Raw genomic sequence first — 137922 nt, 5'->3', positions numbered from 1 at the left:
GAGAGATGCAGGGGGGAGCCGAAGCCAGTCAGGTATTTTTGGGCTCGTTGTCTCTTCCCAAAAAATATTTTCCCTAAAAAAATTGAATCTTGTGTGTGCGCACACATACTCATTCACTCACTCACTCAGGCACACACACACACACACACACACACAAAAAAAATAAACTCCCAATCCTTCCTTTTCATCCCGAGGAAGCCCCTTGAGAGCCCATTGCCACCCATCAGTCAGTGCTCACTGTCAGAGCTGCTGGTCAGGCTTCACTGAAGTGTGTCTATTCAGGCTCAATTGAGGGAGGGAGAGAGAGAAACCCCTTTCATCTCTGCACTAGAAACCCTGCACAATGTTTACCGTTCCCGGGCTCCCGGTCACGTCAGCGCTCAGGAAACAATATGCCTTCACCAGCTGTCTGCCGCAAAGGCAGAGCCACGCTCAGATCCCGCATCGGCCCTTTCCCGTCCCAGAAGTGAGGAAGCGATCGCTCCGGCGTTGTCATCGCCCCCGGCGGATGAATGGAGGGGCGGATGGGGCCCCTCCCTGGCGGGGCTGGGAGACGGAAGGGGTTAATGGCACAGTGAATTACACACGGGATCAGCCCGCATTCGCAGCATGGTGACAGTGGCCACTGTGATTACCGGACTCTCCCAGCGTTACTGCATCACCACTGCAATCCTATGAGGAATGCTGCCTAAGCCACTTAATAGAGCTGAAGTGACACTGAGGAGTGGGGGCTCTGCCCCATCGCCACACACACTGAGGAGTACATACTCCTTACACACATTACCCTCTGCTAACTGAGGAGCACACACTCCACACACATTACCCTCTGCACACTGAGGAGTGCATACTCCACACACATTACCCTCTGCACACTGAGGAGCGCATACTCCACACACATTACCCTCTGCACACTGAGGAGTGTGTACTCCCCACACACACTGAGGAGTGCATACTCCTCACACACACTGAGGAGTGCATACTCCCCACACACACTGAGGAGTGGGGGCTCTGCCTCATCCCCACACACACTGAGGATTGGCTACTCCCCACACACACTGAGGAGTGCATACTCCCCACACACACTAAGGAGTGCATACTCCCCACACACACTGAGGAACGCCTACTCCTTACATACTCTACCCTCTGCACACTGAAGAGTGCCTACTCCTCACACACTCCAGCCTCTGCACACTTAGGAGTGCATACTCTGCACACACACTACCAACCAATTGACTTTATTTATTAATATTATAAAAAACAGTATAATCTATTGATCTACAACTTTGCAATTACTTCAGAACTTACAAAGATATATAATTCCTGAATAAATACAAAGATATTATCTCAGGAGAAAGAGCACCTCCTTTTTTGTCACTCTGCACTCCAGCAAACTAATAGTTGAAAGAAAGAAAGAAATAGATATAGAATATAGAATGGAATCATTGATATCCTTGGGATACCCCAATCTTCTGTTCAGACCACAGGTTTTTCATGAGAATTAAGTCTGGAGACTGAGATGGCCATTGCAGAACATTGTTGTTTTTACTTGTGGATTTTGATGTCTGCTGGACAATCTAGCCACAACCAAGACTCAGCTTCCTAGCAGAGGCAATCAGATTATATGCCAAGACGATGTCTTGGTACTTCATTCAAAGTGCCGTCGATCTTAAATAGTGCCCCTGGACCACCGGCAGCAAAACATCTCCAAAACATTAATGACCCACCGCCATATCTGACATGAGGTAGGTATGAGGTGCTTCTCCTAGTATCTCCTTGTATACATTTCATTTTGCAGCCAAACATGTTGATGGTGTGTACAATATGACCAAAACGTAAACATTTTCATCTCATCTGACCATAGCACTCTCTTCTAGTTATAATTCCAATGAGGTTTGGCAATCTCAAGATGCTTCATTTTGTTTATTGTACTCAGTAAAGACTATCTTTGTGCCACCCTTCCAAAGAGTTTGCTGCTATGGAGGTGTTGTTTTTAGAATTGATGACCCCAAGACACAACCAATCTCTGCAATTCTTAAACTGTGATCCTTTAACATATGAAAAATACTGCGCTTTGTAAATGTTTCAATGGAGCCAAGCAAAATCAGACATTAATTTAATAAAAAATTGATTTTACCAAAATCAAGGTTCTATAAATATTGGCACCCCTGGTTTAATACTTGGTGCAAGATGCAACAAAATACAGTGGCTTCAGAAAGTTTTCAGGCCCCTTCACTTTTTGCACACTTTATTGTGTCGTAGGTTGAATTTTATATGGATAAAATAGCAATTTTTGCACATCAATCTACATTAAATAACCCATAATGACAAAAGAAATAAAAGGTTTCGAATTGCATGGGAAGCGTCTGTGAACTGCCATCTTCCGGTCTCTCCACAAATGTTTTATGGGGTTTAAGTCGGGGCTTCGGCTGGGCCACTCAAGGACAGTTAGACTTGTCCCAAAGCCACTCCAGTGTTGTCTTGGCTGTGTGCTTCGGGTCATTGTCATGCTTTTTTTTGTCTCGTCAGACCGGAGAATCTTTTTCCTCATGTTTTCAGAGTCCTCTAAATGCCGTTTGGCAAACCCCAAGTGGGCTGTCATATTCCGTCTAGCCACTCTACCATAAAGGCCACATCTTCTGTTTTTGGTCGCTGTCACAGTCAGATTGAGTTTGCTTTTTAAGATAGTTTTTCCTTTCCCCTATTCCTCTAACAGCGAGTAGACGTTTCTCCTCATCCGTCCAATTTGGTTTCCTTTTGTTTTCCGTATTTTCCATTCTTGTAAAATAAATTATAGCTAGCCTACCGTAGGTTAGGGCTTAAAAGCTCAGTGAAAGGAGAACTTATAGCTTCTTATTGTAACTATGTATAGCCTACAGTCAATGATCGTAACCGATAAGACAACACGTCCATGGTTACAGTCAGATTTTGCTTCAGCAAAACGTCAACCACCGAAGCAAAGCACTTAACTCTTTCCCTTACCGAAGAAAAATGTGTAAGGGTTTATATGCAACACCCTCAGGTAATTCCCTTAGCGAAGGGGAAATCTACCCTTAAGTATCAGAGTTAAGGGAAACAATTAAGGTGTTTTATGCAACTGGGTACTGATTGATGGAGCACTGCTGGGTTGCTCGTCCTTCCGGCAGGTTCTCCCATCTCTGGACCATTGGATTCTTGGTCACCTCCCCAATGGGGGCCTTCTTGCCCAGTTACTGAGTTTGGCCGGACGGGCAACTCTAGGTCGAGTCCTGGTGGTTCCAAACTTCTTCCGTTTTACAATTATTGAGGCCACTGCGCTGGGAACACTCAAAGCTTTAGAAATGGTTTTATACCCTTGACCTGATCTAATGCCTCTCCGCAGTTTTATCACGGGGGTCTACAGAGTTCCTTGGATTTCATGGCTTGGTTTTTTGTCCCGACATGCAGTGAGAATTGTGGGACCTTATTTCACACAGGTGTGTACCTTGTCAAACAATGTCTAATCAATTCAACACAGATGGACTCCAATCAAGTTCTAGACACATCTCAAGGATAATTAAAGCAAACAGTATGCATATTTGCAAAAATTTCTAAAAAAAACAACAGGTTTTGACTTGTCAAGTCAATTTTATATATAAAAGTGAAGGGGTCTGAATACTTTCTGAAGCCACTGTATATATTGGCACTCTTTTACCCTGTCATAACCAGAAATATAGGCGACAGAATTGTTGAAAACATTAGCCACAAGCGACATGAACAGTTAAAACATTAATGCCATAGGTTCAGACTGGCATCCAGAGTTGCCAGACTGTGAACCCAAGTATTTATCCTTCCCCAGGACCATACTTTACATAAGTAAACAATGTCACCTGCCCTAACCGTTGAAACTGGATTGTCTGGCTTTAAATAAACAAAATTGAAAACTACTTAAAGCCTAAGTGAAATGCACTAACTAAGCTGTACTAACTAAGCAGGCAGGTGAGTGCCACCGTGACTAATATAACGTTAGCCTAGCGGCATATTCGGACTAACAACAAACTCACATATCATCCGGAAGCATCTTCAATTCCATTTAGACAAACAGGTAGGTTAATACCATTGAACTATTAGCACATGTACAATATATGGCCATTTTTTTTGTTTGGACTTCTGTAGGAACCTATCTGTGCATTTAGTTGAACGCGAATACTTCGCTTTACTGACAAAAAAATAGAATAACTAACGTGACGGCCTTTTTTTCTTTTCTTTTTTTTACGTGAGCGTCTTTCAGTCATCACTTTCAGTCCCGTGCTGGGGCGCGTGGCTGTGTGTGCTTTACGGACCAACTCTGCTAGGTTATAGCATGCATGCTTTGGTGCAAAGAAAGTAGACAATGAAATACTAATACTTGGCAACAACGGCGGCTTATTTTCTTACCGCAGAATAAATAAAAAGCCATGAATTGTGACACGAGCTGGCTGAGGGCACAAAGTTTAAAAAAAGAAATCGACATGGCTAAAGAAGCACTTCATGTGCACGTGCCTGCACTCTACCCACTGATGTGTGATTCTTGTCCTCTACACAAACGGCTGAAATGTTCTCCTCAAGGAGAAAAAACATAGAGTTGCTATAGGGACAAGAGAATTTGCAGATAAATTACACAGCTGATCAGATAAAAGAATACCAATGAATACCAATTACAGCCATCTAGGCGTGTTACTCCTAATACGTGATTTTATGCAGAAGGGAAGGTACAGTTTCATTATGAAGAAAGAAATGTGTTCAACATAAATTAAATATTGCATTTGATATAGAGTGAAAATTCAATAACAAAATGAGAGATATCACACAGATCTTTTATGTTATGTGAAGCTAATTTTTTGTTTTTGTTTATTTCATTTCTTGTATACCACTCTGTGTTTTTGTTGTTATCCCTCAATTGCTTGGGTCAATGAATATAATAATAATAAGAGAATTAGACTAACAGGAGAAACACTGTAGATACACATAGATGCTATCTTTTATATAATATTTTATTTTCCTTATTATATTCAGTGAAACTTGCCTAATGAAAAAGACCTACAAACATTACATGGATTTTTACATTTTAAAATCTTTATTTTTTGTTGTTGTTGTTGTAAATATCCACCCCAAAAAAGGTGCAGTAATATGTCCAGTGTTAAATCAACTCTTACAGACCACACAGTCCCAATTGGGGGATTTATTTACATATCTAACCTAAATATCTGCTTTGGTTGTTTCAACAGTGGACATTTCACAGTGTGCATTTGAATCATGTTTTATTTCTAGGTTATTATTTAGATTATTATCATCCATTGTTTTCTTATAATAAATAATTGAACAATTGACACTTTTCATACATCACAAGACACATTCTTTACTTTTGCTTAAAGGAAAAATAGCCAAACGTCATTAGAATCACGCAACACTAAAAGAGCAATCTGTCTTGTGATACGGAAGTCACGTGACGCTGTTTATAGTAATGAGAAAACACTTAAGAAAATGGATCTCGCACAATCTAATTTCAGAAGGCGGATTGCTCGCTGCTCGCTGGCGGGCAGAGTGGAGATGGGAGGTCTTCAGGGCCGTGTGAAATGGAGACCCGAAGGGGAGGTGAAGAGGAGGCGTGCAGATCCACTCCCGGAACTGTGTACCTGCCTGCTCCCCACCTCCCCGCCCTGCCGAAGGTCGTCCCGAGGTCAGCAGGGACTCCGCGTCTCATCCTCAGATACGGACTCCTGTGTCCGGAGCCTCTCATCCCGGAACACTGACACCCGTCACCAGGGCACCTAATCCTCGCAAGAATGGTGGAAGGGTGTAGAGTTCCCCCAGCGGGACAGAGAGAGAGGGCAGAGCTTTCCGGAGACCTGCACCCGATGCCAGAAATGACCGCTGCCAGGGGTTCTTACTCCGCTTGGCGCCGGGATCCTCTCCACTACAGCAGCAGTGCCAAGCCAGGCCCATGCCTCCCCGCTCTGACCTACACACATGCTGACTGCTGAACAGTAGGTGTGTGGGTCACCACTCTGCATTTCCCTAACTGTAACCCATTACACAAGTTCTCTTTTGTGAATGTCCTACTGATGATTGTGCGTGTGTGTGTGTGTGTGTGTGTGTGGGTGTGTGTGAACAGGATTCTGTGAACTGTAAGGCAATCTGGGGTTAATGAGATGTTTAGTGTTTACGTGAACTTGGAGCAGTGAAAGTCTGAAGGGCTCGCAGAGTGTGTGTACTGACTGCAGGACATATGTAGTCAGTGCAGGGCGTGTGTACTCAATGCAGGGCGTGTATGCAGTGCAGGGTGTGTGTACTCAGTGCAGGGCATGTGTAGTCAGTGCAGGACGTGTGTACTCAGTGCAGGGCATGTGTAGTCAGTGCAGGGCGTGTGTAGTCAGTGCAGGGCGTGTGTAGTCAGTGCAGGGCATGTGTACTCAGTGCAGGGCATGTATACTCAGTGCAAGGCATGTGTAGTCAGTGCAGGGCGTGTGTACTCAATGCAGGGCGTGTATGCAGTGCAGGGTGTGTGTACTCAGTGCAGGGCATGTGTAGTCAGTGCAGGACGTGTGTACTCAGTGCAGGGCATGTGTAGTCAGTGCAGGGCGTGTGTAGTCAGTGCAGGGCGTGTGTAGTCAGTGCAGGGCATGTGTACTCAGTGCAAGGCATGTGTAGTCAGTGCAGGGCGTGTGTACTCAGTGCATGGCATGTGTAGTCAGTGCAGGGCATGTATACTCAGTGCAAGGCATGTGTAGTCAGTGCAGGGCGTGTGTACTCAGTGCATGGCATGTGTAGTCAGTGCAGGGCATGTGTACTCAGTGCAGGGCATGTGTAGTCAGTGCAGGGCATGTGTACTCAGTGCAGGGCATGTGTAGTCAGTGTAGGGCATGTGTACTCAGTACAGGGAGCATGGGTAATCAGTGCAGGGAGGCAATCTCTGGAGTTAATGAGATGTTTAGTGTTTATGTGAACTGGGAGCAGTGAAGGTCTGAAGGGCTCGCAGGGTGTGTGTAGTCAGTGCAGGGAGGCTCTCTCTGGAGTTTCAGCAGGTTTATAATTATGGACAAGCAGTTGGAGAAAAGCACAAGGTGCTGAACTTAAACATGGTGACAGCTGCAGAAACCAGAGCCTGGGGATATTTATAGACTTTCAAAACCTCTGTTGCAGCATTTCCACGCACAGACACACACTCACACACACAGGCATGCACAGACACACACACACACAGGCAAATGACACACACGCATACACACAGGCATGTGCACACATACACGCAGACACACACACACAAGCACACACAGGCACATGGCACACAGACATGCAGACACACACACAAACACACACAGGCAGGTAGACGCACACACACACACGCGCGTGCGCGCACAAACACACACACACACAGGCAGGTAGACGCACACACACCCTGACCCCACGTCTGCAGCTGCCAGGGCACCCGGGTTGTAAAGGTTGAGCAGAGCCAGCCTGACTACGCATTCGCTCCACAGGATACCTGCTCGGCTTGCGCGGTCGGAGAACCCTCCTCTCTCCCCAGAAGGCCTGCGCAGAGACCACAGGTCCCTCTGCTCACTGTGTAGAAAAGTGAGCCAGCACAGGGCCCACAGACACGCGGCCTAAACACAGCACAGCGTCGGCTGGCGTCTCGCTACACCCCGTGTGAGGCTGAGAGGGTTAGCGTCCTCCGTGCCAGCCCAGCTCCCCCTCACGGTAGCCCAGGGCCGGGGCTCCGACCCAGGGGCCGGGGAGGAGGCTCCACCGTGATAGCACGGTCTGGGGGCGGCGGTGCGCGGCGCAGGGACACAATCAGACTGCCCAGCATCCTGTCTCCAGAGGCGCATCGATTTCGGCTCAGACGCAGGGGCAGCGCTGCTCGTTTCAGTTACACCCGGAAACCCGATCGAACCCTCCGGGCCTTAAAGGGGAAGCCACACGCCGCCACCAGCCACCTGCCCCGCCCGGAGCCCCCTGGCAGAACACATCCCCGTCCCTGTCCCCGTTAGCTCAGCGTGCGAGGGGGTGTGAACCGGGGGCCGGCGCTACATCGGCCGGGAATGTCGCGGCCTGCCGTCCGGTGGCAGCGTGAAACACTGCAGGATGAGACGACGAAACATCGCCTCTGCCGCGAGGCATGCGATTTTACAGCCACAGGCAAGGAGCAACGTGCTGAACGGCAGAGCCACAATGGCGCCCTTAGGTAGCTTGGTAATTAAAGACATTCGCTTTCCATTTCAGAAGATTTTGTGGGAATTGCTTTTGTATGTACAGATGGGAAGGCAATATCGTTCGTCACTGTCCTCTCCGCACTCAGAGAGGAAAACAAACAGTGGCGTTCAGCTCATCTCCTCTTCGCAAGGCTGGTGTCAGGGGCCATTTTGGTTCAGTGATGGCAGTTACCTGCAACAAAGCTTACAAAGGCTTTTCTTACAAAATGGCCTCTCCAATGTGGCGTACGCTTGTCTCAAATAAGACGATGTTCCAGAAATGTTACACCAATTATTTTCTGATATAAACTTTGTTCAATACACAATCCATCAGTGAAATACTAAAATGGTTTATCAAATTAGTATTTATTACTAATAGGAAATGGCAGTGGGAGCACATTAATGTCACCAAACACACATGGAACATCAAATGAAAAGCAAACATGTACAAATTCACCTGTGACAGCTTAAGCCCATAAGGCTCCAGGCAGTTTGAGCTCGGCAAGCGTCCCTCTCCTAAACTCGCTCCTTATCGCAGGGTGATGAAGCCAAGACAAGCCTCCTCAGAGCAAACCAGAGCCTCAATTAAGCAGCCCCGAGTACCTGGAGCGCGCAGCCAAGACGTGTGCAGCGGATTCGGCGAATTGTGAGCCACTGTGACCGCGGGGCGAGGCAGGCAGGGGGTCAGATGCCCGGGGGAGAGCGAGTGTATGAAACTCAACCGTCCTCATACCCTCACCCCAACTCCTTCCCCAACCCCCCCCAAAAAGAAAGAAAAAAAAAACAGCGACAGACGGAGCTGGAAACAGATCTACTTGACACGGGGGTCAGCGCGGACAGAGAGGGGTGGCTGGTGTGAGGGGGAGGGGCTCGGATGTCAGGCCGCTGGCTAATGGACAACACATCTGCAGGCCTGGCCCTCCATCAGCAGGGCCCACAGGCAGTGTGACTTGGCATTCGGCGGCCATTATACCTCCAGCAGGAGGAAGCAGATACGTCGAAAAGAATGTCAATCCCACCTGACAACGGCGGATCAGCCGGCCTTTTTATCTGCAACACATCAATTCTGTTCCCACAGCAGAGATATGCCAACTAGCAATAGCAGCTGTTCGAGATGTCAGTGGCCTCCATCAAGATAAACTCCCCTCTATATTTTGCGTATACTTAGGTGCAGAGTGTGTAAAGCATTAAATTGCCTTGATCAACCAAACATTGAACATTTTCACGCACAAAAAGGAGACGTCCTCCAAAATAATTGAAAATCACTATTTTCAGTGTTATATTTACATTTGCCATTGATTCAGCATTTTGATGAAGCAGAATTTCTGTTGTATTAATAATGGAAGAAACAGGCCTTTTTCAACATATTTTTCAGAAATCTGAGTTTGGTAGATACCATGTCTAACAGGTATATAGGTCAAATAGGTTTATGCTTCTACCTTGTGGTGAAATGTTGTTATTACAAGAGAAAATAATCATGAAAATACAGATTTGTCTAAAAAATACATTTCATGGGTTTTTGTTACTTTGTTTCTTTGAAAAGACTGGCAATCAGTTAATTCTGTGACCTAGTATACATTGAAGTTTGCTTATAATAACAATAAAAATGCTAAAAAAAAAATAAAAAAACTATACTATTAAATTGGAATGTGACTGTGCAAAAACATAATTTGCTATGAAGTAAAAAGACACATTGCATTTGAATGTGTATATACGTATGTTATTTTCAAAATAATAGATTCCTTCCATACCATCTGTGCATTCAGCATTTTTCCAATATGTTGCATTGTTCAATAGAATGACAACACAAACAGCAATTCTGTGAAATATTTATTATGCAACATATTTCTTTGTCGTATGTCGACTTCAATTAACAATCATTTGGAAAGCAATTTTGTCTGGAAATAAAGTGGTTGAACCCGAACCTCAATTACTTGGTCTGGTCACTGTCTCCATCTAGTGGTCAAAATTAATTACTGCAGAAAACGTTTATTTTGGGTTGAATTTTTCTTTCCATTGGAAAATCAGTGAATCTGAGTACCGAAGTACCGAAAAAGTGTATATTCTTTTGGAGAAGTATTCATTTGTAAAAATAAAATAAGTGGATACTGAAAAATGTATAGTGACTGCACAGCCCGACATGATATTGGCATTGCTGATCTGATCAACTTTCCCTTTCTGAGGGGTGTGAATCTGTGAACCAAGTATAGAGCTACAACTACCTTGGCTCAGGCGGTCCCGCAGAGTGTCCCTGAGCAAGACACCTATCTCCCAATTGCTCCTGACGAGCTGGTTGGAGCCTTGCATTGCAGCCAATCGCCGTGAGTGTGTGTATGAATGCGGAACCTCAATTGTACAGCACTTTGGATAAAGGCGCTATATAAATGCTAACCATTTAACTAAGGACCCAGCCATCTACAGTATAGCAGAAATACTGCTCAATGCAAATCAATGGAGACAATTTCACTTAGGAATAGAACAGGACAATGAAAAAAGAAAACAGTTTAAATACAATGAATCTGAGCTTACAGAAGGGTACAGGTGCAATACCCGGCCTCATTAAAAAAATAACTGACTTCACAACCCTTTCATTAATTTAAAACAGCTCAGTTTGTCCCATATTGCACAGCACCTTGTCTTTGTTGCCTTATTGATCACTAATAAAAACTAAGTGACTTCAGCAGGGATTCCTATAGTGGCGGCCATTTTGGGCCGGTTTCACAGACACAGATTAAGTTTAGTCCTGGACTAAACTGAGTTTTGTGTGAAGAATCTCTGGCCATTTGTGTAATTTATAAAAGTACGTGCTGCTAGTTTGCTGCTCAACTCTCTCGGTAGTGTATTGCCCTGTGAGAGCTCAGCCAATAACAATATTTATGTAGCATCAAACGTTTTTCATCAAGCATTTCTGTTTGTTTGTTTGTACTGAGGCCATTATGGGTAATTATTCATGGTCATTTGGAATGCTGGTTATCCTGGATATGGGAAATTGCCAAATAAATAAACAAGGATTGTGTATTATCCCAAGAGGCTGTTATTTTTATTCTGTATATTTAGAAAAAGCAAAGAAGCTACGATAATACACAAGAAATGCAGTATCTATTACAGCTTTCTACATCCAACTTATGCATACACATTTAAACATAACTACTTTCATTACACTACAGTGGTATTGCGTTCAGAGACAACATGAGGAAAGTAGCAGATGAAAATAGTGGATTGTGGGTCTGTGGGAGCATTCTTCTGTTTCACACCAGCCCACACCAAAGGTCTGTTTTTCCAGCCTTCTCTATAATGAGCCTATTTGGCATCTTTATTTTATATACTTTTATTTTCTATACTAGGCTATGATGAAAAGTGCATTATGTGAACATACAGTACAAATGTATAAATAAAACATATGTGATGTGATGGAAGCTACCATGTACTACTAATCTTGTATGGGTACATTATATATATTTCATTACTCATTTCTGCCATAGGATGGCACTGTTGAGCTTAGGACGTCAACTGCCTCAACGCACCGACTCACTGATTAAAATCGTTTGTGGTTAAAATGGGCTGAATACTTCAGTCTTGGTGTTGGTCTTTATTGCAACGCAGATAAATTGTGATTCAGGCTGTTCAGGATGTGTGTCCAGATCTCTTTTAGTTAACTCTGGGGCAGTGTTGATTCCAGATCCCTGATACAACATGGCAGCACTGAAGCTAAGATGATGAAATCCCTAGGCACAGGACAAAATTATACTATTATATTACTCCCAGGTCCAGGACAATAATATTTACCAAGTTCATACTAGACCACTATTATCACATTTTGGCTTCCAATATATTCCTGTGATTAAAAAGGCCCAGTTCATTCAAAGTATCTATCTATATACTTCCCCCCATAAATATACTGCTGTGTAGTATTTCTTCAATATCAGACATAAATGACAAATCACATCACAAGATGTGGCTTATAATTTCCAAAAAGGCAAATAAACGTGACCCTGATTAAAGATTATTTTGCGACTTGCCTGTTGCATGGGAGGATTGTTGATATTCTGCTCATATAACATGTTTTTGGTGAATGAACAAAAATAACAGGTGTCTCACAGAGGAGATATAGCCTTAAAGATATCAGTAATCCTTCAGTGAATGAATCCTTTTTCACGGGCTGTTCCTCTGAAATATCAAACCCCCCAATGCTTCTCACACACCTGCATGTAAACAGGTGTCTAATAGGAGACATTTGGAGATTATCTAACCCTGTCTCCTCCCAGAGATACACAGTGTGCAACCACAACTGACTTGAATCCGAATCTTCACTGCGCAGGTGCGATTGATAATGAGTCATTCAAAGTAAAAGGAACCCTACTGAAAAAAACAGCTCAAGCTAGGTTTTGAAACAGCTGGTAGCTGGTTGACCAGTTCGGACCAGCTACCAGGTTGACATGGTTTAACCAGCTCAAGCTATGGTTTGAAACGTCTGGTAGCTGGTTGACCAGCTCAGGTAAGCTACCAGCACCAGCTGGTTGACCAGTTCATACCCAGCTAGACCAGCATTTGACCAGCTCATTTTCAAGCTGGTCAAGCTGGCATAGCTGTATTTTACAGCAGGGAAAACAAGAGGCACTAAAGATGATATGTCTAAGCCAGGTATGTATGAAAGAATGTTTCGCCTACACGCTGCGGAAAGCTGTTTGGGTGAATAACATACACAACATACTCAACAACCACAATGAACAAGTCCATCTTCAAACTTCTGCTGTGTGTTACAGAGACCTGTGGATGCACAAATAAAGTTCAAGTTTAAGTTTATTATGTTGCCACACAGCAAGGCTGGTGGAAATAATTTCCTGTACAGTTGTTAGGAGATGGTCAGTCCAGTCGCTTAAAAGAATGTGTGATGCCAGGCTCACAAAGAAAGCCAAATTGACTATTCGTATTGTCATAAGCCACATTGTCCAACCAGCAGAGTAGCGTGCCTATAGGCTATACTGAAATTTTCTATTCTGTTATATGACAACACTAACAATATTTGGTTAATTGTGTCAGAGAAAGGTTGTAGGCATAGCCTTACATTTGGCTCAGTGGTCATAGATGAAAAAAGTTGCGAGTTTTGTCTCACAATTCTTCGCCAAATGGAAATAAGAACTCAATACGTCCAACAGCTGGCTCTCTAGGACAACATAAATACAAAATCAGTCTATGCATGTGACGGGGAAAAATGAGCGAGACCAATTACCCAACGCGGTTCTCTTTCGTCCTATCTCCGGGCTCCGCTGCTCGCACAAGGTAAACGTTCTCCGCGTGTTTTCCGATCGTTCCCCCCACACCGACTTCATTGTTTCGCCGAATGCTTAGGCTTCTATACACTTACCAAAACAACGGCTAATAATTGTTTGAGTCGAGAAATTGCCAGAGGATCCAAGTTCACATTAGACTCTTTGATAGCACAAAACCTTGATGACATGCACATTGATTAGCATTTCAAAACGAAGACAGTCGGCGTAATTACCTGCATTGTATCTAGTAACAAATTATGGATTTCTCAAATGGTTCTTGGGTACAGACAGGCACAAAAACATTGATCTGTCTAGACAAACACACAAGCACAATCTACTGTGTGAAGAGCGGTGATTAATAGCGGGGGAAAAAGTCAATTGTGTTTTCAGAGACAGACTATGCTGAAGAGCTCTTTCCTCCTGAAGGGAGCTCAGCAAACCACAACTTGAGAGCAGAGTGACCGGGGGCATCATGTCAGGTGGACAGGAAGTTATGCTGTTTCAATATACCATATCACAACATGTTTTACAGAGGTAGAAAGCAATGTTCATGACATTACTAGGCTTTGTTTGCATTAAGTGATTTTCTGGTAATTCTTCTATTGCAAGCAATGTCGAAATTCATAAAATATCTGTATAAGAAAAAATAATTTGTTGATAATTCAGAAATTAGAGACATTTCAGTGCATTTTGCATTTGGAAATCACCTAGTTCAATGACACTGGGAACAAGTTGTCCTTTGATCTTGAGAATATATCATCTACAGAACGTTGATTGTACCTTTGTTTGTGATGGGCAAATTGCATGTTTGCCAGTCACACTTTCACACATAACACACACACACACACACACACACACACGCTAGCTGGGGTGGAGCCTTTTGTCTTTTTTCAGTAAATCACCTCAAGGGAAATGAGCAATGGAAAATTGGAAAAAACCTCAGCAGCTGGGCTATGCTAGAGGGATACATGAGGCACACAATTGGTAATAATAAGTCCAAAAAAAGGGCTGGCAATTTTAGTATATATTCAAACTAGTCAGTGCTCTAAAACATTCTGTTTATGAACCCATTTTAAACCTTTTCAAAGCAACAAGCCATCTGATAGCTGTAACATTACCTTTGAGACACCTACTGTAGTGCATTCATGTAGCTATAGGGGGGTCAGTACAACATTTGGGGACTGTGAGGAGACATTGTAAGAATGCAAGCGGTGAAAACAATCAGGCAGTGCACAGTGGGTATTAAAACAGAGTCGCATACATTTATTGCAACAAACATTTGCACATTCGAGGCTAAGCAGCAGCACCAAAATATGTTCGCTCCGGTATGTTTAGCAGCCTGAATGCACATTCTTTGAAAAACCCATGATATGACTGCTTTTCATTACATTTCATGATCTGTTTAAGACAAAATTATTCTGAAATTGAAATTGAAGGTCTTTGACCTGGATACCTTGACCCGAACACATGGCCAGGTTTAAGAATATACAAAAATACACAAAGGCTTTGGCATTCTACTTCGGTGAATCCTGGAACAGTCAATGGTACAGTTTTGCTTTCACTGTTTTGTGTTTTGAGGTATGTAATAACTCCTTCAGCAGAGATTTCAGTACATGAATACATGCAATTTCATATCTCATATTATGCAAAAACATTTTATTAGTGTGAATAAATGCATACAAATGATAAACTATTTCTTCTATAAACATATTTTCTATTTGATGGTCAGTTTTCTTGAAGGTCTTTCTTCTTTTTATCTTGTCAAATAGAGCACACATATCATAACTCAAAAAAAGAGCAAGAAAATTCAAATCAAGCATTAAGAAATGCTGTTATGTTGGAACTGCTGGTACAAAAAATTTAACAACACGCTCAATCCATAGATTTGGAGGCTGAGCACTACGTGTATGTGACCAAGTGTGATTTTCCCGAATCCCAGTTCACCAGGAGTCAGCATCCGTCTCTGATCCCGTGATAGATATACGGTAAATCAGAAGGGTCGGCTGTGGTCGGGGCGGAAACTGGAGCTGCCTTGCGAAACGGCAATCACCTGGAAAAGTGAGCGTGTCCTGGCGGGGGACGAACAGGTGAAGGGCCCCTCTGCCGCTTCTCTTCAGCCCAGGTAACCGAACCTGTCCCGGCCTGTAATCGCGTTACACCTGCTCGCCACCTCAGGTCTGGCAGTGAGGTGTCCTCTTTCTCCGCTCCACGGGACGGGAGACTGGAGGGTCTCCATAAAGGGTCACTGACAATGGGGGGATTTAACCACTAACCCCAGGGATTAGGCCAGTCTCCGCTCACTGCGCTGTCCAGGGTTCTGAACGCCACCGCACAAGATTATATTTCAGCTGCAGAGCTGCCCGTCCACCTGTGCAGCGCAGGACCGCTCGTCCGCCGTGACATTACACACTTTTTAAGATAGGTTTCCCGATGAAGTGACATGTATATTTCCTCAGTAGGTCAACCTGTAACTTTTGAGGGTGGCTTTCAAACGTAACAGTTTTTTATGATAATTACAATGAAATTGAACTTAATAAAGAGTATGCAGGCATTCTAATTTTCACATGTAAACAACGTGTATGATATTATAGTGACAATATTACAGAAAAACAGGGTAATCTGAATGGCGAGCTGGTTTTAATTAGAGCCAATGAATTTATTTCTTATCGATTTCCGTATTCCTCACACATCTGTCATATTGTGAAAATCCCTTATACATATAGACTTGTACCCCATTATACACAAACGGTCACTATATTAGGTACACCTACCTTGTACTGGGAAGGACCCCCTTTTGTTAAATTCTTCATGGCTTTAACAAGGTGCTGAAAAAAATGATTAGGGTTAATGCTAACTCAATAGCATCAAATTCATGTTATGAACCTCCATTTCAACCACATCCCAAATATTGCTCTATTGGATTGAGATCAGAGGGCTGTGCAGGCCATTGGAGTACACTGAAGCTACTGTCATGTTCAGGGAACCAGCTTCAGACATGTGCTTTGTGAAATGCTGCATTATGCTGCTGGAAGTATATTTGAAAAAGTTTATATGGCCATAAAAGGATGCAACAATCTCAGAAGCATGCCATAGGTATGCTGTGGCACTCAATTTGCATTAAGGACCTAATGTGCATCCACATTATGTGCGCTCTGACCATAACATCTGCATGTTGCAGCAGAAATCTACCAGGCAATGTTTTTCTAATCTTGTCATCCAGTTTTGGTAATGATGTGCCCACTGAAGCCTCATGTTTCCATTCTTAACAGATAGGAATTGAACCAAACGTGGTCTTCTGCTATTGCAGCCCATCTAAACACCTTCTGTCGTCCAGCAGGAACGTAGGAAGGTAGGAGATGTGTGAAGGTCCTGACAGCCATAGAGGAGCTAAAGGAGGCAGCATCCATTCAATCAGGAGCAGGGAGCAGTCAGATGGCACCCATGAACGGGGCCTGCTTCGCAAAGCTGTGGACTGGGAGCTGGTAGCAGATCTTGGAAGATGACTCATCTCATGATGTAGTGACGATCACTCAGGCCAGATCTATTAACCTGGTCCAGAAGCACAAAGAAGCACAAAGAACATCACCATGCTCGAACTGATGGTTCCATGAGAGGAGAGGATGGAGGAAGCCTACGGGCAGAAGATCTGTAAACAGCAGACATTAGTGGACGAATACACTGACAAGAGACAGAAGACCAGGTGTCTACCAGGGGAGGCTAAATGTAAATTGTAAATGTCTGCATTTATATCGCACCTTTATCCAAAGTGCTGTACAATTGATACTTCTCATTCACCCGTTCACACATCAACAGCAATTGGCTGCCATGCAACCAACCAGCCAGCCAACCAGCTCATCAGGAGCATTTGTGGGTTAGGTGTCTTGCTCAGGGACACTTCCGACACACTCAGGGCAGGATCGGACCAGTGACCCACCGACTGCCAGATGACTGCTTTTACCACCTGAGCCAATGTCGCCCCACCGAGGGCAAGGGGCCCCCCAGGCCAGTCACTCCTGAGGAGGGCACTGAGAATCCTCAGAGTAAAGGGATCAGAGGGACAGAGGATCTATCACACAGCTGGACAGGTGGCGGAGAGGGCATCTCTGGGGCTGTGGCTAAAGAGGGAGGGTCGGTGGTTTAGCCAACCTGGCTCAGATCAGACCTGTCTGCTCAGGTCAGCACACCTGTTGGAGGGTTTAGTGAACAAAACCAAGACACCTGACACAGACCAGGATGAGCAGCCAGGAGCAGCACAACTTCTGTTTGATAGTAAAAAAAAAAAAGAAAAAAAAAAAGAAGAAGAAAAAAAACAGCCTTAATCTTGCAACAAATGATCTGGAACTGTGGGGTCGTTCTTCTTTGTACAAGATATGAATTTGTGTCAAAATAATTTAGCATCTTCATAACTCTTTATAATCTTTATAATTCTTCAACATGGCTAACTTTCCCTCTACTATCTGAATTTACAAATCGGCCCATTAAACGTTTTGTCACCAGAGGTCGCCGTTTCTCATCCAAAACTCACACACAAAAAACATTGCAAGATAAAAACACAAAAAGGCTGGGGGGCTAAAGTTCACCAAAAAAAAAAACGTTTACTACCTTCGGCCCGTCAAACGTTCTACAGCCTATACTACTAGATATTACAAGAGCAAGCCAACGCTCAACATGTGCTGAAAAAAAAAATGAACCGATGTAGACATGTGTGGAACTGTTCTTATACTAAGATCATATTCCATTTAAATTTTAGAAAAATAAACATTTGGCAAAAGATCAAGACATTCTGTTGCAATATAGTCCTACGCCACTTAGGCCAACTGAAACATCTAGCTCACTGACAAACACAACAGCTAAACACATTACTGATGCATTTTACTGCCGGGGCCAACTGTGTTTCGAATAGTCTAATGCATGCGCATGTGAAAATGAAATGAATCGTCTAAACACAGTTATATTTGACAAGAAGTTAATTAAATGCAATATGGGAATTTGGAAACATATGAAGCACTTCCACAACATTTTTAATCAATTTCGAGAAAGCTCTCTCACTCTGGCATTCATTCAAGTAAAAATGAATAAAAAAGACTCAAGGGGAGCTTAAAAGTGGATCTGTACCAAAGCACACAGACTGGCCGAAACTTGCCCCGCTTTCTGTCGAGTAAGCCGAGGTGATTAGTACGTTGTTATAATGCACTAAACCTTGCTCTGCAGTTCCCACAATAGACTAACCTTTTCATACAAAAAAATAAGCTGTATCCAGAAGGACGCCCATTTTTATTGAATGAGAAAACGCAGTCTTGGAATCCGGCGGTTCCCGGTGGATTTCTTACATAATGGCGACTGGAAAACTTTTCATTGGCAGTACTAATCAAGGTCTTAAAATGGCATGCTGTAATTATTCATTATTATTATTATTCTCTATCAATTATAGCGTTCGAATCTGAAAATAAAATGTGCTTCGCTTGGGGCGTCGCTATAAATGCCGGTGCTCGTAATATCTGGGCCTATGTCTAAAAAGTGCACTGCATGTCGGCAGACAAAATATACAGTCAGTTGGTTGTTCACGAGATGTGCTATAAAAATTAATAGGACAGCCATTTATCTAAGGTAAAATAGTAACATCCAAGTAAACATAATTTCGTCGAAAGAGGAAATGTATTTTGGGAATGTTTGGATAGGTCAATCTACAGAGCCGATAAGGATGGTAGCTGTGCTGACACGAGGGCACAGCTCCTCCTCGAGAGCAACGCTACAGTAATTAACGGCTGTTTAATGCAAGTTTGATAAGCTGAACCATTATCACTATTTCAAGAAAAGCTAATAAATAACGCACACCGCCGTCAAGAGGTTGCTATAGGCTGATAATAATAACAACAACAACAATAATAATAATAATAATAATAATAATAATAATAATAATAATAATAATAATAACTTTATTTTTTCAGCCCGCATTCCAAATGTTAGAGAATAAAGTATTGAAAATAAACTGAAACATTGTAGGTCATCACAAAAAATAGGCAATGTTACGCTATATGGAAGATCCGAATTAGGCAACAATTAGTCATAATGTGGGTATTTATTTACAATACAGTTTGTGTCCTGGGAGAATTTAGGACAAGCAAATGTGAAAGCAATTTTAGTTTTTTCAACCGAAGAACACAAAAAAATGTTTGAATGCAAGCATGCAGACAAGAGACGGCAATGTCCCGGTCTGGGAAATCTGTAAGCAAATGCAGAAAATAATGACAACCCATCCACTCTACAGTCTGTGTGCCTCCTGCAGCTGCCCTACACCAAACCCCCTCCCCGCCCAAGTCTCCCTGGAAAACCTTGAAAAAAAAGTTTGATTTCCGTACCTCTGGCAGGCTCCCTCTGCAGCAAACTCTTTCACTGAGGGGAAAAAAACTTATTAGCTGCGTCCCTTCACAAAACATCGGGAGCCCCCATTGTTCGGGCAGGGACTCGAGACCCCATCATTAGCACTGATTACCGCTGACCAGTTTGACAACCTTATTGACTGCTAAAAAGACTTTTTCATGTATCCCTCCCGGGTTGCCCTCGTTTTCAATGGAAACGGAAATATTCTGCCATCTTGTCCCCTCCAGTTGAATGAAATCCAAAGCCCTTAGCCTTCCCCTAACTCGCTTCCTCCTCCTTTTTACACCGAAACACTGTTTTGGCCCCCGTTTTGTTCCAGCTGAAAGAGGTTTTTGAAAATACAGCTTGTCCCTTTCATTCGCTACAGTAATTAAATACAAATAGCACCCAGGTGTGCACCAATACTCATACAACGGTTGGAAGCACAGCACTGGTTCGTTTTATGTTGTATTAACTCTGTCAGTTAGTTTTAGGCTTATAACCTTTAGGCTACATACACGTGACAACCCAGAATAGGTCGGAAGTCATCGTGCCAAGTAAACTGAGTAAAAATATTAATAAATACAATTACCAAGTGCAGCTGTAATAACGGAGATAGCAAGTGTTTGTTTCCCATGGTTAGCGAGTTAAATATTTATCTTAGAATGATGTGGGATTTTGCAATGAATATAACCCCCCCTTAAAAAGAGCAATGCTGTTATTTGAATCTATTAATTTGCCAGGTTCGTGCGGACTAATGATATACAGTAGGCCCAATGCATGGGTAACAAACACTTTCTCAGTCTCACACTTTATTGTTCAATCTCAAATTATTCGGTGTTGGCAAGTCATCACAATCACCATTTTCCATGCATTAATCTAACTGCAATGAACAATTATACTAAAAGCAAGGGTATAAAGTTGAATCCTCGATATTCAGTATGCTCTATAATATTTGTGTCAACAACATACTTTTTCTTGATTTGGCTCTGTACAAAACACTGTACAATTTTAGATGGCTTTGCAGGTGTTTCTGATTAATCAATTGTATTCAATTGCTTCCTTAGTGCATGTATAGAGGGCATCCGGATTGCATAGCCTGGATTCTGGATTTGTAATTTCCTTTGGAGTCTCTTATTGGCCTTGAGGACCAGAGTTGCGACAATGAAAGTCAAGTAAGCCATTGTGAGGCTCGATATGAAAGAAACAGTCAGACACATAGAACCCGTAGGCTTAGCAAAATAAACTGTTTAGAACATTATTGAGAAAAAAGAGCCAAGTTGTATGTTTGGGATCACTGTCTTGCTGTGGGACGGCAAACCTTTCATTGGGTATGATGAGGCATTTGTTTGAACTACAGCATATCAGATGCATCTGTACACTTCAGATACTTCTGCAAGTGAGCCAGCACCCATGGCATGCTTTGGACCTTGTCCTCCACACTGCTCTGGCCATAACTCTAATGCAAGTCAATATCGGTCTCATCTGTCTACAAGGACCTGTTTCCAGAACTTTACCCTCTGCTATTCCTAGCCAACTGTAACCTGGCCATCCTGTTCTTGCAGCTTATTAGGGGGTTGCATCTAGCAGTGTAGCCTCTGTGTTTTGGTTTGTGAAGTCTTCTGCAGACCACAGTCACTGGCAATGTCATGCCTGCCTGCTGAATAGTGTTTCTGCTGAATCTCTGATTAAGGTGAGCATTCTTTGGTCATCAACTGCAAAGGTCTTCCTTGGCCTACCGGGCCCTTTGAAATTACTTAGTTCATCTGTTCCAAACATGTTCTCAAAACCCATTGGATGCTACTTCTCCTTGCAGTGGGACACTGACCCCAAACAATACTGCTGAAGCAACCAAGGAGATTTTCAGGTCCAAACTGAAAAAAACTGAAATGTTCTTGACTGGCCAAGTCAATCAGATGTCCTAAATCTGAAGACAAGACTGAAGGCAAAACGCCCTTGAAACAAACAGGAACTGAAGATGACTGGATTACAGGCCTGTATCACTTGGGAAGATAACCAGCGTCTGCTAATGTCTATGGGTGATAGACTTCAGGCAGTCGCTGCAAAACATTTGTAACCAAGTACTAAATATGACTATTTTATTTCAGATTACGTTAATTGGTCCAATGAATTATGCTCCCCTACAATGGGAGGACTAATGATAAAAAGACTGTAATTCCCACATGGATCGCCTGATATGAATGCACACCCGAAAATTAAAGCTGACAGTCTCTTCATCTGAAACACAATGTGCTGGAGTACTGAGCCAAAGCAACAAATGCATTTATTTGCATATGCAACGTTTACAATGAACAAATATTTTTTAAAATGTATTTCTAAATTGTAAAATTGCATAAATATAGGCTGCCTTTCAGGTAGCATGTAATGATAGCTTTAGCCACTATCACCGCTTTTGCAACTGTTCAACATAAATCAACTGACGTATGTGGAATTACAGATTGTGAGCCATAAAATGTTCCATTTTCGGTATTATCGTCATTACGGCATGGGATATTTGAATTGAAACGTCTCTGGAATGGTGTGCAGCAGGCTACAACACAAGGAATAATTCTAATGCACGGACCCAAATGAAATTAGACTCTCTGTTTTCAAAACACAATATCCATCTGGTCTGAACGGTCTCGAGCAACACATCTGTTATAGTTCTGGTGCTCAGTCATATGTTTTTACTCCCGGAAACGATCTCGTTTTGTGATTCGGCCTTTCTTTGACCTTTTGCTGTCATGTTACATTATGAGACAACATGGAGGCCAAGTGCAACGAAAGCACGTCTGAATAGATAGTAGGCTCACAGGGCTGTCATTTGCCTACACAGGCAAAATATCTTGGCATTTACGCCTTTTGAATATGAGAGAACAACGTGCATATTTTTAATTTCTGGGAATATGTAAACTCACAAAAAAGATATCAGATAGCATATTGAGAGGCTGCACCTTTATGCTTTCGGAAATACAAATGAGCGTAGCCTCCTGCGCAGGAATATGACTGCATTTTTCATAACCAGTCTGCATTGTGATTATATTTTCTATTCATAACCCCGCGTATTTTCTCCAAGACAACCGCAACGTTGCCACTTATATTAACGTCACATTATGGAGCATATTATTATATCTGCAACAATTTAACGACGGACAGCGAAAATCCGAATGAGTAGCCAAATCAATTAAATTATCCAAGATGCAAAATAATTCATATTTGTGAAACCATTAATCCAACCTCTTTTTGGAGCATGTTACACTTGTGTTTGAAAAAAAGTGTAATCAAAATAATAAATAAATAATAATAATAATAATAATAATAATAATAATAATAATAATAATAATAATAATAATAAAAATAATAATAACAACGACAATTGAACCTTTTAAAATAACAAGCCTGGTATTGAATTGCTTTGATCAACAAATATTTATTTAGTTATCTTTTTTTCTTTTACTGAAACATATTTAAACTATTTAGCACATTGCTACGGTTCACCTGTGCACGAAGCAAATATTAAAAACATCAAGCAAATAAAGACCAAACCTAACAGAGCCAATTATTTAAATAAGTAAATAAACATTATTTATAAAACTTTAAAAAGTAAAGTAAAAATATCACAGCGTCTTTTTCAACATGAAATACCCACAGAAAACCAGGGCAGGCGCTCAACATTTTTTTCTGCAATTTTTCCTCCTCCCAAAAAGGGATCGTGAAGACCTATTTACCTTTACCCCAAATATCTTCTTCAGTTTATTTTCACGTCATGTTATTTTTTGTTTGTTTATTTTTTTGTTATTTAGTTCAGTCATCCGTTACGAAAAAATGAAATAAAATAAAATTTTAAGACAGGGCGTTCCTGTGGATCCCTCGCGGTTTGGCAGCCTTCAAATAAGAACACCCTCTGTATATTTAAAATGCAGGCACTGTTATTGTTTTTCTTAGATTGTCTGTTTTGATCTCCAACGTTTTGCTCGTATTCTTTTCTCCCCCGGGTTGCCAGCGTTAGATGTCACATTCACTGTCGCTGGAAGTGATAGATATTGCCGAGGCGGCGGCTTTGCTGGACAAACTAGCTTCAGGGCTGGACGCAGCACCGAGTCGGTCCACTGCAACGTCCTCTTCGACCAGAGACCGAACCGAACCTTGGGTCAGGACCTGCTGTTGAAGCCTTCACAAAAGACATAATGGGGAAATGACAATAAAAACTAGGGCTAGATTAAGCCTATATATATTAGCACGATGTGATATATCAAGATAACGACTGCAGATGGATTGGACATTTAGCCTGACGAAAAAAATATATAAATGGTGAAAATAACAGGATATAGCAGACAAGCAATAAAGTCTATGGTTGTTATACCTACTCATGCAACACGAATTTTAACAATTTGAATGAATCGCAAGAAGTTACGGATTGTAAATTACAGCATAGTAATGTCGCACGGTTTCCAAATATTAGCCTATACGTCAGGCTGCACAAACTGGCAATGGACAAGGTACCCTTCGTAGAATGATCGCAATCTGAAAGCTGTATTTCAAAAAATGGTATCGTTTAAACAATGTACTGAATGCATAAGAGATCATAGAAAGTGTAGGCTATTTGAGCATATATGTCCTTTGTGTAAACTGCCACAAAAATTGAAAGGTCGCATGAATGTTTGGGCCTCAGAACAAAATGTAGCTACAGCATACTGTAATGGAATTTTGGATTTTTGTTCGAGTTTTCGTGTTTAAACGTCCATTGCTTATCCTATTGATATTCAATTGTTATTTTGCGTGGTCTGGTCGGTCGAACATTAGTAGTCGAACCCGTCACTTTCAGTTTATTTTATAATTAAGAACAAATTCGACTTTTTTTCAAAATGAAATGTAGTGGAGCAAATCAACCGGGTTGCATGTTATGAAATTATTTTTTTCTTCTTAAAAAGGTAATGGCGCGATTTCATCAATGTTTTTGAACAAAATAACTAGGCCTATATGCAAAACATGTATTATAACTATTACTATTAGGCCTATTTATATTATTATTATTATTATTATTATTAGTAGTAGTAGTAGTAGTAGTAGTAGTAGTAGTAGAAGTAGTAGTAGTAGTAGTAGTAGTAGTAGTAGTAGTAGTAGTAGTAGTAGTAGTATATTATGCTACATGTTGCGATATATAAATATATATGACTATAAAAATAACAACAATTTTTATGATACAGGCTATATAATTGCCTATTATTAGAACATCTTAACTATGATATATATACTATACTGAAATATGATATCAATGATTCAGGCTGTAGATATATCATATTTCTCTTTTATTTTTTTTATTTAGGTCAGACATTGGCTATATTTATAACCTGAGCTGTTCTTTTTTGACAACGTTTTCAATATAAACGACTGAATGCATTTGCACGGGGAGTTCAACATGTATCCCGGTAGCTATAGCCTACTCCCTTTGTGACTAATATTAAAACGCAAAACAAGACAACAGCAACACTAGGAAACTAATAATATGCGATCCATTCGATTCGACACAAACGTGCATATCCTACCTGTTTTTTGCTGCCGCGGCTCTGTCCCTTTGTCTGCGATTTTTGAACCAGTTCCCCACTTGTGTGGGAGTAAGTCCCGTAGCCTGTGCAAGCTCCCTCTTTTTGCTAGGGTTCGGATAAGGGTCCTGTAGATACCATTCTCTGAGCAAATGCCGGGTTCTCTCTTTGAAGCAGTGCGTCTTTTGTTCCCCGTCCCAAATTGTCCTGGGCAGAGGGAACTTCTTCCTTACCCGATATTTGTCCACCGGTCCTAGCGGGCGTCCCCTCAGCTTCTCTGCCTCCTGGTAGTGTGCTTCCAGCCAAAGGGCCTGTAGTTTAGAGTGAGAGTCTTTGGTGAACTTGTGGTTTTCCAGGATATGGTAAAGCTCTCGAAAATTCCCGGTGTGGAAGGCCACTATGGCCCTCGCTCTCAAGACCGACTCATTCTTGTTGAGGACCTCGCAGGCTGCTGGGGCGACGGGCAGCGACCAGAGGAAGCGACCGAGACGTTCAATATCTCCACTCTCCTCTAAAGTCTCACAAACCCCCGCTACCTGCTGGGGGCTAAAATTCAAGATAGGCAGCTGAAACATGGATGCTTCTCTTTTTTCCCCGCTGCTGTCGCACTCGCGCCCAATCGCACTTTCTCGCCTATCCTCTCTCTCTCTCTTTCGGATGCAGACAAAAAGGCAATCCCAAAGTTAACAGATCAACCGTTAAAACACTGAGGAACGATGCCCTCTGGCTGGCTAACGCAGCCTCGATGCGGGTGAACTTCGTAGATTGTATGTAGGAGAGTATATAGAACCCGACCCGAGATGAGATTTTTTGAAGAAAAAAAGACATTCAGCCCTCTGCTGATTTTCTATTGGACTTGGCAGATTGGTTGAGTGGTTGCCATGGATGCCTGTCAATCACTGTCAAGTTTGCCAATCACGCGGAAAGGAGCGTAAAGAGATTTCAGCACCTCCCAGAGCTCGACAGCGCCTTTAAAAATGAAAACATTCTGACCTTTGCTTTTTGTCTTCAGAAATATAATTGCCTTCGATGTTTGTGCATCAACTCCTTTGCATCGCGTTGTTTCGAAAGGGGAAATTCGTTTTGTGAAAATGTTTTGGGCCTCCGCCTTCACTAAACAAATGTTGGTGTTTAAAAAAAGAAAGAAAGAAAACGAAGTACCGACTTTTACCCGGTTGGTTTGATTTTCTCACAATAATCAAAGCCCCCTGAGATTTGATAGGCCTATATCATGTTTACGTTTCATAGAGCTATCAAAAGCCTTGCCAATTTTTAGTGAATCGGCTCAGGTAAAACGTCAGTTTGGTCAGAGAAAAATGGCATAAAACATGAACGTGCATGAAACATTGACATAAAACGCAGCAATAGCCTATCTTCACCTGAATTCAAGTTTTGCTTAATAATGACAATTTTAGGGATGGCCATCTTATGTGATATTTATTCCACGCCATATTATAGGCATAGGCTCTCGCTTAATAACATAGGCTACTAATAACATTATAACTACGGACACACAACTATATACATGTGTGAACCTCATTTGGCGCGTGTGTGCGTGTTTGTGTTTCTACAACTGAGACTGCCATTCTTTGTCATTCCTCTCATTACAGGTCTTTGTGCTTGTAAAAGCGCTTAACGCTGCTCTGTATTTCCATGTAACGTTATTTATCCACGCCACTCCCTGGGAATAATCTATTATTAACTGTAGACAAATTAATATATTTATGGACTCGGTGAGAGTGCTATGTGGCTGGCTATTCTGGTTTAGTATCAGATACACTTCGCTTTGTGCAGAGGCTGATTCCGTAAATAAGAAGGCGGATAGATAGCGCAGATGGTTTGAAGTGTCAGGTCAGATTATTTCATGCCTGGGTACAGTGAAAAAGTTCATTCTGACGGAAAAAGCTGATATTACTTTCACAAATCCAAGCAGTTTCATTGAAAACCTTTCAGGGTATTTTACATGATTTATAAGAGGTTCATGGTCCGGATATGGAACTACCTTCTGTACAAAAAGCTGCTCGTTTTCATGCATTGTGCTTCGCTACGTGAAACTGCATTAATACGTATTCATCCTAACAAAGCACTGTTTTCTAATTTATTGATATCCTAATAGCAACATATTTATTCCTGCAATAAAAGCCCGTATGTTAAGGTTACGAGCCCTTGTTTTTCTGTGAAGAGATGAGTGCATCCGGAAAAATAAAAATAAATGAACAATGCTAGGTTTGCTGGACTATGAAGAAGGCGCAAATCCACTATCCCAGCGAAGCACACCAAAATAATACTGTAACATAATTAAGTATGAGCTAAAACACTATGCTACATTTGCAAATGAAATTATTGTTTCGTTTATCACTGAAAACATAATAAATCATGAACTTTCGTGTCAAATCGCCACATATACCTATGGCTACTTGATGCAGCGAATGAAGCATGCGGGATACTCCGCAAAGAGGTGGATACAGTAAGAAGATAAATGTAGGCCTACCACGTGGAATTGCCATTCATAAATCCCCAGTATTATAGGGTTAACACCGACCGGTTGCTAAAGGATTTGCAAGTGTCTTCCAAATTAAGCAAAGATATGGGTTCATGTGATCGAACAGTTCTGAGGGGTTGATGGTGCTTGTTAAAATGAGAAGTTGTGCTGTTCATTGTGCAAGCTTATTCAAAGTCTAACCAAACACATACTAAGAACACTGACAAGCATCAGCAAGTATCCAATAATATTACTTATTAAAAACGGACAATAAATCGTCACTGGAATGAGGGCCTGGGACAATTAAAAATCGAGCCCAAGTGTGTTTCCAAAGGGTAGATGTAAATAGTATGAAATATGCCATATATTGTTTACATGGAGCAATTATGCCTACTAAGTAATATCTTACATTTCTAAACAATATATTATCAATATAATAATTTAAACATAGCCTTGGCCTTATTCATTTGAAACAATGAAATAACCTAAATGATTTTTACTGAAGTTAATTTATTACCATAGGGGACATCATTTATTTAGTGGACTTAAAGAACGTCTGAATGGTGCGGTAGGAATATGTAAGTAAATTCAACCAACACTCTTCGAACAATGCCATTTAGGAATAAAGTAGTAGGCTATTATCTATAGTAATGTTGGTTATGTTTCAGAACAAAGTATGTTTTTGACTGTTATTGTTATTTGACTGACAGGTTATTTAGGTTGGGTTGTAAGATAGGCATATAGATCATGTTTTGAACATACACAAGAAAACAGCAGTGCTATAACCTAGCCTATAAATAGCGTGGGCTTACCAAAATAGTAAAAATTAAACGCGTTTGCCAGTGATTGTTATATTCAATAATTATATATTCGTACGACACAGTTATAGACTTGATTCTGAAAGTCATATGACGACTGGGTGACGATGGTGGGGGAAAAACTGCATTAGCCTATGTCTATCGCAATGAGTAAAGAGAACCGTGCTTTGCTTCAAGGTTATGCTAAACCAAATAAATATTGAGTGATAAAGTCTAAACATTATCTCGAAGCAGTTACCCTTCCTCATTCTGCTTTGTGGGTGTAGAGCAGATGTCAGCAATCCACTGTGTAATTCTCCCTAAAAATGTTGTCATGTTTTGGTTTGATAAATTGAATATAATGTGTCCACAAGGTCTGAATAATGATTTCTTCCACAGACCATTTCCACAGGGAAATAGGCCTCTTGGACAAGTCATCAGTATATCTCTATTTGTGATGTGTTGATGGTTATGGTTACAAAGTAAATATTTTGATATCGCTGAAATTGCGTATCATGTTTCATTGCTCTTCTTTCTATTTGCACGTTTAGTTCTGCCACCACACAGGTAACGTGCAGGGATTATACTTTTCATAGTCACTAGCATACAGATATATTGGCGTGTACTACTCGATGTTCCGCCTAAACGGGTTAACCATGTTCATTATTTATTAATTCTTCACTGCTAAAATCTAGGATGGGTGGGTCGATTTGACATTTTTGAAGCGTTCGGAAATTTTTTCAAAAGCACTGCTCTACAGATAGACAGATCCAAATCTTTGTGCTAAATGTCTCACGATGAGCAATGTTCTCGTTGAGGTTTATATTACGGATGTAATATGGACACCCATAAAAAGATGGATATTTCGAAAAATTAATGACCTTTTGATTTAGGCAAACTTATTTCCGTTAAAAGTAGGGTGTTATTACACGATAAGTCGACACAAATATATTGCATTGGGCACATTTTGATTTGTCAAACATAAGCCTATTTATATAGGCCACATGTTTATTATGCTATATATAATAAGAACATGTATTTAGCTAAAGCCATATTTTCTATACTGACCCAAGACCAAAGACTAACTGCAATTTCCATAAATCGCTACATGGCTGGAGGTTCCTCCCTATAATGAAATGACAGGATAAATTAATTAACCTACAAAATGAAATATGAAAGAAAAGCACCATTAACTACTGTACAATAGGGAGTTATATTAATCATAGGAGCAATCACGAGTGAAGCTGGATGTCACATAATTTCTGTGCAAATCTATGAAGATCAGGCATCAATATCAATGCCCATGGCCATGACCATGCCAGGTACGGAGGCTATAGCTGCAATCAACTCCAAACTTCACAAATGCGTAATTCGTTTTTGCCTTTGACATTACCCGGTGAGATGCCTTATCTTTGTGTTGATAGAAATGCCAGCCTTTTTCCAAGGTGTTTTTGGTGGAAAGTGTGACTACCCTCATATATTTTATTTTAATTCCGTTGCGAGTCACTTTCAGCTGCTTGTTTCCGTATATAGGGCGGCCTGTAAGGTACATGACTGGGACTCGGAAGGTTGGTGGTTCGATCCCCGGTGTAGCCACAATAAGATCCACACAGCCGTTGGGCCCTTGAGCAAGGCCCTTAACCCTGCATTCCTCCAGGGAAGGATTGCCTCCTGCTTAGTCTAAATCAACTGTAAGTTGCCTTGGATAAAAGCGTATGCCAAATTACATGTAATGTAATATAGGCCTAAGCAACCGTAAATCATTTATATGTAGCCTAATGAATATACTTTTTCTTTTTTATTTCACATTTGGCACCAGACCTGGCTATGAGAAGGCTATATCCAATTCCAGTCCTAATTCGTAATATCCAGTTATTATTTCTAGTCGCATTCCCTCGACCCCCCACTTCTGGTTCAGGAGAGGGAAGACACCCGCGGTTCTCCTCCTCACCTGGTGCTACAAGCCGACTAATTGTCCCACTGGCCCACAGTCAAGCTGGCATTCATGAGTTTGAGGAACACATCTTAGTACAGGGCTTTGGCATGTAGTCTGTGGGCGCCCGCCCAACCAGTGGGGTCGCTAGAGAGTGATGAAACGTGGACCTCAAACCAACCGAACCCTGCACACAATGTGAAGCAATCGCCAATTATTATAAGTGGGACTGAGCCATCCACCTCCTGAACAAGGAGGCAAGCACTTGTGGGCATTTTGAAATGGGAACCCCTACATTGACCCTCAACATCCCTCACAAGGTTGGTTAAAGGCACCATCTGGACAGAGTGATTGCAACCCACGCATACTGTCAGTACAGAAATTGAATCGCAGGTCATGCATTTGCTGTGTTTTCAGTGATGTTTCTCATTTTTACTCTCTCCAGGCTTGGCTGGAAAAATGTGTGTATTATTAAGTTTGCGTCTGAATATTCAGTTTGAAGGGGGAAATGCCAGGTATACCTGTATTTGTTAAGTAATTAATCTGTTTATTAATCTAATGGTTCAAATGGAAATACATTAATCAAAAAACATTTGCCATTCCAAGGCCAGGGTTGCCTACCCTTGCTGTAGATGCAGTAGATGTTCCCACTTTTGGTCACATTCAAAGGGCTGGGTATCTTCGTGGCCAAAAGCAGCCTATCAGGAGAAGAAAACCGATGCTTCTATGACAATTTGCATTCACAACTCAAATGCATGCAAACAATATTCATACATAAGAAAGCAACCCTCACAAAATGACATGCAGGCAAAGTTTAATTTCACTTCCATGAAAAACACATTTTATTTGGATCACTATTTGCATAGCGCTGGGTCAAATCTTTCATCTTCCTCCAGTTTGCCAAAAGAAAAATCCATTTGTTGTGCATCGGCCATTTGCTCAGTGCAGGGGCATAGCCTGCCCAAGGCAGAACGGTTCAGAACGCGAGTAAGGAGCGAACGGGCTGTAACTGACCCAGATTCGATCAGATCAGCCGTGCGGCCGGGCAGACAAGACACTACAGAAGCTGGTTACCGTCTCCCATATCAGTCCTCTTCCCAGAAGCCCTCCCCCACATCGCCCCATTACCCGCCCCCACCCCCCTCCCAACAAAAACGTGACCTCAGCCCATCGCTCCCCACCCCCAACGACATCATCCAGGGCTACGCTTGCCTACTGTCTGCGCCCAAGCACAACGTTTGCCAGTCTGGCTCCAGCACCCAACATTCCCTCATAACGGAGGAGTCAGTTCCCCATGGCACATTACAGGCGTTTCACACAGCCACGGTATTCACACATATCATGTGTCACTCATTTTTCAGGCCACATTCCAACACTCATTTTGAGTCCGCCGTGCATTCCTAAAGTCAATAGTAAAAACTGAGATGCCAATTAAGTGAATTCGAACTGTTTTGTTAGAACAGGAAAAACATTTTAACACCGTTGCTCAAAAGTGAAGGTACAATACAGCAAGTGACAATGCAGTTCAATTCATATCTGAGTGTAGGTGTCAGTATAGCATTCCTGAGGCCTTTTGCACCAAGGATTACATTTCTAATTAAGGTATCATGCCAATGGTCACATTTCGATGGCCTAGTTCTGGTGGCTAAGGGCAAGATATATATGAGTAGATGACACAAAAATAAACATTTTTCAAAGCCACTTTAGGAGCATGAAGATGGAGGGATAAGCTAAGGCCTCCAAATGCTTCTCTTTAGTCCCATTAGCACTTGGTCAAAGCTTTTACTACGTTTAATCTGTGGATTTATGGTAACAGAGAATACTTCTTATCTAGAGACCCATTGGCCTTCCCTCATAATCTGCCAGCTCTTATTTAAACCCCGCTGACAGAGAGGAGCAAATGTCTGTTTCACGATGGCATTAACAACAAGGGTAGAGAAGGCAGCTTCCTGACACAGATATCCCCAGACATTCGCACAGACATTTACAGACAGAGGGTCTCACACAAACCACTGTCTATTGTCTAATCTGCACTCACTGCCAATGGATGTGTTCAGTTCCAGTTCAGTCACTGTGTTGACTGAATGTCTGCATATTTACACGAGAAAAGCATTTTTCTTTAGCTACACACTGTGAAATCACTGCAACCAACACATTTTTTAATAACAGCTTTAGTTTTCTAACTTGACAATGCTCATGAAGACACATTTAATTAAATGCTGTTTTGGTTAGATAAAGAACTGTAACTGTCATTACAGTTTTCAGGCTTTAGCCAAACATGCACATGTAATGGCACTTTTGTGAAAAATACTGTTGGATTAGAGATCTTGTGAGCTTTGAGAAATACACTTCACTTTGTGATAGGTCTCGCATGTCTTACTGGCATTGGAAGTGTCCGCATTTTACACATGCACATTATCTATCAAACCAGGGATATTGCAATGTAGAGTATAGATGGTGCGATGATAGTACATTGTATGACCTTCATAGAGCATTCTATACAAAGTGCACTAAGAAATAATAAGAAAAGGAAAATAACAAAGAAGAAATAACTCAATTATTAGGGAAATGTGAGCCATTGTGCTTTCTTTCAGGAAATGACAGTACAAAGTAAATATTAGTTTACCTGTAAACATTATCTTCAATACTGAAAAAATTAACAAAATGAATTCTCATTGTTTGGACATTAAATAATTAATGAAAAATAAAGTCATTAAATATCCATTTGTATTTATGGCCAATGTGCTCAGGTGCTTTTGAAAGTTTCCATTTTATAATTGTTAAATGTGAAATGTTTTGTTCTATAAGTTGGCTTTGCTTTTTACTGTCTTCATCTGCATGTAATTTGAACATATTTTTATATGCTTGTTTTTATCTCAGTCACTCCCTCCGGGTTGGTATTAGGGTATGGTTCACTCCCCCAGAGCAGGTAGTGAAAAGTTCTGCAGGATGCTCAGTGATGATTGTAATTTCATTGTCTAAAGTGTCAAACGCATCAAGCTGATGATTCCTGAAATTGGGGTCATAAGGACCCGGTAATGCTGGAACTGGAGAGGAGATCCCTTTTTGCTGGGACAACACATGTAGGAATTCATTTGCTCAAGTCTTTTATCTCATTCTGCATTGTTGTTTACAGAAAATGGCAATGATTTGCACAGATGATAGGCATGAGGAAGAAGACCCAGCTGAGGAAAGCTTGGTGTTATATAGCAAAAATGATATTCAAACAAAAAGACACGGTCCAGTGTTTGGATAGAAATATACAGTGTTATAGTGCTTTTTCTTTTATTCTCTTCAAAAATGAAGTAACCTTGAAATATTTTTCAATTTTCAATCAATTAATTCTCAATTTTTGTATGTGACCTTTTAATGGTTGTGAATACTCTATTTGAATAAGCAACTTAGATTGATTTAATTTAATTCTAACAATTAAATGCCCTAACTAGCTGCTTAACTTTTTTGTTCTGCTCTGATGAAGGCCACAATAGACATAATTATTTTTACACATTGTATTTTTACATATTTTTGTATTATCATTGAATTATGAGCAGATATAAATGTGGATATACACACAATAGAGTTAAATTAATACAGTGTAGTAACTCAAGAGGTGAAAGCTATGCTTTTCAAAGACCAAATGCATTATGCATTTGCAACAATAATAGTAATAATAACACTTTCAAATAAATAAATAAATAAATAGTAAATGTCACTATCATGAAATTTCAAGAGCTAAAAGTATTTATATTGTGATTGTATAATTACAACACATATAAATGCACATACATACATGCATACATACATACATACATACATACGTACATAACACAAACACACACACATTGAAGCTTAAATTAATAAGTATCTCTGAAGGTAAGAATTTGAGTCCAGTACATGCAGCATTCTGAAGCTTATAAAAAACATCTAAAATCATGGCAAAAAAAAAGAATACATGGCTTCAGGTTATTGGGAGAAAGCTTAAGTTTACATACAGGGCTCCACACATGTTGATTATGCAACAAGCTAATACATTTGGTCTTAATGTACAGTGCAACCTGAAATAGTAACAGGTTGCAATCAAATGCTTACACTGCTTGCCACTTTGATGCTCTGAACTCATATTTCGCCATTTTTAAACGCAAGGTTCATCTGCTGGTTTTAATATGAGTCTGCCCTTGGCCACAGACCACCCACTGCTTCTTCACGTCTTGTACATATGGTAGGTTTATTCAGCTTAAAAATACAATGCACTTCAGCATTCATTTTGAGGAACCTATTTATGTGTGTTTCACTGGGCCCTGCACCAAAGATGGCAGTATTGTTCAGATGTATTTGTTGTCTTCACCCTCTTTACCTTCACCATTTAGACAGTGTCTCAAAGAAAGCTGACAAGCACACGCAGCATTATGGCGATGATGGGAGGTCTCACGGTTGGGCTACAATATTAGATATAGATGCTAAATGTAGGTATTTCTAAGGAAACTCAGAATACATTAACCAGAATATTATCATCTATATATGAGAATGTCTATGATTTCAGTTACCCAGACCAGATCCATATTTTTGGGATTTAAAAACAAAATGGTGGGGGTGTCTCGGTGGCGCAGCCTGTAGAGCACTGACCGCATGCTCATTGCAAGCCGCGACGTCGGCGGTTTGAATCCGACCGTCCGACATTTATCGCATGTGTTCCCCTCTCTCTCGCTCCCATTCTTCCTGTCTCTCTATACTATATACTGTCCTATTAAAAAAAACAAAAAAAAAACAAAATGAAACCAACACTTGTTGTCCAGTCCAGTCCAGTCATAGAAAATGGTTTAAGTCTGATTTTTAAAGCAACCTGCACACAGCATGGTACAGTAGCAGTAGGTTCAACGGTCATCTTAAGCTCAGAAAACACCAAATGCAAAGCACCAGAAACCTGGCCTATCAATTACAATACATTTAGCTGATACTTTTTTCCAAAGCGATATACAATAAGTGTGTTCCAAAAGTCATTGGAAAAACTGCAGAACACAAGTCAGATAAGGTACTGTACAGTACAATTTTCATAAGGTTATCTGATGTGTATTCATTAACTGGGTGTAATATTGTAGGCCAATGTCATTTAATTTATATCATTGATTAATTCCACTGTTTATAATATACTATAGACTATAGAATAAATAAATATAAAAATGATATGCCACATACCATATGCCCCAAATATTAGAGAAAAAGTGGGACATTTCTAAAATGTTGCTAAATCAAGTATGAATATACTCTTCAATTCACTCCAATCATTTTTTCTATTTCTTTGTGTTGCAATTTATTAATGGTGTCAATGCAGGAATTTTAATTGTAACCTGCCCTTTAACATGTTTGATTCAATCGCTGACATTGCTTACATTTGATGGGTCCTTAACATACATTTGACTGAATGCTATAGATTACTCCTTAATCTGTTGCCTGTTAAGGTCAAGGTTCATCACAGTAAGAATGAATCCAGGCTGAAGAAGCCCCAATGCCATTGAGTGACGATCGGCGAAGTGTTCATTGAAGAGGGTAAACAGCCACAGATCCATGGAGGATTAGCTCTCATGTCAGCTTCACCCACTATTCGCATGTCATGCAAACAATATTAAATTAAAGACTTAAAGAAAGCTTTCTAGAAAAAGGGCCACATTTCCTCCCTCACTTATTTCATATGTATAACAACGTATATCAAATATATACATATATGGACATATTAGCACAGAATAATACAAACACTAGCACACTAGTAGTAACAGTAGATTCTTGCATAGCTGTGAAAAGGATTCTAGTTCACCATCAAGTCAATGATCCAGAGTGTTCAATGGCAGTAAGACAAATAGCAAATTACTCCAGGGACATCCTGTATCTCTGGCACCATTTCCTTCAATAATGAAATAAGTATGCTGGAAATAGAGAGAGTATTCACTTCAAAAATCAGCTCAGCCAGTAAGTCACCTCAGCCAGGTCAATCATGGTGACACTGATGCAGACATCAGTCAAGCAAGAACTACTCTATGCCCTGGGTGGATCACAGCATTACGGGGAGACCATGAGGCTAGGGCTGTGATTTTCACCATTGTTAAGACTGTTAATGTTTAGACACTAAGATATAATTTCAGTCCAAATATTTATAATATGCAGTACAAAGTTTATTTTGGTGTAGTATTCCAGTTCATAAGCAGCAAGATCAAGGTGGTTTCCAAACATGGATGCCCAGAGGCCACTGGGGTTACACGTGACCTATACCAACACAAAAACGGTACTGCATACACCACAGAGCCACTCAAACAGAACACATGTTTGGAGTAGCTTGTTGGCACTGAAGGGTGCTAACATATAGAGTGTAATGAGCTCACAGCTGATATTATTAGCTTGGCTGTGGGGAAAAGTATGAGATACTGTCGAGGTGGCAGGGGCGGGCAGCTCCCAGCGTTTCTCCAGCGACGGTCAGCAGTAATGAAATTAAAGTGGAAAACAGCGAGCGGGTTCACCCCCGCTTTCCGTCAATGGGAGGAAAACGGTCTAACGCAGATCACTCGTGGTTGGACAGGCCCCGGGTTCGTGTTGCGCATTTTGAAGGCACTGAGGGTGACAGGAGTCACAAGTGATCAGAGTGAGGGGCCCCCAGCGGCGCGGGCCCCTAATAACGGCTGACTCGGGCCCGGGTTCCGCCTCGGCGCAGCTCGCCTCCCGTCAGACCCCGTCTCTCCCGCACTCGACCCATTAGCATCTCCGCTCCTCCGCCTGGTGACGCCCGCGCCCAGCCGATATGCCACCCTTACGCACTGCTCTTTTCCCGTTTGCAGACGATAGCTGCTTTTCACCGTTGTGGGCATGTTCACATTACACCGCGGTGCCCGCGTGTCTCACATGAACTGCAGGGACGCATCTCGTGTCACGTTGTCTGCTTAGCACTGGCGTGCTACGTTTCAGACTGCTGCACCCGGACTCGGCCGGTGGAGCTGCGCTGTAAGTGGCTGAGCAAGCCCCTGAGCTGTCGTTGTTAGGCAGCGCATCGCGGTCCTGACGGGAAAACGCAGGTCTAGCATCTCCAAGGAACTAACACGGACATCCACTCTCCAAGCCCTGCAGTCTGGCTATTGGCCTCATTGAGTGGATTATGTAAGCCAGTAGTATAACAGTTACTTGACATGGTGCTAGAGGTTATATATAGAGGGCAGACGGTTTAATCTCATAGCTAAATATACCGTAATAATTGGATTAGGGGTGCAAAAATAGCATTGTTCATTTTTAGTAACAGTATCTGTTAGTTGTAATGTCTTGATTCACCCTGACCTAAAGTAGCTGGCATACTCTGATACCTGTTCTGTGGAGGGAGGTATGTTTATAGTGCTGTATGTTTATAGTGCTGTTCTGAAGAGGGAGGTATGTTTTCTTTCGGATTAGTAAATCATACTCTTTCTGGCACCAAGTGTGGGAAATATGCTTCGATATGTTCTATAACTAACCATGTACACACCCGTATTTCCCAGTATTTTCAGACCAACACATAGCATGAGGCTAAAATGGGAGGTGAATCGACAGATTGAAAAAACATTCCACACTTGTAATCAGCAGTTGCGGAATTCAGGCTGCATGTTGATAGTCGTTTTTTTTTTTATCATGTCTTATCATGTATTATTTTATCTGATTTACTTCATAATTATTTGTTTAATTTTTGTTTTATTATTGCTTGCATAATTTGTTTGGGTGAGATGCCTTCATAATCCCCCATGGGGTTTTTATCTCACCTGCACAATTTGTTTTATTCTTTGCCTTGTACTTCTACTGATGTCTTATTGTGCTAATTAATTAATTAATTAAAAAATGTAAAAAAAAATGCCCTGTCCTTCTCTTCCACGTTGTTGATGCAGCAGTTTTTTGTCAACAAGCAAATTCCTAAAAACAGCAGCTCTGATTGTGGAAATATGGAGAAAACGGCAGTTTGCCTATCACAAGGTCAGCATTGGCGTTTCCTTTAAGAGATGGAGATTTTAAGGTCTTAATGTCTGTCAGCTGCAGTTTATTGATGGCTTATGTCAAATGCCACCCTGACACATCTAATTAAAATGAATGGGTGTTCTTAGGTAGGGCATGAGATGGCAAGCCGGCCGTTTGGTGCCTGTCTGCGGTCTATCACACCGCCGCTTCCAATGATGCGTTTGACAAGACGGTGCTGACGGGGGCGTGGATCCACCAGACATCGCAGAGCAGGTCCTCTTCATCGCTGCGAGTCCGATCGCATCTGACAGCCGAGAGTTGTGTCACTTTCGCTCCATGCATTTATTTATTTTATTTCTCTTTTTCCCTGAGCCTGGCAGTCCTTGCGGTGCTGCATAAGCAGTACAGCGTGACAAGGTTGGACACTGCGGTCTCTGTGACCCGCGGAGACAGAACTACAAAGAGAAAGCCAGGGGCTCCATCCTCGGGCTTCTTTCACAATCCCGCACATACCACATACCATATCCACCGGCGCTTTATCATCTGGACTGCATTCACAAAGCCTGCGAAAATCTGTATGAATCACTGAATAATTGAACAAACACAGCACACAGGAGCAAGGCACACCACTGACAAAGAGCAGATCAGCATTGTTAGCCTGAATGAACATTGTATTTGTTTGGTATTTCAGCTAGCATATACAGTACTTTGCAATAGACTGAATTCTTGCTATAGACATTAGATTTTTTTCTAATCAGGTATCAATTTTCTTTCTTTCATAGTGTTGAATGCAGTGAATATGGCCAGGCTTTAAGACCAGATGACTTCTGCCTCTGTCACACCTCAGACAAAGGGGCTGGATATATGAGCTAAGCCTCCACAAAACTGTGTCGTCTCAGCTGCAAACATAACACTGGAGAAGCTAAAAAACAAGAGGTAAATGGTTGGCATTTATACAGCGCCTTCATCCAAAGCACTGTACAATTGATACTTCTTAGCCACCCATTCATACACGCACACCAACAGCAATTGGCTACCATGCAAGGTACCAACCAGCTTGTTAGGAGCATTGTCTTGCTCAGAGACACTACAACACACCCAGGGTGGGATCGAACCGGCATCCCTCCGACTGCCAGACGACGGATCTTACCGCCTGAGCAAATGTTGCCCCATAAATTAGTGCCTCACAGAGAACTTCTTGTACACCACAGGTTAAAAATGCAAAACAGGGATGACTCAAGGGTAGGCAGCATAACCATAGTTTGTGCTACCCTATCGTTTATTTAAACTCCTCGGAAGCACTGTTTACTCAAGAGTAGAAATAATTTCTATGCTTTTCGACAGATAATTAAACTAATGAGACTTCACACTAATACATTTGGCAAAGTAATTATTCTGTTATTGCTCATAGGTGAAGTCTAATGCTACAGTGAATAGACTAATTCACATCTGCTGTGGCTAGCATGCGTCAGTTATTTGACATCTTAAGGTAGTTTTCTATGCTGATTAAAGATGTATATTTGGAGGGCAAACAGCCAGCTGCAGTGTGAACACTTGCTGGAGGAGATTATGTCATCTTATTTAAAACACATTTCTGGAATTAGGGTCATGTAAATGAGTAAACAGCTTTCACTAGTCATCATGTAAGTTATTACTGGAAGGAAAATAACTGCTGAGCCTGATCCTGCCACCATTTTGAAGAGAGCATCACTTAAGAAGGCTAATCAGCTGCCAGTTGCACATCCCAAATAGACATCTATGCTGACACATCTGTTGAAAAAACCCTTTCCATTACTCATTTATTTCAATTGCTATTGGTCAGAGTGCAACATATGCAGATTGAAACTCAGTAATGTCACATTAAAGAGCATCAGGCACAGTCCAGGTGCACTTCAATATATCATCTTATTAGTCCTACGTCTCCATCTAGTGGAAAGAGAAGGGTTTTGCTCTTACATTGGGGGAGCCTCAGTTAGGCCCTATAGGAAATGTGATGAGCAAAATCTTTGCCCATATATGGACTTTTGTGCCAAAAGAGAATTCCTCCATGGATAAAATGAATGCAGTTTTACATAACCTTCTCTCTCAGTCTGTGATTTAAACTGACATTTAAAACAGAAAATCCAATACGTTGGAAATCGATGTATTGAACTCTTGCTATAAGGAATCCAACTAGTATCCTAGTATCGCTGACAACTAGTGGAGAGCAGATGTTAATCTTGCAAAAATGATTAAATTAGAGCACTTGTGAAATCGAGTTTTTTTGTGCATTTTTTGTGTCAGAAGTTGACCTCTTAAAGCTGAATTTTGCGCTATTTTAAAAACACCGTTTGTGTATTGATTTGCAGACCATATTTTCTATTTGGGTGACGTGATGAGAGCCCTTTTGTTGAAGGCTTTTGTGTAGAAACAAGGGACAAATTGATCATTTAAATAATGAAGCTGCAAGCCACTTCAGAGACAAAGTACATCCATCACCCTGTACATTGCATTTTGAATGTATATATGGGTGAAATAGACTTCAAATTACTGTCAGATGATCTTTAATCTGGAATTGGGTGCCGCTTAGCAAAATCACAGTAACGTGTGACACGTCTCAGTTTAACTACAGTGGCCTAAATATATATTGGTCTATCCATGTAAACACAGCAAACAACACACCACAATTTGAAAAAATGGAGATTTTCATTTCATTATCATTCAATGACAGCATTTTTATTTTTCACCTTACAAGGGACTGTTTAGACTATTAGCTGTGATTCTGATGAACAATGCAATGATTCAAAGCAGAGGAAAAAACATTAGGAAAAAAGAGAACAATAAAACTAATAATTGATTAATTGTTAGTGATAGCTAAAAATAGATTGCTAGCAACCACTAGTAAATGCCAGATAAGACATTTTTAACTGTTTGTGACTGCTGCATATAGGTCAGCATTTTAAATAAATTGAAATGTTAAATTATCCAGATCTCATTTTAAACGGCAGCAGTGAACATGCAATAGACTACATACATTTGCCTTATGCGAAGAACTCCATGCCATGGCTCTAAGCAAATGTACAAGTAGTAGTAGGGGGCGACATGGCTCAGGCAGTAAGAGCAGTCGTTTGGCAGTCGGAGGGCTGCTGGTTCGATCCCCTGCCCGGGCTGTGTCGAAGTGTCCCTGAGCAAGACACCCAACCCCCAAATGCTCCTGACAAGCTGATCGGTGCCTTGCATGGCAGCCAATCGCTGTTGGTGTGTGAGTGTCTGTATGAATGAGTGAATGAGAAGCATAAATTGTACAGCGCTTTGGATAAAGGCGCTATATAAATGCCAACCATTTATCATTAGCCCGCTACCAACCACACACTTCCTAGCAAGATTGTGCAATTGATATCTAAGAGAGTGCATAATTTTGGACTTGTGTCTGCATATCCCCTTAGTGAGTGAGCCACCGTTTATAGATTTGAATTTGTCCAAGCCGAAAACATACTAAACGTTTACTACAGCTTTATCAGCAGACCAGACATGTATGTATATGCAATGACTACAAGTCCCATCATGAGTACAGGACTCACTGCTCTACTCACCACAAAATGTCTGCTCTGCCTTAAAAAACGAACTGCTTTGCTTTACCCCTACTGTTCATCACTCACAGCGAGGGAAAACCTAAGGACTAATGCCTTCTTAAGCTGAACCTCTTATGAGCTCTCAACATCCAAAAGTCCCTTTGTGAGCTGAGCTGTATGGTGGCAGGGGAGGATGCAGCCACTAATCCAATCAGCTACCCAACAAGTCTATATGCTTCTGCCCTGCTTTACCTTCAGCCAATCAATAACCACTGCTCTGGTTGGCATTTACATAGGCCCTTATCCAAAGCGCTGTACAATTGACGCTTCTCATTCACCCATTCATACACACACTCACACACCAATGGTGATTGGCTGCCATGCAAGGCACCAACCAACTCGTCAGGAGATTTCTTGTTCAGGGACACTTTGACACACCCAGGGCGGAATGAAACCGGCATGCCAGACGACTGCTCTCACCGCCTGAGCCACTGAAGGAAACTCAGACTTTACTTTACTTTTAACTATATGTGGGCCAGCATGTTGGCATTTGAGGTTGAATGGCAGATGATCCTCACAGATAGATACACGCGGGCATGTTGACATGCCGATGGACACTAAAAGTCTGTTCACTAGTAGACACAACAAACATTCACAAAGTAAAGCATCCTAAACCATTGCACCTCTCAACAGCCATTAGTATGTGGATAAATAAAGTATAACAGTCTTGATTAAAATCACTACAAAATAGTCTGTTGTAACATGTATAGTTAGTCTTGTAATGAAACTTTAACTTCTAAATCTTTTTTTTCTCTCAAGTAGAAAACATTAGCTTGTTTTAAGTTACAGTTTGTTTACCCTAATGGCAGAGCTTGAAATAAGTCAAAATATCTCACCTTATTGGCAATATTTTGGTCTTATTTAACAAAAAAGTAAGTAAAAAGTTATTTATCGAGATTGATGTTTGGTTTTGGCAGTGATTTGAACTTTGAACTTTTCCCATCAGTTAGTTAGCTGGTAGTGTAGAAGCAAGCTTAAAGGATGCTCCCGGAGCAGATATGCAGGCTCTGGCATTTGAGTCTAGCGAAGAGGTGTCCGACCTGGCACTGAGTGAATCCTGCTGTGCTTCATTAATTAACACTGCTACTCAAAACAAGACAGAAACAGCGTGAGAAGTGGGCTGCGACACAGCGGTGAGCCGAATTCCAGACCTGAACACAGTACAGTGTCAGCAGCACAGAAGAACATAAAGGGAAGATGGTTCATACACTACAAGGTCCAAACACATCTTATGTGGAATGTCCCAGGATGGATGCATCTCCAGGTTTTATTTTTTTACTTTGCTGTTAAGTGCAATAACGACATGGCAACAGCAGTCTGAATTGTACCTGAGTTTTCATTGTTCTCTGATTGTGACTGACAGGGGGAGAATCTCACTTCCTCCATCATGCTGTCCCTTGCTTATGCTACTGTAGCTTATATAAACTCCCAGCGATTTTGATTCATCGGCAAAAAGCGATTTTCTAACAAAAAGATGCAGCAAAAACCAATTCTTTCCCATCCCAAGAACAGAAATGCACCGTTCGCTGTGATGTATTTTTTCTTTTATGTCAATACGTGACTGTGATGAGACTGAAAGAAAAACAGTAACCCCGCTATTGTTACATGACCCGCTCGGTCCAGAAAATTGCCAGCCCAGAAATAGTCCCTCTGATAGGCAGTGAAGGAAAGTGCAAAGGGGGAAGTGAACATCAGATTAAGATCAATGTTTTTCTCTGGAAAAACGTGCAGGTGAAGATGTGGTTAAAAAAAGAAAAGAAAAAAAAGGTTTAGACACACGTCTCCATTGTCTAGGCAAGGGGGCTTCAACCGGTTTAGATCCAGAGACTCCTACCTTGGCTCAAAGGTATCCTGGGGACCCCCAAGTGAAAAACAATTATTTTTTTAATCCCAAATCTATAAATAGTCGTTGCATATGAAGTCTGGCCAGGGACCCCCTACAGTACTTTAAGAGACCCCAGGAGTCTGCACAGCCCAGGGTCTAGGCTAATGATGTTTACAGTACTATGGGAGCTAGAAGGTAAGCTAATAGGAAAATACAGTTTTTGGCATGAGTTTCATTGGCTGCAAGCCCATAATTGCCTTACAGTTGCTTAATGACAACATGCTTAATGAAGTCAAATTAAAGTTGCCCAGCATTCTTGCAACCCTCTGTCCCAGGGTCAGACTCAGGGGTATCTGTTGTTTGGAGCTGAAGCGTATGGTAGATCATGAGAGTATTTGAGTGCAGAACCTAAACTTAACTTCCTCAAACCCTGCATTAAATGTTGTTATATACAGTATTTCTTTTAACATAAGGGACACTAAATTAAAATGAAAGAAAATGAAAGAAAATATATAATATAATTTTCGCTGCAACATGTTTTTGTCATTCAAGATACATGTACAGCAGTATTTCATGGGGAGGTTAGACCTCAAGTCTCAGCACATGGACAGTGCAAAGAACATATTATCTTCACAAAAACATTCAGCACTGAAAGCCAGTTGGTGGTTGATGGGGGAACTGAATTATCGCTGAGATTCTGAGCAAAAAATAATAATACTTCAAAATGACCTCTCTCTCTATTTTAATACAGCTCAAGACAAGCTGTCTAGCTAAATCTTTAGGTTCCCACGCAGGGAGTTGATGGTCGACTATATTCACAATGCACTTTCCATCCTCAGTACTTGACTAGAAAGAAACACTTAGTAGGCTTCCTTTGGCCTTTTGCTAATGCACAGCAGAAGAAAGAACTGGAATCTTTACATGGGTCCAGGTATGTACTGGTAGTTTCTTCAGTTATGAAAAGAAATCTGTTGGTATTGTAATGAAAATTCAACTTGAGCTGTAGGAGAGGCTTGGAAATCTGACCATTGATTGGTGGACGGCCTACTGAAGCAGAGAAAAATGTCTAATAAATACCTAATGAAGTGGTCACCAAGTCTATATTCAGCACTGGTAGCACATAAATGAAACTGACAGCAATATGAAAATGAAACCTTTATAGAGGTTGTAGGCTGATTAACATATTGAGGACCTGGGATGAAACCAGACCCAGGCCTCTCCACTGCAAAGAGCAAACAGGAGAAGCACTTCCTTAAGCTGTTTAGACTGCTGTCAACTGTCTGATAAGTGACCCTGTGGTTTGGCTGATGCTCATTGGCACGTCAAATTAATTTAACCTCCCAGATGCTCCCTGACTTAATGGATGCCACCAGCTTTTTTAAATAAGCTAGATATATTAATATCATATATATTCATTAATATTTATACAGCTATGGCAAGGCACTGCCATAAGGTCTCTACACATCATTAAATATTGAGCAGGAGCATTTCCCTTCTTCCATAGAGCTTTGACAGCGTCCTATTGATGGGACACACAGTGAGCAGGCCAGGCCAGGGCAGGGCAGGGTGAGAGAAATAGGGTGAAATTCAGCACTTGTGGTGTCAATGAGGGCAAAAGGGATAACTGTTGTGACCATGTCTGGGTCAGGGCTTCTCTTCCAGGTCTCTCATTCCTGCTCGTTCCTCCTCTCGCCCGCTGGCTCACAGACATTGATTCCCCCTCTCCGAGTCCTCCACAGTGCAGTGCCTCACTTCAGCGCCATAACGAGGAGTGACAAGATGAGTCAGTGGGCCGCAGAGTTAGCAGGACGCACTGGCGAAAGGACGACTGGGCCTTGATTTAATGAGCACATCTGCCCAACTACACTGCAGTGGGCACAGGCCACATACTACCACAAAAGGCTTACACCAGAAACTAGCACCTTCTCACAATAGTATTTCAACCATGAGCACTGAAAATCTCATTCATACGATATTTCAAAACATACCATAACTGGTTATCCAGTTAAGTAAGTTGCATGCCATACTTTTAGAAGGCTTGGTTTGAGAAAGAGTATACACTCCGGGAGCACTTCATTAGGTATTTATTAGACTTATGAAGTCTTCTGCTACTGTAGTCTCATTTTTAAATAAATATATAAAAATAATAAACATAACCTTTTGGATAAGACAATATGTGGCCATTTTCCAAGAATGAGCTGTTTTTATAATTTTGTCTGTCGGATTCTTATGTACAAGGACGGATTTAAGTGTACAAGGATAGCTCAGGCAGTAAGAGCTGTCATCTGGCAGTCAAAGCATTGCCGGTTTGATCCCACCTGAGTGTGTTGAAGTGTCCCTGAGCAAGACACCTAACCCCCAAATGCTCCTGACGAGCTGGTTGCTGCCTTGCATGGCAGCCTATTGCCGTTGACGAGCGAGTGTGTGTATGAATGGGTGAATGAGAAGCATCAATTGTACAGTGCTTTGGATAAAGGCAGGTAGGTTTATGTATCTTACATTATGAAAAGCTTCCTTTTATGACAACTTTGTCAAAACGTTCCAAATAAAAGTTGATCTTCTCACTATTTTCGTTGAGGAAATATTTTTGTTTTCCTTCGTTTTCTCCAGCATTCAATCAAGTCTCATTACAATGTGCCTTTTTCAACGTGTCTGTCTGTGTCTCCCAGGTGCTCTATAATGGGAGCCAAAGCCTGCTCTAATTACTGCAAGCCATTTCATGTTAGTTGGCAGCAAACCCCCTTCATTAATATTTGCACAATTAATGACCCAGCGGGGGGAAGAGATGCACTTGGACCTTGACCAAGAACTCAGAACAGAGCAAACTGCTGGTGTGATTTTCACCAGCAACAGCACAATACACTTTAGTGGAAAATTGATTGGCCAAAAGGTAAATAAATACTGAGTCATTATGACGTGTTCAAATTCATTAGCAGTGTGGTGTGGTTTCCTTTGAAAATTCTGAAATACAATAATAAAATGGCATCTACGATCTTCTGGTCTAAAAGGATGTGTACAGAACTGCGAAAAAAGCCTTTGCTATGTGCCAGCAACAAGAAGAAAAGACTCCAGTGGGCCATGCACCATCAACACTAGACGGCTCTTTCGCAGATAGAAAACCAGCAAACCTAAGGTGCTGTTTCACGATAGTCAGGGAAACTGGTTTCTCTCGAGTTGAGTTCTTCCTGTAGTTGTGGTGAAGTTTTATGATGGTTTATTTTGCTAGATACCACAAGATATTCATTTTCTGCCTCATCTTCCTCTTCCAGGTCTTCTCCTGTTAATATTACTGCCCAGCTGGACCTTTAGTGTCTACTGAACACTACTGAACTGCTGGAAATTACATTGCCACAAAAAGTTTACTTTTTACACTACAGGCCTTTTTTAAAATAAGGTAGATAAGATTTCAGTCAATTTAACTCATTAACACATCAGACCACTCTTCTTTGAAAAGTCAGTTCTAATTCAGTTTGATAAGCTTGAACGGCTCATTTTAGGCGCTGGCAAGGACTTTGACTGAGCCTAAACTTTAATTTTGTTTTTTCTCAGCCATTCAGGTGTGTTTTGGATCATTGTCTTGCTGAATAACCCAATTAAACTTTAGCTTCAGCTCAGACAGACAAGTGGTCATTCTCTTTAAGAATTTTCTTGTACAGATTAGAATTCATGGTTCCTTTAAGAATGTCAAGATCCCGAGGCAGCAAAGCATCCTGATGTCATCACACTACCAACACCATTTTTGAGTGTTCATATGATGTTATTACTGCAAAATACTGTATTTGCTTTAGATCAGACATTATGGGACCCATGTCCTCTAAGAGTTCCACTTTGAACTTATCTATCCAACATTATTCAGGTGAATTCAGGTTTATTTGTATAGTGCTTTTCACATAAGACTGTCACAAATACACTTTACAGAGTAACAGGGGGGGAAGAAAAAAAGCACATGAGCCCCCAAATAGCACATGAGGGAAAAAACAAACTCCCTTTGAAACAAAGAGGCATGTTAGGCACTGTAGAAATTATCAGGACATAGAAAAATATGTTGTTTATGTGGCAAAGCTCCATCTCAGTTTCTGTTAAAAAGGCTTTGGGATGATCCTCAAATTTGAGACAAGCATTGATGTTTCTCTTGGTTGGCAGTGGTTCCTGTGACCCTCTTATTGTAGAGTCATGAACCTTGGCCTAAGCTGAGGCTAGAGAGGCCTGCTGTTCTTTGGATGTTCTTCTAAGATCTCTTGTGGCTTCATGGATGAGTTGTTGCTGCACCCTTAGAGAACCTTTGGCGGGCTGACCACTCCTGGGATGATTCACCACTGTTCCAAGTGTTCTTTATTTGAAGATAATGACTCTCACTGTGGTCCAAGAGCATGGAGTGGCATAGTCAAAGCCTTTACTTGAATCCAATTGACTTGTTGTGGCAGAACCAGAAGCAAGCAGTTCATGCTCAAAAACCTACTAATTTGTCTTAATTAAAGCAATTCTGCAAAGACTGGGCGAAAATTCCACCAAAGTAAGCCAATAGCCTAGTGGCTAGGTTTCTTAACTGTGGCCCAGAAGGTTCATGGCTCAAGCCCCAGTGTAATCACAGCTGTTGGGCCCTTGAGAAAAGCCTGCAATTCTCTGCAAACTCTAGAGACTGTTATGGATGAAAATCCCAGGAGATCAGCAGTTTCTGAGATACTCAAACCACCCTGTCTGGCACCAACAATCATTCCATGGTCAAAGTCACTTAGACCACATTTTTCCCCCCATCCTGATGGTTGATGAACCATTAACTGAAGGTCCTGACCCGTATCTGCCTGATTTTATGCATTGAACTGCTGCCACATGATTGGCTGATTAGATAATCACATGAATAATAGGTGTACAGGTGTTCCTAATAAAGTGCTCAATGAGTGTATAATGGGACTGGGATTGGCCTTGGCCTTGATATACAATGGGAGCACAAAGGCCTGTGTGGCCACAGAACACTATACAGGAAACACAGACGTGGCTGTTAAGCACACATGTCTGTCGGAGCTCACCCCGAGCAATGTCTGCATCACCACAATACTGCAACTGTGCACCTTCCCAACCAATGGGAAACGGCACCCCTACACATACAGAGTCAGAACCCCATGCTCCCTATCTAGACTACCTAAGAAACCTATGGATAGGAATTCAGGGAAAAAAACCCTATAGCGAAGATTGAAAAAACCCAAGTGTTGTTCAGTTTTGACGTTCAGCGGAGGCAGAGCGCATCCCCGCTCTTGTGATCTCCCACCCGACATCTCATAATGAAGAGAGAGGAAGGGGAGACGAGACGCGGGGAGAGGAGGAGGGTGAACGGGGACGCAGAAAGAAGTGCTAACCTTAGGCACAGAAAACTGACAGGCAGCGGTTGTCAGTCACCTAGCAACAAGTTTCCAATCTCCCGCTGCGCTCTTTAATTCAACAAATCTGCTCAGGATGTATGGCTGCTCTCCTGACAAAGCACATTATGCACCGGACCTAAGGACAGAGGCCTGGGCCGTACACACCACTCGGCAGCCTATTGACCGCTGCGCCTTTCTCCCAGCCCACAAAGGAGCGGCAGACAAAGCCCTGAAAAGGGGGCAGGCTCGGCAGAGAAAACATTTGCTTGTAATTGTGATTGACTGCATAATGAAAATTATGTTCTTTTTAAATTTGGGCTTGTTAAGGCTATACTTTTGTCACCTGGTAATCAGAAAGCATTCCCGCTGCGAAGAGGGCCAAATATTTAACATACTCGAAACCCCTCTGCCTGTTTTTAAGTGTTCCACAAATAAAAGAGGAAACGCGCACATGCTCCGTACACGACAAGATAGATGTTAAATTGAACTTTAGGGGTGGTGTGTGTGTGTGTGTGTGTCTGTGTGTGTGTGTGTGTGTGTGTGTGTGTGTTTAGAGGAGGGGCAGAGAATTGGTTTGCGTGGGAGGTCAAAAATGAACAGTGACAGGCATTCAGTAATTCAGATGGGGGAGATCTGTGGTATTCAACAGCATTCCTCATAATATTCAGCATAAACAAATGATTTGTGAGCAAGGAGTCAGTGCTAGGTCACAACTTCAATACACACCAAGCCCAGAGGTGATTTTGTCGAACACCCTCGTGACCCTCCCGTTTCCTTTTTTTTTATTCACCTCCACTCTAAATGCATTCCATTTCTCTTTGGCCCCCACTCCAATCTCCTTCAAGTGATGGCAGTTTGGCAGGAAGTACAGTACAGTTTTAGAGAAATTCCAAATCAATCCTTATTTGAAAAGAGCCATTCGCCAATGGGAAAATCTAATCACTCAAAGGTAAAATGTAACCCTCTGATTTGTATTTGTTAGCAATGTATTTGCAAACATGTTTCAAAAATGTGTATCAACTTAATAACATCACATGTAAATTAATTTGTGACATGCTGAAACCATAAATTACGTTTTATACAATTACGTGTAAAACTATTGGGAGAGTGACACCATTTTTGTGGTTTTGCCTCTGTACCTCAGCGCAACGGACTTGAAATAAAACAATCAATATGACGATAGACTGCAGACTGTCAGCCTTAATTTTAGGGTATTAATGTCCATATGCTTTGTATACATAGCTCCCCGGTTTCCTGGAGCAAAAGTAATTGGACAAATTAACATCATTTCAATTAAAGTCATCATATATAGTACTCTGTTGAAAATCCTTTGCATTTGAGGAAGGCCTGAAAACTGATTGACATCACCAGATTTTCCCTAGCGATGCTCTGTCAGGCCTGTGCTGCAGCCATCTTCAGTTCCTGTTTGTTTCTTGGGGATTCTGCTTTCGCTTGTTACAGTCTCGTCTTCAGCAAGTGAGAGACGTCAGATTCTTTGGTCATTCACAAAAGTGGTCTTCAATGACCTGCCAGGTTGTTTGCTATTGCTGAGTGCATTCTTGAGTACAAACATTGTATCGGTTCATTTTGTGAATGCAATGTTTTGGCTATTCCTGTAATCAATGTATATCAGGAAAGAGGTGGCCTGCTTTATTGGCATTGATGCTTATTGGGTCCTCATATTAACAGAGAACAGCAAGATACTTCAAATGCAAATTCCACACTTCAGATGGAGACCTTTTTTTTTAGTTATGATCTAATGTTGCAAAGCCACACGGTTGGCCAAGAAACAGCTGAGCAGTCAAGTCTCCAATTACATTTGCTCCCATAAAATGGAGGACTATGTATAAAAAGGGCTGTAATTCCTGCATGGATCACCCAATATGCATGCAAATACCCTTAAATTACAGCTGAGAGTATGTATTGTTTAATTTCAAATCCAATTTGCTGGAGTACAGAGCCAAAACAACAAAAACTATGTCAGTGTCCCAGTACTTTTGCATTTAACTGTGTTTATCAACAGTTCCTGAGAACCTCATAGTGTTAGCTAATGAGCAAGTAAGTTAATTGCTTGGATTGGATTTTGAGGCCAGGTTGGGATGCTAAAAAACACAGCTTCAAGGGCATAATGTAGCATTTAGTGTTTTAAGGGTTAATTACATGAGTAGCTATATTATTCTGCATTTCATAATTTTATGTTGCTGATCCTGTACTGCATGTGTACCTGGAAACACATTATCCATTTGCCTAGTACTCTTATGAAATGAATTACACAGTCCTGCTATAAAGCACTCAAGGGTAACATTTCAATTCACATAAGCTGAACATAAAGTTGCCATTTTTAGCATATTTTTCTGCAGCTCTGCTGAACCTCATATAAAAGCAATGAAAACTTCTCTTGAGTGGCTTACCTCTTCACAAGCAACAATGGTTTAATGGAGGATAGTTCATAAGGTCCATAAAAAACAGTACCTTTAAACAGTTTCAATCAACACCTTGGACAAAAGTCACAAAAGGCTTTGTGTTGACAGCCTTGTAATGTTACAAGTTGTAATGAGTTTCCACAACATAGTCCAGGGCCTATTTTATGTGTTTTAAGCGGGCAATGAGTGTAATTGCTGTCTCCAGATGTTCTCAAAATCTCTTTCAAAATCAAGACACCAAGCCGAGACCAATTAAAGAGATTATGTCTTGAGCCCAGAGGAAAACTAAAGTGTTGTATATGAACGCAGTGATTGCATTTGACAAGGTCACCAAACACCATGCAACAGTGCATGACCTTAACAGAAAATCTCTTCTGGTGCTCAAATGCCTATTAGACAAATATTTCTTTCGTACTATCCTTAACTTACTTTCAACGTCTCCTGAGCTTAACTGGCAGATAAAATATAGCAAAACAAAACTATTTAGCTTGGTTTTAATTGGGATTCTATTTTTGGAAAAATGTTATGTAGCTGATCCCACAGTACCTCACGCAACGTGTTGCTAGTTTTTTCGAACAAAATTCCATAAATAGTAGGGGAGACCAGAGATGGTTGTCACATGGGTTGGTTGTCACACTGCTTATATCTTGCTCCCTAGAAGGTGCTGTACGAAGACTTTGGTATCAAAATATTCAGTTTTGGGGTCATTTCATGAATATGCCACACATGTGGTTTAATGTTTTCAAAGTCAAAAAGTACAATTTCAACTCATTGATGTTTTTCTTCTATACTTCTATGCTATTAATTCATATTCAAACAATTATCAACACTAAAAACTGTGAAGGGATGGTCATCATTTATATAGGTTTTTATTTTGTTAGGCTTCAACATGTGATCACTTGCTACAATTCTAGCAAAATGCACGGTTGTCACATTTACTTTGGGGTTGGTTGTCACATGTAATTTTTTCATGTCAAATCTATAGCCTAATTTTGTATTATTTAGTGACTACAATATTTATGAATGTTTAAAAAGAAAATGTTTTACTGAAAACTCTTTTTGTCACAACCAGCCCCATATCAGGGTTGGTTGTCACAAAGTGAGAGGTTGTCTTTGTGAGTTTTTTCTACATTAATGCAAGAAGATAAAAGGTATACATACTATTACCTAAGACTTAAAGGGCTGCACTAGTGTTGAAATGACGTTTATATGAAGTGCTGAAATTGAGGTCTCCCCTAGGCTAAGGGCGGTGTGGTGTTGAAATACACCACCATTGAAATTGTGTTCGTCGACTGTCCCATGACTGTCTTCTCCGACGTTGTACTGACTCGAGTACACATATTACGTTTTGATCATGATCTTTTACAGTTAGCAGTAGTGAACGTATCAACTACAGTTAAAAAAAGTTCAGTAGCCCATTCTTTTTAATTATGTCAAGGTCTTCTAGCATGCGGCGTGTTGTTACCTAAGGCAATTACTTAAAGTAGCTTACAGTCTACAGTTGGACTTGTAGCAAAATATATTAACAAAAAAGAGAACCCTCGCTCATCATTTAGTTTCTGTGCGCTCTCGTAATAGCTAACCTAATAGCATACATCACACACACAATCTTATAAGTGTGTGTGATGTATGCTAAGTGAACACAGTAGTGTTTTTTATAAACACAGTTTCCAATACATTTTCAGTGGGAGGGAAATTGTTACTTTGTGTCTGCACTGTGCCAATTTGTATTTAAATAGTTAGTATTAACGTGCGGCCTTTTTGCATTGACAAATAGCAGGGATCCATAGAATTCATAACGCGCAGTTCAAGTCCACCCGCCGTGTCCAGTGAAACCAAATCTTTCAATGGGCCCGGCTGATGCTGAAACCAAATATTTAAAATGGTTTGGAAAGACCAAACCTGAAATCCACTTCCATATCGCTGCCCAGACATTGCCACAATTAACTTGGCACGTGTTATTCGTTCACGTTCCATAATTTAAACCCGGAGACACACTGAGAACAGATGCCCTCTTTTGCAAGTGACCCTAAACATAAATACAACAACCATTTCAAAGAAAAATTAGGTAACAAGCAAAATAAACAAATAGGATTCAGAAGGAAACAATACAATTTGAATTTAAAATACCAACTTAAAAGACATAGTGAAAAATAAATCAAATGAATTAAAATAGCGTAAAACTGTCAGGCAAACCAAGTCAGGCAAACCAAATTATTTATCATCGCTTTAAATGCATTTACGGACACTAAAATAGGCCCATTTAGTTTCAGGGTTTGTTGTAAGGCGTTCCAAGCAGGCTATCTGGGGCACAGAGTTTTTATTTATTTTTATTTTTTCATTCATTTGACTTTACCCTATAGGAACCAAGGGACAACCAATCCTGAGAACGTGTACTTCTCCAGTCTGGAAGCAATGAAAGATATGGTGGTAGTTTTTGAAGAAGTGCCTTATAAATGAACAGATATCAATGGACATTTCTTCTAACAGAAAGTGATGGGTAGCCAAATTTCTGGTACAAAATGCTATGATGGGTGCGATAAGCATCACCCGTAATACATCTGTTTAGCTGGCCGAAAGGGTGAAAAAACGATTCTGTTAACAGCAATTTGTAGCCATTCGTGTATGATACGGAGTTGGATTTTCGCGAGAGCCGCTGTGGAATATTGTCCAGTTAATTGTACGTTCAAAAGACCTGGATTGGTAGAGGTAGGACATGCAAATCTTATACCATAAACATATAACCTACAAGCTGCGCTTCTTTAAACACACAAAACCAGTGGGGTGTCGGCTATACCTAACTTACGTGTGTATAAGAACATTTCATAATTGTCCAGCAACAGTAACAGAATTTTGATTTGTAGGCCTATTAAAAGGGCTAATAGTCTACAAAGCCACTGTAACAGTGTGTGCTGTTCTGGAAATCCGGTTTACGTCTGTTTAAGATCACATTTCTAGGCTATTTCATGTCATTACATCTACAATATAAAGAAATCAGGTAATTACATCTTATATCTTATGAAGAATTTTGTTTAAAAAAAAAAATATATCTTTTTTTTTTAAATGACAAGCAGGCTACGTTAGCCTACTACGATTTTAATTGGCTAATAGGCTAGCGAAATTATCGTCTTTAATAGGCTACAGGCTCATCGACTCTACGAGACAAAACAAATGTAGGATTGAATTATAGCCTGATGTGTTACGCAATGCGTATTTTGCAGTTAATTTGGATACTATTTCGGCTAGCTATTACACCGACGACTATGTTCGCATATTTTTTATTTTTTAACTTTGGCTTATTTCCTACAGTCTCGATCAATTATTTTCAACTTTCAGCAGGATATGCGATTTCATTCGAAATATTTTTCGTCGCCATTATGCAATACTGTAGAATCAGCAATTAGCCCATGTGCCATAATGGAATAAGTAGGGTATGTGAAAATTGTTAATCAGAGATGTGCTTAGAACTTTTTGGTTTACTGATATGCTATGCTATGTTTTAGCGATAGACTAACAAATAGGCAACATTTAAACGTCACCGAATTTATCTTAAACAATTCCGTTTACCACAAAGTAGCCAGTCTAGAGCCTAATCCAAGAAGCAGGCCACTTTGTACAGTGGGCTAAGAGCACTATTGAAGCGGGTTTGAGAAGTTCATGAATTAATTGCATGATTATGCTTTACAAAGTGCTGAATCTAATAGAATATATCTTACGGCTACTACAATTAAGCGGAATACACTTTCTGAAAGTAGAAATATTACTCTGAAATTTTCAATTATGCATGCTTAATTTAAAATTGTTTTACCGAGAATGCTAAATAATATTAATGATTTACTTACCTCAGTCGTTATAGTATTCATTAGGCCTATACCATTTCGCGTAAAATATGTAAAAAGGAAACCTGCTTACTTCCATCGAAGCAGCCCTTTTTGTCCGTTTTAACGTTAATTGCAAGCGGTTGAACTGAGAGTCGTAAATCAAGCACTATCGAGTAGAGAAATGTCTATATAACTCATAATTAAGGGACCTTGTATTGTTGGCAACAGAGGCGGGTTAGACCACCCAAGTAACTATTTCCTCAGAGGTTTCTTGAAACAGACAATGGGGGACAACTTGAGGCTTGCCATGCTCTGAAGAACATGAATGAAAACTTTTAGAGGAACTCCCCCTTGTCAAGAAATAGAATGTGTACTAGGCATACCATCAACCTTTCTTCAATTGGATTTTCCAGTAATGGTTTCAAGAAACATGTTCAATGTCATTCAAATGTATAAAATGTACAAAAAAAGTACAATCGCAAAATCACAGTTAAGGACGACTTCAGAAAACTGCGCCCATAAACTTTTAAAAAACACGCACTTGAAAATGGAATAAATGGAATCCTACAATAAATCTAAACGCTAAATGTTTACAAAATAATTAGGCAGTTAAATTCAACAGAAAAGCAAGACTTTGGCCAGCAATAGTGTCTTTAGTATCTTTTCAGGGTGTTTCCTATTTACTAACAGGACATATGGCGTGGCTCATAGGATGTTTAATATATATGTTTCCATATCCTGCTGTTAAATGTCTTTCTTACCTTCTGTTTGTTTATTTATTTATTTATTTATTTGTCAGACATTGAATTTTGCTTAGTATAAATTGTATCGCTAGAGTGCTCCTAATTAGTCAAGCAGGTCTTAATGTATTCACAGGTGCATGGGACCCAGAATTAGAGTGTCCCTTGTGCAATTTCTTTAAAAAAAAAAAGTTCATATGGCCAGTATGCATGATTAAAACAGCTAGATGATGTAATGCATGCTCCAAAAGAAGGCAGAGAAAGCAATTTTCATTCACATATTTTTTCTCAATGGGCAACCTGCTATTGTTAATTCCACAACATCAGCCTGGTGGAATGTGGATTTTACAAAAATCTGTAATGAAAGTCACTACATAGGGTAAGCTCTCTGAATGGTACTGCTAGTGATGAATATCCATTTAGGTACAAAGCAAAACACATACAAAAAAGTATGCATTATAGGTGCAAAATAATAGGTTCTTATGAATCAAAATCATATCCATTTGTGGGGGGAAAAAATTCTCATGGGCTCACTATAATGCATCATAGTAGCATGCGGAATTCTTTTTATTTGTTAGCAATTTATACACAACATAATTATTCTAGCTATACAACAATCTGTTCATTTAGCTATTGATGTTACTGCCAGCACTACCCACAGCAAAAATCTCTATTTTAATTCTGAATTTATCTATGCAGAATTATAGATAGAATTATATAAAAAGATCTAATACACAGACTGCAGACATTGCCTTAAAACTGTTGACTACGTCTAACTAGCCAGCCATCTTGTAAATAGATGTTGTACACAGTTAGAGTACATTCAATGCCTGCCTTGGCTAGTTGTGATAGGGATCCAAAGATAATTGTATTTATGTTAAGATTGTAAGGAAAATGAATTTGAAATCAAATCGAATGCCCACAAGGACAGGAAGGCTCTTTGTGCCAGTCTTAAGGCAGTCTGTTATTTATTTCCTTGTTGGCTCGATTTCGATTTTTATATTCAACAATAATGCAAAGGCTATGGGGTCTCCGCCGTGCATCTCTTCCTGATAAGTCTTATAGTCTGCATGGAAATATGAATGGACAATAGAATATATTTTCAAAGCCTGTTTGTTAGAGAGCGACCGTTTCTGTTCAATAAACCAACCTTTTAGAGATATTGTGTTGTTTATTTTTAATTGAATTTTGTTTGGACAAATAAGCTGCAATCTCATTTCCCACTATGAAAATGTAATACCTATACATGTATCTATATCTGGCATTTGGTGGGTAATATAACATATATAATACAACCTCTACTAACCCTGAGGGATAATATAGTTGTGTAAAATGTATAATCTCTTAATAGTATCAGGTCTCCATACAGTAGAACCCAGTACACATGGTACATTATGAACACAATTTCCTTTGTAAGAGAGTCCTAACAAAAAATAATTGCAGGTGTTTACATGTAAACTTCAATAACACAGTTACAGTGTCAGAAATACTCAATGTAAGTGATACACAATATTTCTAGTTCACTTATTAATAATTAAGTCTTTGGCAGGTTTATACACCTGTCAGTTTCTGTCTAACAAAGGAAAAAGAAGGCAATACGTATATTCTCAATACGTGTATTCTCATCTAGGTTTCCATATGAAACCCAAACTAAAACTAGTGAGGTGTTGCTGCTGTGAATATAATTTCTATTATATTCATAAAGATTAACCTGCAGTAAATTATTTTAAAGTACAATAGCAGTGGCCATTAAAAGAGGGTCACACCTGTGCTTGGAATGTCACTAAGAAGGAAAGAAATGCAAGGTGCATCATTAAAATGTGCCAATCGACATAAAAGGGAACCATAAATTCAAGTTTAGAATAAAGACATCAAGGGCTTTCAGCAAAAAGCAGACATGTTTGGTGGATGACATCCACATTCCACTAAGCTACCTTTTGAAAACAGAGACCCTATCTTTTTGAATACAAACAAGTTCAAATATTAATATTGCAAAATATGTCATATTAAAAATGATCATTCACACTCTTCCAGTGTACATGCTTTTGAAGGAGAAAAAAGTATGCAATTTATAAATTTTATAGACCTCCAGCCCTCAAATTGTAGGACCATTATTTCCATGGTAACACTTTGACACAAATCCTTCTTAGCCATATTTCACATGAAACCATACATGCTGTGAGTTCAATTTAGTGCAGAAATAGATTTCTGAAGTTCCTCGTTCTGAAATTGCTGAAATTTTCATGTATCATCAGTTCTGAATTCTGAAGTGATGGAATCATTGATCCACAATCTCACTTCTCACAATCTATGTTAAGAGTGCATTAATTTTATATTGCCTTTGCCAGTTGAGGATTTCAGTGGAGATGAAGAACGACACATTGTAAGTACATATACTGTATGGAGAAGTGTTTTCCTGCCTTTAAAAGGGGACCCACTCCTCCCTCCAAATTTAAAAGGGAAATGTTCCTGTTGAGTCACTGAATGTCCCATTGAACAGGCCTTTGTTCTCAGTCCCTATGGCTTCTTAACCCACATCCTGGTGCTGGAAGGTTCTGCCTGAGTTGAGAAAATGCACAACCGGTAGACAAAATAGTCTTCCTCAAATTTGTGAACTGGGACTTCAGATGAAATTTGCCTCTGTTTACAAAAGCATATCTTTCTCATCAGCTGCTTTTTCAGTGTAGACATTATGGTATTTACAGACTGACTCTAAGCAAAAAGGTGCGGTTGAAATAATTATGCTGTGAACCCTACTGTTGATTCGGGAGAGTGTAGACAGCCATGGATCTGGGGATAGGTGATGTTTTCACTGCTGTGTCTCTTCACAGACTACAGGTAGGCACCAAGGGGAACATGACTGACCAGCGGGGTGCGCCAGATAGAGATGAATGTGGATCTCTAAATGGCTGAGCCCTCCTTTCCTTTGGGTGATGAAATCACAAATTGTGATGCACCACAGAGGCCTTGATGCACCACAGTGTTAACTGAATGGAAACTTGTCAACTTTGGGTGTCAGCAGAAAAGAGAAAAGTTACTTTTATCTCCAGTATTTAACAGAAAAACACACACAATGCAGCCAAATGGGTTCAAAGTTCACTACCTTATCCACCACTTAGCCATTTGAGAGAAACTGTAGGAGACACAGAATGTGACAGAAATCAATTAAGAAAAGTAGCACATCTTTTCATTTGGATTTTATTTGAATTCTTACCATGTGTGTTAACACCGCACAGAAAATGAGTCTTTTGTTTATGGTTTTTAAAAGATGAATTTCTGAGGACATCGGCAGAAATTTTAAACAAAAGTTCCCTCGGCTAATACAGGACATTAAAATTCAACAACACTTTTAGTAAAAGAATACATTAAAGTACTGAGCGGTAATCAAATGCATAACTTAGATATGCAAAACATCACCAAGAAAGGCAGGCCAGTGGCACTTTGTGAAAACTGGATTTTAACTCTGTAGTATTCCATGCAATGTAAATACATGGCAAATGTGTTGAAATAGAACACTTTGATACAGTACATTTTAATACAGGAACTTATTAGACTCATTAGGTGCTCGCCATGAACTGTAGTAATGTCATATAAGGTGTAGGTTGAGTCCCTATTTACTGTATGGTCTGAGATTGCTGAGAATGATATTTTAATACAATAACAGTAATATGCATTTCTCATTAGCACCAATAATTCATTTTCAAAACTCTTTAAAAGAAAGGCTGCTGTACTGAAGCTGTCCTGCCAGTTCAGTTTACGCCTCACTGCACAAAGTTTAAGCTCTATAGATATTCTTCCGTCTATTCCCCACCTATACCAAAATCATAACAGTTATTTAACCATTTTTAAATGTCACATTACTCTTTCTTTCATGCTGAAGAGGCACAGTGAACTGTACGGGTCCTACAACAGCTTATCATCAAACTGAGGATTGCCCGGCTCCTCTGTACCATACAGTGACTTTCAAGTTTTTTCACACAAAGCACATTGTAATAGTGTTATACAGTATGGACACAGCTGTGTATATATGCTGGATCTGCTGGATCATGGACCAAAGGAAACTGGGAAAAGAAAATGAGCCTGTAGGTGGCTGTGAAGTCCTGACTTTGAGGTTTGGTACATACTGCATCTTATTTACAGTGGCTATGTGTATTTTCATCATTTAAAGCACTCCAAAATGCCTATAACTGGCATTTAACACATTGTTAAATTGTTCATTGCAAAGGGAAACTCTGTGGGCCAACTGAAAACATACCGTGCACTGACACTGAAATACTTTTTTTTTTAAACAAAGACTGCTCTTTAATTTCAATGGAATTATTTCCACTAACCACAAATAAAACCTGAAAATTAAGCTGGAGAAGATAGCCAACAATTTCAATTAAAAAATAATTCTATTTTGTCATTTGAATTTTTGACCAAGCTATTTCCTAAAATTGGCAGACACCTGACACCTATAGTGATAATGTTGAGCAAGACCGTCATAATGATGCCAGCAGTATTAACTGGGCTACTGTCATCACCATTGCCAACATTGCGTAGTTTATTGCTTGAATCCATTCCAGAGACACATTCGTACCTGAGATGTAGCAGTTATTGTGTAGTGAAGAAGCTTGATGCTGTGTGTGAATGGTTCTGATATACAGGGAGATCTTTGACCTATCGCTCACTATACAGATGCAGCCACAGAGAAAGGAAGCTGAATTGGAACTGAGGGGTGATAGGATCTGTCAGGAAAGATACTCTTTTGTAGTTATCAGGGAATGTTGGTCTTGGATCCTAAATGCCCTTTTTGTGTTCTTAAATATTACTGCCAACTTCACTGTAAATTGATTCTAAAGTCTAAAGCTAAATCTGAATCTAAATTCTCTTGGATCTCTAGACTACATCTATAGAAATACGTTTACACTTATAAGATAATTATTGGAAATTAGGCTATGCTGAGAGTGTGTGTGTGTGTGTGTGTTTGTGTGTATACAATTAAAATGACTGATAGCCAGTGGTAAGAAATACATTAAAATAAACAGTTATTCAGTCATTCACCTCGTTGCCTGCCATACAGCAAATTTAGCCTTTGATCTCCCTAAATACCACAATTCCCATGTGTGACAGTAACAAGAAAGTGAATTAGGGAACTGTTGCCTCTTGCATATTTACACATGAAAAATGAGCACATCACTGTCCATCTGCATGGATTTCTGCATTATGTGAACGATTGAGCAAGACACCCAATCCCCAAATGCTCCTGACGAGCTGGTCGGCGTCTTGCATGGCAGCCAGTCACCATTGGTGTGTGAGTGTGTGTTTGAATGGGTGAATGAGAAGCATCAATTGTACAGCACATTGGATAAAGGCGCTATATAAATGCCAACCATTTACCATTTACCATTACAGCCAGCTCCACTGCTTTGGAGACTTCACATCAGATCAAAACAACGTGAATGGTCCCATGTATCTGGTGTGCTTTTGGTGCGTTTCTCTAAACCATCTAACCTCTCTAAAGCAAGCATGCAAGCAATGGCTCAGTATATGGATGAGATTTGTCTCTTGTCAGGCCGTCCTTGTGAATACGAATTTGTCTGGTTAAATTAAGGTTATATAAAAAGAAATACAGAAAAATCACCTTGTGGTCATACTTAAGCACTCATCATACCAGTAGTTCATTGAGTTCCCTCATAACTGTGCGCTTATTTCACCATAGGACCATTCATAGCACCAGATATTGACAATGAACAGACGACGGTTACAGAAGAAAAGTGACAGCTGTGGATTTGTGGACGTCATCCCATTTGTTCCCATTTAGTTGAAACCACGGAAGAAGAGGATGATAGGGTCCTGGGGAAGAAAGCATCGTTTGGGTGAAGTCATGGTAGAATGACTGCATGCAGAGGGACTCAAACCCTTCCACTGAACCACACTGTACACTCAGTGAACACTTTATTAGGTATTTATAGACTTATTTTTTAGACTTATTGGTGCTGTAGCCTATCCACTTAGAGGTTTGATGCGTTGTGTGTTCAAAGATGATCTTCTGAATACCACTGTTGTAATGTGGTTATTTGCATTCCTGTCACATTCCTGCCAGCTTTGACCAGCCTGATCATTCTCCTCATTAACTAGGCATTTTTGCCCACAGAACTGCTGCTCACTGGATATTTTTAGTTTTTTTGCATCATTCTCTGTAAACTCTATAGAGAATGTTGTGTGTTAAAATCCCAGGAGATCAGCAGTTTCTGAGAACCACGCCTGTCTGACACCAACACTCATTACACGCTGGTTAAAATCACTTAGATCACATTTCTTCTCCATTCTGACATTTGGTCTGAAAAACAGCTGAACCTCTTGATCATGTCGGAATGCTCGTATGCATTTAGTCGCTGCCACATGATTGGCTGCTTAAATATTTGCATTAACAAGCTGGTGTACAGGCCTACCTAATAAAGTGGTCACTGAGTGTATAAAGCCAAGAGGAAGACACCCAAGGAACGAAGATGGCGACAAATTACCAAATTACCACCGAATACTCAATTACCACAGACTTCTCCAGCCTGACCTCAGATCAGGACCTCAGATGAAACCCCCCCTGTGGTCCTGCTGCGGTCAAAGATGGCGAACCTCACCTGCTTTTGTTGTGGTTGTGTGTCATGCAAGCATGTTATTATATAAGTGTTATTTATATTATGTGTGCAGATGAAAAGTCCTTTAGTGAGCAACAATGAGGAAGCTGTTGGCTGGCTGATGTAACCTTGCACCAGAGAAGAATAAACTGCTCAGTTAAGTGCCCCTGAAATGGAGTCACAACAAAAACCCATCATGCCCAACCTAATGTTAATGTTAGTTACAAACAGCAAGACACAGGGTTACTACCCTATCACAGAGGGAGGGTTATCACTGATGGATTGTTTTGGGTTCTCTTCACAAAAGTACTCAAACACATACATCACCAGAACAGAAGACAATTCCTGATTTCCAATTTAAAATGAAAAAATGAAATGCTTAACTTTTTCCCAAAACTCAATTACCATCTCAAAAATCTAGCTGGAGAGAGAGAGAGAGAGAGAGAGAGAGTGAGGGAGGGCGAGAGAGAGAGAGGGAGAGTGAGCGAGAGAGAGAGAGAGAGACAAAATAAAGGGCAAGAGAGTTGGCAGAATGTAAACCCATACCCACACATACACTGGGCAGCCCCACACCTGATAAACAGCTATCATGACTCTTCCTGTAAGTGAAAACTTAACCCAAAACCAGGAGAAATTTAAATCAGTCAATACCAGTGACCTGGACACAGTGAGGAGGGGATGCCAGCACTGGGGCTAATGGGGAAAGTTGCGTCTGACACTAATGAGCATTTCCATCTGACTTGGCACCTTCATTTGCAGCGAGACGCTTCTGAGGGGTGTGGGACAATGAGCCGGGTGGGCTCCGGTGGCAGGGATGGAGTAAAGCGCAGCGCACAGGCGAAGGTTTGTCACACTCCCTCGAGGAGAAGGGGGGGGGGGAGGGGGGGAGAGAGCGTAGACGGATGTCATCTCTGCCTGCTATAGCTCAATTCTGTTGGCTTAATCCCATCATTGTGTCATTGTGAACGAGTGTGAAAAGCAGTGACAAACTAACCTAGGGCCACAAGAGGCAGGGAGGGAGGGGAAGAGAAAAGGAGTAGAGAGAATAAAAAGGCTCCCTCTAAAGGTCATATTTTCATACAATATGATATTTTCATTGAGACAAAGCCATAGTTTGAGCCGGCCTTGATAAAACGCCATCATGGGCTCATCTCTGGTGCCTTTTGTGTGAAAGAGCAGTCGGCGTTGGCTTCGCCGGAACGGGGAGGTGCTCGCCGCGTTTGAAAGCAGGCAGATCTGCGACACCTTACAGGACCCCAGTAAAAGCGATTCAACGTATCTGAAACCGTACGTAAATTCGAAGAGAGCCCAGTGACATCAGATACCAGGACCCCAGGGTGGTTGGGGCTAGCTGCTGCGTGGTCGCATTAGTCAGACATAATGGTTTCACTGAGAGAAACAGAGCATGACATGGGCCGAACAATGCAGGCAGACAGGGAGGCCACGCCGATGATGCTGCCGCTTGGAATGCAGAAGATGAAAAGATGTATGTGTTGTGTTCTGTTACAATCCAGCAGACTGGGTGAGATTTTACATAATAAGCTCCTTTTGCCACATAAAGTTTCATTCTTCCTGACAAAGCAAGCTTGTGGTATTGTTTGTTTAGCAGCATTGCCTTCTCCTTGGTTTGCTTTATTTCACAGACGACAGAGCATTCATTTCACAGTAATAAAGCAGAATGAGAATAAAGATCTGCATTAAACCATATTTCAGTGGTGGAAAATCTAAATGGCTGCCGCCGTGGGTTCTTGGGGCAAAGTTGTTTGACTGAAGGAATAACATTTGCTTATGTACAGTGCAGTCCGTAAGTATGTGGACAGTGTTTTTGTGTTGTGTTGTTTTCACTTTATACTCCAGCAAGGAAACAGTTGAAATAAAACAATGATGCAAATTAAAGCTGAAACTCTCAAATTAAAGCTGAAAGTCTATACCTTAACCACATCGTGATTTTTCTATTTCAACTGTTTGTTTGCTGGAGTACAGAGGGGAAAAAGAACAAAAATGTGTCACTATCCAAATACTCACTGTATTTGAATTTCCATTGGCCACAGCCAAAGATGCACTGTTTGAAAACCTGCACGTTTGCTCTAGTGCCCCCTAAAGGCGGGCTGATAGGAAATTTCACACACTACTACCAAGTAAAGAGATTAGTATGCTCACCAAGTGTCTTTAAACCTTTCATCTTCTTTACAATGGTCCCCTTTCTAATTCGAATAAACTTATGGGATATAGTTCTATATGCCCGCAGTGGAATATATCAAGCCATGATGCAATGAGTTAAGTGAACATCTTGTCAAATGTAATTCTTACAGTTTCAGTAGGAAAATGTTTTTGACATTATTCATAACTATTGGCCATAGTATATTAAAATTTTATTTAACAAAATATTTTCATTTTAGTTAACTATATTTTATTTAGTTAACATTAATTGTTCTAAAACAATTTTAACATTGGCCTTATTGACAATCTCAGTGTCATACAGGACATTGTAAATATTTGTGAATATTTTCTTGGTAACACAAATTATATGAAATCATTGCTTAGTTGCCAGACAGACATGTAACAGAAAGCATAATCTCCTCAACTGAAAGAGGGAATTTTCTGCAGCCTACAAAAAACATCAATGTGCACATGATGATGTGGATAATGGGCTGATTAAATTCCCTTGCTGATGCTATTTCTAAATTGAGGCAGCAGTAATATTGCTGTTTGCAGTCAGCTTTCTCTGATGTGCACCACAGTGAGAACTACAGAAGCTAATATGCACGGTGCATTAACCAGCAGAATAAAGGTATGGCATAATTCAAACACCACTTTACAGTATTTGCTCCTGCTCTTCTCAAAAAGATTATACATTTAAATGTCCATTACAGGGAAAACCTGTATGACACCCGAATGTCATCTCATTTCATGCAAACATTTTCCCATATTTGAGGCAAAGATAGAAAGAGAAAAATATTATTAAATCGGAAATGCAAACGGCCTTAACCACCTGTCTTCCAAACATCCAGAAACTGCTAATTCCGAAAAGCTATTTTACATTTAGACAAGAGCTAAGACTAATTCTTCAGGGTTTTAAGAGGCAAAACCCTTTCCTGCTCAAACACTGGTGTGGTTTAATTTAGATAATATAGATTTTTTCTCTGCTGATACATGCAGCAGTAAAATCCTCAAAAATAGAATCCAGAACATCCATGAGGCACAAAAAATGAGAGGATATCAATTTGCCCATACATACTGTACTTTCTTTAGAACTGGTTGGGTATAGCGTTGCTTGGTTGGTCATGGAATGCACTGGAAGGAAAATTGACCCCTTTTAACCAGTGGTCCAAAAGCAGCCCAAACCATGATAAAGATGAACAACCCTTCAGCCTGTACAGTGGGTGAACCTCTCAAATTTCCTCAGTCGATGGTAGCGCTTTGACTTACTTGGTTTAATAGAAGATTGATGAGGTAGAGCCACCTTATTGAAAGAAGAAGTTAAAAGTGATAACAAGTGACATTCGGTAAAGCAATCACTCTGGCGCCCTCTAGCATGGCCCATAGCTACATTTGACATTCATGGGTTAGGTACATAGCCAACACTACTCTACTATGGGAATTAAGAGTAAATAGAGCCTACTGTATATCATGAGGTGGATTCTCTCATGTGAAGGAGCATTATTATATCCAAAATAAACAAAGTTGGTAAGCTCAAAATGGTCAAGCTGTCCCAAAATTACAACAAGCAGCACAATACCTTTAGTGGTATTTCCCATCATACCATAGCAGTTTCAGTTACTGAGCTGAAATGAATGCAACTTGGGTCACATAGACATCATAATAGTGCAGCAACACAAAAGAGAAACAGACAGCCTGCGAAGGAGGGTAGAAGATGAGTGCTTTAATTAGTACTATGTTCAAAAGCAGCACTTCCAAATGCAGTGCAGCAACACACTGCTGCCATTGAACTCTGCTGCAGATTTCACAGTATTCCATTACCAGTACAACCCTCAACATACAGAGATCGTTCTGGATTATTTTTCAGCTCTTAAGCAGCATTTAATAGCGGCTTTAATCTTACGTTTTTTATATGTATAATCTTTTATGGTGAAGCATAAGAGGTATACTGTACTTCATCAAAGGATACGGAAAAACGTCAGCCAGTACATTACATTTCAGTTTCCTTTGAGATTTGTTCTGTCAAGGTTCAAGTTTCATGGAAATGAAATACAAAAACCTGTGCATTACAATTGAAGTTTTAAAACACCTTGAAAGACAAAAACCTTTCACATCCCAGACTAGGCTACGCTAGCCTATGGGCCCTAGGCTATCTGAGGTGACCAGAACATTTCTTAATAGCCTCAAAGACCATATGATAGCATTGTGGCTCTCTTCAAAGTAGGCAAGTGAGCACCGCGTTTACACAATGGCTTTTGTCAGTTGAGTCTCATTTAGCCGGCATTGCACACATTTCGCCGCGCGAGGCTTTAAAACACTTCCGTCTCTCCGTTAGGGGATGACAACAACAGAAATCGTACCTGATTTATCAACTGCCTGGCACTGTGCATCAGTTGAACTTTTGACCTTCTCACACGGCCCATGACATTATGTTGACATTTAGAGTAATCCCACCCCCACTCTTCGCTAGCCGCCCGGCCCTGCCGCCGCAACCCCCGCCCTCGCCCCCGCGGTCGGCCAGCTGCGGGAGTGCCGCCGTAATTAACGTCTTAACATCCGCCGCTCTGACATTCACGCTTCGGCCCGGAGCGGGCGGGGCACCGCAGGACCCGCACGCCGTCTCCACGGCGGCCATTACACAACTCCCACTCTCACCGCCTCACCCCCCCCCTCCCGGAGCGCTTGTGTGTGTGTGTATGTGTGCCTGTGTGTGTGTGCGTGTGTGTATGTGTGCCTGTGCATGTATCTGTGTGTGTGTGTGAGTGTGAGTGTGTGCATGTGTGTGTGTGCCTGTGCATGTATCTGTGTGTGTGTGAGAGTGTGTGTGTGTGTGTGTGCGCCTGTGCATGTATCTGTGTGTGTGTGTGTGTGTGTGTGAGTGTGTGCATGTGTATGTGTGCCTGTGCATGTATCTGTGTGTGTGTGTGTATGCACGTGTGCATACGTGTGTGTACATCGCTGTGTGTGTATGTGTGTGAGTGTGCGTACATGTGCATATGTGAGTGTGTGCGTCTCAGTGTGTGCTGACAGAAACCGCTGGAAACATCTTCCCAGGCTGTGTGCAGTGAGCGCTGAAGAGCCCAGCACGGCCTCCCGCTTCCCAGCCTCCACCGCAGGGCAAAACATCCCAGGCCTCATGGTGCTGCGTTAGGCACCATATGGCAGCAACATCCACTTCACAATTTTACACGCATGACTGACCTATACATTGCACATGCACATGAGTATTACTGCGGTGAGTAATGCGGTTATTAAGAAGTCAAAGGGCAGCTGATCTGGTTACCACACCACTTTAGTATTGCAATGATCCAACAAATAATGTTTCGTTTTTTTCATGCAGGTCTATACCATGTATTATATAAAAGGAGTGTTGAGCATATTTTCAGTTTTTATTTTCTTTAGTGGATAATACAATATGCTATATCTGAACTGTGTCCAAAGAGGCATTAATTATTATTATTATTATTATTATTATTAATTTTCTAATAATTCAGAGACTGTAATTGATTGATGACTTCTTCACGAGACAGTCAGGAAAAACATGCAGCCCTGTCAATTCCTTGCCCTTTTAAAATAACGTGTACCCATAATGCCCTCTTTTCAAACAATGGGGGTTGGCTCCAGTGCTCGGAATGGCCAGTCAGGCCATATAAATCCATAATCTATAGTCTGCAGTGAAATTCAACCAGGGGCAAATGCAGATTACTCTATATCATAACACGATAAGTCTATAAATCCAGCTTAAAGTTTTTTTCTACACTTAAAAACATTCATAGTTGAATTGACATTTTGACCAGATATATCAAATGGTTAAATAGGATTCTGTCTTAAAGGTACAATAGGTAAGATTTTTGTGTTAAAATATTGTTACAAAACCACTGTAAATCCCTTCCTATCATTGAAAAGGGCTCACTGACATGTTGACTCGCCCTCTATTTGTTTTTATAGTCCTTAAATTTGGGTTTCAAAATATACAGCTGTACAATAATTCAAGCTCATTGGTTGAAAACTGGTTCTAATTGCCACAGCCAATGATGTTTCAACTTCAGCGCATTCACAGAGAAGGGGTGAGATAAACAGTGTTGTGGTTTGAGCGTATGTGTTGCTGCAATTCCTCTCCTGACCGTTAGAAGTCCAAAATTACCGATTGTACCTTTATTATGAAAACAGCCAAACTACTAGTCATTGCGCAATTCTTAATGGAGAGGCTGAACCACTCAATAGCAAGCTACATACTGGGCCAAGCTCCTGATTAGTGAAATTGCTGCAATTATATATAATAGCTGACAAATGTGGATGTCCAGTTAAATATCTACCAAATATTGAAGTACATATTTTCACGGAACGACCTAGGTTTGCTGGTACTGCTTTTTCATAATAACACTTCTTGGAATCAATTAGCAAAAACTGAGCAGGAAAGCTATGGAAACTAATTTAGCAGCAAATTAAAACATTTCCTGCAAATAAAAACCATCCAACCGAAATGCAAAATGGAGACAAACATCAAGAAAAATGAGGAAGAGCGCACAAGTAAGGAATGCAATGTGTATAACTGACTCCAAACATCTTTCACGTATTTCCATTTACTTTGGAATTAACGCAAAATGTCAGTTTGATATGCAATTATGATTTACTTTGTTTTGTCAGCTGCAGATATGAGCAGCAGCAACAAACAGACATTACTGAACGATATCAGTGAGAAAACAGGAGAGTCATATGCATATGTCAATATGCATAGAGACATGTTTCAGAATGACAGCATGCCATGCCTCTTTCATTTTTTAATGATGTTTAGGCACTGGAGCTAATCTAATAGAGAATTAGGTGGTACACAAGCCCGTTGAAATTTGTTCATGAATTTTGGCTGCCTTCCAAAGTGACGACTTTGAAAGGGGTCAAGTGGCAGTGAAAATGAAATAAAAGATTTTAAAAGGACGTGTGCAGTCTTATTTTACTAATTTGCATATGCATGAATCAAGGTCATCCTCTTAAACTGGCTAAATAATTGGAAAGGCACTACACTCTGCGAAGAGAAAGCAATAGACAGGACTTCAAGTCTTCATAAGGGGATTTACCCATACAAATTTACAGAGGTCAGTTTTCATTCTCATCGAACATATAAAAAAGCACACGTAAAAGGCATCCAAATGGTTTGTCCAACTACCAATGTAGGATGACCACGTTTCATACCATATGCGAGAACCCAGATTTCCTGGTGTTCCAGTAAAGTGATTCAATAAGGGAAATGATTGTGTATCAGCGAGTTACAGGTTAACCAAAGGCACGTGACATACACTGTGTGTAGCTTGTTGTTACTCCTTGTAAGATTTACCAAGCTTGACCTCAAATTTCTCAGACACTCGAAGGCGTGCATACAAAACGTTTTTGTCTCTATGCTCAATTAATATTGTTAGTTTTACATCTTAATCCTAACCCTGACCTCTGTTGCTACAATTTTTTTGCCGTTTGCCTACGGATTGAGTAAATACATCTCTTTCATATCTCTTTCATATCCAGAATGCTGCAGCCCGCCTGATCACCAGTCAGCCCAGGTCGGCTCATGTCACCCCGCTTCTCATTGGCCTCCACTGGCTTCCTATTGCCGCACGCATCCGTTTCAAGGCCCTAGTGTTGGCATTTCAGGCTGCTAAGGGGACTGCCCCACCTTACATACAATCCCTGATCACTCCCTACTCCCCAGCTAGACCACTCCGGTCTGCCAGCTCTGGTCGCCTTACGGTTCCCTTTCTACGTGCACCTGGCGGTCGAGCTGCACGTTCACGCCTGTTTTCCGTTCTGGTTGCTCAGTGGTGGAATGACTTGCCTACCACTGTCAGAACAGCAGAATCCCTCCCCCTATTTCGACGCAGACTCAAAACCCACCTTTTCAAACTCTACCTTAGTCCTCCCTCCTGATTTCCCCTGCCCCTCCTTTCTGATATCCCTATCCTTGTCTAACCCCCGCCCGCCCCCCCCTCCCAAATAAAACAAATTTTAAAAAATTAAAAAAAATTATTAAAAAAAATTTATAAAAAGGAATTCTGATGACAACTATGTTTAGAACAGCATTTCCTGTGTATTTTGCTAGTTTCTGGATGTGATGCTCTGACTTATGGTAGAACCTATGCACTTGTAAGTCGCTTTGGATTAAAAGCGTCTGCCAAATGACTAAAATGTAAATGTAAAATGTAAATCTACTATATTTCTGCTTGCAACGTGTGACGCTTACCCAGGATTCGGTATACCGATTTCCAGGGCATGAAACATTGGTGCGAGATCATGTTGGGTTATAAACTAGCTGCAGCCTGTGCAGCCTGTGACTTTTCAGATCTTTGATTCACAATTATTTCCCCTATGTGTACAGGACTAACAATTTCTCCCAAATGAAGGTGCGCATAGAGTGGTGCCAGTTGTACCCATCTGTTCAACATGAACAAATACACGTCCCCTAAATGAGAACTTAGACCTGCACGCAATTATTGAAGGGCACCAGGAGAAAAGATGAGTTGGCCTTCATACCTAGTCATTGGACAGACTGCCAGGCAACACACAAAAACTGATAAATCGCATAATCCGTTTTGTCGTTATTGGTCATGAATGCACTGGGAAAACAAAGCTACTTTATAACTGCCGGGAGAATTTATACACTTGAGAATTGTGCTCAAATTTTTTAGGGTCCTGTTGAAAGTTATAATTACTTTTTTACAAAGGGTACACAAGGGTAAAGTGGTTCTTAGTTAAATCTCGATTGAAAAGCAGAGAAAGGATTAAAGTGGCACTTTAACCCAGCCATACAGCATTGTAAAACTACAGTGTGCCACAATGAACACAGTAATGGGAGGATTGCAGAAGAATACTTCTGAGTTAAGACTTCATCCACATTATGACACCAACTGTACGTAAGCAAAATTAAGACTTTCTCAAACATGCTTACATTTCATGTGAACACATTTGAAAACTCTTAATAAATCAGCTGTATATGACATTCGTGGATTAAATATTTGCTGGCATGCTTGTGCGGAAGTATTAACCAATAGCATAGTATCTGAACCCTTCACATTATCAAGCACACGTCAGGGGTGTCCACTGTCACCCTTGCTATTTGTACTTGCAATAGAACCAATTGTTGTCGCTGTCAGAACTCACTCGCTTATCAGAGGAATTGCATTCAGAGGCTTCGAAAGTCACTTAGCCCTTTACGCCGATGACATACTTATTTTCTTGAGAGATTTAGCTACTTCACTTCCAGATTAAGGATTTTGGTGCACTGTCAGGCTATAAGGTGAACAAGTCAAAATCTAACATTCTGAACATTTTACATGAACTTCTATAGGCTATATGTTTCAATCCTTGCCATTGAACATTCCCAAAATAAAGAAGATAATCTCCAATTTTCTCTGGAGAAACAAGAGACCAACATTACACCTGACTATGGTATACTTGCCTTATGAAAGAGGAGAGTTCCAGCTACCCAATTTGTTGTGGTATTATTGGTCAGCCCAAAAAAGAGCAGCAATATGTTGGTTTTTAGACATCTGTACCCTGGGTGGACATTAAACATAGTACAACAACTACCCAACCACATAATATATATATTTCTTTCTGACTATTAAGAGAAGCTACAGAAGAGAACGAAAAACCCCTTAGTCAAAAACACAATTGAGTTCCGGTTCACTTCGGTATAACTTCACAGATATCCCTTTTTTCTCCCACATGGGGCAACAGTAGATTTACCCCAGGAACACGTGATCCTGGGTTCAAAATACAGGCAAAGGCCTTGGTAGGATTGGAGATCTATATGAGGATGACATACGTGACCTTTGAGACACAAATAAATAATTATAACATTCCCTCAAAGCATTTCTTTAAGTGTTTACAGCTTAGGAGCTACGTATCGAAGACACAAAATCACTCGTTTCCCAGTTTGCCTCTCTTCACATGGTTGTGCATCACACTAGGGGTCAGGGTCAAGTGTATTTAATATATAACCTAAATCAGACGAGACCTTGTAGAGTAAAATACTCGCTTGGTGTAGTGATGTGAATGCAGAGATAAAAGATGAATGGGAACAGCTAGTTAACCTTTGCCATCAAAAGGAGTCTGAAAGACGTGACCAGGTACTGTGAAGTTGTGTTTGTATAGTAGCTTTGTATCTCATTGCCAAGACTCAATATCTATCCATCTATATATTAATACTCTTCAATTACTATCTATGCATGTTACTTAAATGATTTCTACTTTTTATCTTTTATTCATATTTATATGATTAAAAATGCTTGAAACTGTATAAACTTCTCTATAAACACTTCATATTTCATTACATGATATGTGTACTTATATAAACAGATGACCATAAGTGTATTGCATTCGAAAGTTACATTCTTAAATTAAAACGGAAATTGTTTTGGCATTGTTTTGTTATTTCAATATTTTGGTACGTACTGGTGTTCATGATCTTGTCTATCTTAACAGGTGTTCCAGGACCTGTATAATTTTGTTTTTTTTTTTAAATAAAGACCACCCGCCAAATTTCAAAATACAGGGGATCTTCTTAAAAACAAATAAATAAATAAAAAATTACCATGAACACAAATATCAAATGAATTATTTAACAAAAATAGGTTAAACTTATGTGAAAACATAGCCATGAAATAGGTTTTCATCTTAAATTAATCTTTAAACAGAAGATCTGCAACCACAGAAGTGGTCAAGTAAACGTTTAATGTGTGGTGGAGTTAATGTAATACTGGTTCCCTTTACACAGAAATGAATGGTAGGGGAGAAACGGCAACATTTATTGTGATAAAATGCTGAAAAATACAACTTTTTCTCCATTTGATCAGATGGTTGACATCATGTTACTGAATTAAGGCTACATTAACTGCATGGTATGTATACACAAGGCAGGTCAAAGTCACAGTCATGGAAAAAAGTCTGCACATCCTTAAAAGGGTAATTGAAAAACGTGGAGCAATGTAGTCTGAGTTTACAAAGATATTGCCAAGACAAAAAAAAACTAAAAAACTAAAAACATTGAAAGTGATACAAGAAGAAAAAAGTAGGCTTTTATTAAACTGAACTGCATCCATTTTGGAAACAATTTATACACCAATTTATCTACTTCTTGCAGGGGATTGTTCAGATCTTTATCTAACAAATACTAAGGAGGAATTCAGTAAATTCTTTGCCAACAGTTATTGAAGAAAGGCTACTAGGGTTAAATGTATTTCAGGGTAAAATTCTGGAATATTCCATTAAACCTACCATTAACTCTTTAGTATGACCACAATGCATTTTGGGCTGAACTTTGCACAACCAATTCATGCAAGTGTTAGGACCTCATTGAACATACTAGAAGCTTGATGGTCACAGAAGTAAATGAAGAATTTATACAAAAGAGCAACATGTTTTGCAACAGGCTTCAAGTTTAGAACAAAACACATTGTGGCTGGACTTGAATTTGATCCAATTTTTCTAATTACTATTTTTAAAGCTCAGTTGAAAAAGCAAATAAATTTTGTGGCTTAGGGTTACATTATTAGATTGTCAGTTTTCAAAAAACTTCAAAATGCCGTACATTACCTGTACGGAAAATATCAAACAGGACTCTGGTCCAGAGGAGAACAAAACCCAAGCACACATATGCATCCAGGATGCCATTCCCTCTCAAGTCAAGTCTATTAAATATCCCCAAAAAATATGTAAAAGTAGTTTGATCATCAGTGTTTATCTTTAGTAATATTATTTATTCTTTAAAAGTTTAGGTCAAAATCTTACATAGCATTTTTTTTTTCTTTCTTTCAACAAAGCATTCGGAAAACATTAATGGCAGAAAAAGAATTCTCAAAAATATATCGAAGTGTTAAATATAGCTTTAGTCCGTGAACAAAGTCAATAAAAAAGAAAGAAAGGAGAGGACAGGAAAAACTCAGCAGAGAGCAGTCATACAGTATAGCAGCAGCTGCAGCCAGCCCGGGCTCCTGAGACAGTGGGGCGTATGCTTTACAGTGTGTCGCTCCCCTGCAGGGCCCCGGGCCAGCCCCTCGTACTGGTGGATTTGTTCTTAGTTATGGATAAATCTTTGTGTTATCTTTAAGAAGCGGGCAAAACATCTGACCAAAGGATTGGGTTGGGGATGGGGGGGGGGGGGGGGGGGGGGGGAGAGGCAGGTGGCTAAAACACTTAGTTTTACACCGGATGAATGACAGACTGCAGCAGCTAACACACAACCTATTATTTGGGCGGGGAGGATTTAGACTCTAGCTTCTAATTCCAGCCCCTGATTGACGCTGCTGTATTTTTGTGCTCAAGTTTCGTCCCTGTGAGTTACCCCCCAGCTAGCATAAAACATTCTCACGATGTTGCCGCAACGTACAGCTAATGTTATAAAGCTGACAAAACATTCCACTAACATTGCGAAGACATTTTGTGTTAGCTGGACAGTCCTCCTTCAGAGGGACAAATGAGGAACTGATGAGGTTTGTACATGCACTCTTACATCTCCATGTAGTAGACCAAAAACAGCAAGCACAACATAAAGTGAGAAAGCGGAAGTTAGTGTTGTCCTGGCAGAGACGGAAGATGTTGATGAGGTGTGGGAGAGTGATGGTCAGTGCACTGTCCCTTCTACTGCGACAGGCCCTTCCTTTATACCACCCAGAAAATAATGACTCTGCTATACTAGAGTCCGTACACACACACACACAGGTACAGAAATACACACACACTCACACACACAGGTACAGAAATACACACACACACAGGTACAGAAATACACACACACACACACACACACACACACACACACACACACACATGCGCACACTTAGCCTGGCCCAGGGTACTGGGTGAAAAACAAAAGATCTACAGTATTTCCCAGGTTTCCAAAGACCGAAACCAAACCGGGAGGGCTGTGTCACACACGCTTAACTAACAGTGGGTGCACAAAAGAATGCAACAAAATGGACAAACAACAGCAAAGAAAATGCATATCATGATTTCGTTTGTTTGATTTACAAAGCTTACTCTGCTGTGAGCTTATAATTTACCCGTTTCTTTAAAGAGCACAAACTAAAAGATCAATAGCAGGAGAGAAATCACTCTAGGACTAACAGCAACATTCTCTGAACAGAAGCGTGTTATGGTCCAGAAGATGAGGGGGAAAAGGCAGATAGTGCATACAGGGTTATCTTTTTTCTGTTCATTTTCTTTTCTTTACTAAAGCTGCATTAAATACAGGCTTTTTTTTTTCTTTTTTTTACATTTTTTTTTTTTTCTTTTTTCTTTTTTTTTTTTTTACAAAGACAATTGCACTTCACAAAAACAAAAATACAAAAACACAAAGGGAAAACAAAAAAAATTGTGTATCAAATTAATTACAGTCGTGAATAATTTCAACGGATAAAAAAAAAAAGGAAATAAAATGGTTTTAACCTGGTTGCGGGGCTGGGGTTTCAGAAGAGGAGACGAAAGGGGGGGGGGGGGGGGGGGGGGGTAAAAAAAAGCAGAGGAATGGTGAAAGGAGAAAGGGGCAGGAGCACTGGCAGCTCCCTGGGCAGATTGTTGCAGTACTGCAGGGTGGGTGCATCTCCCGCTGCACACAGCTCTTATTCCCTTCTTTAAAAGCAGAGCTCGCAGGGCTGACTGAGCTGTGGTCTTGGGTAGGTGGCCGTTTGTAAACTCTGCGCTAAGCAGGCTGTGTTACCACATGTCGTCGGCCGACGCTGAGTCCTTCACAAAGAAAAGGAGGAAGATTCCTTTAGTCTTTTAGGAGTCTGGACGGTCCACAAACACAGCAATCTCTACTGGTGTAGCTTAACCAGCTAACTCAGCGAAGAGGGATTGCCTTGATTAAATAGATTTTATAATGTGCTGCAGAATACAGAAATGAACCAAAACCAAAAAAACAATAAAGACAAACGAAAGTAAAGGCTTTCAGGTAACTTCAGAGTACTTCCTACACAGTAACACTACATCAGACCATGGACAATTTCATATATATCCATTCACGTAATTTAATGTAATTTACAGGGGCCTTCAAGTCTAATACATGACAGGCCACATTTTGCTTTCTTGATGATATGACACTTTACCTAAATTCTTTTATAAAAACAAGACGTATGGTTCAGTCCATAAGTATTTGGACAGCGGTACAATTTTTGTCCATTTGGCTCTGTACTCCAGCACATTATATTGAAGAACATAAAGTTTAGTTTGATAGGAAAGTTCTACCTTACCAACTACTTTGCTTTACCATCTAACAGGTTTTTTTGGCCAGATCCAACTTTGGCATTGTGTACATTTTTAATAAATGATCTATTGGACTTAATTTTGATTGTGGCTGTTCTTAACCGATATATTTACCTGTATTTAAAGTTTGGATCCCATACACCAGTGGTGCTGATTTAGGAAGCCATCAAAGTATGTGTTATTGCGAATTAAAGTTCTCTTTGAAATGAAGACATAGCAGTAACAACTACATTGTTTGTACATAAGTAGGCCTATAATGTCTTGAAGTGCACAAAATTTCATTTTGATCCACCTTACCAACTACTTGGTTGAATATGAGTGCCACCCCCCCTCTAATAGGCAATATTTCTAGAACGAGAAATCCAACGCGGCTTTTCATGTTCTCTATTGAATATATGAAGAATATTTACACAGATTTTGAGCAAAATTGGAGTGGCCAACCCCAACACCTCCGGTTGATTTTTCACGGAATGACCCAATAACATACTACAGAGGAATCAAAAACATCGAATCAGGTCTAGACACTGAAATCTCTCTCATACCTGCACTAAGGAAGGGATCAAACACACAGAAACAGCAGAGTTAACTGTCCAATTACTTTTGATCCCCTAAAATGGGGGGGCAATGCATAAGAGGGATACAATTCCTTCATGGATCACCTGATATGGATGTAAGTACCCTCATATTGAAGGTGAGAGCCAGCACTTTAACACCAGATTCAGTGTTTTATTTTAAATGCAATGTGTTGGAACAGAGTCAAAAGAAGAGAAATTGTACCACTGTCCAAATACTGAAATTATATACAGTGCAATTCGTAATTATCGAAACACAGATAACCATTACAATCTATTAGGGCCAGTTCAAGTTCACTACAATGTATTAGTCATTGTCTTTTTTCTTAAAAAACAAAAAAAATCGGCATTAATAATGTCATAGCGAATTACAAAGGCAGAGTGATTGAATAATATGCTCAGCTCCTGGATATATCAGCAGTAATGTAAACTGAGTGCTGTGCTAACGATCTGCTTTGGTCATTCCACTGATCCATTTCAAATGCTCTCAGTTCATCCATCACCCAGCCCCAGGCCAGCATAGACACACCAGGGGCCCTCTATGAATGTGCTTCCCGGACAGCTAGTCTCTAAAACAGGACTTCAGCGGACAGTTCATTAGCCGTTGGGTTTAACCACACAGAGGACAGATTGATGGATGGGGTCTGAGTGGGTATGGGGTAGACATGTTAATGTGATGACCACAGACTGAACGGATGAGACGTAATGATACAGACATGAGCTCCGTCAACACAGTGACTAACGAGGAAACTTATTTTATCCGTCACCCGTATTTGACACAGAAAGGAGACTGAATGCAGGATTTCGAAAGAGAAGAATATCGTTTTGGCCAATGAATAAAGACGCTGAAATATGATCCCCACAAGTACGCGGTATACACACAAAGCACTCGACTGAAATTCCCAACAGATATCCTAACAGATGTACTGAACAAATACACTCCACAAAACTAGAACCAAAAGCCGTGGGCTACACAAGTAACAGACCTCCAATACCTCCGGAGCATTCTGTAATGCTTTAACCACATTGATCTTTACTCGGTTGGAGCTGATGAACATCATTTGCGTCGGTCTGTATCGGATGAAGAGCCCAGCCCTTCCATTTGACCGTGACATTAACTCCTCTCCCACACTACCCACCCAGTGTTGTCTGAACCCTGCCCTAGTCTGCGGAGGCCGTCTGTGGATCTGAACCCTATCCCAGCATGCCTGGTGCTCTGAAAATAACCCCCCACTGTGTGCGCAGAGCCTTTTTTGATGACAGATTCATGGAAGGTTATTTTCATCCACAGTGCCGGACGTAGCAGCGGAGTACCCCGGCGACAGCTGGGAACGACCTTCAGCCCGAACGGACTGACTTTAAAATGGATGCCGCCAACGGACACCGGTGCTAATAACAGGAATGACGGTGCAGCGATGTTATGGTAGTTTGGTGAAATGAAAATTAAAAGATGAGACCCAGTGAAATTAAAGGCATCCTAGTTAGCACTGACTTCCAAGAGTCCCCCCTGCCTAACGCAATAGTCATGAAAGGGAAAGGAGATGGGGTGACAAGAGTGATGTGTTTAACCCATGAGTGCATGCACACCTTACCGAATTCAGTTAATATCAATTAGTTAAATAATGCTTGAAACCATGTTTTTCCACTAGCATGCACATACGTGCTTAGAGTTCACACTAGACTGAAATGAGACAACTTACTGTGTCTTCGCTCCTAAATGGGTTGAGTTTGTTGTATACTGCTTCAATTACACTCCGTCTAGAGAAAGCAGAAGACAAGGGTCAGTTTAATTCAAATTCTTAGATTTGGGATGTGTTCATAATAGGCAACACACACACACAGCTCTTACACAAATGAAAATGATGCCACAGCCACACATTCACAACAGTGGGACAAGGCCCATTCGATTACACATTTTCTTCCAGGTATTGCATTTAAAATGAAGGGCTAAGACTGTCCTTTTCTTTACAAAGGCATGGACTCAGCGAGGAGGAAAAAGTCTTCCACGCAGCCTTCGGTTCATGTTGTGGACCGTTTGGCCCTGGGGGACAGCTTTACATGAAGGAATAAATACTGTATCCCTTCTCAATAAGCCACACTGCTGCTCTGTGCACACATCACACCATGTGCAATAGCAGGCCCCCTTCAGCAGGATTAAAAGCACATCATCGCCTTATGCGCTCGAAATTCTGCCCAATTCATCAGCCGGTTAATCATTAATGACCCTTCCACTCGTCCAGGGTCTGATGGGGAAAAATGCGATTCAGACACGTGGTATAGTCTTAAAACATTGATGAGGCACAGGGGAAAATAGGCAGCACGTCATTTCCATTAAAAACTACGCCAACTTCAGTCATCAGCAGCTTCAAAATCGGGTGACCATAAAAGATGAGCCGGTGACAGATTAGTACATGGATAGGCGAGAAGTGCTGGCCATACCGGCTCATGATCATTTTCATTTCTGGCAAATCGACAGCCTAAATATACTGTGACTGTCACCAAGGATATGCGGATATGCTGACCACGGTCTGAGCATGTAAGGTTTCACATTCACGTTCCAGGAATGGAGGGCTGTCCAGCCTTGTTCCTGAAGATCTACCATCCTGCAGGTTCATTTCAACCCTAATTTGGCACACTTATATCTACCACTTAGCAGTCGAACGATAGCTCTAACAGTTTTTTTGGGGGGGGTTTTTAGGGTTAGAGTGAAAGCCTTCAGGACGGTAGATCTCTAGGTACAGGGTTGGGTAGACCCATGCTAAAGCAAGGTGGATAAGGGCTTGGCTTCATGTTCATGTTCTCATGGCTTTAGCAGCAGTGTATCTGTGTGCGTTTTAGGAGGGCGTTCATGAAGTGACTCACTTGCTGGCCAGCTCACCACCGGGCGGGAGATTTGGGACGCTCTCCGTTGTTAATGTACGCATCACATGGACTAAGTCGGGCACTCCTTCGTCTCCCTGCTTCTTAATGATCTCTGGGAATCACAAGGACTTCTTGGTAAGTGGGTTGTCTGGCATAAGCATCAAATATTCATATCACTTCCTAAGAGACTAACAATAGAAATGTTCATACGGTTTGATAGAACACGGCTGTCTTAGTAACACGAGTCACCACCCGAACGCTGGAAACACTACTTTTGGGTTTGCCTCGTGCCGATGTCAACCTGCCTGAATACAAAACCCTGGATACAGGCGATGAACAATTAAGAGGGTTCTTTGGCTTGAACACTGCATTGGCTGCCAGTACTTTCATATGTGTTACACTATAATTTTATGATATACACCATTGGGTATTGGTGCAATTTTATATATGAAGATATGTCAACATGCCAAGACTAAGTATTTTGTTTCTTGGTTGTACATAACATGGTACTTTGTGTGACTACGCCTAAATACAGTCCTTGAATAAAAAAGCCAAAGATCTCAGAATTGGTTCAGTAAATATCTTTATTAGAATCATTGTTAACATCTAAAATAACATCACAGTTACTCTACATATCTTATACCGATGTTCTAATGTACAAAAATAAAAAAGGTCTACCGATAACTTACCCCTATATATATATATATATATATATATATATATATATATATATATATATATATATATATATAAGGCTAGAAAACACATTTTTTTTCAATCTTTGAAAATTCGAGCTTCAATACAGTTCAGACAAACCGGTCAATTGAACACAGACATCCTGAAGGTACAGGCTTGGGAACAGAATGCCCCTCACTGGCTCCATTTCTCCTGCTAGATTACCTGTGTGAACAGTGCTACTTGGATCCAAGTTCAGCCAGTTCGTATTTAGTGTTTCAGTGCAAATGATATTTCTTTGGACAAAAAAAAAACTGAATTGGTGGAATTAATCAGTTCTCAAATTTCTTGTTAAAATTGAATTCAATAATTTTAGATGTTAGTGATGTTCAATCTTAAATAACTTTACTTAATATTGCAGGGAAATGGGTTGACTGAATAATAGTGCTTTACTTTCCTAGTGCAAAAATGTTTAGTGCCAGTGAGGAGGTTAGTAATAATTTAATTTATACTCAATGCAACAGAGAATCCAGCAGGTAACTTTACAAAAAAATGTACCAGTTGAGTACAACTTCAAAATAAATAAAATAAATAACACAAACCTCTCAGCTTTCTCCAGAGAAGTATTTACCTCTCTTCTAAAGACATTACAAACTCAGTTTAACGAGTTAATGTTCACACAGACCATCCAGCCCTAACCACCTGCTCTTATTGGCTTATTGGATTCAGATTGTTTGCTTTTTGAGAATCTACGCTACATTGAACTGACGAATGGCCGTTACGAGCCTAAAGGGACACTGCTGCTCCACTGCCATAGTACCCTTTTCACTCAGTCTGGGCAAATCCATTTCAAGGCTAACAACAGGTAGAGGTAGAAGACAATCAGTGAGAAGCTTGCACTGGTGAGGCCCTGGTTCACAAACCCCCAGGCCAACTAGGCTACCGCTTCCCGAGTACAACTTCAGCGACACCAAAAATGGCACGGAAAATATTAACACACGACTTCTGGCACTGACCGCTTTTGACCTTTCTCCGAGTCCTAGGCTAGCGTGAGACTGACAGATTACGGCAATTCAGATTCAAACCGAAACCAAACCTCGAGCTTGCGGCTGCACCCATGAACATAGTTCAAACTGAAGTCGCAACTGTAACTCCCCAAACGACCCATCGATATCTGCAAACTGCAGAGAGAACACAACATAAAACATCAAACTACAATAGAAATGTTCCGCTTTTCAAATAGCGGAGTCAGTGTTATAAACTGCTAATACTGTGTGCTGCAAATAACTTAATGTACAACAATGGTAAATACCGAGACACTCTAAAAATATCTGCTGCATCTAGAATAGCAGAGCACTATGCCATTTTTACTAAATTAATGATTTTTTAAAATGGCCCACTTTTCTTGGTTGATAGTGTTCATATTTTCATTCCATGCAGCTAAAAGTAAAGGCAGGCACACACCACATACTGAAATGGTCAGACTTTTCTTTTTTAAAAGAAAACGTCCGCTACTACTTTGGGACATGGTGCTCCTTCAGATAAAATATTTCATCTGCATTTCATGCAGAAACAAGGACAGGCAGGTACATACTGTGTGATACTGAAAGTGTGATTCATTCCCTTCCCAAAAATGACTGCTTTGGAACTAGGTGCTGAAATGTAGCCTGGACTACTACTTTTGCTTTTGAAGACACATTCATGAAAACAAGATGAAGCAGAGGCACATATTTGCTTTCTTTAAAAATAAAAAAATAAAGAAAATGCACTTTTCAATTCTTAACCACAACTGGACCCGACACCAAACAGGACTTGGGCTTTAGAGTAAGGTCGGTATGCTTTGTCTGCCAGGTGTTTTTTTTTTCCATATTAATCAAGTGTGCGAATATTTTAAGGACAAACAATGGTTCAAACGTGTGCAAAAAAAAGTCATTTTAAAATGCATGCTTATGCTGGTAGATACAAATACAAATGGAGCACTAAGGCAATGAGTTTACACTGAAATGAAAAGATACAGTGCACTAGTGTACTATACATCTTCCTTGTATATAAAAAGGCCCATCTGTTTTCATCTCTTTACTGTACAACAATCCTTACATGTAGCAGCTTTCATGATAAATTTGACAGACATACTGTAACATTACAACCAGGTGCATTTAACACCACACGTATTCAAGAGCGAAAGACCTAGAATGTTCATTGAGGATGACGACAGTTGTATAGCTTATGTTATCCTTTTTATCAGGGAGGTACGTTCTTGTAATCGAGCAAGAATCAATGCAACTACAATGGGCTCTCCTCCTAGTCAATATTTTTATGACGGAATGATCTACGCATTCCACCAGGGAATTAATTTCTAAATTAAATTTTCCTTCAATACTGCGACCCACTTAACCGAAATCTTTCCAGAATAGTTGAGGTCTACTACACCTACAGCAAGTCGACTGCAAAGCCTTAACATTAAATGCTGGAATCCTAGAACACAATGAATTATGCTCAGCTGGTAACCGTACGTGTCATAAGCGTGGTTCAGTACGAGGCTTTGTGCAACATAGCTATTTATTAGCCTTTTTAGATGCTCCACCTTCTACTCTGCTCTCCAGGTACTTATCCAGCTCCGCCTCTCTCTTCACAGCTTCTGGAGATACCTTGGGCGCTCCAGGAAAGCAGATCAACACCACACTCATGTTGTCCCGGCTTCCCTGTTCCAGGAGAAAGGGGGGCGAGAGACAACCACTGGGTCATTACTCGGTTCACACCCAAAACACCACACAACACAGCGGGTAGAAAGTCTACATTTCACAAAATGAAATCCCTTCATATACAAGAGCTAAGACACACAAGCAATTCTTCAGAAGCATGAAATAAATGCATGTTTGTGTAGTCATATAACTGATGCTAGACTATGCAGACAGAGTACAAGTTAATACACAAAATATGATTCAGTTTGTACACTTGTTTACTTGTGCCATGAGAACAGATCAATGGTAAACCTGTGAATCAACAATGCCAAACGCCTAATAAGATGTCACAGTTAATGATGGCGACTAGCTACTGGGTGTAATAACAGCCAATGGTGTTTGTAAAAGAAAGCAATAATTGAATTGACCTTACCTTATACAAACACGTGTCGACAATCTCATTGCAGACTTTCTCTAGATCGTCCGTCACCTCTAGCCGGGACCTGACAAAGTCACAGAGTTCCTCGTTGGCCATGACATCCCAGATGCCGTCGCAGGCCAGGACGATGAACTCGTCATCGGCCTCCGACCGCTCGATCTCGTACACCTCGGGCTCGGGCGAGACCAGCTGCTCCGTGGGCCCTTTCCCGTGCACGCACTTGTAGTCAAAGTCGCCCAGGGCGCGGGACACGGCCAGAGAGCCGTTGACGCGCTGGATCATGACGGAGCCGCCGGCGTTCTGGATGCGCTCCTTCTCCAGTGGGTTGCTGGGCTTGTGGTCCTGCGTGAAGAAGTGCACCTTGCCGCCGCGGCTCAGCAGGCCCCGGGAGTCGCCGCAGTTGATGAAGTAGACGTGCTCGGGCGAGATCATGGTGCCCACGGCCGTGGAGCCGCTGCGGTCCACGCCGTGCTTCTTCTCCGAGATAGCCCGCATGTGCTCGTCGATCTGCAGGAAGCCCGTGCGGATGCCGCTCTTCACGTTCCCCACGGACGGCTGGTGGTCGCCGCCGCGGAAGTCGGGGTTGTTGGTGATGTGCTCCAGCAGGTGCTCGCAGCAGTACTTGGCCACCTGCGAGCCGGCGTGCCCGTCGTAGACGGCGAAGAACGACCAGGGGTCGAGTCCGTGGGGGAGGCCGATGACCGCCGTGTGCGCGTCTTCCATCTCCACCCTCCAGCCCTGCATGCTGCTCAGGCCGTAGCGCAAGCTGTTACCCTCTCCGTGCGCGTTATGTTTCTCCATCTTTGGCTTATCCAAAAAAGCACCCATTTTCACCTTCCTCTAGTCTAGATGGGGAAAACGAGATTTACATGATTAGTAATAATTCAGAATTTGTTTGAAGACCCTACAGGTCAGAAATGGTTTGGGTTTAGACGGTTCACCACAGTAGGCATGCACACACAAGTACAGAAATGTTTTAATTGGTGTCATTGAAGTACCAAATTCACATAGAACAGGGATTGTACTCTACAAAATATTTCACCATAGTATAATAAAAGCATAGCTGCCTTTAATGAGGTCATAACATAATGAGTAAGAATATTTAAGGCCAACAATGTATGAAATGCAGGAGAGAACGCATCGAAACAAAACACGTTAACATTTTCGAACAAAAGTAGAACAAAAAAGAAAAACAGCTCGCCACTCATTCAAAACACAGAAAATACTTTCCCGTAACATAACATTAAAGACGGGCCAATATCGTGAAGCCAGCTAGTTGATTTTAGCAACTGTTATGTTATGAACAAATATAGTCAGGGGTGTTAGCAGCCCCTATTTATGGCTATTTACAAGCGCTTGTTAACTTCACCGTTCAGCTGAATGGACAGAAGGGCAAGCGAGCGAACAGTACTCGGGTTTCAGATGTCTTAACTGTATAGAAAGCAATTTTCAATTGAAAAATTCCAACCCACGTATGAGCTGCTCACAAGTTAATCGATAGGTTCATATGGTCTAGTGTCATTAGATCTAGCTAGCTACTATCATACCGGTCACACAGGGCAGTATTCATTATCGAGGCCCAATTAATCAGACTTCTCTAACGTTAACTTGCATGTAATATGACAGCTTAGTATAAGGAACAATTTAGCATTAGTTATCTGGCTATGTTAACTGCACCCAAGTTAACAAAATCACAGCGAAATACACCGCTAATTTAATCATACAGAGATACATTGGTTAACGCTACTGTAAATATTAACCTAGCACGTTAGCCAGCTAATGTTAATATTGTTCTCTAGCTAGGAGGGAACAACCTAGCCAGCTAGCTACCTAGCTAAGCAACGTTAGCTTGCGAAGCTGTCACATCTCAGCTGACAAGTAAGTCTAGACAAATTTGCTATGGTCCTAGCAATTTTCTATCGATCTAGTTAGCAGACCTACAATACATGCATACACAAACATTGCCTCGCCGAAGGCCTCAGTTTCGGACCTCCGGTCCCGTAGGCCTAGCTCAGCGTCCCCTTATTTACACGGCCTAACCACTTACATTACTAGCCAACTCTCCCTCCCTGTACATCGCTCTTTATAGATGTGCATTGGGCAGAGCCCTTCGTAACTTACCAATATCCGCAATGAGCTCTGAGGTATAAAAAAAAACACAAAGGCGGTCGGTAGCAGGAATAGCTAGCTAGCTAGCTACCGGGAACAGGAAAAACCGAAGAGATGGCTGGCTAGCCAGCTAGCTAGCTAGCTGGAGGGATAGAGAAAGCGATAGTAGTGAGGGGGAGAAACCGCTTTTCATTGCATTCAGACTGAAAAAGAGAGCAACTCCCCGTTCTGAGTGAACCAGGGATGCATTACTTTCACCTGTAAGACGAAGAAAAAAATATCTGTTAAAAACATTAATGTATCGTTGTTGCTAAACCAGCGTGTTTGCAGGAAAACTCTAACGTCAGCGCTCTACCCCCAGCCTCCCCGCGAGAGAGCCTGCACCTAACAACCTAATAACGACAGCGCAGGGACCCGGATGTACATACAGGTTGCCTACTTAAAAGAATTACATCATCACAACGGAATAGAAATTGTAGGTAGCTACGAGGTCCGAAGAGCACCGCGGCGTGCACTGTCAGCAGAAGTTAAACATTAGCTAACATTTCATATGCCAATGTGCAGTGCGCTTGTTGAAACTATGCGAAATGCAAAATCTAACCAATTGGCTCAGCATGCTGTAATGAATGCAGTAAACTATGGATTATGAGCAATAATATATTAAGCTATTATTCAGTAAACCATCATATATTCAGTTTTCTTGCATAGTTACCAATACAAATCTCTATTTTTTTATATTTTCTTCCAAAGCAAAACACTGGTCAACATCAAATAAATACGTCAACATGGCAGTTGTAAGAGCACAAAAGAGTATGTATATTTTGCACAAATAACAATAAAAACTGGGAATAAAAACAAATATCTACTGTACCTGTAATGTGAACTAAGATGTTTTTGTACAGCCTTTAAAAAAGACATGGAGGGAGGACATTCATGAAGCTGGCATATTTCACAAACTTCTGGAACATTACAGTAACGTTACATCTTCCAACCTTAGGACCATGCAGATGCTGAAAAGATATTGGAGATTAATCTTTTGTAGATTTACAGCTATGTGTGCAAGTGATACAGTATTCCTGTCATAATGTTTAGAGTAATTATATGACCATACTGGATTTTTAGGGGTGTCAAACTCCAGTTCTGGAGGGCCGCAGTGTCTGCTGGTTTCTGGTGTGTTTCAGCACAAGAGATGAATTTCAAAGTCTTTCATTGGATAAAGAGTCCACACACCTTCTCAGGGCCTTCATTGGCTGCTGATTGAAAGGAAACCACAAATACCAGCAGACACCGCGGCCCTCCAGGACTGGAGTTTGACACCCCTGGCTACAACATATGACCTGCAGGGATTTAAACTTTCTTTTTCAATGGTTATCCTCCAGGGGTCCCCATAGACAATCCAATGACACAGTCAAGTGACTAATTGTACAATTGAGTTTCTAATTGAGAAATAATTTATAAAAATAATTAATTGTTTATATGGGGAGATCCAGGAAGGAAAGTGAACATGAATGGAAGTTTATGTACTTTGAATAGCATATCTTTAACCCGTGGTCATCACTCCTGGTCAGGGACCGGCAACATCTGCTAGCTTTTGTTATTATTCAGAAATAGGCTCCCTAAGCCTTCATTTTTAGCCAAATTATAGTAGAAACATGGCAGAAATGTGAATGAGAATTGTCCAAGGCTAAGAATAAGTCCAATCATGTTCCACTGAAAACTGCCACAATTCACTTCGCATAGCAGTCACCACGGCAGGCACACAAAGGTGTGCCATTGCAGTTGCAGCGTGCATTGCATTCCTTCTTGAACTTGCTGGACACACGTTAAGGAAGTTTACTGGATATAATTGGTTTGAGAATCACAATGGCTGCCAATAGCCAGCTCCTTTTTTCAACCCAATGGTGCTGCATCTGGGAGTTTGGGGGTTGTATACACTGACCCACACATGACCATCTTGGTAGAATGCTCGCAGATGATGCTTGCAGTGTCACTACTTGGAGGCAAGTTTGCTAATTGACAACCATGGAATAAACAGATTTGTGTGAAACTTATCATTTTAAAATGGATATTTGCTTTTGAAAGCACTTGATATTCCTATCTCCATGGGATGTGTGATTCCCACACATCCCACGCTGACTGCTTGCCATGGCCGAAAAAGGCTGACACACAGCCTGTGTGGATACATCACTGACGATGTGTCCAAGTGCATCACTAGATCTATTTATACTTAAATCAGCTCAACCTAGCTTAGCCAGAGACTTCCAGGAATATGGATGACAACCAAGAAGAATTTGATGCCTACTGGAGAGACAGTGACAGCACAGAAAGACAGCAACCAGGGCAGGAAGGGGTGGCATCCCAACCTGCGTCTTCCCAGAAGAAGAACCCACCAAAGGGGGGGGGGGGGGGGGGGGGGGGAGAGTTACAGTAATTATTATTCATTATTGATTAGGTTGTGCCCCGACTTGGACTTTGACTCGCCTTGGATGGCAATGATTTGGAGTTGGACTTGGCATGAGTACTTGGGACTCGAGTCGGACTTGACCATTGTTAACTTAAGATGAACAGTTTCTAAACCTTCTCTCCTGGAATTCGACACCTGCTCCCTCCCTGATACCTGCGAGTGGGCGGCCATCTGCACCACAGGCAGAAGTAAAGTTTTTCTTTTTTCTTTCCAAACTTTTTGTATGGAAAGAGTATCTGCATGTAAAAAAAAAAAGCTTTAGGAACACAACTCTGCTCCAATGTAATTATATCCCTGGTCTGAATATTGATGCACTTGCCTCCAATTGCAAGTCTGGGGATTTTTCCAGTTAGAGGGTTATAATATAATTATATTTTATAAGGTTAATTAGGACAAAGTTTTTACCACTTCATTTAATTTCTGTCTTTATCACGTCTGCACCAGTAAATCAGTTTTAAGGTTGTGTGCTCAAGTAAAACTAGCGGCAATATGTGTAAGCTAGTGAGCAGGAGTATGGTCTTAATCAAGTCTAAAATACAATGCCCTTGTCCAACAGTCTTGTATCTAAATAGTACATGCTAAATATTCCAAACAATGCAGGGGAAATAAATTATGTTTAAATGCCATTTTACAGGCTTCAAAGGGCTTGATTGTGGCGCCAATTTCACTGGGAGCAGCTTAGTTTACTAAATTTATAATTACAAGCAAGTTAAAATCTTAGCCCACCACAGTAATGCTTAATCCGCTGATTTTCGCGCAAGCTTTCACGTCTATAGGCGCCTACCGGTAGCTGCATCCTGGGCTTTAGTGCAGCATAATTGCGCAGGAAATACTTCCTGTATGAATGTGGGCGTCAGCGGAAGTTCAATAAGTTGTTAACATTTTCTGGGCCATGTCCTGTGTGTATTTGCATTTACGTCATTAAAATTACTGTATTGTTTGAGTAAAATTAGTCGTGTGTCTCGCGTTTTAAGGTACTGCATCTGCTGCTGATACAGTTTTGTTGTGACACTTGCAATGCGCATTTTTAATGGGTAATAGATTTACTTAGGTAGGCTAAACCTATACTTTGCTTAAGTACGAATCACTTTTCATGAGAACGTATACTTACAGTTTGCTAGTCAGCTATATAGGCTAACGACTGTTGTTTGAAATATACAACCAATAAGCTAGCTAGGTATGATATTGCTTTCTGTGCAAATATTCAGTTAAACAACGTAGTAAGTTATCCTACTCGATAAGTTGGCTATATGTTTTGATGATTATTAGGCTACTTTGCCTGGTTGGGATGGTGTGCAGATTCGCAAACGTTACCTCATGTGACAATGCCTTTACTAATTCAATTGATAAATATTATTAACTGATTCATCTTTGCCGTACAGGGCAAGCCGCCATTCAATGGATTTATGTGTGACGTCTGTGCTGTATCTCGGCGCCTTGATTTACATTGTCGTGCAGCTGATTCGTTTCGTCTTCGCGGATGCTGATTTCACCTTGCTATGGGCTGTCGCGTTTGGAAACAAACCGGGTAATGTCCGTTGTTCATGGTTCGATCGTGTTTTAGAAGCCATAGGGGAACTGGAGATCGCGTATCAATTATACATTGTCGAAGCTGTCAACTCTGTAGGGTAATATCTTTCAATATTATAAGTTAGCACAAGTTTCATCATATCCCTTCGACATAAGCAGAACCTGCCAGTGTCAGGAAGTGACACCGATGACACGAAGCACTGCTTATTCTTTGGAATACTTGTGATGCTTGTAGTTTGGGATATCACAGACTGGTTGGCAGGGGAAGGGCCCAATAAGGACTTGAAAACACTTGCCCTTTAACACACGAGGAAACACCATGCTTACAATCAAATCTAGACATTTTTGCAATACTGCAAGGTTTTGCAATACCACTGTAGGAGACTTGAACTATTTGTTTTAAATCAGCATTAAGATTGTGTGTGTAAGCTAGTGAACAGGGGTATGGTCTTCAAATTGTAATGAATGTGCACAAATAAGATAATATAACCTACAATTCATGTCAACGTGCTGCTTTAACGTGTTGATTCAGGTGGAGGACATGGAACAACCCAAACATCAGTGCATTATACTACAGTGATTATTAGATTATGGGTCATGTGGCCATGAATGCAGTGTCTGATAAATAAAACACAGTTCATAGGCAATATTTACCAGCTGAGGTTAACTGTATTGTGGTTAACTGTTTGCCAGAGGCTACGCTACGAGGGAAGGTGGTGTGGATCACTGGGGCCTCCAGTGGTATCGGGGAGGAGCTGGCCTATCAACTGGCTAGACTGGGGGCTCGCCTGATCTTATCAGCCCGGCGAGAGAAAGAGCTGGAGAGGGTGAAGCACTACTGTTTGTGTGAGTAGAAATTCACTCAAAGCATAAAACATTGAATAGAGCTATAACTTGGCATGGTCTGAAAACGTCTATACATACTAAGCCCAAGGGGTGCTCAACTTAACAGTTCTGGAGGGCTGGGCTACATGCTGGTTTTCGTTCCAATCGATTACCTTAGTTTTCTCAATCTGTATAAACCAGGGGTTCCCAAACACTTTTCTGATGTGACCCATTTGCTTGTAGCATGTAGCCGCTTGCAAGAAGAGGACATTCTTGTTCTACCTCTTGATTTACTGGAAAGAGATTCCCATCAAGCAAAAATGAAAACTGCCGTGGAGCACTTTGGGAATGTAAGTTTAAGCCTTTCAGAAATTAACACCCCCTCCATTCCTTAAGATGAAGCATTTACACGCCTTTCCATTAGATTCATTGTGCAATTAAAGATGGGTTAATTACAGAGAGTAATGCTAAACAGGGATAGGCTAATACTGCTATTAATGCTCAAGTTCTACCTGAACCATGGTATCATCCTCCTTGAGGATGAACACAAAGTTAAATATATCAACTAAAATACATTTACTTTAAATAAGAACATGTAGGCGCGGACCTCAGACTGCCCTGCTTCCTTCCCACAAACCGCACCCTTGCCACACATGCTAAGGCTGTATGGTATATATTTCTGTGACCTGAATTAAATAACTTAATTGAAATAAATCTGTGAGTTGTAAATCTAAGCAGGCTGTTCCTGTGTAGATTGATGTCCTGATCAACAACGGGGGTCGCAGCCAGCGTTCCCTGTTCCTGGACACCAGTTTGGAGGTTTTCCACGGACTGATGGATCTCAACTTCCTGGGAACAGTGTCACTTACCAAGCAGGTGCTGCCACACATGACAGAGCGCGGGACCGGTGCCGTGGTGACCATCAGCAGTGTGGTGGGTCTGGCAGGGGCACCACTAGCCACCGGGTATTCTGCAAGTAAACATGCTCTACAGGTGAGGAACGTGGACCAACAGCCAACCGGGCTGCTAACACTGAACTGAGGTTCAGTTTTGCAGAAACAAGAACCAAGAACCATGTCCCGTCTGCTGACACCTTGAGGTGCATTTTTGTAAGGGTGCAATTATAACAGATAGCTTGTCAAAATGCAGATGTTCACACTGATGGATATTGTGTTCATTCAATTCAATTATTTGTATAGCTCTTTTCACAGAACACTGTCACAAAGATGCTTTACAGAGTAACAGAAGGGAATAAAACATATCAGCCCTTAGCCACCAAATAGCATATTTGCAGATTTCTTCGCAATGGGCTCTTGGCTTAACCTGGCTTGTTTGACTGGAAATTAGGCTACTGGTAGGATATTTTGCAACAATCATTAAAATGTAAACTAAGCTGTGCTAAGAAGCTTGGGGCTGATGCAAGTTCATGTCTTCTCTGCAGGGTCTCTTCAACTGCCTGCGCATAGAGCTGACTGACTACCCTGGGATCACCATCAGCACTGTCTGCCCTGGGCCAGTGCAGTCACAAATCGTCCATAATGCGTTCACAGAGCAAATAGACAAGGTCTGACCAGCTCTTTCTTCATAACACCTGTGGCCTGTGAACTGTGGCCAACAGCCCCATGGAGCGATGTGTAGTAGGCTCGAGCTTAGACCCTTTAAGCTGCACAGGAAGTGGCATTGTGATGAGGCAATGGCTGACATCACAAGTTTGGAGGAGAGAACATTCTCGTCTGCACACTTCCAAATTCATAGTTCAGGCTACACTGTACAATTGGGCATTCCAGATTGGGGAGGGAAAAAAAGAGTGCCACAGGTTACTGCATTCCCAAATCTAAATGGGGTTTGGGACTTAGTGTCAATATTTCATGGAAATGCAGCTTCAAGTCCCAGGGAAGGACAGTCCTTGGGCATGTGTGTGTGAAATAGACACACAAGAACAGTGGTGTGCTTGTGCACGTGTGTGAACCATCTTTTCTTGTCCTGTTCAGCCCATGCCTGTTGTAGGGGACCAGCAGCACAAGATGGCAACCGCTCGATGTGCCCGTCTCATCTTGGTGGGCATCTCCAATCGGATCAAAGAAATGTGGATTGCCCAGCAGCCCTTTCTCCTCTTCTACTACCTGTGGCAGTATACTCCCACCTGGGCTTGGTACATCACAGACCTTCTGGGCAAAAGGAGAGTGCAGAACTTCAAGGCAGGAATGGTGTGTATGGAATTTGCAGATATATACGTTGTGCCATCAGTGATTTATATCGTAACGGAAGCAGTAAAATTCTATAGTGTATTCAGTCCCAAAGGGGCTGGGGAAAAAAAGAAGTAACATGTCCATTTTACTAATACTAGTACATATCAGCTACTCAACTCCACGTCCTGCGGGCCGCAGTGTCTGCAGGCATTTGCTCCTACCATGTGCTACACGACCAGCTGCGGTATATATACATGCAGAACTACCTAGTTGTCTTTGTAATTCAGAGAATGTTCTGTTGGGAGAGAGGGAGAATAGGCAGCTGCTGGCCATCATAAAGCCCCTCTCCAAATGACCATGATCCAGCAGCTGGTCTCTTTTGTGGGGACTACAGCATCCAAGTCCAAAATAACAGCTGTCAGGCATGTAACTCTCACAGTAGCCCCACTGTTCTTCTGAACAGCAGACAGAATGTGCTTAATTCAGCCTCCTATCAATTAGCCAAATTAAGGTCCGCAGGATTACTAGTCAAGGGGAAGAGTAGCTTTTGATATTCCCTATGTGACTTTTAGTCCAATTATACCAGCACCAAAATACTGTCTCAAAACACTATTGCCACAACTATACTGCTGTTAAAATTCACATCATGAATTTTGAGGGGGAAAGCCAGAATTTTGCTCATAGCCAATGCAAGTCGAAAAGGAAGTTGGTCTGGAAGCCTTATTTGAAGATGGCCTTGCCAGTCAAGACTAGCGAGATGGTTAGCAAGAGAAGTTAGTCGCATGACGCACTCCAGGAGGACACGTCAGCACATTAGACACTATTTAGGGTGACTTCACAGCAGCTGAGCCTTCAGCTGTTCCTGACCTTGCAGTGCGTAAACAAGAGCAGCCAGGACATGACAGCGTGTGGCCACGTCCTGGTGGCACCGTCCTCCGAATCTGGTTGGTGCTGGATAGTAACAACTGAAAACATACAGACTAGTCGTGCTTTGAGGCCCAAAGGATGGGGTCTAGGGAACCTCACAACTCTCACACTCATAAGACACCATCAGGAATACCTATGACGGAGTATTTCAGGTATGACTAGAATATATATACAGTGGTGTGAAAAAGTGTTTGCCCCCTCCCTGATTATTATTATTTTTTTTGTCACACTTAAATGTTTCAGATCAAACAAATTTAAATATTAGTCAAAGACAAGTAAACACAAAATGCAGTTTTTAAATGAAGGTTTTTATTAAGGGAGAAAAAAAATCCAAACCTACATGGCCCTGTGTGAAAAAGTGATTACCCCCTAAACCTAATAACTGGTTGGGCCACCCGTAGCAGCAACAACTGCAATCAAGCGTTTGCGATAACTTGCAATGAGTCTCTTACAGCGCTGTGGAGGAATTTTGGCCCACTCATCTTTGCAGAATTGTTGTAATTCAGCCACATTGGAGGGTTTTCGAGCATGAACCGCCTTTAAGGTCATGCCACAGCATCTCAATAGGATTCAGGTCAGGACTTTGACTTGGACCACTCCAAAGACTTCATTTTGTTTTTCTTCAGCCATTCAGAGGGGGACTTGCTGGTGTGTTTGGATCATTGTCCTGCTGCAGAACCCAAGTTTGTTTCAGCTTGAGGTCACAAACCGATGGCCGGACATTCTCCTTCAGGATTTTTTGGTAGACAGCAGAATTCATGGTTCCATTTATCACAGCAAGTCTTCCAGGTCCTGAAACAGCAAAACAGCCCCAGACCATCACACTACCACCACCATATTTTACTGTTGGTATGATGTTCTTTTTCTGAAATGCGGTGTTACTTTTACGCCAGATGTAATGGGACACACACCTTCCAAAAAAGTTCAACTTTTGTCTCGTCAGACCACAGAGTATTTTCCCAATAGTCTTGGGGATCATCAAGATGTTTTCTGGCAAAATTGAGACGAGCCTTAATGTTCTTTTTGCTCAGCAGTGGTTTTCGTCTTGGAACTCTGCCATGCAGGCCATTTTTGCCCAGTCTCTTTCTTATGGTGGAGTCATGAACACTGACCTTAACTGAGGCAAGTGAGGCCTGCAGTTCTTTGGATGTTGTTGTGGGGTCTTTTGTGACCTCTTGGATGAGTCGTCGCTGCGCTCTTGGGGTAATTTTGGTCAGCCGGCCACTCCTGGGAAGGTTCACCGCTGTTCCATGTTTTCGCTATTTGTGGATAATGGCTCTCACTGTGGTTCGCTGGAATCCCAAAGCTTTAGAAATGGCTTTATAACCTTTTCCAGACTGATAGATCTCAATGTCTTTCTCATTTCTCATTTCTCATTTCTCATTTCTCATTTCTCATTTCTCATTTCTCATTTCTCATTTCTCATTTCTCATTTCTCATTTCTCATTTCTCATTTCTCATTTCTCATTTCTTTAGCTCTCAGCATGATGTCTAGCTTTTGAGGATCATTTGGTCTACTTCACTTTGTCAGGCAGGTCCTTTTTAAGTGATTTCTTGATTGAGAACAGGTGTGGCAGTAATCAGGCCTGGGTGTGGCTAGAGAAATTGGACTCAGGTTTGATAAACCACAGTTAAGTTATGTTTTAACAGGGGGGGCAATCACTTTTTCACACAGGGCCATGTAGGTTTGGATTTTTTTTCTCCCTTAATAATAAAAACCTTGTTAAAAACTGCATTTTGTGTTTACTTGTGTTGTCTTTGACTAATATTTAAATTTGTTTGATGATCTGAAACATTTAAGTGTGACAAATATGCAAAAAAATAAGAAATCAGGGCAAACACTTTTTCACACCACTGTATATATATGAGATGTTTAATGCAGTGTTTCTTGAACCAGAAGCACAAAACTTATATTTCCTCTTTTGCAGGATGCAGACTCTGCTTACTTTACAAAGTCCAAGGCTCCCTGAAGTGTATTACATGAAGACTTGCCATTTTGCCCATTCTGTAAAATGTACCACTCCAACCAGATCTACTGTACAGATCTTAGTGCTTTCCTTTTCCTTGGAATTAAGGTTAGAATAAAATATCTAACAATTTCAAAGGCTGATTTCATGTAACGGTTAATGGGATGAGTGAAACAGCAGTCCTGTAAATCTAATGGAGGCGACTTGTGTTCCCCTCCTCTACACCAGGCACACAGGGGAAATGCAGAGGGTAATGCGGCTCCAAACGGGGGCTCCTATCGTCCCTCATGCAGAGTTTGGATGGGTTTAACGGAAGGGAGAGCACTAAGAGGTTCTGAGTGGGCACAGCCATATTCTCTGGTATTAGTGCCGGAGTGCTTATTTCGAGAAGCTTTCCATTTCAATTCAGCCGGTGTTTGTGTTACGGGTATGTTTTAAGAGAATCACCTCACTGAATGATTGATTCCACTCCTTAAAACTGAAATTAAAAGCACCTTCATTAAAGATGAATTGTGAACATGCAGTGACTTGAGTATTATGTTGTCTGCACTTTGGTTGCTCTTCCCTATGCTCTAGGACATGTTCTCAAGCAAGAGAAATCTTGAGCCTATAGCTATGTTGTGGTGACAATATGCTATCTATCAGTACCATTATAGCAAACACTGTAGGCCACAGGGCACTCTAGTTTCAACAACCACACCATTTATAAAGTTAAGTCTGTATTCAAGCCTTTGGTTATTACTCATAAGGCCAGTCAAGGGGCAAGAGGCCAAATGCATGCAATGAAAGCATTTCATCAAGTAGTTCATTGCCAGAGACATGACTTTTGTCACTGTGCTGTACCGCATTACAGATTCAATCACAACCCCACTAAACAACACATTTGTATTTGGAGGTCCAGCACACTAGGGCACCAGAACCTGTTGCCCATAGAAATTGAACAAAAAAGACAACATTTCTTGGTAAATTCTGTAAAAGTATATAATTACATTTATGTACAAATACATACTGTACAATAACGGCTTAAAAATAAACATTTAAACACATTTTACAGGAAATCCACATCTGCAACAACTGTGAAAGATCTGTAATAGTTTTTTTCTTGTTAAAGGAAGTATATTGTAAACTGGTATACAAAATGATTACCAACCATATTAGCGATTCCAGTAACAAAAAACAAGGCACGTCCTGAATATAAGTCGTTTATAAAAAGTGATGCCTTTTCCCTTTTGGTTTGGAGAACACAAACGTCAATGGTCCAAGGGATCAAACATAAGTGCAGTAGAAAAAAAACAAACAAGAAACTGGAAGCACTGTGTCGCCTGTGTTGATATGAGATGTTCCCATGGCTGTCAGGATTTAGTGTCTCATACATGAAGAGATTTCCCCATCACAGTCAGCCCAGCTACACCAGGGCCATGACAAATGGGCAGATCTGTGGACCAGTGCCCCTCCAAATATTTATGTGCACATGAATTCATATCAGTTAATATGCTCAGGTTGATGGGGTCCTGTGGAAAAAAAAAAGGACTATATCAGAAACCAGATTAATTCCAAGGCAATTCAAAGCTATGCTTCCTGGTCTATTTTGAGTATATTTTTCAGCCATCTCCACCAATGACAAAGCGAGGACCTGCCTGCTATGCGTTCTAAGAAGGCAAGCAGTACTCCATCTAATCACTACAGTGCTTTGTAAAACCTCTGAGCAATTCAAGTGCATTATTACATGTGCTGTGTTTTTTTTTGTCATGCATAACATTCAATTGCGAGCTACCACCAAATACATTTCAGAATAAAAATGTACAGTCTTGAACTCAGCAGACTGATCTTCTGTAAAATTCTGTAACTACATCTGCCCCTAAAATGTTTTTCCTACACTTACTGTAAACTGTTGATATTATTAAAGTGCCACCCTACGCGTCACAACATCAGATATAAACGTATGTGTGGAACTGAATTTCATTAGATCTTTAATTAGTGACCATCATCTTCCAAGTGTGTCTCCAGTTATGTTGTGATTAGCAAAGCAATGCTTTATATTTTGAAGACAAACCTGTGATCTGCACTTTCATGTGAGATTGAAATAGAAAGCTATGAATTTGAAACAAAAAATGCATCCACAGCATATTCAAGTTTAGACACTGTTTGATGCTGTTCCCCTCAAGCTGTGAAATGTGCAATAACACCAAAAATTGGTATATGAAATGATCAAGCAATACACATCAACTAAGTGTTTGTTGTCAGGTAGTTCCGTGGTAATTTCAGTACACCAATTTCCTGAAATTGGACTAGAGAACAGACAGACATTTCATTGTGACACAAACTGTAGAGGTTTTATGTTGAATAAGAGGGTCAAAAGACAATGCACCTTGGGTCCCTCTTTTGCAGATGTTAACGTGTGCTCTTCCCCAATTGATCCAAGTCCTCCAAACTCTTCCAGACAGAAATGTCAAAAAAACTCTCTGCAGTTTCTGGCCATAGCTCAGCACGGGCAATATATCTAACCAACCAGGAGCTCGCAATGCCACCATTGCTAGCCGGTGCTGCGTAGGAACCTCGGGCTGGACCAGCGGATAGCGGGTCTGACTGTGCGTGTGAGCGGGGGTCAGAGGCAGGGCAGGTGGACCGGGGCAGAGGAGTAGATGGGGTAGCCCAGGGGCGGGTCAGCAGCTTGCACGGTGAGGTTTCGGAGCAGGACGGGGTGGGCCTGGATGCTGTAGCGCTCCTCGTCGTCGTTGGTGGCGTACAGCAGCTCCCAGGACAGGTTCGCCCACTGCCCGCGCACCCCCTCCCGGTTAAGGCGACCCACCTGCACCAGCATCTCCTGCAGGGTCAGCATGCGGCCGGTGTAGGTGCCCTGTGGACGTACAGACACTTTTCAGTCCAGCTTCCTTACTCGGCCAGGCCTTTCCGGAAGGCTCTCTGAGCACACTGGTAAATACTGTATGCTTACCTTACAGATACCTAGCCAACTTCAAATAAACAGTATTGGAAAAGATTCAGCCCATTGAGGAATATTTACAATCCTTTGTAAGATTTGGTCTCCATAAAACAAGGTTTTGGTACATAATTTTGTATAGATAAACATGATACTGTAGGAGCAAATCGTTATCTTATAAATTACAGCAAATACTATGATATTGGTTGCCTTTTATAAATCAGAGTGATCAGTCATGGTAAATATTTGGACTGAAGTATATTTTGCTTAAAAAGTGCTCAGACAACCAGTAGTCTGTTTCACAAAGGATAATGGCCTAACAGGGCAGCTTGCCCAAAGGGTCTGCCATTATTTCCTCATGAACAATGCTGCCACAAACTAGGTCAACAAGAGTCTTAAACTGAACACCATCAAGTCAAAGAAAGCATGAAGTCGTAATCAGGGGAAATTGCACCCATCACGGCCTGGTTAAACTGGAAACACAAATTATTGCCTAACAGGTGAAAAAACCCTAACGGCCTTTCCATTCACAAAGCTTTGTAACGATCCCCCTAAGCTCACAAACTGCTACTACCCAAATCACGTTATCGATCATAACGTGGGACCGGTGTCTGCATCAGTATTGAGAAACACCAATGGCTTACACAACCCTGACAAAACCTACTGCAAACCAAATCCAAACCACGACACAATCCGGCTGTGACCCAGCTGTAGGGGTTGGTCGTTGGCAGAGGGGTATTCCAGCTTCCAACCGTGGTCTGCTAGTTGGTAAGTTGATGTATTCTTCAAGGGTTCAAGTTGCGATCATGCTAGGACTCGGAACTGTACTTTCCTCTAGGGTCACCATCGCGCTTGTCCCTGGGTTCGATGTGCACTGCGTTGTAAGTCGCTCTGGATAAGAGTGTCTGCTAAATGCCTGTAATGTAATGTAATGTAATGAGGGGTTACCATGGTGAGATCGTGGCCCAGGGAGAAGAGGTAGGGCTTCTCCTGCAGGACGGCCTCCTGCCAGCCCCTCTCAGACACCAGCCCGATGTACCAGTCCCGCTCGTAATCCTCCAGCGTGCTCAGCAGCTCCTCCGGGCTCTCCACGGCCCCCAGGCTGGCCTGGTCAAACAGCAGCTTAAAACTGTACCTGCGCACATCAGGGGACATATCCGAGTGAGGGATTATCTCAGTAGTCTGGATTATAATCTGCACGGTTCTATTTGTAATCTGCAAAAGCGCGAAAGGAAACGAGCATGAGTGGCACAGCAATATGGCTGCTGTTAATGAAAATCCTTTCAGGGTGGAAGTGTGGCATAGCGGTTAGGGAACCTGGGTTTTGAGTTTGGGAGGTGGGAATTCCTAGGTGGGAATCACTACAGTACAAAGTGCCAAATTGCTTCAGTAAATATCTAGCTGTATAAATGGAACATATGTACAGGACTGTACACTATGTAAATCGCTCTTGGTGAAAGCATCTGCTAAATGCCCATAATGTAAATGTAATGGTCAGTACATCAGATATACAGAGGCTAATGTCTGCTACCCTGGAGGGGTCACGCCTCTCTTTTCTTGCTTTAGGTCAGGGAGCCACAAAGACAGAGGCCAGCTGGGGATTCTGTTTTCAAGTCTGCTACAGGAAGGAATTTTCTGCCATCATTCCATATTGATTGTTAATGAACGTATGAGTTTTGGTGTTGGTTGAATCTTCGTTCCTTTTAAAGGACAATGTTGTGGTAGGTTTTAGCTCGGGCAGCAGGTGGTGCAGCCGAGGTCCTGGCAAGTGGAGTGCTGGTATGGATTGTGAAAACGGATTGGGGTCAAAGACATATTTATTTTGGATTCAAACACTGCTCTGTGCTCTATTGATCTGGTGCAACTGAGCCTGCCGATAGGACCAGAAGGTGGGGCTTCCACTTTTTGAGATACACCAGACAAGCTCAGTAAAGTGTAGAAAAGTACTTGAATTCAAAACAAATATGTATTTGACCCAGTCCTCATGAAAAACAAACCCCTGCAGGCCTTTACCTGAAAGCCTTGAGCGTGAGCTGGAAGAGTTCTGCGTTGGCGGTGAGCCAGTCCAAGCCCTCGGTCCAGGGCACGTCGCCACAGTAGACCCGGTACACGTAGCTGGGGCTGGTGACAGAGGACTCGGCCCCCAGCGAGATGAAGCAGCTCAGGGCCACCTGGGCGTGGAGCTCCCTCAGCCCCTCGTCCAGCTGCAAGGCCTCGGCCACCTCCTGCGGACAGTCGCCCTGACCGGCCAGCTCCACCCGGCCCAGGGCGAAGCGGAACCACTCCTCGGGGAAGAAGTGCCGGGCCTGCTGCAGGCGCGGGGCGGGGAGGGGGGCGGAGCGCCACCCGGAGGGCAGGTTGAGCAGCTCCGAGTGCCGCGAGCTGAAGTTCAGCCGGGGCAGGGCGGCCACGGGGAGGCCGAGGCTCTCGGGCCCCCGGCCCTTGTCCGCCGCCGGGAGCCCCAACCCCAGGGGCTGCAGGGGCCTGAGGGCCGACAGGGCCACGTCCCCGAACAGGCTGTCGATCTCCACCGAGCCGGGCAGGGAGGGGCCCGTCTGCAGCTCGGTGCGGGAGCCCGGGGCCCCCGCGTTGACCTGCGCCGCCGTCCGCCTGGCGGGCTGGGGGCCGAACAGGTCGTCCTCGTCCGACCAATCGCTGAAGGAGTTGAGGCTGGGGCTCTCCCGCCGGGGCTTGAGCGACGACGTCTTGGACCGGGCCGCGCTGGGCTCCACGCAGGACTGCGTGCGCGCGCTCTGGGGCTTCCGGCCCTCCCCGGCCGCGCTTCCCGGGAAGGCCTTCCGCCGTTTGACGCAGTGCTGCAGCAGCACCCACACCAGCACCTTCAGGAAGTCCTCTCTGAGCTGCCGCAGGTTGTCGTGCGAGTCGATGATGCCCGTCAGCACGCTGCGGGCGTCGGAGTAGACGCGCACGGGGAGCGAGGCGCACGGCGTCAGCACGTTGCCCCAGTGCAGGTTCACGGCCGTCCCCCTGCCCAGCCCCTCGGGGGACTCGAACGCCGTCTCAAACACCTCGTCCACGCGTCGCGCCTCCGCCGTGTGGCACGAGGTCTCCTGCAGCTCCAGACCCTGCAGAGAACGGCAGAGTGCTACACGTTACCGCACACAGATTATAACTTTACACACATTACATGCTGACAGCAGGAATCCCTCACGGCGAGGACAGCATAATTAACATACGCTTGAGAGGAAAATGGATTCGAACCTTGATATTCAGACAGCAGTAGCCGAACCCTCTCTCTAGGACCAGGATCCACACAACTCGGTCCTGGAAGCGGCCCAGGAAATGCGATCCAGGTTTGGGGGAACCTGAGAGGGAGATCAAGCCACAGTTATCCAAAGCAAGGCTTTTAGGGCTTAACACTCCTGGGGGAATACTATCAGAATTAAAGTGGCAAGTGATTCAAATTCCTTTTTTTGCAAGTAATTTCTATTCATATGATTATAGGACATTTTACATAATGTGCATATCACATAAGAAGCAATAGAAATCAGTTTAAGTTTGTTCAGACTAAACAAAGATTGAAATTCTGAAATTCTCAAGTCCCACAATCCAATTAAACTAAATTATTCTTCCTGGGGTGAAAGCAGGGTGAGTCATTTTCCAAGGTGGCCTGCCTTTTTTGAGTCATAGCGGAGAGGCGACCGCAAAGGAACGTGGCGGAACGGCAGAGCCGAAGTTGCTTGGTGAAGTTGTCCGAGCGTTTCATGGCCCAGGGATAATGTCAGAACCCATCCCTGCGTCTCACCGCAGTCGCCGTGCCTCTTGATGGAAAGTGACATGTTTTGCATTCTGTTGCTTCTCATTGCTCACTGATGCAAAGCCCAATGTCACAGAAGGAGCAAAGAGGAAAAAAAAAACAAAAAAAAAAGGCAGTCCCCATTTTCAGCATCAGAAAGCCCAGAATCACTGTTCTAGGCAAAGACCCTGCTGCTTGTCATGAATATAATTAAACTGATGGATGATATCACCACATTTCTCCTTCCTCCCCCCTTTATTTAAACTCCAGCTCGCCTAAAATAAAGCAGCCTCGCTTCCTTCTTCCCCGACAGCCGATAGCGCCGGGCGGTCGGACTTGAGAGCAGCCGCAGAAGACACGACAAAGAATATTAGAGAGTAAATGGTGTGGAAACGCCGAGGATGTAATGAATACAGATCAGAGGGATTTAATTCGGGTCAGTTCACAAGGCGCAGGGCTGGATGCGGGGGCTGCATTAGAGCGGGGCACGTCACACGGCAAACGCTCTCCCTTTCAGTCCCGCGCAGGGCTGAGGCCCCACAGTGTGCTCTCCAAACACTCCTCACAGCCCTTAAAGTTCACCGCATTGCCGCAATTATATCCCAGCGTCCGACGTTACGCTGGGACGTTGACACGGTTCCCAGCTTGTCGCCGTATTTGTTGATCCTTCCGAGTAATTAAGTGCTTCATCTATTTTTATACCGTGTACTACTGTGCCTGTGTCAGTGAATGTCCAAATGTCAATGTTTTTGAAGGACATGTAATCGTTTATAACCAGGGGAGGATTCTGGATGCTGAACCTCTAGACTGAGGATACATTTTGGGTTGGAGTCTTGAGCAGGACAACAATGTTTCTCCCTCAAGCAAATACTTCATTTAAACTGACCCAGATTTTTCAATGAGTTTGAATTTCTACAGCGAAACTGTCAAGTGTCAAAAACGACCATTTTTGAGAGCAAAGAATAGATTTGTCCTTTCAGATCTGGTGTGTCTTATGTGGAAAAATATTTCCAATATTCAAAATGAAATATCTTAAGACACCTCAGGTACACACGACGGCAAACTTACTTTTAATTGGCTAAGGAGGTCATGACTGGTTGTTACTTGTGTTACTAGTGCTCTTTTATCTGCATCACATACTTTACTGCAGCGTACTGAAGCCACTTCTCACATACACAAGAGTCTGCACCTTCAAGATTCTCTCCGCTTGAAGCCAAAACAAACTCAGGTTTCAGGTCACCTCCAAATTAACTGGTCTCTACAAACCAGCTAAAACACCAAGCCATCCAATGAAAAGCTGCGATAACTACTGCTGATATAATTGCCAGCCATTACCTTTTTAAAAATTAGGAAGGAGTTGGAGAACCTGCAAGAGAAAAGGTTTTGTTGCTGTTTTAGATAGTAAAACCATTACATAAAATCCTCCCTGGAGCAAGGTGGGGTTAAGGGCCGGATATTATCCTGGCCACACCGGGGATCGAACCACCAACCTTGCAGGTCCCGGACATGTACCCACATGTACCCCACCATGTACCCCACCATGTACCCCACCATGTACCTCACCATGTAACCACTAGGCTACAGGCTGCCCAGATGCCCAGGTGTGTACCTTTCATCAGGTTTTCTAATCTCAGACTCAATTTAAAGGGGATTAAGGCTAAATAAGAGAGAGAGGGGAGCGGACTGACCCAGCGCTCCCCGGGCGAAGGCGGCGCTGAGGGCACAGGCCAGGCTCCCGCTCATCTGCTGGTAGTACACGGAGTCGGGGCAGGAGCAGGCGGTGCCCACCGGGCCGGGCCAGCTGCGCTCGGGCCGGGGGAAGCCCACCAGGAAGACGGGCAGGGTGAAGAGGGGCAGCAGGGGGGCCGACAGCACGGCCGAAAGCACCAGGACGGCCAGCAGCAGCGGGGAGAGGACGCCGTTCAGGGCCAAGAGCATCCCCGCAGACTGCCTGCGCTGCTTCTTCTCGGTCCACGAGGTCACCAGCACCGTCAGCGCAAACTTCAGCTTGACGGCAAACTGCTCCAGCCGGTCGCTTATCAGGCTCACCTGCAGAAGGCAAACAGAAGTCAGGGCCCCGGCTCCAGCACCTGCTGTGAGCAACGAAGCCTCTCGAACAGAGGAAACGATGATTCATTGTTCTGGGAAAACAGGGATGATCAAATCTGGCACTCAAATCCATATCTAGCCCTGGTTTTCTCATTTCTCCTGGGAAATTAACTGAACAATTAGTGCTACTCATTAGTAGCCAGACTGTCTTCACACCTGACTCCCAGGTAAAAGGAGGGTGGAAAAGAAGCAGTCCTTGGTCCTCGGGGACCGGGATTTGATGATCCCCATCGATTTATGCCAGCTAGCACTGAGGGAAGATAGAGTAACAAACAGAGACAATGAAGCCCATGAGAAGAGAGAAGAGACAAGAGCCTGGAATTGTGATCCTGATTGGAGTACCATGTTACACTGACATCAAGGCTTGACAAATTACAGACTGAACTTGACAGGGACATTCACAAACACATTTGCACAGCTGTTATGGGGCAGAGACTATAATAATCTCACCTTTCTTCATTTATTTTAAAATCATTTAACAGATACATACATATTATCAAAATATATAATTTTGCAATGGGAGAGCTCATCATTTACAGGCCTGAATATTTGAGTTAGAATTGAAGACAAATAAAACAAAATATTTTGTGCCTTTTTAATCCCGGCACAGAGTGTAGTTATTGAAAGTTAGGGAATCTGTTGAAGCAAATGACAGCCTGGATCACACATCACCTGATTTTGAACTATGTGTCTGTATCTAACCACTTCATTAAATCTCTGTCTCTCCCCCTATTTATCCCGCCTATTTCTTACGCTGGTGCACATGCACCGTCCAATATGCTCGCCCACAAGCAAGTGATTCTGACATACAAGCCACACAGTACTACAGGAGAGCTAGTGCCCTTCAAAGGAGAGGAGCAACTGTGGCTTAGAGGAACTGGTAATCAATGGACCCTTTCGCACTACAGCTGAATACGATTATTGCTCCTCATTTAAGTGCTCAACGCGGTTAGTATGGTTATGAACGAAAACGACAGCTAATATGACAGAGCGGCTAACGCTCGGTAGCGGGTGGAGTCTCACCAGGAGGAGCTGCACCCCCGTGCCGAGGCTGTCCCACCACAGCAGCCTCACGCCCTGGGCCCCCAGCCGCACCGCTGCCACCACCACCATCTGCAGCAGCGAGTCCTCTGTGCTCTGCCACACCTGAGAACGAAGAAGGGTGTCCCAGGTTCAGCCTCTTCAGCAGGAAAACCTCCTTCATAGCCTTCCAATGCCTCCTTCCCAATCACAGTCAAGTCCTCTCTGTGCTCCCAATTCAAGCCGTAATAAGCAGAGCAAAAATAAAAAAAACGGCTCCTTCATTCTGTGTTGTATTTTTAGAAGGTCTGTGAACACCATCCAAACTATAATGAGCTGAACACTGTAAATAGAAAACAGTGGGCAGGAGTCTTCCACAACAGCAAATCTGCCATTGAGCAGAGGTTTCCAGAATGGTGTTCGACTAGGTTGAATGCTTCCAAGTTTTGGTAGGCTAAGGTCCTAGCTGACTCAAACTAGTGAAATTAATGGTGACTCCTGGGTCAAACAGCACTCATGGATACCTATAATAAAACGTGAAAGGTTTATTTGAGAGCGCTGTCCTATTCTGATGAGTTTGACATTCATTAGCAAGGATTCAGCATCAGTATTTTTGTGCCCTCCAAACAAGAAGCGGAAAGACTCACCGTCCTGAAAGCCCGGGTGAAGCCCATGCAGAGAGAAGCAGTGTGGAGCCTCTGAAGGGAGCCGTCCACAGCCAGGAAGGCAATCATGGCAAACGGCGAAACTGCAAGGACCACAATCAAGACGAGTGTAACGATCCTCTCCTCAGACAACACAAACCAGGCTCCTAATTTTCACAGGTGACACCAAACGATAAGAATGAGCAATGAAGCAAAACTCATTGCGGACTCTCACCCAGATTGACCAGCACTCTTCTCACCATCCCAGCCACCTGGAGTCCCCTGCTCTGCTGCTTGAACACCCTCACGCTGGTCGTCTCCTTGGGGTACAGCGGGTTGTGGAAGACTCCCCCGAGAAGGTAGACGCCTTGCATCTCTCTGAGGGCCCAGCTGAGGGCGAAGAGGGCGATGAGGAGGTAGCTGACCACGGCCTGGGCGCCCATGGTCCAGTTTCGGGGAGGGGGGAGAAAGTGGTGGAGGAGCCCCGCCTCGGTCATGGCCGCCAGCAGCAGGCTGAGGTAGAGCAGCAGCTCCTTCCCGCCGAGCCGCCAGCCCAGCGCCCGGGAAGGCTCCGAACCCCGGCCCCGCGCCCCGCACGAGCGCAGCAGCGCCCCCGCCTGGCTGAGGTCAAGGCTGAGCAGGAAGCCCATGGCGACGGAGAAGAGCACCACGCCCAAGGTGGAGGGGATGAAGAAGACGGAAACCGCCACGCACACAGATACCATAAACATCCCCAGCAGCCTGAAGAAGAGGAAAGCAATTGTTGAGGGAGACCCCTGCAATCCTGGGAGGGGAACTGCAGGCAAAGGGAACGACTATACTTCATAAGTTAAACGAGAAAGTCTGCACACTGTGTATGCTTCCGTAGAACGTGAATGTACAAAGTAAAGATTCGAGCCTTATGGCTCCATTAGACTTGTCTAGATGAGGTTAGATGAAGAGCCATTACTTTGTGGTGTTAATTATACGGTGTGCAGACTCATTTTCCTTTATATGGTTTTCAGTTTGGCACCTCACTCTTGGTCTTGAACTGCACTTTCCTCGAGGGTCCTCAACACACTTTTCCCTGGGTTTGATTTTCACTTCATTGTATATCGCTCTTGGCAAGAGCATCTGCTAAATGACTAATGTAAAAATGAATTAAAAAAGTAATTAAGACTATGAATGTGTGGGAACTCTGGATGTGTGTGCCCTCAGGTCCAGTAGCCGGGATGGCATGGTCACCTGACATTGGTGGACATAGGGGAGCCCCCGAGTCCAAACACCAGCACCTGCTCCATGCCCCAGAGGAGGAGGGCATCGAGGGGAGAGAGCATGCCCAGAGCCCACAGCAGAGGCAGGAACAGGAACAGCACATGAAGCACCTGGTTAGTCTGCTGAAGCTCAGGCACCGGCCCTGCAAATCTGCCAGCAGACAGAGAGCCAGTCACAACCACAGCGAGGCAGCACACACCTGCCCATCGCTTCACACAGCTTCACATTTAACACAGCTTCACAGTTAACAGTAAAAAGTGCAGTTAAGTTTGGGCTTTCAGCAAAAGTAAAAATAACTTTTTTTAAGAATAGCTGAAACATTATTTCTGATGAAACCTAAGGGGAAAAATATTTCAGAATACTGATCAGAAGACTGATCCCAGTCACAACATGACCTGTATGGTAATATGAGGTTGTAACCAGCGCAGGAAACAAACCTTTTCATCCACTGGCCACAGTGGCTGGTGCATCCAATAATTCACCAGCCAATTTCACTCTTTTACCAGAGATTTAGAACAAAACAGTGTTCAAATGATGGGTGGCTACCTGCCAAAGTATCTGGTACATAAGATAGCCTTACCAGCCACAGACAAAATTTACCAGCATTTGGATGGTGGCTGGTGTTAAATTCACACCCTGGTTATAACCCCCCTATCCCCCCCATAAATGACGGCTGTGGTTTTCAGCGATTACCTCTGCGCGAGGTCCACGGCGATAAAGGCGAAAATGTAGAGCGGCCGAGTGAGCGGCGTGATCTCGTAGGTGTCTGGCGCCTGGAAGGTGGCGGTCTCTGCGGCCGTGTTGATGACGAGCGAGTACTCCCCGATGCAGAGGGTCACCCAGCTCAGGACGAACACCAGCACAGCCACACCTGTGCTGCTGTACAGGCTGGTCAGCCTATTGAGCAGCAGGTACCAGGTCCCCAGCCCGCAGAGGGCCCCGGCCAGCACCGAGTGGAGCACCGTGTTCAAAACATACTTCTTGCCCGGGACGATGAACTTGACGGTCTCTGAGCTGGTGCAGCTGGAGAACTCCACCTCCTCCTCGTCAGCCAGGATGTTGGGGGTGTGAAGGCGCTCCACCGTGCCGGTCTTCCGCATGGCGCACAGGGCCACGGCCTGGACCGCCACGGCGGCCCCCAGCATGAGCCCCCCGGACAGCGCGGCCGCGTGGTAATCCTCCAGCAGCTGCAGCTGGTACAGCAGCGTGCCCACCCCGCCGAACACCCATGGGGTCAGGAACAGGATGATCTGGTTGACGTAGATGTACGGCGGGGCGCAGTAGCCCAGCTTGAAGCGGGGTCCCCCCAGCACCGTCTGAGGGAAACGCTTCCAGAAGAACTCCTGCTTGTACTCGTTTAGTAGGGGGACATCGGGCCCCATCCTAATCACACCCAGGGGGATGTCCTGGTCATCCCCAAGGGTTGGTTATGAACGGCTGGGACATCTGAAACAGAATGTTATCTAATGTTAGGTAGTCAGTTGTAATGCATAATAAAGAACCATTTAGCTTACTAAAATAGCTTATCGGTTTATTACATGGTTATGTGATCCAAGGTTGGTGAATAACTAGCATTACCATTATCCGCTGTAGCCTGAAGCGTGTTTGTAAACAAACTGTTCGGCCACGCAACTCAACAAGTAAGTTCATGTTTGCTAGTTAGCTAGGATGCGTATTTTGCCCACATTCTGTCTCCTAGTCTAGCTGGCCTAGCTAACAAACAAGCAATGTTGCTGCAAACAAACAGCTAGCTAACGTTAGTATAACATATATTTTACAAATCCATATGCACACATTAGCTAGCTAACGTTAGCTAGTGTTAGCAAGATGGCAAGCTAGACTAATTATTTTGTATTGCATCAGATAGTTAGACAGCTAACTTACTATGTTTTAATGGGTTTTTTTTTTTTTACTCGCTAACGTTAGCTAGCTAGTGAGTGAGTACAGTAAGCAGCAATATTATGAAACGCTAGCTAGCTAGCTAGCCATTTTTTCAACTTTCTATGGCAGGGTAACCGTGCCCTGGGGAAATGCGAGATAAGTTACATCATTGATTGAACGTTTGAAACTCGCTACCAAATCCCTGTATAGCCAGCTAACTAGCTAGCCTAGCTATCAAACTAAAGTCACGTTACAGTCATATTCAACTAACTTAGCTAGCTAGTTAGCTAATATTAGCTATAGATAAGTGTTTAGCTAGCAGGCTAACGTTGACTGTCTTTCCGGATAATAATAAATATATGTAGCTAGCTAGCCAAATAAATTAGACCTTACAATGGCAAATCAGAGATGCTAAGTACCAAACTAGCCGATACATTCTCACACCACCGCTAGTAAATTGATACGATCAATTGATCTGAACGACAATAACAAATACTTACGAATTTTTACATTCGAATAGTTTCTTTCTCGTAATCTCCGAACGTGTTACATTTGAAAAGACGGTGTATTTTCGGATGATTTTGAAGCGCTGGCACATTTTTTCCGTTGTAATTAAAATCCGTTGTTTCTCCACACTCCCTCCCTGAACGAGCTGCGTGCGCGTTCTTGTCCTCTCCAATGTAGCTGGTGATACGCGCGCACTTTACCTATCCCCCTCACATGTGTTTGTATTGGATGCATGTGTCCAGTGGAGCCAAAATTACATTGTGGTCGGTAAGTAAGTATTTGTTGTTTTGCTCTGTACCCCAGCAAACAAAGGTTGAAATACCTCTATATTGGGTGAACCATGAATGAATTACAGCCCCCTTTATGCATAGTACCCCCATTACCACCTGTAGACATCACCAGATGCTGGGTATCTTCTCTGGTGATGCTCTACCAGGCCTGTACTGCAGCCCTCTTTAGCTCCTGCTTGTTTTGGGGGCTATTTGCCTTCAGTCTGGTCTTCAGCAAGTGAAATGTATGCTGAATTGAGGAATTGAGGATTGAGGTGATTCACTTGGACTGTCAAGAACATTCCACTTTTTGGCCTGAAAAAAACTCCTTGGTTGCTTCTTGAGGCATTTGCTTGGATCTGAGCAGACCAGATGTTTCTGCATACTTCAACACTCATCCTGCTGCTGATCATCAATGGACACAAGTGAGCCAGTTCAAGTGGCTGCCATACATGCTAAAGTCATAACACTACCATTTTTGACAGATGAGGTAGGATGATTTGGATCATCAGCTGTTCTTTTTTTCTCTACACGCTTCTGATTACCCGTCAGCGTTATATTTGTTCATATAGGATTTCTGGTTGAAAGCAAGAAAATACACTTCTAGTAACTCCAAGGCAGCTGACTCCAGTGCTGGTATTTCTAAAGCATTTTAAACAAACTTGTGTCAGGAAGTTCTGTAAAATATGAATTGTATGTGATTTCAGTGATGTAGACTTAAATTCAATTCAAATTTTATGATAGAATATTATCATATTCTAGCAATATGATTATACTGTAAATACTGTACAATATGATTATGCTTTTGTAATTTTTGAGGAGATGGCTTTAATATGGTTGAGTTGAGATGACATCTTAGTACTTCATATCACCTACAAGCAAGTACTGTAAGAACAGCACCATATCATTCTGGTGCCAAGGATCATTGACATCTAACATTGTAGGAACGGATCTGGGGTCAAATATAGCAGCAAAAATGCAATAACTCAGATGCCTGCTACCATTCTGAACCACCAAAAGCCAGGGAAATACAATTCCCTTTGCTTGAATATGGGCCTGTGACGTCCTTCTAAAATACACTTTAACCTCAGTTTCTGTTCAGTCAAAGGCACTATTGACTTGATGTTGATGGAGGCCTCAACATCGAGAGGGCTTTGGGATTAAAAGGGCCCTTGACACAAGAATACATTGTCCCAAACTAAAACATTCTGAAACAAAAGCCACAGTTTAATTTGTTTCCTCGCATTTTCAGTGCAACACATTGAAACGTAGATATAAAACATTACCTTAAATGTAAAAAATCTTTGTCTTATGAAAAGCTTTGCTGCGTTCATATATATTGCTTTACCAGTGTATGCCCACTTTGCCAGTTTGATAACCAGCTTCATTGGGACCCTGCTGCACAGTTTCTGTTTTACCCTGGAACTGTGCGCCCTGCAGGAGACTACGGAGCAACAGCTGCACCCTTGCTCTCCACACACTTCAGTGTTCATCTTTGCTTCCTCCAATCGCTCCTAATTAAGCCTCTTTGCAGGGTACAAGCTGAACAGCAGGCCCCATGATTGTCTACAAGAATACCCTGCACAACAGGGGCCCAATTTAAACACCAACGGATTGCAAATGTGAGCGCAATTACCATGTCATCTGTCAGTAAACGAGGCACTTGTGCTGATTGCTGTTTGCGAATTTCCACATTTTTTGAACGTAGCTCCTCAAGGACATGGAGTCTCCTTGCATGCCAGTCTATAATCAAAGCACACTGGTAGGCGAGGACGTTACTCGTCACCAGCATGAAAAACATCCTCCTATAAAAATAAACCCGGTGCTTGATCACATTTTGACATAAAGATGTGCAGCAACAGGCAATATGAGCTCCAAAGTCCAATACGAGCTGTTTTCATACCTTGTCCTTGAACAGGCTGAAAAGGCTGTTATGTTATACAATACAAACACAAGTACAATTGAATGCTTCGTTTTACAATACCATCACTGGCAGAAAAACGTGAACATTTCCTGAACATGCATTTATTTAATGTCTGCTTTTACAGACTTTACCTGTTTACTTGTACCAGCCGAACCTCATGATGGTAGGAGCAAACCTCATGATGATAGGAGGGTAGATGGTTGGCAGAACAAGTTTATTTGTATCATTCAGGTCAATTGTCAAGTATTACACACATTCAGAATATCCTCTCCTTGCCTCATTGATTGAAAAATGTGTTTTCTAACAGACTGTTTAAAACCTGTTCCATTCATCATTGTTTGGAAGTAAAAACTAGTGTTTTCAGAGCATTTCAAAGTAGCTCCTGTTTACTGGCAACTATAGTATTAAACTTGCCAACCCCGCTCCAAATTAACATATATGCTAAAGGTAAATGTTATTTAGCTAGCACTACATTAAATAATTTAATTATTGAAATGTTGAACCATAATTCGTTGTTCAGAGAGAGTGAGAGTAAGAGAAAGAGAGAGAGAAAGAGAGATGAAGTCCACATTTTCAGGTTCTGAAACAATCAGTATGCAACAGCTCGTGTCAGAGACAGATTGCACTGCTGGAAGTAAATCTAGTGAAAAAGGCTGATTTTACTGACGGATGATCCACAATATTGAACTGTTCTACAATCCTCCAGATGGCAAAGAAACATGTGGTTGTCTTCAGCTTCCAGATTGCTTTTTTAGGTCATACATCAAGCACAGTTAAATGCACAATAGAGGGAATAATAAGAATCAATGCAGATGAACCTTTACCACAGACAATGCGTTTTCATAGACATCTGCAGTAGATGAATGCTTTATCATCAAATCAATGTTTTAAAATGGAAGGCAAATTATTATCCAATAGTTGCATAATTAGAAAGGCCTCTGTTTTGCTGTTAATTGTGCTAATCATTTGACATTATGAAACTAGATGGATCTGCAGGATGCCCAGCTTATGGATCTTCTTTCAAACCTCTACCTAAAATTCAATATTATTCATGTTTATATTCCTGTGGTTTTACAATAATAAACTTTCTAATGTGCAGTGCAATGATCAGTTTCATTTGACCTGGTGAACTGTTGCATCTGCCCTTTGCTCCAGATGCTGTTCTGTTGTTTCTTGTGATAATGTTGGCTCAGCATGATCTAGTACAGTCTCTCATTTCTATACCATCAACCAGCAGGTACAGTAGGTAACTTGCATCAGTGTGTAGTGCCTATTCAAGGTCACATTCACTTTGTTTACCTCATCTGTGTTCCTGCACCTCTGTTGCCTACATGGCAGCCTGGAGACATGCCCTGCTTTGGACACCATCAAGAACACTTTTTGAAAGGAAATGCAGTTGGAAAAAAACACTTATTTAATAACACGTACCTTACAGTGATGCCTTACTATGACATCATTATGGGTTGGAGTTGAACTCAAACACCTGGCTGCAGTATGGCATTTAATAGGTGGAGAATGGATGCACAATATTCAATTAATAAATACATAACATTCATAAACAATTATATACAGTAAATAGATGTCTACCAGGTTTAGCATCACAATAAAAAAAAATAAATAAAAAAATATCCAACATCTGGCAGCATCAGTTGCACTGTAAAAGCAATGTTCTCAGATGGAGACCTGGGCAGCTTATTTGACACAATGGTAGAACAGGATCGCCTGCACCTGTGCAGGAAGCCCAGAGCAGCGCTCTTCCTCGCCTCTCACCACTGCCGAGTCAGGACACCCGGGCGGCGATATCGCACGGCCGTGACCCCGCCAATCCCGCCATCTCCCTGATTACGGAAACCGGCCGAGGTTAAGCCCTCGGATGTAATCCTCGTGTTTGCATGTGATTGCTCTTTCTCCCCTGCCTCTGCGGGGAGTTTTGACACAGAAAACAGATTACCCTGAAACCCAGAGACTTAACTCCACGCGGTTCCTTGTGGGAGGAAATCAGAGAATGCAGGCTGAGGAGAGGCTGCGTATCGCGGGAGCGCGGGGCCCGGGCCGACGGCAGAGGGCATGCAGGCGGGCAGCCATCAGGGGGATGTGTGTTATTGTTAGAGGTTCTCTGATTGTGATGATGGCTCTGTGCTGGCCCGTGTCAGCAGGGGGTGAATCAGGGCCCCGCAGGGGAGAGTATAACTCCGTCCACTTAGCCGCTGCCTCTGCGCAGTGCGCTAACAACGGCTGTCTCTGCGCTACATCCTAATCCCGAGGCTAGGGATGGCCTTAAGTCACAACTTTGAACCACTTGCTAATTGATAACCCAGCAATCAAGACCTGATCTGGACTAAAGTACATATTATTGAAGTGATTTGCATTTTGTCTGAGAATTTATCACCTTATAGTGTTCGAGCATGCAAGGGCAACACAAGGGTCATTGACTCTTAATCCTAAATGGGACACTGCAGCAGAATGCCCGTGGAAGATGATTCACTCTTTATCCAGTTTGTAGACATGAATAGGAGTATAATCTCTGTGAGTAGATGCCTCTTAGGAAACATCATTTTCATCATTTTTATCCAGCGAGATTTCACAAACAATAACAGTAAGACTTTACAACCATAATCTTTTTCAATTTGTTATATATGCTTATGTCCTGAATATTGTAGGCATGGAGGCAATATTTTATCTGTTACCTCATGACAGCAGGATACAGGTTTCACCCTGCCCCATATCTTCATGATTAAAACAATGCTTGTTCCAAAATGAAAGGTATTTTATCATCAAAGCATGAAAATGATTGAAATGTAGTATGATATGAGTTAAAAAACAGTATTATCATTATCAAACCGTACATCATTGAATTTCAGCTTCAGCTTTTAATAAACCCTGTAATGTAGTACATAACGTGAAAAAATATGCAGCATGACCGCTAACAAACATGGGCCTAAATTAAAATAAATTGAAAGAAACAGAGGTTTTGTTGCTCTAAAGTGAGCTGTAAAATATCACCCCTCTGTTAAATAAAATAGGGTCAGGTGAATATGCTGTTGCAGATCTGTATAAACCCACCCTGTTTAATACACAGCATGCATGCTGCAAAGAAAAGAAGCCATAGGAGCCTATTGTTGTCTCACTCTAACAATGAAATGCACATCATACTTTAGTATCGTAATTACATCAAACACACAACCCAGGACATTGTTCATTCTGTCTTATCCTAAGCAATTATCCCAAGCACTTTCCCATGTCTGTAATTCCTTTGGCTTATGTTGTCCAAGACACCGAGGATTACCAATATTAATATTAAACATTCTTAACTCTGCAATTATTTTTTCACATCAAATGTGACACGCAAATCCACTGCACTATTATTATTTTAATATTTTGCTGTGGAAAGTGATTTCACCCCTCTGGTCCTCCAGATGTTCTCTTTGCTGTACAATAAAGACGTGGAGTATCATTAGATGATAAAGAACAAGGCCAAAGTATTAATGTGAAGATGATAAGGCTCTAGAGCAAAGAAGATTACAGCCTATGGCTTTATTTCCCTGCTAAACTTAGGTACGCAATCTCTTCTTGTATGAGACACTATAAAAATGCACAGCAAACAAATCAAGTCATATTATATCTTGTAATCCCGCCACAAATCAAATCTTCTTCCGAGCAGTTTGCGTTCACGTCAACTGTACAAATCCCTTTATGAATTAAGGAAAAAGGTTTCACAAATTCCCTGGAAAATGAACAGTTGTCACCCTATGGCGGCCTGCTGTAGAGATATCCAGGGCGAATATGCTGTTGTGCTCATTTGTAAGCCAGCCAGCAGTGACAGGAGGATTAAGTCAATGTAGGTTCTTCTAATCTTCCTTGTTCATTTCTAAAAGCACTTTTAGAAATGATGCCTGGAAAAGCTCACAGTTTTGTTCTGTTTTGTGTCTGTGTTCAGGACAATGACTTCTTAGCTTGAGCCTATGGGCTCACTCCGTGTCTCAGTCTGCTTAGTAAATGTAATGCCCCTCTGAATGCACAATGCGTCAGTGTGCCTATCTACCTGTTATATGCACACAAGCACACAGGCAGCAAGAGTATATGTTCATCAAAAGATAACCTTCTTTCTAGCACTTCACCATCCTCTTGAAACCATCCTTGTGAGTTTGGTCCATACACCACTAAGGTATAGAAACCTTCATAAGGCTGCACATGTTCAGTTTAACTACCCTAAAAAGGGTTTCATTGAAAAAGAAAATTTGAAAATGTAAGAAAATTTACTGCACAAAATTGACCATTCAGTCCTGCTTTAAGATACATACAGACAGCAATTCATGTTGGCTTAAATTTCCCAAGCAACTTTGCATAATTTGAAATAGGATCAATTTGTGGGTTGGATTTTCACCTTTGTATTCTATGTGAACAGTACATTTTTTAATGCAGTTGTCCTTGCTACAGAAAGTAGACCTGCATGGTAAATGAAATGTACAAATCATATTTGGCTCCAGCTTTTGTTGTTCCTGGTTTCATTTTGTTTTCCTGCTGACAATGCCATTGCCCTCACAACAGACCAACCAGCCTATCCTGGAGGTGTGATGTCTGACCCTATCTCTTTGGAATACAAATATATAGATGAAAAAAACCCAATTTGATTTGTGTCCTTTCAATAGTCCACAGGTTAAGTGGCCTCTTACCAAGCAAAATGTCGGCACAGAATCAGTCCTGGGTTTGCATGCACAAGAGTACTTTCCCCCCTCTTGGCCTCCCTCCATTTCCTGGGAGACAGATCAGAGGAGAATTACAGTGAAAATGACAAATTCTAACAATGCCACAATGACAGGTTTTTAGAAGAAGCCATTATTATCATTTCTATGTCTTTATGTTGCCTGAATTGAGTTTGTGCTGGAAGGTTGCAATACTTGTAATGCTTCTTTAGAAAATAAATACATAAGAAGTTTAAAAAGAATTGTCACTTTTGAAAAACTGCACATTGTTGCCAAGGTAAAGGATCATTCTGCCGCAGGAAGAGCATAAACAGATTCATTATAGCAGTGAATTGCTGCATCCAACTGTTCTCCACACACCTGATACCATCCAACAAAAGGCAGACAGATACTTGGAACATCAGGGACCCTGGCTTCGTACCGTATTATCGTCCCTCAATTGAGACGGGTGCGTGGGGGGTTGGACCCAAAACGCACGACTCAGACCAAAGGGGTGAAATAAAGTCCCATCAGGGCTTTATTCAGGGTATGTCCAGTATCTCTGGTATGCTCAAACATGTACAATCCGGCCAAAACCAAAGTACAGTACCGAGGGAGAAGGCAGTCTCGTAATCGGTACAACATGTAAAAAAGTCCAGTAGCCAGGAAAGCTGTCAGCGGGGCAGAAGTACGGGTGGACGGTAGGCAGGCTCAGGGTCGATGACGGCACAGGAGTCAAGACCAAAGTCTGCTCCGCGGGGCAAAAGCACAAAGACAGCAAGCAAAGTAGTGGTACAGGCAGGCAATGGTCAACAAAACAGAAGTCAATATTCTTTGGTCAATAAACATGCTTGGATCGTAACGGGTAGACAATGGCTTCATTAAAACCACTCAAAAGTGCACTGACGAACAGGGGACAACAATTTCAGGTGTAGACAATTAGCTTGAGAGCAGCATGAGAATGGAAATCAGGTGTGGAGGATTGACAAGTTAACAAGGTAATTAGTCATCGTTAGTAATAAACCTATCCTGCCCTAGCATTAGCATATTAGTAAATGACATGCACAAGAAACATAAGGTAACACATGGTTAGAATGTTAGTATTACCCAATCCTGATCTAAAGTTAGAAGATTAGTAAGAAGACAAGGGAATTTGAAACAATTAGGGTGTGAGTGACAGAAAGGGAGAGAGAGAAAGCAGGAATGCAAGGTTTGCAGAAAGACACAAAAAAAGTATGCTAAACAATGAACAGAACCACATAACATGAAACAAACATAAATCGTGACATAGCAAGTTTGCGAAATTATGACAATAAACTATATAACATGGCAAGACTAAGAAATAAATGGTAACAAGAACTAAACATGAAACATAACATGACATGACAATGACTCGTAACAAGAAATAAAACATAAAAACGTGGCGAGACGAGACTAACATAATACGTGACGTGACAATAACGTAACTAAGACGACAGATGACACAAGCCAAATGAACTGTCTGTTGAACATTTGATTAGTTGTTTTTTTTACTTCTAGCCTATATAGATACTGTACATGAGTTAGACACAGTGGCTTCAGAAAGTATTCAGACCCTGTCAGTTTTTGCACACTGTGTTGTGTTGTAGATTTCATTTTAAATTAATTAAATCTTTACCTGTCAATCTACACTCAATTAACCATCCATCCATCCATCCATTATCTTAACCCGCTTATCCTGAACAGGGTCGCAGGATGGCTGGAGCCTATCCCAGCATACATTGGGCGAAAAGGCAGGAATACACCCTGGACAGGTCGCCAGTCCACACAATTCACAGGGCACACACACCATTCACTCACACACTCATACCTATGGGAAATTTAGACTCTCCAATCAGCCTAACCTGCATGTCTTTGGACTGTGGGAGGAGTGCCCGGAGGAAACCCACGCAGACACGGGAGGAACATGCAAACTCCCCACAGAGAGGCCCTGGCCGACAGGGATTCGAACCCAGGACCTCCTTGCTGTGAGGCGGCAGTGCTACCCACTGCACCATCCATGCCGCCTCATTCAATAAACCTTAATAGCAAAATTAAATTTTTTTTTAGAAAGTTTTGCAAATTCATTAAAAATCTAAAAACCAAAATCTCTCACATTTCTATAAGTATTCAGACCCTTAATTCAGTACGTGTGCAGAAGCCCCTTTACAGCAATCACAGCTTTGAGTCTTCTTGTGTATGTCTCTACAAGCTTTGCACACCTGGATTTGGGCAGTTTATCCTGTCAGATTGGATGGGAAGCATCTGTGAACTGCCATCTTCAGGTCTCTCCACAGATGTTGTTTAAGTCTGGGCTTTGTCTGGGCCACTCAAGGACAGTAAGAGACTTGTCCCGAAGCCACTCCAGCACTGTCTAGGCTGTGTGCGTCGGGTTATTGTCGTGCAGAAAGGTGAAACATGGCCCCAGTCTGAGGTCGCGTGCACTCTGGAGCAGGTTTTCTTCAAGGACCTCTCTGTATTTGGCTGCATTCACCCTCCCCTCAACCAGTCTCCCTGTCACCGAAAAGCACCCCCATAGCATGGTGATGCCATCATTACCAGCTTGGAGTTTTACCCAAAGAGTAAAATTTTTGTCTCATCAGACCAGATAATCTTTTTCCAATATGCTCTGAGTCCTTTTAATGCCATTTGGCAAACTCCAAATTGAAGAGTGGCATCCACCACTCTATCAGAAAGCGTGATTGATGGAGTGCCACTGAGATGGTTGCCCTTCTGGCAGGTTCTCCCATGTTACTCAGTTTTGCCACAGGTGGACTCCAATCATGTTCTAGACACATCTCAAGGATAATGAATGCAAACAGGATGCACCTGACCACAATTCGGAATGCCACAGCAAAGGGTCTGAATACTTATGTGGATGATTTCAATTTTTGATTTGAAATAAATTAGCAAAAATGTCTAAAAACTTTGTCATTATGGGTTATTGAGTATAGATTGATGGACAATTTTATCCATTTAAAATGAAATCTACAACACAATAAAGTGTGCAAAAAAGTGAAGGGGTCTGAATACTTTCTGAAACCACTGTACAAGTTGATTTCATGCCCCACCATTAGAAAGGCACAGATAAAATGAAAGCATTGCTTGGCCATGGGACCGACATTGGATTGGTCATCTGCACTTTGGTTCCCAGGGACGTGTTCTAAGGGACAGCCTCCTCTGACTGATGGCCACCTATATTTGGCATTTCATTTTTGGGTCCATTAAATGCTTTGATGGTCCTCCTGTGATTCACTCTGCCTCATTCACTTTAGCGGCTAACTTTTCATTTCCATTCATCCTTCAGAACCCCCCCCCCCCATCACCACATTCTGTCCCCACCCCCCCACGGTTTGCAACCTGAGTAGATGGCACAGAATACATGGTCCACTCAGCAATTATTTACAGTTCTTTGGTCTAATGGCAATCTCACTCCACTGACAGGGCAGAATGTGGCGTCAGTAGCCCAGCAGTAATGGTCTGAGAGACGGAGGGAGGGAGAGAGACAACAGATATAGAACAAGGACAAACACATCCACTGATAGAGCTAGACCAGCTGACAACCCCCCTCCTCTCTCTCTCTCTCTCTCTCCCTCCCACGCCAGGCTCCATGTCAAGCTGAAGCAAACATAACCTGTCACATTCCATCCCATTAAACCAGCTCTGAAGCATGTGCTCGACTCACAGGGAGAGAGAGAGAGGGTTTGTGCGTTCTCACATGGATGCATGAATTATTCATGGTCTTTATGCAAATGAAATTTAAACCGGGGCTAAGAAACGGCCGGCAATACAGTGGAATCTATTAACGCGTTCGTTTCGGATGCATGTATACACACCCCGTATAAATGCACGCGTTCGCATTTTCCTTTCCCCCCTAGATTGTCCATCAAGCCGCATGCGTCGCCTGCCATCCACTATTAATATGCATTAGAGTGCTCTCATCAACCCCCAATCTCAGCGTCTCTCTTTTTAGTAGGGCTCATCAGTGGCCATTTGCCGTAATGCAATGAAATGAATGTGCACTCAGTCATTAGGCTTGGTTAGTGCAGGGATTTAACACAAATTAAGTGAAGTATATGCGTAAAAAGGCTCTTTCACGAAGACCCGCGCCGAAACGGATGCTTTCCCCGGGTTTAAACACTATCATTATTTGCTGTAGGTAGGAGCTGTGTTTATCCTTGACCTTGAGACACCTGCCCGGGGAGGAGAAGGCCGGGCTGAGGGGGGTAAGACGTGGCAGACGGGCGGACATGTTGTGTTGGATCCGCGCGTGTGGGCTCTCGCGCCGGCTTCTGTGGAGAAATGAGGGCTGTGCGTCCCCCAGGTCCTTCCAGATCACAGCTGCCAGGATCAGCGACGGTCCCCCTGCACCGTGACCTCTTTATTCTCCCGCAAGCTCGCCGCGCGGACGCCCAAACCGCACCGCGCAATCCCGCCTCTCAAAATGGTGCCTTTGTAAAGGTTCAAAGGGTTGGCTGCGCTAGCCTTGAAGAGCCAGATTATCTTTCTGCAATATCTGGATACATGGCTCTTTGAGCAATTAAAAGAATGGAGAAAGGTTTCAAAAGGGACGATGACAACAGATCAGAGCCTGTGGTGGATGTGACATTTCTGGAGGGTGGAGTGAGCAGCAGTGCACTGCAGACACCTAGTGGCCAGAGTCCGCAAGTGCGCACAAAGGTGACCACTTCGCTGCCTTAAAGGTTCTGAGCGAACAAAAGACAGATAATGCATTTGATTGGCAATTACACCACTATTTCTGTCGACTGATTACTAATGAAAGATTTTTAGGACACTACAGCCAAACTTCAAGTTAGAGACACAAAATGACGCTGGTGTCTGATAATACCAGAGACCCACATTATTGGAATATATGGGATACTGGTTCACAGGGCAAGGCAGAACATCCGTTTCTGTCAGCTCCATACTCAATACCCACTCAGCTGGACAAGGTCACAGCGGAAATGACCGGATTGTTCAGTTACACTTAAGTGGCCATATACAGGCAGAATCTGTGGGCCTTTTAAAGTAACTACGGGCATCTTTGGCATGACAAATCACTACATTTGGAATTCATTTAAGATAACAGCTGACTGCAAATCAGCACCTTAGTGATAAGAGATTATCATCCGCAGAGAGGTGTGGTAAAGCAGGATTATCCATGTGTCGGGCATAGTGACACACCCAGCATCTGCGACATTGTTAATATGGATTCCATTATTACCGCAATATTAACTTCTCATCATGCCAAACGAGTGAGGGCATGACAGAACTCCCAGCTCATATTCACAACATCCGGAGTCAGATGGTCACTTATAGTCAGACATGTTATGCAAGTTATAGATTATCCAACACAGGGACTCTGGTATGACTATGACTTATGATTCAAGGATCAATCAAGGAAAACATTCAAATTAAATTTTCACTTAAAATTTTCTTTATAACACTTTCACTTCCACATAGATTTCATGTATCAAATAAACATTCATAAATTAGTAACACTCAAAAAGTGTAACAGTGAACATGGCTTAGGATGGCTCATATGGAACAGCCCACAGTGGGGCCCCACAGCCTGACAGAGGGATAGAGTGGACACTCAGATCTGTGTAACACACAAACTCCAGCCTCTCCCAGCGGACTTCACTCTGGTTCTAGCCCTGTGGTTAGCATGCTACATTAGTGGTGGTTTGGCAGCATTCTTGCATCTGTAAAGACAAAAGAAGAGGAGAGTCTGAAAGAGCTCCCCCTGCTGTTACGACACGTGTGCGCAATGTGAGAAACAAACACGGACTGCTTCAAATATGCATCTAGCTCATGGCTTCAGGAAAACCAAACTTAACTGGATTGATAATCAGGGAGTGAGAAGCCATTAAAAAGCCGCTTTACCCTGTTGTGTGTGACTGTTAGGTAAACCTGTACACCAGTTTGTTAATGCTAATATTTTAGCATTAAAATCAGCCAATCATGTGGCAGCAACTAAATGCATGCAAGCATGCAGACATGGTCAAGAGGTTCAGCTGTTTTTTCAGACCAAATGTCAGAATTGGGAGAAAATGTGATCTAAGTGACTTTAACTGTGGAATGATTGTTGGTGCTGGACAGGTTGGTTTGAGTATCTCAGAAACAGCTGATCTCCTCGGATTTTCAGGCACAGTTTGCAGAGAATGGTGTGAACAACAAAAAACATCCAGTGAGCAGAAGTTCGGCCACTGGTCACTGGTTGAAGCTGACAGGAAGGTGACAGTAATGCAAATAACCACACATTACAACAGTGGTATGCAGAAGAGCATCTCTGAACAAGTCAAACCTGCACTTGGATAGGCTACAGCAGCAGGAGACTTAATAAGTCTTAAAAATAAGTTGAATAAATACCCAATAAAGGACTCACTGAGTGTATCTAATATTTAAAAGGTGTAATTATAGAAAAAGGCCACATTTAAAATTTTCACTGTTCACCTTACCCTAAAACTGAGACATAGCTGTGAAACATCTTGAACATGACCGCGTTCATTACGGTCCATTATAGTGTGACCTACCTGCTGTCCTGCTCTTCCAGGTGTCTAAAACACCCTGAACACGACCGCGTTCATTACGGTCCGTTATAGTGTGACCTACCTGCTGTCCTGCTCTTACAGGTGTCTAAAACACCCTGAACACGGCCGCGTTCATTACGGTCTGACACACTGTGACCCACCTGCCGTCGGCCTCTTGCGGGTGGGGGTAAGGGATGACCACCCTGTGGCCGTTGGGAAGCAGGCATGTGGTGGGCAGGGTCATCGCTCCGCGGGGCTGTCGGAAAGGCACCTCGGGTGGGCCACTGCGGCACTGTGGGGGAACGAGGCCGCCATTTTGTTTCTGCTTGCCATTCGCTTTGTCTTTGAGGGAGAAATAAAGAAACTTCAGGTCACAGTTGTGAGCTCGACAAACAAGATACTGTATGTAATTGTGATGTTTACACTGTATATTTTTCATCACTACTATCAATGTCTAAGCTGATGACCTGCAATGTAAATAGAATCTTCCCCCAAAATGAAATATGACATTTAATCTTATTTTTAACTTATTGAGAGGATTTGCATCCATTGAGAAGATTTCAGGAGTCTGATCAGAAGATTTCCATTCCAAAGCAATAGAAAATCCACCTGCACAGCGACTGCACTGGACAAGCTTAAGCTAAGGGTATTTTATACAGCTTACGTCTCATTGTAATGTTATAGATTCTCAAAGGCTGGTTTAGCTGTAATTCATTCATCAGCTAATCAGCTTCACTACATGTACCCTGTATAGGCGATAAGAACTTCCAACATGCTCAATATGCTACAAAGTCGACCAGCGGAGATTATGCAAATTCTCTAAAACCACACACATACACACCTAGGTAGTTCAAGCTTCAACAAATACTGCCCTCTACTGGTAATATGTGGAATGCGACTGTCAACATACTCTAACCAGCGAAGTGTGAGGTGTTTCTACACAGCTGGAGGACTGCATATTTCACATAAGTAGACCACAGGATGGTCCACCAGAAGGGCCACATTGTCCCAGTGAGGTGGGGAATGCTGTGCCGACTACACCCTCCCTTTTTTCAACCGAGGGTTGAGCAACACAGCTGTTACTCCCAGTCGTTGACTGTGCTGTTCATATATAAACTCGGCAGTCTCTGCACACAGAGCGAAGAGCAGAAACCAGAAGGAGGAGAGAGACTGACGTTTGGGCGCGTCGCTCAGCGGCACCTCCTCCAGGCTGAAGGGCAGCAGCGCGTCCTGGCCCAGCAGGTTGGGCAGGGCGATGGCGGTGCTGCGCGGCTGGACGCCTCGGGGCATGAAGGGCAGCACGCAGGGCGCGGCCTCCGGGGCGGCGCTAGCGGGCACACAGCACTGCGCCACAGAGCGAGAGGAGAGAGCGTCAGGAAAACGCACATCACACCAAATCCTCTGATCCCACGCGAATCCGGGGCTACACCACACGGATTTCAGTGCTAAATACATCTGCTTCCTCTGAAGGCACACACGAGAAGCCGCGCAAATATTTTCCTGCCTCGTCCAAGGACAAAAATATTTCGCATTTGTTTCATAATTTGCCAAGCCTACAGATTTTTTTTCTTTTTTTTCCGCGACGATGGAGTCAATAGACTTCTCGGCAATAACTGGAGCGGAAGAAAGACCTTGACATTTTGAATTTCTGAGGCCGGCAGCCGGCTACACAAAGGAAAGCGCCCCTCTGTAACATAGTAACTGGAGCTCCGGCAGACCTCTGCCGTCGTGGATTTCAAACGCAGGAGTGACTCTACTTTAAAGGGAGGTCAGGGGGCCTGCCCTGCGCGTTCCCGCTGAAGGGAGGGAAGGGTTCGCGGTCTCGTGGGGAGGCTGACTGACGGTGCTGCCCCGCCGCCGGAGTGCACAGCAGCCGCCCCGAACCTGCGGTCGCATTAATTAACCCGCTGGATCGCATCACCCCAACGCAGCGCTCAGATCTCGGCACAGAAGGGCAGCCCACTGGAGCTTTCCTCCGAGTGCCACAACCTATCAGGGATTAATAGTGACACTTTAATGCTGACATGATGACAGAAACAGAGCTGGGGGCTCCCTGGGCCAGGGCGAAGGCGTTTAATGAGCAGATCTGCCCTGCCCTCCCCGGCCCTATATCCGCTTACCGAACAGAGCACCCGGCTGACCTGGCTAATAGGGCTAACGCTACGGGTGCATTATGGGCCGGGCAATTTCATATAATGGCAGTGATGAAGCAGAGCATTACTGTTCTTCATTCACTGCGGGAATGGCATTATGGGCTGCCTGTCTCCTGTTAGCAAGAGCTCAATTCACAGTATAGAGGTGGGGGGCTTTTGTTTTTTTATTTGTTTGTCATTTATTTAATGTTTTTTTTAAAGCTGGGATGATATGTCCTTAATAGGGTTTTATAAATACTTTTTTGAATCCAGTCTTGTTAGAACAGAAGAATGGTTTTGAAGAAAATACAGGAATAATATTTGCTGGTAAACTCCAGGCCAGGTCTGCCATGTCTTTAACTCCAGTTAAAGACATGGCAGATACAGTGTTTCTGGAATTAATTCATAATTATGTCTGAGATTAGGAAATATGTAGAGTAAAATATTCATACATGATGAATTTGTGATCTCAGGGCCGAACACAAATATTTCAGTGGAATTCGACTTTGGCTTGCTCACAATTGCTTGATCCATCTTTTAATACCTTTCAATACCCTTTCAATCTAGTTTTTATGAAAACTATATTATATTATACATCCAATTATATATTACATGAGAATTGTTAAGAATGTTAAAAATGTAATAATTGGTGATTATTTTTGAAATCTTCAATTCTGAGTAAGCAGTGAGCAGCTTTCTCACAGTGAGTGAATGTGCCTGGCCTATGGGTAGAGTGTATGCTTGGCCTACAGGTAGAGTGTATGCTTGGCCTACAGGTAGTGTATGCTTGGTCTACAGGTAGAGTGTATGCTTGGTCTACAGGTAGAGTGTATGCTTGGCCTATGGGTAGAGTGTATGCTTGGCCTATGGGTAAAGTGTATGCTTGGCCTACGGGTAGAGTGTATGCTTGGCCTATGGGTAGAGTGTATGCTTGGCCTATGGGTAGAGTGTATGCTTGGCCTATGGGTAGAGTGTATGATTGGCCTATGGGTAGAGTGTATGCTTGGTCTACAGGTAGAGTGTATGCTTGGTCTACAGGTAGAGTGTATGCTTGGCCTACAGGTAGTGTATGCTTGGTCTACAGGTAGAGTGTATGCTTGGCCTACAGGTAGAGTGTATGCTTGGCCTACAGGTAGAGTGTATGCTTGGTCTACAGGTAGAGTGTATGCTTGGTCTGCAGGTAGAGTACGGGTAGAGTGTATATTTGGCCTATGGGTAAAGTGTATGCTTGGCCTACGGGTAGAGTGTATGCTTGGCATATGGGTAGAGTGTCTGCTTGGCCTATGGGTAGAGTGTATGCTTGGCCTATGGGTAGAGTGTATGCTTGGCCTATGGGTAGAGTGTATGCTTGGCCTATGGGTAGAGTGTATGCCTGGCCTATGGGTAGAGTGTATGCTTGGCCTATGGGTAGAGTGTATGCTTGGCCTACGGGTAGAGTGTATGTTTGGCCTATGGGTAGAGTGTATGCTTGGCCTATGGGTAGAGTGTATGTTTGGCCTACGGGTAAAGTGTATGCTTGGCCTACGGGTAGAGTGTATGCTTGGCCTACGGGTAGAGTGTATGCTTGGCCTACGGGTAGAGTGTATGTTTGGCCTATGGGTAGAGTGTATTCTTGGCCTATGGGTAGAGTGTATGCTTGGCCTACGGGTAGAGTGTATGTTTGGCCTATGGGTAGAGTGTATGCTTGGCCTATGGGTAGAGTGTATGCTTGGCCTATGGGTAGAGTGTATGCTTGGCCTATGGGTAGAGTGTATGCTTGGCCTACGGGTAGAGTGTATGTTTGGCCTATGGGTAGAGTGTATTCTTGGCCTATGGGTAGAGTGTATGCTTGGTCTACAGGTAGAGTGTATGCTTGGCCTATGGGTAGAGTGTATGCTTGGCCTATGGGTAAAGTGTATGCTTGGCCTACGGGTAGAGTGTATGCTTGGCCTATGGGTAGAGTGTATGCTTGGCCTATGGGTAGAGTGTATGCTTGGCCTATGGGTAGAGTGTATGATTGGCCTATGGGTAGAGTGTATGCTTGGTCTACAGGTAGAGTGTATGCTTGGTCTACAGGTAGAGTGTATGCTTGGCCTACAGGTAGTGTATGCTTGGTCTACAGGTAGAGTGTATGCTTGGCCTACAGGTAGAGTGTATGCTTGGCCTACAGGTAGAGTGTATGCTTGGTCTACAGGTAGAGTGTATGCTTGGTCTGCAGGTAGAGTACGGGTAGAGTGTATATTTGGCCTATGGGTAAAGTGTATGCTTGGCCTACGGGTAGAGTGTATGCTTGGCATATGGGTAGAGTGTCTGCTTGGCCTATGGGTAGAGTGTATGCTTGGCCTATGGGTAGAGTGTATGCTTGGCCTATGGGTAGAGTGTATGCTTGGCCTATGGGTAGAGTGTATGCCTGGCCTATGGGTAGAGTGTATGCTTGGCCTATGGGTAGAGTGTATGCTTGGCCTACGGGTAGAGTGTATGTTTGGCCTATGGGTAGAGTGTATGCTTGGCCTATGGGTAGAGTGTATGTTTGGCCTACGGGTAAAGTGTATGCTTGGCCTACGGGTAGAGTGTATGCTTGGCCTACGGGTAGAGTGTATGCTTGGCCTACGGGTAGAGTGTATGTTTGGCCTATGGGTAGAGTGTATTCTTGGCCTATGGGTAGAGTGTATGCTTGGCCTACGGGTAGAGTGTATGTTTGGCCTATGGGTAGAGTGTATGCTTGGCCTACGGGTAGAGTGTATGTTTGGCCTACGGGTAGAGTGTATGCTTGGCCTATGGGTAGAGTGTATGCTTGGCCTATGGGTAGAGTGTATGCTTGGCCTACGGGTAGAGTGTATGTTTGGCCTATGGGTAGAGTGTATGCTTGGCCTATGGGTAGAGTGTATGCTTGGCCTATGGGTAGAGTGTATGCTTGGCCTATGGGTAGAGTGTATGCTTGGCCTATGGGTAGAGTGTATGCTTGGCCTATGGGTAGAGTGTATGCTTGGCCTATGGGTAGAGTGTATGCTTGGCCTATGGGTAGAGTGTATGCTTGGCCTATGGGTAGAGTGTATGCTTGGCCTATGGGTAGAGTGTATGCTTGGCCTATGGGTAGAGTGTATGCTTGGCCTACGGGTAGAGTGTATGTTTGGCCTATGGGTAGAGTGTATGCTTGGCCTACGGGTAGAGTGTATGTTTGGCCTATGGGTAGAGTGTATGCTTGGCCTATGGATAGAGTGTATGCTTGGCCTACGGGTAGAGTGTAAGTGGCGCTCCCGTCATGGCCCACCTGCGACTCAGCGCAGGTCAGCTCCGACCTGGTCCTCTCCTCCAGGGTGACAGGCATCCCGTCCAGCACCTGGAGCCTGGAGAGCCGCAGCACCACCGACGAGCGGTGCAGGGAGCGCCGCGCCACCTAGGGGACACAGGCTGTCACTGCACCTCAGAGACTCAGCAGCAGAGAGGGCTACAACCAGGGTGCGTTATGATGCCCAAGGCACTGTCCTTCTCTCAGGGATGACAGGAAGGCAGCGGCAGTTATAGAACTAGTGAACTAACAGCTGTGTTAACTAGCTAGCTTAGTAACATAGCTACAGGTAGATTTGTTAAAAAATACATAAAAGTAAAACTGCCTGCAAAGAGATAAGTACATATCATCAGTGGTTGGCTGAGCTGAACCCACGGGCGGAGCCACGGGCAGACCTGCTGTTTGCATTGTCGGAGGCAGCAGCTGTCTTCCAGTCCTCCCTGGCAGAAGGAAAGTACCTTGACTGCATCACATCCCAATAATGAAAAGAAATGTATCCTGCTTTCAAATTGGAGGAGGAAAGGAGTGGAGGATATGTTTTTTTGAGTTTTGGGACGCACCCCTACTCTATCGCTGCTGTCCCTCTGCGTACCGACACATTCAGGACTGTGCACAGCTGTGACCTCACCCACGGGTATGCACAGCTGAGGGTAATGGGTAATCAGCCCAAGAAAATGAGGAATTACAGAGAAGAAGGGAGGGGTGGGGAGAGGTGCAGCCTGAAGAGGTGAGTCTTCAGTCTGTGCCTGAAGATGGCACACGGGAAGGTCATTCCACCACTCATTGGTGACCAGGAAGTGCAAGTGAAAAGAGGGAGAGGCGCCAGGTAGCGTCTGATCATTTTCTGCAGGTATGCTGGTGCTGACCCCTTAGCTAACTGGTATGCTAGTCGAAGACCTTCTCTGGATTGTATAAACAGGGAGGCCCTAACGTAGGCCTACATTCCCAAGCCTGCCAGATGGAAGCCGTGCTTGGTGCGGCTGAACAGAATACTCACAGGGTTCCCCACGATGGACAGCTCAATGAGAGAGGGCAGCATCTCCAGCTTTTCAATCTCAGAGAGGTCCTGTGGAAGGAAAAGCAGATGGAGAGATGCCCTAAAGCCTGTCACCAGGGCTTTTTCAACTGGTGGCACAATCCAAAAATGTAGCTACATTTGGACGTGGCATCGCACATTTACGTTATTATTTTCCTTCATCTTGCAGTGGTCTATATCTGTGATTCTCAACCTTTTTGACAACATCCCCCACTACATAGAAAATAACATTGCATCATGACAAAGAAAAAAATAAATCATCAAAACTGTAGCATTCAACTCAGAACTGAGTTGACCTCAAGATATGACCTGAGATCTCACTGCATTTCCCTTGATTTTCACATACCCTCTCCTAACATTTCACTCTAACCTTCAATCGGAGTAAAACATTTTTTTACAGAATACAATGTATTCATTCACTACAGTGTGCCAAGCACAACACAACAAAAAACCTGCACATGAAAATATGCTTTTACACTGCAACAACCAAAAAATAAGTAAATCTCAGCAAGCATTTTATATTTTTTATATTTCTATTTAGTCTACATATTTATATCACTTTCTGCTAAATAAGGCAAAAATATTGCCAATGAGGTGAGATAGTTTGACTCAATTCATAATTTGGGATAAGAAATTTTCACCTGTGAGACAAACTTAAAACACAAAATTTCACTATGGTTGAGCACATTATTTCAGTCATCTTCATGAGATACTGTTAATTTACAAAATGATTTTCTAAATATGTAGCCTTTAATTATTGCTTGGCTGCAATCATGAATTCATATTTAATAATGTTTTCTACTTTGGAGAAATAAATATGATTTTCTCTCATTACAAGACTACAACACTTTTTCAGTATATCAGCCTAAACACCTACTACACTGCAAAAAACAAAAAAGACTTTTGAGACTTTTTTGCTAAATAAGACAAAAATATTGCTAATAAGACTTGAAGGTTTAACTTAAGATCTTAAGTCTTACTCCAAGACTAAAAAGCGTGTTAAGACAGTCACTTTTCACACTGCAGTTGAGCGTGCAGTTACAGGTCGATGTGTGCAGTTACAGGTGGCTGCGTGCAGATACAGGTGGATGTGTGCAGGTGCAGGTGGATGCAAGCAGTTACAGGTGGATGTGTGCAGGTGGATGTGTGCAGGTACAGGTGGATGTGTGCAGGTACAGGTGGATGTGCAGAAACAGGTGGATGTGTGCAGGTAGATGCAAGCAGTTACAGGTGGATGTGTGCAGTTACAGGTGGATGTGTGCAGGTGGATGTGTGCAGGTACAGGTGGATGTGTGCAGGTACAGGTGGATGTGTGCAGGTACAGGTGGATGTGCAGAAACAGGTGGATGTGTGCAGGTAGATGCAAGCAGTTACAGGTGGATGTGTGCAGGTGGATGTGTGCAGGTACAGGTGGATGTGCAGAAACAGGTGGATGTGTGCAGGTACAGGTGGATGTGTGCAGGTACAGGTGGATGTGCGCAGGTACAGGTGGATGTGTGCAGGTACAGGTGGATGTGCAGAAACAGGTGGATGTGTGCAGGTACAGGTGGATGTGTGCAGGTAGATGCAAGCAGTTACAGGTGGATGTGTGCAGTTACAGGTGGATGTGTGCAGGTACAGGTGGATGTGCAGGTACAGGTGGATGTGTGCAGGTGCAGGTGGATGTGTGCAGTTACAGGTGGATGTGCAGGTACAGGTGGATCACAGGGCGTACCTGCAGCTTGTTGACTCCCAGGTAGAGTCTGCGCAGCTGGGTGAGCGGCTGCAGGTGGCTGAGGTCTCGCAGGCGGTTCTCCGCCATGCGCAGCTCCAGCAGGAGGCCCTGCCCCATGAACGAGCTCTCCCCCAGGGCCCTGATGCGGTTGCGGTCCAGGACCAGCTCTCGCAGGTGCAGCAGCCCCTCCAGACCATCCACCTGCGTGATCTCATTGGCTGTGAGGAGAGGACCGTTGGCCAATCAGCTCCGAGGCTGACAGACGGCTGTCCGTCACTCTGCAAACCCTGTTCTCTCCCGCAGCACTTTCTGCTGGCGCCCGCCTACAGTAAATATGCAGGGGCTGTTTTCCTGTTTATTCCTGTTTGTCGCTCACATAATACCATTCCAGGGTTTCACAGGCATTTTATTTTAGTTTATTGTGACATTTTTAGTGTGATTGTTCCCTTTGAAAACTGTTCTGAACTGCCTTCAGACTTGAATGACGTTTACAGGGAAGCTTAATTGTGGACCAAGTGACTATAGTCAGTCTGACCTGAGGTTTATTGCTTTCCTGCTCTGGAGCACAATACCAACAACAGCTTATAGGAAGGAAATTAGCAATGTATAAATGTTATGTACGGTTTTCCTGTGTGACATTTGCTCAGTTCTTTGTTTGATTTCTTTCTACAGTACAATTGGGGTATCAGACTGGGCACTGTTACCTTGGAGGAAGAGTGCCTTGAGATTGGGGAGCCTGCTGAGCTGCAGATTGGCCAGGTTGGAGATGCCATTGTGGTTCAAATGCAGCACCTCTAGGGTGGTCATTAGTGGCTCCAGGCTATCTCCTGGACCCGCATCCCTGAGATGACAATGAGCGACAGGCGCATTAACAAGCGGCCCCTTCACCTGCCCATTCAGCGACACTCGCAGGTGTGCCCGAGCAATCACAGGCTGACTCACAAAAGAGCCGACCTCAGGGACCTCCGTCTGTTCTGCGCCAGTCCACATCCGCGCATGCATAAGTGGAGTCATCCTGCCCCTCGGTGGATGTCAGCAGCAACGACTCTCACAACCAATACACTGCATACATGACCCGATATTCAAATGCGTAGACCTGTTCTGTTCACACCGTCTTTTATCCGTGACTTTTTTTTTCTAACCTAACGATATATCCCTGCAATGTCCTCCATACATTTGGAATGCAGACAAGCGAAGGGTTCTCTGATGAATGTAACTTCTTTCAAAATGAAAATTACTATTACATGGTGTAAAGACTACTATAAGTGTCTAGAAGTAAACAGCCATCTATTTAAGAAAATATTCAAGCAAAATGCTGGAACAGGCTGCTATATTGCGGTAATGATCTATTCCGCTAAGAGTAGAGAACTGTATTGCTGTATGTTTTGGCATTACTGCAACATCGTCTGGCATTTCACAATGGCTGCACACACAAGGGCAACCACTGAGGTGCATATAGCTAGGCAACCACTGCCTGTCACTCAGCTGAGCTGCACAGACAGCAGACACCGATCAGACGCAGACCACGGATTAACTAGAGGAGTCCCTGGCGACTGAATCCACTCAACTTCAGAGGCGGCTCAGATCCTATTTCTCAAGCCAGTCGACAATGATGAATACTGTCCCGGGCTTTCAGTGCGGTAACTATTTACACAGAGCAGACATAATAACCACATCCAACATAACTGTAGAGGGATTGAACCCTAAAGATAGACTGCAGATAAAAGGTAACATTTTCAGCTTTGCTTTTTGCTTCACCCAGTACCTGCTGCCTTTGGATATGGCCTGTTGCCCATAGCCACTGGAGGTGACCTTATGGTACAGGATCTGTCTGCTGGTCAGGTGGGCCTGGGCCTTCTGTCTGGGCAGGATGGACTCAATGTGGTTGTGATTCAAATACAGCACCTGGGCAGGAAGCAGGGGAAATGTGTGTTCATTTATGTGGTCAGTGAAGAACCTGTTAACTGCTATTGGTATTGCAAGCCAGGACATGCTGTGTTACATTCACAGTGGAAAAGCCCCATGCTGTTGTATGTTCTGGTATAAGATAAAGGAGACAGGGCTGAGGCTGCTGGCCCGTTGCACACCTTGACTTTGGGTAAGAAGACAAGGCCACTGAAGGAGGTGAGGTTGTTCCGCTCAAGGTTGACATGCTGTAGACTGTTGAACAGATCTCCAGGGCTCAGGTCCACTGTCCTGCAGGGACACATGATGCAGCAGACATCTGATGAGCTGTGAGCTGTGCAGCCACTGCATTGGAGGGCCGTGAGCTGGTGTAGGCACACTGGAGGCACCCGGTCCACTGCTAGCCAACCAAAACCCTGCCTCACTGGCCTACACTGCGTTATACCAGCATAAACATGTTTCTGTCGAACATTTTATAATCTTTCATTCTCTACAGCATCAAAGTATTTCTCATCTTTTGCTCCAGTTCTATGTATTTTTTGTCCTTTCTGCCCTGACAGAATTGGATATACAGTACCTTATGTCAGGGATCATCAACTTCGGCCCTCAAATCCAAATCCAGCCCTGGTTCTCTTTTCTCCCAGGTAATTAGTGCCACTGATTGGTCGGTATTCACACCTGACTCCCAGGTAAAGGGAGGGTGGAAAGCCAGCAGTTCCCAGCCTTGGAGGACAGAGTTGCTTATCTCTGCCTGATGTCATGAGAAGTGAAATGAAGGCAGTGGTCTATTAAGCACCTGATAGAGGAGGCCTGCAGGTCCAGCTGGGAGATGTGTGAGTAGTCTGAGTGTCCCAGCTTCTCTGTCACCATGTCTAGGGTCAGCCTCCCTCCAAACGCATCCTTGGCGTTCTCGCACTCTGACGTCTCCTTTAAAAACGGCACAGGGCACCTCATTCTGCACGCTATCTGTCAATCCTTTAAAGAGCAGGATCTTTGGAATGTTTTTTCCAAAAATTCTAAGTCTAAGTCAGTGTACTAGAAATACATTGCATTACATCAGAATTAGACCGCTCAGATAAGAACATAATCAGATGTAATCACATATTTGTGATCTTACACTTGGAAGGGTAAATAGCCAGATCACTTGCACCACTGGACAAAGGAGAGGAAATGATACTGTTCTTCTCCCTCTGTTTGGTGATCAGCACCAGCAATCCTTTATGGCCATTCATTTAATATTGATACAACCGTAATATAAGAAAACAGACACTCACCACTGCAACTCCATCCAAAGCCTTGAGGGAGGGCAGGTGGAACACCACATATATTCTGTAATTTTCCTGCTGTTCCACCAGAGGATTCCCATATAGGTCCAGAATGATGAGGTTTGTCAGGCTCTGAAGAGAAAAGCTTGCTTTGATGTCCATACTCCATGTCAAAAATACATTTCTCCAACCAAATTTCAATCTGAAGTGTTAATTACAAATTCCATATCCCACAGAAAGTGGCTGTTTCAAGAATCTCAGTGATTTTCAGGTTGTCTAAGCTTGTTTTGAACTTGTTTGGGTTTGAACCAAGCAACTAAAATCATGCTTCGTTTTGAGGGTGAGGATGAGTGGAGATGGTGTGGATGAGGGGAGATGGTGTGGAAGAGTGGAGATTGTGAGGATGAGTGGAGATGGTGTGGATGAGGGGAGATGGTGTGCTCTGATGGGATAGGGTGTGGATGGCGGGACTGACCTTCAGGTGATAGACGTCCCTGGTGGTGGAGATGTTGTTGTTGCCGATGTAGAACTCGAGGAGGGAGCGTGCGCGCTGGATGCCGGTCAGGGAGCTGATGTCGTTGTTCTCCAAAGACAGGAAGTGGAGGTTGGGCAGCCCGTCCAGGACATCCCCGTCCAGGGAGCTCAGCTGGTTCCCATCCATGCTCAGCCGGATCAGACGCAGCAGTTTGGACACACCTGGGAACAGAGGGGCCATCTCCGCTTGTCACTCACTGTGACATCGTTCTGTTCCTTACCTTCACAGAAGCATGATAGATAGATAATGTCTGAAGGACACTTGCATTCCAAACACAATAATCAGCAGTCTCGTCGTTTTGCTGTTCTGGCACCAAGAGAGAACAACATGTACCTGAGCACTTGTGAAGAAAATCTACCGGGCAAATTAGATTCACAAGTCTGTCTTAACAACTGTTTTAGCCTTAGTAACTGAGAAGTAACTGAAGGTAACATCCTTTTTTTTCTCTCAAGTAGAAAAAATTTGCTTGCTTAAAAGTTTTCAATTTTCTCACCTCATTGGCAAATCTTTCATCCCAGCAAAAAAGTAATAGAAATAAGATTTTAAATCTAAATAGAAAAAAATGATTAAAAAATGTATCTAACATAATTGTTAATATTGACTAACTTATTTTTTAGTTTTTTGCAGTGTTACATTACAATACACGCATTTAGCAGACATGCTTACCCAGAGCGAATTTCAACATTCATAGCAAACGCATTTATACAGGCTGATATTCACTGAAGCATTTCAGGTTAAGTACCTTGCCCAAGGGTACAATAGCAGTGTACTGTCTGGGAATCGAACCTGCACCCTTTATGTTACAAGCCCACACTTTACACCACACTGCCACCCATATGGTTCTGATACTGAGTGTGCCCTTAGAAGCACTGTGTCTGACCTTCCATTTTGGAGATGTAGTTGTTGTTCAGGGACAGCTCCTCCAGATGCTGGCAGTTGTCCAGCCCATCCACCCTGACGATGTCATTGTCATTGAACGACGCCCAGCGCAGGTTGACCAGTTTGTCCAGGTTGGTGAGCCGAGAGAGCCTCTGACCATCCAGGTTGAGGGCAGTGATCTAATCCAGAGACTCACAGTGAGAGGCGGTCAGGCATTTTTCAAATCAAACTCAGTAGCAGAGCCTGTGCTAATTGGTCGCTAAATGATTAGCCTGTTCTAATGATAAATAACAGAGCTTGCGCTAGTTGGTTGCTAAATTCATAGCCTGTTACAATGACGAATAACAGTGCTAAACCGGTTTAAACCATGACCAACACAGCCAAACCATGGCTGGACACTGCAAAGGCAGTTTTCCACACAGGCAACCAGACGGGGACTGAGGCTCACCTTGGTGGTCCAGCCTGGCTGCAGCTGGCCGCTGGGGTCCCAGGGGTTTGGGCTGAGCTGGGTCAGGAGCTGGGCTGCAGAGAGAAGGCTGAGGCCGCGGGGCTGGTCCCGGTTGGTCCGAGAGTGGGCCAACAGGGCGGCCTGTGGGCCGTTAGCAGATGACCTTATCATATTATAAGCCTTTCATTACATCGTCCTTCACAAGACAGGTGAACAAAACGTTCCCAAGCTGCCAGAAGGACGCATGATCATGTGTAATGCATAAGAACCTTTTAGTACAGGGCCGCCACAACCCTGTTCCTGGAGATCTGTCCTGTAGGTTTTCATTTCAACCCTAATCTGGCTACTATGTAATTAGCAGCTCAAAGAGCACGCCAACTGTTGGATGAGCGGCACTTTGTTAGGGTTGGCATGAAAACTTACACGATGGAAGATCTCCAGGAACAGGGTTGGGCAGCCCTGTATTAGTAGGTACAGGGTGTCCTGGGTAATTATCAGGTGATAAAACATGCGGTGAACCTCAAAGACTCAGTGGTTATTACTATAGTTTTCTAATGCAGAAATGCAGGGTGGTAGTTCCTCCTCTCTGTGTGCAGGCTGGTCTCTGACCTGGTTAATCCTGGAGTCAGCA

The 137922-nt window shown here is 42.6% G+C and overlaps 4 protein-coding genes across 13 annotated transcripts in view; 1 reads left to right on the top strand and 3 right to left on the bottom strand.

Moving 5' to 3' along the window:
* Positions 1-16232: 16232 nt before the first annotated feature.
* Positions 16233-87058, bottom strand: LOC133121768 (homeobox protein SIX6). 6 transcript variants are annotated; one of them, XM_061231230.1, is made up of 7 exons: positions 86684-87058; positions 84557-85407; positions 84027-84144; positions 80768-80879; positions 79606-79663; positions 31196-31272; positions 16233-16284 (listed from the first exon to the last, which is right to left on the bottom strand). In XM_061231230.1, the coding sequence occupies exons 2-7, from the start codon at positions 85388-85390 to the stop codon at positions 16266-16268; spliced, it is 1218 nt and encodes a 405-aa protein (XP_061087214.1). In that variant the 5' UTR covers positions 85391-85407; positions 86684-87058; the 3' UTR covers positions 16233-16265. The 6 variants fall into 6 exon arrangements, with proteins under 6 accessions (XP_061087214.1, XP_061087249.1, XP_061087205.1 ...); XM_061231221.1 differs by lacking the exon at positions 16233-16284 and adding an exon at positions 23633-23990; XM_061231238.1 differs by lacking the exons at positions 16233-16284; positions 31196-31272 and adding an exon at positions 59492-62142.
* Positions 87059-89981: 2923 nt separating this feature from the next.
* Positions 89982-97096, top strand: dhrs7 (dehydrogenase/reductase (SDR family) member 7). Of its 2 annotated transcripts, none has more exons than XM_061220030.1 (8): positions 89982-90109; positions 90518-90663; positions 91359-91511; positions 91734-91840; positions 92244-92483; positions 92932-93054; positions 93482-93697; positions 96535-97096. In XM_061220030.1, exons 2-8 carry the CDS (start codon positions 90534-90536, stop codon positions 96574-96576), a joined length of 1011 nt encoding a protein of 336 aa, XP_061076014.1. In that variant the 5' UTR covers positions 89982-90109; positions 90518-90533; the 3' UTR covers positions 96577-97096. The 2 variants fall into 2 exon arrangements, with proteins under 2 accessions (XP_061076014.1, XP_061076098.1); XM_061220114.1 differs by having other exon boundaries at positions 90032-90186.
* A 444-nt stretch (positions 97097-97540) lies between these two features.
* Positions 97541-110812, bottom strand: pcnx4 (pecanex 4). Of its 4 annotated transcripts, XR_009706454.1 has the most exons (12): positions 110677-110812; positions 108989-109741; positions 108266-108445; positions 107277-107782; positions 107045-107145; positions 106401-106523; positions 104957-105317; positions 102734-102837; positions 101525-102597; positions 100460-100646; positions 98942-99430; positions 97541-98084 (listed from the first exon to the last, which is right to left on the bottom strand). XR_009706454.1 is itself a non-coding variant. In XM_061227523.1 (11 exons), exons 2-11 carry the CDS (start codon positions 109675-109677, stop codon positions 99179-99181), a joined length of 3576 nt encoding a protein of 1191 aa, XP_061083507.1. In that variant the 5' UTR covers positions 109678-109741; positions 110677-110812; the 3' UTR covers positions 97541-99178. The 4 variants fall into 4 exon arrangements, 3 of the variants coding, with proteins under 3 accessions (XP_061083507.1, XP_061084368.1, XP_061085578.1); XM_061227523.1 differs by having other exon boundaries at positions 97541-99430; XM_061228384.1 differs by lacking the exon at positions 110677-110812 and adding an exon at positions 110180-110294 and having other exon boundaries at positions 97541-99430.
* A 12296-nt stretch (positions 110813-123108) lies between these two features.
* The window catches only part of lrrc9 (leucine rich repeat containing 9), a 27857-nt gene continuing 13043 nt past the window's right edge, over positions 123109-137922 (bottom strand). Inside the window, exons 19-33 of the mRNA XM_061257964.1 lie at positions 137901-137922; positions 137292-137432; positions 136845-137022; positions 135905-136125; positions 135439-135561; positions 134961-135091; positions 134347-134455; positions 134025-134164; positions 132964-133100; positions 132260-132477; positions 130507-130575; positions 129492-129617; positions 125285-125453; positions 124271-124451; positions 123109-123281 (exon numbers count right to left, since the gene is read on the bottom strand). The exon at positions 137901-137922 is cut by the window's right edge and continues 104 nt beyond it. Coding sequence (XP_061113948.1) covers positions 123248-123281; positions 124271-124451; positions 125285-125453; positions 129492-129617; positions 130507-130575; positions 132260-132477; positions 132964-133100; positions 134025-134164; positions 134347-134455; positions 134961-135091; positions 135439-135561; positions 135905-136125; positions 136845-137022; positions 137292-137432; positions 137901-137922 — 1999 coding nt within the window. The 3' untranslated portion in view covers positions 123109-123247. The remainder of the gene's footprint in view (positions 123282-124270; positions 124452-125284; positions 125454-129491; positions 129618-130506; positions 130576-132259; positions 132478-132963; positions 133101-134024; positions 134165-134346; positions 134456-134960; positions 135092-135438; positions 135562-135904; positions 136126-136844; positions 137023-137291; positions 137433-137900) is intronic.

The sequence above is a fragment of the Conger conger genome, chromosome 1 (assembly GCF_963514075.1).
Source record: "Conger conger chromosome 1, fConCon1.1, whole genome shotgun sequence".
Lineage (NCBI taxonomy): Eukaryota > Metazoa > Chordata > Actinopteri > Anguilliformes > Congridae > Conger > Conger conger.
The sequence above is the reverse complement of the archived record's forward strand: the minus strand, read 5'-3'. Positions and strand labels throughout refer to the sequence as shown.

What these genes read in the sequence shown, in the direction of transcription:
- LOC133121768 (XM_061231221.1), bottom strand. Translation starts at nt 85,390, where the DNA reads ATGGGTGCTTTTTTGGATAAGCCAAAGATGGAGAAACATAACGCGCAC. An exon ending in GGTGGTGAGCTGGCCAGCAA is followed by an intron (nt 79,664 to 80,767) that starts GTGAGTCACTTC and finishes TGCTTTCTCTAG; the next exon opens with ACGGAGTGTAATTGAAGCAG. An exon ending in CTACTGCATCTACAGCAAGG is followed by an intron (nt 23,991 to 31,195) that starts GTAGGCAACCCT and finishes TCTTTTGTGAAG; the next exon opens with GCTTCAACAGCAGGTCCTGA.
- dhrs7 (XM_061220030.1), top strand. Translation starts at nt 90,534, where the DNA reads ATGGATTTATGTGTGACGTCTGTGCTGTATCTCGGCGCCTTGATTTAC. An exon ending in CGCGTTTGGAAACAAACCGG is followed by an intron (nt 90,664 to 91,358) that starts GTAATGTCCGTT and finishes ACTGTTTGCCAG; the next exon opens with AGGCTACGCTACGAGGGAAG. An exon ending in TCACAGAGCAAATAGACAAG is followed by an intron (nt 93,055 to 93,481) that starts GTCTGACCAGCT and finishes TGTCCTGTTCAG; the next exon opens with CCCATGCCTGTTGTAGGGGA.
- pcnx4 (XM_061227523.1), bottom strand. Translation starts at nt 109,677, where the DNA reads ATGGGGCCCGATGTCCCCCTACTAAACGAGTACAAGCAGGAGTTCTTC. An exon ending in CCTATGTCCACCAATGTCAG is followed by an intron (nt 107,783 to 108,265) that starts GTGACCATGCCA and finishes CCTCTTCTTCAG; the next exon opens with GCTGCTGGGGATGTTTATGG. An exon ending in CTTCGCCCGGGGAGCGCTGG is followed by an intron (nt 102,838 to 104,956) that starts GTCAGTCCGCTC and finishes TCTCCCTCTCAG; the next exon opens with GTTCCCCCAAACCTGGATCG.